This window comes from Leuresthes tenuis, unplaced genomic scaffold (assembly GCF_036924035.1).
Source record: "Leuresthes tenuis unplaced genomic scaffold, fLeuTen1.0.hap1 SCAF_6, whole genome shotgun sequence".
Classification (NCBI taxonomy): Eukaryota; Metazoa; Chordata; class Actinopteri; order Atheriniformes; family Atherinopsidae; genus Leuresthes; species Leuresthes tenuis.
The window spans coordinates 22,678,445-22,804,351 of record NW_027325360.1 but is presented as its reverse complement, the minus strand read 5'-3'; the positions used below and the strand labels follow the sequence as shown (position 1 = coordinate 22,804,351).

General features: G+C 40.9%; 9 protein-coding genes across 14 annotated transcripts; 4 read left to right on the top strand and 5 right to left on the bottom strand.

Moving 5' to 3' along the window:
* The first annotated feature begins 10,596 nt into the window (after positions 1-10,596).
* On the top strand, positions 10,597-16,906 carry adra1aa (adrenoceptor alpha 1Aa). The gene is made up of 2 exons (XM_072387010.1): positions 10,597-11,510; positions 15,892-16,906. The coding sequence occupies exons 1-2, from the start codon at positions 10,613-10,615 to the stop codon at positions 16,431-16,433; spliced, it is 1,440 nt and encodes a 479-aa protein (XP_072243111.1). The 5' UTR covers positions 10,597-10,612; the 3' UTR covers positions 16,434-16,906.
* A 2,942-nt stretch (positions 16,907-19,848) lies between these two features.
* dpysl2a (dihydropyrimidinase like 2a) lies at positions 19,849-27,398 on the bottom strand. Its single transcript, XM_072388263.1, has 14 exons — positions 27,074-27,398; positions 24,858-24,946; positions 24,576-24,760; positions 24,293-24,457; positions 24,014-24,075; positions 23,796-23,876; positions 23,641-23,709; positions 23,388-23,508; positions 23,152-23,308; positions 22,757-22,898; positions 22,455-22,625; positions 22,121-22,300; positions 21,841-22,030; positions 19,849-21,759 (listed from the first exon to the last, which is right to left on the bottom strand). Exons 1-14 carry the CDS (start codon positions 27,113-27,115, stop codon positions 21,668-21,670), a joined length of 1,746 nt encoding a protein of 581 aa, XP_072244364.1. The 5' UTR covers positions 27,116-27,398; the 3' UTR covers positions 19,849-21,667.
* Positions 27,399-27,929: 531 nt separating this feature from the next.
* bnip3la (BCL2 interacting protein 3 like a) lies at positions 27,930-32,128 on the bottom strand. Its single transcript, XM_072388262.1, has 6 exons — positions 32,036-32,128; positions 30,768-31,035; positions 30,600-30,681; positions 30,411-30,517; positions 30,151-30,300; positions 27,930-29,796 (listed from the first exon to the last, which is right to left on the bottom strand). Exons 1-6 carry the CDS (start codon positions 32,112-32,114, stop codon positions 29,748-29,750), a joined length of 735 nt encoding a protein of 244 aa, XP_072244363.1. The 5' UTR covers positions 32,115-32,128; the 3' UTR covers positions 27,930-29,747.
* A 536-nt stretch (positions 32,129-32,664) lies between these two features.
* On the bottom strand, positions 32,665-42,962 carry ppp2r2aa (protein phosphatase 2, regulatory subunit B, alpha a). The gene is made up of 10 exons (XM_072388261.1): positions 42,653-42,962; positions 42,197-42,274; positions 40,920-41,017; positions 40,540-40,705; positions 40,278-40,390; positions 39,711-39,899; positions 38,509-38,662; positions 37,749-37,918; positions 37,563-37,654; positions 32,665-37,216 (listed from the first exon to the last, which is right to left on the bottom strand). The coding sequence occupies exons 1-10, from the start codon at positions 42,657-42,659 to the stop codon at positions 36,937-36,939; spliced, it is 1,347 nt and encodes a 448-aa protein (XP_072244362.1). The 5' UTR covers positions 42,660-42,962; the 3' UTR covers positions 32,665-36,936.
* A 4,150-nt stretch (positions 42,963-47,112) lies between these two features.
* Positions 47,113-53,034, bottom strand: vps33a (VPS33A core subunit of CORVET and HOPS complexes). The gene is made up of 13 exons (XM_072388259.1): positions 52,892-53,034; positions 52,580-52,645; positions 52,286-52,413; positions 51,993-52,179; positions 51,665-51,781; positions 51,378-51,552; positions 50,886-51,079; positions 50,185-50,311; positions 49,773-49,840; positions 49,513-49,650; positions 49,260-49,397; positions 48,989-49,157; positions 47,113-47,769 (listed from the first exon to the last, which is right to left on the bottom strand). The coding sequence occupies exons 1-13, from the start codon at positions 52,991-52,993 to the stop codon at positions 47,576-47,578; spliced, it is 1,803 nt and encodes a 600-aa protein (XP_072244360.1). The 5' UTR covers positions 52,994-53,034; the 3' UTR covers positions 47,113-47,575.
* A 1,277-nt stretch (positions 53,035-54,311) lies between these two features.
* On the top strand, positions 54,312-72,779 carry LOC140310097 (rabphilin-3A-like). 2 transcript variants are annotated; one of them, XM_072388258.1, is made up of 18 exons: positions 54,312-54,623; positions 63,456-63,545; positions 63,654-63,665; positions 63,887-64,012; positions 64,166-64,295; positions 64,412-64,495; positions 64,577-64,745; positions 66,351-66,533; positions 66,645-66,812; positions 68,871-68,950; positions 69,097-69,171; positions 69,420-69,529; positions 69,653-69,779; positions 69,867-69,923; positions 70,036-70,190; positions 70,284-70,365; positions 70,487-70,583; positions 70,680-72,779. In XM_072388258.1, the coding sequence occupies exons 2-18, from the start codon at positions 63,472-63,474 to the stop codon at positions 70,808-70,810; spliced, it is 1,860 nt and encodes a 619-aa protein (XP_072244359.1). In that variant the 5' UTR covers positions 54,312-54,623; positions 63,456-63,471; the 3' UTR covers positions 70,811-72,779. The 2 variants fall into 2 exon arrangements, with proteins under 2 accessions (XP_072244359.1, XP_072244358.1); XM_072388257.1 differs by having other exon boundaries at positions 63,431-63,545.
* Positions 72,780-73,438: 659 nt separating this feature from the next.
* On the top strand, positions 73,439-83,723 carry LOC140309245 (uncharacterized). The gene is made up of 7 exons (XM_072387062.1): positions 73,439-74,022; positions 74,504-74,636; positions 77,225-77,359; positions 78,406-79,361; positions 81,374-81,503; positions 83,261-83,383; positions 83,542-83,723. The coding sequence occupies exons 1-7, from the start codon at positions 73,539-73,541 to the stop codon at positions 83,714-83,716; spliced, it is 2,136 nt and encodes a 711-aa protein (XP_072243163.1). The 5' UTR covers positions 73,439-73,538; the 3' UTR covers positions 83,717-83,723.
* Positions 83,724-85,499: 1,776 nt separating this feature from the next.
* Positions 85,500-121,102, top strand: LOC140310096 (probable E3 ubiquitin-protein ligase HECTD4). Of its 5 annotated transcripts, none has more exons than XM_072388256.1 (76): positions 85,500-86,207; positions 89,011-89,564; positions 90,790-90,879; positions 91,011-91,138; positions 91,737-91,845; positions 93,833-93,971; positions 94,322-94,492; positions 94,603-94,795; positions 94,910-95,071; positions 95,407-95,520; positions 95,607-95,747; positions 95,835-96,070; positions 96,181-96,323; positions 96,456-96,526; positions 96,606-96,711; positions 96,811-96,931; positions 97,040-97,162; positions 97,546-97,670; positions 97,905-98,058; positions 98,170-98,273; positions 98,488-98,686; positions 98,805-98,924; positions 99,012-99,116; positions 99,220-99,383; positions 99,541-99,786; positions 100,574-100,766; positions 101,047-101,151; positions 101,261-101,353; positions 101,431-101,599; positions 101,855-101,990; positions 102,081-102,225; positions 102,339-102,505; positions 102,667-102,813; positions 102,909-103,093; positions 103,771-103,924; positions 104,039-104,319; positions 104,492-104,678; positions 104,778-104,859; positions 104,970-105,172; positions 105,365-105,500; positions 105,659-105,841; positions 105,995-106,159; positions 106,253-106,422; positions 106,571-106,686; positions 106,775-106,878; positions 107,194-107,355; positions 107,446-107,594; positions 107,750-107,829; positions 108,027-108,190; positions 108,293-108,530; positions 108,648-108,784; positions 108,874-109,000; positions 109,419-109,556; positions 109,714-109,850; positions 109,936-110,096; positions 110,180-110,361; positions 110,446-110,651; positions 110,744-110,874; positions 110,969-111,174; positions 111,270-111,449; positions 111,815-113,208; positions 113,307-113,514; positions 113,607-113,830; positions 114,035-114,180; positions 114,287-114,390; positions 114,857-114,980; positions 115,182-115,372; positions 115,905-116,051; positions 116,170-116,289; positions 116,394-116,549; positions 116,655-116,758; positions 117,038-117,259; positions 117,620-117,786; positions 117,932-118,127; positions 118,371-118,593; positions 118,881-121,102. In XM_072388256.1, exons 1-76 carry the CDS (start codon positions 86,061-86,063, stop codon positions 119,015-119,017), a joined length of 13,347 nt encoding a protein of 4,448 aa, XP_072244357.1. In that variant the 5' UTR covers positions 85,500-86,060; the 3' UTR covers positions 119,018-121,102. The 5 variants fall into 5 exon arrangements, with proteins under 5 accessions (XP_072244357.1, XP_072244355.1, XP_072244356.1 ...); XM_072388254.1 differs by having other exon boundaries at positions 97,040-97,168; XM_072388255.1 differs by having other exon boundaries at positions 94,603-94,801; positions 101,261-101,349; positions 101,427-101,599.
* A 1,349-nt stretch (positions 121,103-122,451) lies between these two features.
* Positions 122,452-124,661, bottom strand: LOC140309183 (L-serine dehydratase/L-threonine deaminase-like). The gene is made up of 7 exons (XM_072387008.1): positions 124,509-124,661; positions 124,344-124,383; positions 124,122-124,261; positions 123,805-123,896; positions 123,143-123,370; positions 122,913-123,037; positions 122,452-122,821 (listed from the first exon to the last, which is right to left on the bottom strand). The coding sequence occupies exons 1-7, from the start codon at positions 124,659-124,661 to the stop codon at positions 122,628-122,630; spliced, it is 972 nt and encodes a 323-aa protein (XP_072243109.1). The 3' UTR covers positions 122,452-122,627.
* Positions 124,662-125,907: the final 1,246 nt, after the last annotated feature.

Here is a 125,907-nt window from a genome sequence, read left to right as displayed (position 1 = left end):
GGTCACAACGATATTGGATTTCTATTATAATTTATTTTAAGATAAAGTCATGATTTGTGAGTATTGTAGTCTTTCATCATTAGAAACTGATATATATGTACATATGTATGTATGTGTTTATGATCTCATGTATGCGAGAGGTGGTTTCAATTCTTTGTATGTAGGTACAAAGCCATCTCTGCCAGATATTGTCAGATAATGCAGAGTAATATATGGGTTCTGGGGACAACTGACCATGAAATAGGCAAAACACGTGAAAGTACCAGCTGCAGATAATCACCCTGATATGAATAATTAAAACTGGACAGTTGTATGGACAAATATAGAGTTTCCTTTTGGCTGAATGAGTCACAACTGCTCGTTAGTGCAGTAACTGACCTTGACTACAAGTTGCCTTGTTGTGGTTTCCAGCTTTTGATCACAAAGCGGGTAAAAGCCTTAAAACCATTTATTTGTGTGTCACTATGCTGCTGTTTCACACCACTTGTTTTATCATATTTCACGGTGCTCCTGTTCATCACTGAAGATGTTCACTTTTTTGAGAATATTTACATATATGTCTGAGGTTGGTAGAATTGACTTTTTGTTTTAGGCGACTCTTTGTTTTAGAGGGATTAAGTATATGTATTTACTTTTTTTTAGTGCCATTTATAAACATGTCAGTCTCAAAAACTGCAGTGGACAAACACAAAGTAATTTATGAGCCATATATGCCCACTTAAACAATTGATTGGGTAAGGTTTCCCCTTTGCTTTATTGAAAATGCCATTTTCATGCTCTGTGACTGCATGTAAAGCTTTGTGCTTAATGCCAATCAAATGAATCTTGAATCTTGAATGTTGGCTCTTCTCTGTAGTGCACACCAGTGCTGTGCTAACTGTTACATCTTTCTTTGTGCCCTAAATGTCTCTCCCCTTATCTGTTCTGCCTCCTCACTTGAGTGTTCAATACCTACAATCAAGGTCACTGCATGAGTCGTTTACCTCCACTCAGTCTGAATTTAGAAACATGGCATTTAATTTGTCTGCAAGACTGGATGCATTTGCAATTATTTTGCATTCATAAATTCAGGATGAATGGGCTCTGAATGGGTCCACTGATGGAATAATTTATCTGTAAGCAAAGATGAGCCCTTTTCTGTCTCTTTTCAGACAATTTTTCATTTTTGATTAGACGTCCTGTCTGTCTCTGGCTAATATACACATGGGCTTCACGATTTCAAACAAAGTTTCTTGTAAAAAGCTTAACTATATTGCTGCCCCAGCAATATGTGGAAGTGTGAATAATTAATCAGATGATTGGCACCAGTCAGAGCGGGACAGACTGTGTTGTCATGTTAGATCATTCCTGCCATGATGCCTGCACAGAAAAGCATTAAAGAAGCTGAGCACCCTCAAAGTGAGTGTGCTGTATATCTGTGTTTGTGCATCTGTGTGTTAAGAAGACAGCAGCATTTGCCCCCCTTACAAGCCCTCACTATGACACTAAAGAGTAAAAGTGCAGCATTTAGGCCATAATTAGAGCCCTGTTCATAGTGGAGTTAATTGGGTCTGTCGTCATTACAGCAACTGCAGATAGAACCATGCCCAGAGCCAGATAAAAGCCTCAAGCATTATACCACTTGAACATCATACAGTCTCTCTGTGACTCAGCCTTTCTACTTGTCGAGCCACCAGGTTACGGAAATGATCAAATGTATCATGTGGGTGGAGCACAGGTGCAGCTGAGCAACAAGATTTTCAAAGTTTAAAACAAGCTTGAACAGTCTAATATAATTACCTTATTTGCATGCCAGCTGTGTGTATGTGTGTAGAGATAGGAAATAATTAGGTTGATTTATAGTTTTGCATGTGCTCAAATATTGAACACATTTTGAACAGTAACATGGATGGTTTTACTGTCCTCTGGACAATATCTTCACAAACATTCGATGGGCTTTTATGACGTTCGGTGCACGGCTAATCCCACTATTTTGTGGGACTTTCCATTTCATCCTCTTAACACAATGGCAACAAATTTGGTGCAAAAACTTCGCTTGCTGGGTTGTCCATTTTTCCGTTTCTCCTCAGCGACACCAACGATGTTGATTAACTGCCATATAAGATGTTTCTCATGTTCTCCACAAAATGAAGAATTACAGCTTTTGGGATTCTTTAATTCTTATCATTTTTCCAGTGCTTTTGTTAATGACTGCAAATGTCCTTATTTAAGATAAGCACTGTAAACATTGCACATAAGAGTTGGTCTTTTTTGCCTTGTAGACATTATGTGAGCATATTTTAGCGTGCTGACATTAGCTAAAAACTAAACTTTTGTTGCCATTATGGCTCTGGTCTTCAAGTCTAGTTAATGTTCTATTTTTTCTTATTTAGGATGACTAAAACATTGTATATAGATGCAGCCAACCTTTATCACCTCTTTAATATGTTACATTTACCACTAATATAGTAAAATGACTTTTTAATGTGTCTTTTGCTTCGGTGAACAGAAAGCTGACTGAGACTGCCCACTGTGGATTCAAACCACATCAGATTCCTGCAAATGATCGAGAGCAATTAATTGCAAAAGTGTCTGTGAACTTCGGTTGAATCACAGGGTGCCGTCACTTGGCACAGTTCATAAGGGATTTATGTCAGACAGCAATGATGCGAAGCTCACACCATAATATGTCACCACTACCTGTCATACAGTACGGCTGTTGTACGACACACTGATAAGTCTTGAAATCCAGTCCACCGCCTCTGATGGCTTGCTTTTTAATCCATCTTTCAGGTGTGAGCCTCGAGTTAGTCTAAATGTGGGTGGACAGCTCACTGCTGCATCCTGAGGAGCTTCATCAAGCATGACGAGAGAATCTATCACCTCTCCTCTACAATCTCAACTCGTTTTTTTCATTCAGCTTATAGAAAGAAACTAAAGGGGAAAAATAGAAGATCAGTGGTTTCAAGAATATGGAGGCAACATGACAAAGGGAGTTATTGATTCCATAACGAATTTGCCTGAGAAATGAATGGAAATCACAATGTGAGCTGCAGGGGTAACGTTAGCTGTCTTCACTTACCTGATGTCATGGCTGAAATCTTGTCGCCCTTTTTTTTGTTAAGATTTTGTCAAAATCAGATCTGCCAGAGGAGAAATTTCTTGATAGGCAATTAAGCTAAATGTCACTGTAAATGCCAGCATTAATCTGACTGCTCAGCTCAGGTTTGTTGCCTCTGTGATAGGAAATGCGTATTCCAGTGCAGAGTTATTGATTTCAGTATGTTTCAAACTCAACAGCCTGCCTCATTGCATGGCCAACTCAGACAAGTAATCACTTTTCCAACAGAAAACACAGCAGACACTGACAAGGTCCAATTTGAGAGAAATTAGCATGTACAGGGGAAACGTGAGAATCATTTCATTGCTTCATTATGTCAGTCAATATCTTTTAAGCAAGGGTTTTCAGGGGCTTGTTTTATTGCGTAACATGACTACACAATTATTGATGTCTTAAATAATTATCTGAAAAGTGGCTTGCTTGTTTGTGCTAGTGCCACGCAGTCACAATGATAGACTTAATCTCCTCAAATGCTATGACAATTCAAATCTAAATTGCTGTGAAAATTGTTCGTCAATTTTAAATCAACTCCATCTGTGACATTTGTTTTTAATGACAATCAATTTATTGTGCACACATAAAAGAAATCTCTAATTGTATTACTCCGTGCCTTTTGCTGTGTTTGTACTTTTAGAGAGTTCAGAGGTGTGCTGGAGATTTTGCTTTTGACAAGACTAAGTCGATTTTTTTTTTCCCAGGATATAACAGCGGGTAAAAGGACGGACACTGTAAGATGAAAGTCTTCATCGATTGAGCAAGAAGCTGTTCTCTGTCAGCTGTTTGCTTCACAGATAGGCTTAACATCTTGTGCACTAAGCAGTCTGCATCCCCAGGTAAAATCTCTACATATGCTTTAAAAAAACAATGAACACTCGACCTGACTTAAACTGAGGACTCAACCACATGGGGAAAAGAAGTAGCTTCTTCACAACAAAAAGCTACAGAGTAGGAAGGTGTATGAAGCCTACAGTCAAGAGATGCCTTCAAGAATGTAAGAAAAGAGGATTCATCCAAAAATGAAAACCTGTGGGGACCTCAAGAGCCTTTATATGAAAATCAGCATGTCCAGCCATGCAACAACCTTATTTTGACAGGTGAAACCAGATTAACTTGTTTCCAAATAATGGAAAGACAAAAGTAGGGGAAAAGAAAAGAAGGCTGTATAATTTAAAACATACGATGAAATTTGTTAAAAATGGTGGAGCCAGTGTTATAGGCTTTTATGGCACTCATGGGAACTGCAATTCCCATGAGTGCCATAGAGACCCTGATGATGAGACAGTTGTTGATGTTGTGATAGATTGATTAGAGCAATAATGTCTGCTCTGGTTCAGTGAAATGCTACAACACTGACAGGACTGCACTTGACACTGCAAATGGACAATGACTTAAAGCGTCACATGAAAGCAACCCAAGAGCTTCTTACAGCTAAGAAGTAAAATCTTATTAAAAGGCAGAGTCAGTCCCTTGATATCAGCCCATAAAAGAAAGACCCACAAATATGTAGTAAGTCAAAGCAGTTGCTGTAAAGGAATCTGACAGGAGGAAGCAGTTGGTGAAGTCCACGGGTTCCAGACTTTAACACTGCAAAGGATCTACATCCACTGTTATGACTTATAACCTCATTTTAAAACCCCTGTGGTTGTCCACAGTGGTCAAATATTTATAGACCCTGCGATTCCCACAGCCATAGAATATATTTACATTTGGGTTGATAAAGCTTTGAGGAGCAGTAGAAAAGGAGCTTCTTGCAGCATATGTTGTGTCACATCAGATAAAAAAGAAGTCATGTTGTACTTACATACAAAGGAAAAAACAATAAGAAAGAGAGCAGTTGTTGTCAATGTTATTCTCTCCAAAAAGCCATGAGTATCATAAATATTTCTAGCTATAAAGGCACTACGGAAAATGAAAGTTCCACCAAGGCAAAGCACCTGAAATATGGAAGAAAGCGCCTTTATCATGGTGGAAGGACAAAAATAGAAAAAAGACGATTGATCACCAAGTGTGAGTGGTAAATGTAGAGCTGTCTTCTATTAAAACTATTGGTCTCAGCCAATACAGCCATTGGAGACATTTAGGGTATGAAGTGCTGTCTGGAGCTATAATCACGTTAAAAATCTCTATATTGACATAAATACTAATATCACAAGACAGCATCATTATCTATACTTTTATCGTTGGAGAAAGCACTTCATGAGATCATTCCAGTCACTAAATGAAAACTACAAGAATAAGAAAACAAGATCAAACTGAGCATTTTTCTTCAGAATTGGTTTGGCAAACATTTTCCATTTATCTGTCTCAAAGTTTGGCTGGACTGCAGCGGAGACAATACTGTTAAGGTAAGTGAAGTCATTCAGCTTTTGTCCTTGTTTTCCCTCGCCGTTTGACAGTTGGCAAGATGAGTGACGACTGCTTAAAAAGTCGTGCAGGGTCGACGGTGACTGGCTGTGATGACGCACGGAGAGTGATGCTGAACGGGAGTGTGAGGATGGTTGGTGGGGGGTGGGGGGTAATTCGGTGTGAAAGTAGATCGAGAGAGCAGTGAGTGATTTGGTGCTCATCATCATCATCATCATCTGAAGAGACTCGGAGCACCTGGGGGTGCGCGCGATCAAACCGGCAGATGTGGGTGCCCTCCGAGATGAGCGCACTTGGCTCTCCCGCTCACCGCCTCCCAGCACGACTCTGCTATCATAACCGCGTCTAAATGGGACTCTGCCAAGTCGTGGGGATGTAAGACTCTAGATCAAAGTTAGGTGAGTCCAAGAGGTGTTCATGTCGGGCAGTTCTGTCTAGTGTTTTCTACATGTTGTTGGTTTCCTCTCTTTCTTGATAGTTGTGTGCCGTTGATTGCGTTTTTTTATTTGTGTCCGCGCTTGTATGCAGGATAGATATTCTAGATAAAGACTAATCTAATTGATAACCGAGCGTAAGTTGCTTAAAAATAACTAAACTAAAAAACAAACAAACATTAGTTTAGTTAGAATCAGTTGAAATTTTCATTGAGAATGCCAAAGTTGGTTTAGTCAAACGGATTCCGTGGGAATTCTTGTCAGTTCTTTTTGCCATTTTTTCAGGCATTTTCTTATCTGAAAATGTTGTTCTATTATTAGACTGGTTGCTCATTTTTATTGTTCTGACCTTTTTTAAGTTTCCCATTTATTTAGAGTTCACAGCGTGGACCTTTGGATTTAGACCGATTTGAGTGATGATACTGAAGTTTTCAGTGGGCATTGTGCAGTGCAGGGACAACAAGCTCTGACATTTTGTTAAGGTGGATGTCTATCTGTCAGGTGGAGTCTAACTCAGAGGCCACATATTATTGAGCAAGGATTTACTTCACACACTGGCAAAGAGGAAGAAATTTGAACTGACCCAGAATGGCTGTTTAGCCCTGACCAATTAAAATAGCTGCAGACACGTAGAAGCTCCACGCTGTTCACCGTATCAACACACTGTTGCGTGTCAGCCTGGAAAACAGCCAACACCAAGCTTTTATTTGTCCACTGAGCTGCAGTGCACAAACATGCTTCTAACCAGAAGAATACTCAACAGTTTGAAAAGAAGGTAAATGCAGATGCCCTGGCCTTGAGCAAGGCATGGAATCTCGATCTACTGCGAGCTGCTCACTCCTTTGGGGCCACCTTGCAGCACGCCCGCCCTTTCACTTGGCAGCCCTGACTGACGATGAGTGTTGCTCAGAATAATGAACAGATTAGTGCTGGAAAAGGGAGCAATATGTCAAACTGCAGGACAATCAATCCAAATAAAATCAGATTTTCCTCTGACTCATTTATTTGTTAAGAAACAAAAAGACAATTATTATTGATAATTTCACACTCTAGCCCCTATTTTTATTTCTAAGGGGACTGTCATACTTTGGCATCTTTTTGATGATGCAATGAAAATATACCCTGAAACCCTTTACTAAGACTAAGACTGCATTGACTAAAGTTGTCTCAGACAAAATCCAACAAGCTTGTTTGCTTGACTAAAAGGCTGCAGATTACAAGATCTCCTTGTGCTTAAGTAGAGTATCCTCATTTTTTCCGAAGAGCAAAAAGATGATGCTATATTGAGCTTTGGCATTGCTCATTTTGATACACATATAACTCTCATAATTACCTTATGGGCATTATTACCAGCCTCCTTCCTGTACTTGAGTGGGTGGGAGAAACTCGGTGGTACTGTGTTATGAAGGCTTCTGCCTGCAGACTTTGCTGCACTGTGCCAACACAGGAGCTAACCTGAAACATAAAAGTCAGTCAAACATGCTAAACATCTGAGCGCGCAGAGAAGGGCTCAGGTTTGTGGGGCATGGAGGAAAAGGTCAGGCAGTGGTTAATGGTGTGGTGAGGAGCAGCGCAGAGGAGAGGGGAGGACTGAAAACTTGAGGTGACTACATAATGCCTTTGCTACATTATTGCATTGCATTGTTGTGAAAGCTGAGGCATTTTGTGATAAGAGAACAAGAACAATAGATAGATAGATAGATAGATAGATAGATAGATAGATAGATAGATAGATAGATAGATAGATAGATAGATAGATAGATAGATAGATAGATAGATAGATAGATAGATAGATAGATAGATAGATAGATAGATAGATAGATAGATAGATAGATAGATAGATAGATAGATAGATAGATAGATAGATAGTCAGTCAACTAAGATGAACTTTTAATTTGTCTCCACCAAAGCAGCTTAACAAAATCCAAACTTTCCCAACAGAACCGCTCTACTTTTACTAGTCTCTCTTGTCTAATCTATGTACATTTACTTAATCTGCACAGGCTAGATTAATTTGACATCTGTCAAAGTGAAGGGGTTAGTGTAATGGTGACACATTGTTCTGCCTTCTCAAGATGAAAAAGTCAGGAGGAGCCAGAGTCCGAGCTGTATAAGGATAATTTCATGACAAAGCAAACCGAGCACCTGAATTTTATATTACATCTCTGCAGCTGGAGATCCAGGACTGTACATTTTTTCAGACGAGCGTGAGTTTCAATTTTAAACAGAAACAGCAACTAAAATGTGGGTTATGTTGATACCAAGTGTTATCTATGACAAATGTGAAACGGCATTGATATGATTTGATAGTAAAATGAAAAAAAAAAGGCAAAAAAGATGTCACAACTAATGGTGTAAACTGGAATTATTCTTGTATTTGCTCAAATGTCCTCATTAATGTGCAATTGCACAAAAATTGTTCAAATCTCAATATTAGATGAAAACAAAACAAACAAACATTAATGCATATCTGCATGGTTTTCTTTCCCAGGCCTTTGTAGATCAGCCTAATAACACATTTCATTTAATTAAATTTCTGCTTTGAATCACTTTGAGTGATTAACTGTGAGATCTTATGTTTGTGTACATCTGACATTGCTGTTTCTGTGACAGATGTTGACAGACGCTCTGTTGGATGTCAGAGTAAAAAAAAGAAAAGAAGGGAAAAAGCTGTCTGTTGATCACAGCCTGACTTTTGGCATATTCTGTTGGTGCAATATGAGACGCACACATTTTAATGAATGTTTTAATACACACAGTGGCACAATTTTAGTGGTCAATTGAAAAACACTTTCATTGTTACTGCCATTTGCACACCCTCTAATGGCGACATTTACGTAACACACCCTAAAAGGATCAGAGAGTTGGGTCATATTGCCATCTTCTAAACTGAAACACTCTCAAATTGCAAATTTGAAGATATGCTAAATGATCAAAACTCTGGCTCATAATTTTTTTTTTACAATTTGATATTTTGAAAAATGTGTTGCTTTAGTGATTTTTAAAAATAAAAAGTTGCCAGCCCAAATCCTCACAACACTACGTGCTGTGCCCCACAAAAACTGCATCACGGGGAATTGGCTTTAATGGCAGCACCATTTTTGTTAATTGTAGGAGTTGTTTTGCCCTAATTCCCTCACAAAGAGGCAAAGAGGTAGAGTGGAAAAAAACTACCCAGATATTGTCAAAAGAGTAAAAAAAAACAAGCAAAAAAAAAACTGTTCAATATCTCTGGAACTGAGAGTCGGTAGTTAGCCGAGTTTAGCATAAAGACTGGGTTGGGTTAGCCTCTTCCTGAGCGAGAACCTTATTTGATTCATCAAATTTAAACAAAAACAGCAGTTAAAATCAATGGTTTTCTGATTACACAGGAAGTTGGGCTGAAACTATTTTTAGACCAGTGTCCATAGGGTTATTGATTTTTTTCTCCATTAGCCTGAGCATGCTATGTTTCCTCACTGCAGTCTTTATGCTAAGCTAAGCTAAGCTTGATAATCAGCAGGTTGTGGGACGAATATCCAAATTGTTAATGAACTTATTTTACAAAAATTGCAAACTAATTTGAACAAGCCAAAGTAAATACTTATTGTCATAACACTTGATCATACACAAAGTCAAATTCTAAACTTGTTTGAACGTGTGATATTGATTTATTTAAAGGAGAGATTACGAGCAAAGTCAGGCTTATCTTGGTGTGATATAGATCACTTTAAGATCATATTAGCACCACAAAACAGCCATAAAATACACTGTAAGTCTTGTGGTGGTGACTGTTGCTTTGTTGAAACGCTATTCTGGGGGTAGCTCAAACCTGTCCAAAGATTTTATCGTGTAATATTTACAAACTCCAGTCAGTAAAGTGTGGAAATGGTCAGCCCTGATACAACTTTCTTAATTAATTTACCTCATATTGTGTTCAGTTTATGAAAATTGACAAAGTGTTGTCAAATTGAGCTCACATCAACTGTAGCTCAGGCATCGTTTCTCGCCCACAGTCTCAATAGAGTTAAGCACTGGTGAAATGGAAAAGGAAAAAATAAAGGAAACAAAATAATAGGCGAAGCAAGAAAAGATAAAGGTGTTTTGTTGTTGTTTGTGGTAGCTGTGTCAGTTCTCTCAAAGCACATTTTGTCTGTCTCTCTATTCAAAGGCACTGGATGTTGTCACTTTGTGCTGACGCGCAATATGCCCCAGCCTTCAACAGGAACAGCCTGGATGTTGAGTCCTGCCCAGCTCCCACCCTGTCCACAGGGGTGGGTTCTCATTCCAGCTTTCAATACAACAGACGTGAAGTTTTATTCCAAAGAGAAATTTTAGGTTTGTAGGATTGTTCAAAGTACACCCATCTTTCTTATCTGAAATGTATTTTAAGCTGTGTTTTGTACCAGCTGCATAATATCAGTAGTAACTCTAACATTTTAAAGATGGATTAGTCATTTCAACACAGTAGATTTCATTTGCATATTTTACACTTCTTTCTGTGTTTCTGCAAAGGATCTTGATGCATTGCCAACATAATGGCTCATTTGCTCGAGGCCTCATCATTCAAATTATGTTTTGACAAGACAAAGTTAATGTGATCATTACTCTAATGGCTTTTATGAGAATGCCCTGATGTCCATTTTCTTTTGCAGAGAACTTAACTAGGTGTGTGTTTCAGCCAACCTTTGGACAGAATCGAGTGTCAGTGTTATATTGTCATACTGTCCAGCTGATGGTTTCTGTGCTGGACAATATGACCCCAAGTTCTCTAACACAGAACTGCTCCAACTGCAGCCAGGTGTCAGTCCCAGAGCTCAATGTCGTAAAGGCTGTAGTTTTGGGCTTGATTCTTGGTGTTTTCATCATGTTTGGAGTTGTTGGAAACATCCTGGTAATCCTTTCTGTGGTTTGTCATCGACACCTGAGGACAGTCACGCATTATTTTATAGTTAATCTGGCAGTGGCAGACTTGCTGCTGAGCTCCACCGTACTACCCTTCTCTGCCATTTTTGAGATCCTGGATCGATGGGTGTTTGGACGGATTTTTTGTAATGTTTGGGCAGCTGTGGATGTGCTCTGCTGCACAGCTTCTATTATGAGCCTCTGTGTGATCTCGGTGGACCGCTACATTGGAGTCAGTTACCCTCTGCGTTACCCATCTATAATGACGAAACACAGGGCTCTGTTGGCTGTGATGCTGCTGTGGGTGCTCTCTGTTATTATATCTATCGGACCTTTGTTTGGCTGGAAAGAGCCAGCACCAGAGGACGAGTCCATCTGCAAGATCACAGAGGAACCAGGCTATGCAATCTTCTCAGCTGTGGGCTCCTTCTACCTCCCTCTCGTCATCATACTAGTCATGTACTGTCGGGTTTATGTGGTAGCTCACAGAGAAAGCCGGGGGCTGAGAGAGGGCCACAAAACAGAGAAGTCAGACTCGGAGCAGGTGATTCTCAGGATACATCGTGGTAACACAACTGTATCAGAGGACGACGCCCTTCGCAGCCGCACACATTTTGCGCTGCGACTGCTTAAGTTCTCACGTGAGAAGAAAGCTGCCAAGACACTGGGCATTGTGGTCGGATGCTTTGTGTTGTGCTGGCTGCCCTTTTTCCTTGTGCTCCCTATTGGTGAGTATTCTCATCCTCATCCTGCATGTGATTACTCATTTTGTGAGGCAAATGTTGTCCATTTTCAGATCAGCTTTTGTGTAATTTGTTTACATTTCGAAAAGTTAAAGGGTTGTTTTGACAACTGAGAGGGTAAGGATAATTTTTACCTTCTTTTGAATTAAATGGAAAAACTGTTTCTATTTATTCCTGCATCTCAAACATTATTGTGACAGTTTATCTAAAGAAGCTGAATTTTTTTTTACCCGATAAGAGCTATAGTGTTGCAGACCAGAAGATATTATATATATTAATATTCAATCTGTAACTGACCAGCACGTCCAGCCCAAATTCAGGTAAACAGTCATTGCTGGTTCTTTGTCAGTCCAAATGCAGCTAAATTTACTGATTCTAGGTTCAGGCTTTCCCCAAATCCACACAAAACCTTGCCAGATTAGTCCGTTATCATGAGGCCAGAGCTGGCTCACATGTTGAGCTGTTAGCAGAATAAAGCCAAGTGTGCTGACACTGAAAACAGACAGACAGCTGGCCTGGCTGTCCTCCAAGTTCACAAATTTGTTTTTTTTTTTAAATCCCCTAAACATTAAAAGACAAGTTTTTAGGGGATTGTTTGGTGGACTTGTTCATGACATACTTCTTAGTGTGTTATAGATGTGCTGCATTCAGATTTTGCCACTTATGATAGAAGTGATAAATAATCACATGGCTTTTTTTTTCCAAATCTGCTAAATTAATTTTAACAGCCAGACCCATCTTTAGTGTCACTTTGAATAAGTAGATGTTAGTGATATTTGGGGTACAAAAGAAATGTATTTTCCAAAATGCCACTGCTGTTTGAAAAAAAAACACTTCTTCTATGACTTTCATGTCTCATCTGAAAGGCTTCTTTAGTTCTGATAAAAGATGACCTGGATGACTGATATTCCACACTAAAAAAGTTAATGGGAAACTTTTTCAACGTTTTTACCATTAAGTCTTATATTCTTGATCACCTACATTTACTCGTGAGTCAGACCACTTATAAAGAGCTGTTTGAATAATGCATTCATTCATTATATAGGTCCATTCATTCATTTATCCCGCTGCCAGGTTTCTAAGTGCTTGCAAATTTATTGGTTAGATCATGTTAATTGAATTCCTCCGTTATGGGATCACACTGAGGTTACTAACAGATGAGTTGTGTAGCCACCTGAGCGTCATACAGTAGTAAATGTAAAGATTGGCACCCTAGAAGTAGGCTCTATGTATCTTCCATATCCTCTTTTCCTCCCCATCTGTAAATAAAAACAGAGAACCTCAGACCAAGGTGTCAGGCCATCTTCAGCTCCTGCTTCCTCGCTCCATTGTGTTTGTTGTTCAACTCATCATCTCTGCTTCAGTGACAGATAAACCCATCACACTGGAGTCAGACCTTGGGAGAAATATATGATGTCTCTATCCTAGAGCTCCTAGCCTGACAAACACCAGCTTGAAGGGAATTAATTACATGGCTTGCCAGCCTTGTATAAACTATGCCATGTGTGCTGTTGTCAATAATGTGTAGGGGAAATCTGAACCAAGTAGATAGCGGATATGCCAAAAGCCTCACAAGTCCTGCCTGGTTTTTATTTATTCCAAGGGCTCATGCTTATAAATAGCTAGAACTTTACCTTTTTGGTAAAGTGCTTTCCTGACTGTGAAAGGAAAAAAAGCTTCAGCTTACCAGTGCCCCTGTATTAACTCTGGCATTACTCTTAACATGCCGCGTATGTCTACGGCTGACAGATTTAACAATGACTCACCAACAGTGGTCTGGATTTGACGCGTTGATCTGATGGTGAAGATATTGTTTTATCATTAAACAAATAAAAGTACAGGACTTTGATCATGGCAATAATTGAAAAATGCAAGTTGTTAGGCTTTATGTGTATTTCTTGGTTGTCTTCTCTCCTTGACATTTCAGAAGTTCATCCCGAGGACCATTGGGAAGCATAAAGCTAGCTGTTGCTTCTTATGGCACCTTATGGCATATCATATCAAAGGGCTGATAGACTTTACGTGTAGAAACATACCTCTGTCAAGGTCCTAGGTTTTGGCATTTCCTGCTTTATACTGAAGAGTCACTTGCCTGATATGTTGCTGTACTTCATTCTGTATGATTACTTTCTGATGTGTGTGTAGGCTGTAATTGACAGTGGGTCTATTACTGTGACCTGTGCTTATAAAGAAATAATTTATTATGTTTCTCCAAATGCAAGGAAGGATTCTTTCTTTGCCCAAGAGGGGCACAACTTGGAAGTACCCTTCCAACCAAGAAACAATCCTTGACTTTGAGAAGCAGCTACTGTGCGTCTTTCTTAATTTGTCGTTAGGTCATCTGTGTTTGTACCTCCAGGATGTTTGTCTGCCTCAGTCCTGCATTTGTGCTCCAAATCCATATGAGTTAGGATGTTTAGAATATATATGTGTAATATATTTGAAAGTCATAGTTGTGCTCAATGACCCTGTTGGTTTGTAGTAGAGAGGAGTGGGGTGAGGACATGGCAGCGTGAAGCGATAGATTTGTTTTTATTGCCCACACACATCGTGCTATCAGTGATGTTTACACTGAAGGGGTTACAGCCTAAAGGCATCCAGAACACAGACGACACAGACATTGTCTCCTCAGACAAATACACCGCAACAAGTTTTGTGTTAAGAGATGATTGAGTGGGGCTGTTTAATTATTTTTCAGGAACATACTGTTTAATTAGCTTTTAAGACTAGCATCCTACTGAATGAAAGAAAATCACATTAAACAAGCCCATTCTCAATGCTCTGCACCAATCTCCTAGGCAGCCAGAGGTTGCATAGCTACCACACAACATGAGCTTAGTGCCTTCAAATTCCCCCTGATGGTACTCAATAAGTACAGAATGAGACAAAAAAACATCAAATAATTTCTGTCTGATACATTATCATGGTACAAAGGTGGAAATGAAGGACCAAGGTGATGCCAACTAGATCTATTTCAGTGACACAGCCCTGTGAAGATGTTGCCCAGTGAAGACTGGCCAGAAAAACTACTACATTTGCATAGCACTTTTACACCATGTCTGCAGGTTATGGTGCATATGACTTTAGAAAATCACCATATGTCTGTGTTGCCAGTACCCTGAAGTAGCAATCAAATCATCAGTCAAATAATGCTATTTGTAAAATCACTTTTCACGAGACAAGATTCTCTTTTTATATTTCACATTACAATGATTGCTGTTTCAGTGTGCAACAAATCCCCTCCCCTTGTATTTTGTGTTTTATCTCTCTGAGACAACATATCTTTGTGGTTGCATGATTGAAATCTCAACGGCTATGACAAAAAGCCCTTGTGGCATAACAACCACATGTTATACAACAGTCTCTCTCAGCTAAAACATGTTGCGGTTTGAGTGAAGGTTACAAATAACTGGAGTTGGAAAGCTATGGATGCCTCATTGATTTTTTAACTACAAAAGACATTTATCTAACAGATGCAATACCCTTCTTTTTTTAGTAAAAACAAACAAAAACATATCTGACAGGGGCACTGGCAATAATAGAACTGTGTTTTGTGGTGCAGCTGGGGATAAAGTATATGAGCTGTACAGACAGGCTCAAAATTATTTGCTCTCAAGCTCTGTCCACTTCTTCCATCCATCCATCTCTGTATCGCCATCTCATTTTTCCAAAGCCCATGTTTTACCTTCCACAACAGCTCACCAAATAAAGCATTTCTCCCCTTCTACCTCTAAAAATAGATGGCAGAGTGAAAGATATAGCGCAAGAAGTTAGCCATTAAATTATTTTAATGTTTCACTGGCAGCCTCTAAATACGTGACGAATCACCTACATTTACAGTGACTAACAGGCCTGCATGCAATGTGCCTGTTAAGCCATTACCTTTGCTTCTTCATTAAAGATCCCACTCACATTCATGAGTGCGTCCTCTAATCAAAAGAAGCACAGTTTATGGCTACAATTTTATTCAAACCGCAAGAAGGGAGCAAGTACGAAGCTCAGATTCAGGGGTTACTGGATAAATCATAAATAAAGTGTCATTAGTAGCCACTCTATCAGGAAGCGCAATGATGTGTCTATCTCTATAGTTGCTTCTTCTTATTTCACAGAAATTCATCCTCATCCTGAAGGAGACATGACAAAGAAATAATGAAGAACTGGAGTGCTAAAATTCAATCTAAATGTCTTCAGACAGGCTGACAGCATGTCTCAAGGGACTATTGGTTAAGTTACCACTTCAAATATAGAATCCGACTGATTTTGAGTTTGCACATATTTTTCCTCATTGAACCCCAGCATGTTAGGATCTTTCACTTGTGCAGATTATTGTTCCCTCTGCTGAAATCAGTATCCACTGTCACTACAGGTTCCATTTTCCCTGCATATAGACCTTCAGACACTGTCTTCAAGATCACCTTCTGGCTCGGTTACTTCAACAGTTGCATCAACCCCATCATCTACCCATGCTCCAACCAGGAGTTTAAAAAAGCTTTTCAGAGTTTACTTGGAGTTCACTGTTTGAGAATGACTCCCAGACCACACCACCATCATCTGAGTGTATGTCAAGGTCAAACACAAGGCCACAGCCAGGGCCTCACTCTCAGCCTTGACAGCAGGGGGGCTCCCTGCAGGCTCAGCCCCTCCTCCTCTGTAGTTCTGTCCAGAACTCCTTCCTCCAGGGACAGCAGGGAATGGAAGATCTTTTCTGGAGGCCCCATCAACAACGGACCTGGACCAGCTGAGACAAGCAGAACTAAAGTGGCCCAACTTTGCAATAAAAGCCTCCATCAGACCTGCTGCTGCATCATTAGTGCTGAAAGTCCCTCGTCAGAGCCCCCACCTGTCGGAGACCTTCCAACCATTAAGATCCACCAACTGTCTCTGTCAGAAAAAGGAGAGCCTGTATAACCACTGTAGTCATTCATGCATTAGTTAAGACTTTTCTGAGGTCAAAGATGAGAATATATTTCTTTTTGCTATGATCGAACTACACCTGTTTGAGGTTAAAATTTCTAACATTTCTAACAGTTTCTCAGCTTGAATGTCTTTCCCTTTTTTTGTTTTTCCTTTCTGGATAGAAGATTGTCATACACCTGGCTTCTACTAAAATGGCTTCTTAGCTATTAAACTCTGTACTGCAGAATGCAGCTGTACAAAGGTGAAAATAAGGCAGCCCAACGAGGACCAACTGAGTATAAGATTTCCAAATGTTTACATATTTTATATATTGCAGAAGAGCAGATTAAGTGTGTAAAAGTGTAAATAAGAAATATTTATCTATTGCTCAATCTTACCAATCATTTAGAAAATGCTGCTGCTCCTGGTGTCTCCAAAGTTTGCCTGTTTGCTCCTGTTGTGAAAATTATGTTTGTACATGGTTAAAACCAAGGGACCTTGGGTACTTCTGTGTCACTTACAATAAATTTCCAGAGATATTCCCAAGAAAGGATTACCGAGGATATTTCTGTTGTTGATTTTTTTTCTTTGTTTCCTGTTTTTGGATGGATTTATTAGACAAATTTCCCCCATCAAAACATCTTGTTCATCCACCCACATTCCCACAATTTCATGTACCTCTGAGTAGTGCCAGATGGATGTCTTAATATACTTCTGTGGAATTTTAACTGACCTTGTGGTTGCTGGCCTCAATCCTGACCGACCACAAGCCTCTTAAAAATACACCAGATTTAGAGATGTCAAGATAAGTCTACAGTCTCAGACATTCTTCTCTCAGGCTGCACTCCTCATTTTTAATAACCAACTACATACATTGCGGCAGCCTTCACCAGGCTTTTAGAGTGGGTGCTTTTTAGCAAAGTCCAGAGGTGAGAAACTGAGAGAGTTTAGTGTGAGTTTGAGACTGCAAAGTGTCTCTGTTTACGCAGAAGCATCAAAGGGCAAGAGGACAACTGCTGCCAACTGTATTGATTTATTTTCTCCTGGCTACTTCCTCAGTAGCACCAAGTTGTGCTCCCTTTCTGAGTGTGGGCGGAAAGATATGCATTCGGCATCGTTAAGTCAGCCTCCCCCTCTCCAGGTTAAGTTCAGTCATAGAAGTGGACTCGACAGCTTTCCCCACAGGGAGGGACCTGGAAGAGCAGTGAGAGTGCATGCTAGTGTCCGCATTGTCATTGACTGGCATGTCTGTGAATCTGTAAATCACATCATCTCTGCGCAGATGCCATTAGGAGAGGAGCAACCGGCTCCAGCAATAAATTACAGATGGTAGAGATTACCTAATTCACTCCCTGCCTTTATTATCTCTCTTTATAGAAAGTGGTGTGATTATGAATAAAACCCCAGCTCACAAATACCTGTGTGCAGTGCTTTATAAAGATAAGTAATCTGCTAAATGCAATAGCTGTAATGAATACTATAATTAGATGTGATGCTCCACCACAGTCTGAAGTCGAGGGACTCAAATCTGCACCCTGCCTTTTATCAAGTAACATTTTGTTACATATCTATTTTCCATGTTAGATTAATTAGTGATTCCAAAGGTAGTGTATTTAATGCTTACAGTCTCATAACATGGAACACTGTGTGTCATGATAGATCAACCGTGGGAGTATTCGTGTGTGGTTTCACACAGCAGTTTCTGTGTTTCGCTGGACTGAAGGTATACCAAGTGATGCTGGTGAGTCATGTTTGTGCACTCCCAAGAGGCTTCAGCCTGGTAAAGCCTTATTGATGTTTTTCTTTTCTTTTTTTCTTTCTTTTCTTTTTTTCATGAGCTTTCATCAGTGAGATGAAGAAGATAACATTGTAGGAATCCCATCACTGGCTTAATAAGCGCACTCATGTGTTGTATCTTAATTGGGCAACTGTCAAACAGCCAAGAGGCTTCACTTAAGCTATTCACAGAACTGTGCTGATGTGTATGCTCAGTGCAACATAGTGCATGTCTTGTTCTGTTCACTTCTCTGGCAGCTTCCCCTTGGGTGCAGCAGACAAGAACCTGGAGCTTCTAAATGCTGCTCTCTGTCAGAGATTCATCACAATGACTCTCTGCCTCCACCTTGTGCCATTTCATCTACTATACTCACAGCTAGGATGCAGTCACTTTTCAGTCAGTAACTGATTTTTCTAACTGATTCCTCATGAAACTAAGTGAACATTTTAATCTCAAAATGAAGGAAAGGTGTCACAAATTCAATTTGCTCTGTTTACCATAAAAGTCTCCTATTTGTGACCATGAAAATAGTTTATTTTTCAACTGTTTTTAATATTTGAAGAGAACGTACTCATTATGTGCATCTGTGTGTGAGGTTTTTAAATTGCTCTTATGTGTCGAACGGTGACTGACAAGCATATCATGGGCTCATTTTAAAGGTAAGCAATGAGAAACTGTAAGATGTGTGTGAAAATGAACATTTTATATAGCATTCATTTCACACATAATTCCATAATTTTGTTCAGAAACGCTCAGTCATTCTGCAAATGTAACAATACAGAACAAACCATTCATTTCAGAGGGAATCTTACCTGTGATGTACTGTCAGTAATTAGAAAGATGTCCATCTGCACCTTGCTCACAGTTTATTACTTTAATGATCTGACAAAGTTCATTAGAGTTATAACAAGCTGGTCTGTTAGTGGCTGAGTATTGGATTGTTAATATACAATTATATACTCATAATTTCCTATTTTCATTCAACAACAGTCATGGCCAAACAATGTTTAATGTGTTTTGTCTGTTCATGACAAATTAAATACACTAAAAATACATGTGTGGGGAGGTGGACGGAGAGCTTCTAATCATAACTGACTACTAAAAGCATAGCCTGCTAAAAGAGGAATGAACTGAAACATTATCACTCATGGTATCATCACGTTTATATTTTGACTAAATGTATTTTTTCTTTTAGCATCATGGTTATTGTCAATACCATAGACTGTCTATCAATGTTTATGGCAATCATAAGAGAAAAGTGGGTCATTCATGCCCTGTGATTACAGGGCAAGAACATAATTGAAAATGGGGAAACTAAGCTTCCAATAAGAAACATTTATCAGAGTTTAAATGGACCTCTGCTTTTCAGTCACACACAGTATGTGTTGTGGAAAATCCTTAATGACTCCATTAAATCAATCCAACTTTGGGGTATCAGTGCACTATACCCACAGATAGGTGACAAATTAAAAAGCAACCTATACATGGATATGTTATATATAAGTAAGGTGTTGGGCACATGATGCCAGAACTTTCAAGCTTTCAAATGCTTTAAACATGTGTTTAAATAATTAAACAGTTGATAAATACTTTGGAAAAAAACCCACAAAATTCAGAACAATACATTTCATTTTTATTATTTTAATCCACTGAAGTCAACACAGAAGGTCAAATGCTGACAGGACCAATGATTCCGTTCAAAACTCTGGTATCCTATAAAACATATATGAGCAAGAATATCACGTAAGGTGGAGGAGGGCAAACAACAGTGCTCAACATTACAACTTAATTATAATTTCCAAGAATGTTCCCAAAATGTAAATCACTTCACATTATAGCTTTTGCATACAAAACCAACACTTGACAAGGCAATGAGGAAGAAAGAATCCAGTGTTTTGCTGCATGGCTGCACAGGTCTGCATCACTGACAGCTTGTTGTGTTTTTGGTGAGTACAGCGACTACCTTAAGTGAATCTGGTGTAAATGAGAGTGGGCAAATAGAGGAGTAAGGGAACAATATACAGTATCTGGTACTTCATTCACAACACTAACACCAAGAACAGTGGACACATCATCAGCACACTGTCAGGGTTGTCATACACATACAGAAACTATTTTCATCAGGTCTCAAAAATCATCATTCCACTTCTTCAAAGAGCCTTCATAGATACAGTGTGCTATCAATATCTTACACAACAGGCAGGCAAGTAGTTCAACACATATCCTAAAACATACAGACATATCCAATACAAACAAAAAGTTGCAAGCTCACATACACGTTTACCATTTGGATTGTTACTGGTGCAAAACAATTTCTGTCAAAACTGGGTAAATGGTGACTCTACCCTGGTTGCTATTATTACAAAGCTTACAGTGCGACTGTTTGAATGTGGACATCATCTGCTCATTTACAGCAAAGGTCAGATAGCACCAGGTGCAGAGAGGCTGTCAGCAAACCTCCTATCAAACTTCTTCGTAGTGTCGATCCGTTTCCGGAACAACACACGTCGGTCTGATTATTGGAGGCTTGTTGCCCTGACAACCTTTCGAAACACACAAGGAAAATCACAATGACGAAAGAAGGGAAAAGGGTCATGTTTCTCCAACAAAACGTCACGAGTCAGCCAGTCTCTCCCCGGCAGTTTCAGGGCAAAGTTGAATGACTGGCTTAATGCCAAAATACCCTCTCTTTCCCTTTCAGTGCAGTAAGGGCTTTCACCAAATGACTCCGTGAAAAATAAAAGTTCAAACACAAAGAAAAAAGTGCAATTATAACATGAAAGGAAGACATGGGTGAACTGCTCAGCTTAATACAGTAACAGAGATCAAATACTGCAAACTTCAAATAAAATTCAAAGCTATTGAGAGATTAGAATATTACGCTGTTTAATTTTATTTGAATTTTGTTGCAACTAAATTGCACAAACACGGCTTTGTTACAGTTTACCAGCGATAGATTTACTTTCAGCTAAAGGTGGTAATGTAACACGACCGCCAAAACAGTAAATATCTGACATATTAACAGCACAAGAAAAAAATAAAACTGTAAACAACTGCTGCTGCCAAAATATCACGAGACTGCCTTTTCTTCTGTTCCAGGTTTCTAATCCAAGAGGGACACCTAACAGTTTAAACATGTACAGCAACAGATATAAAAAAATGTAAATGAAATGAGGTCATTAATAATCAAACTGGTTAAAAAATAAATTAATTAATTAAAAAAAAGAGAAAAAGCTTCTTCAATTCACTCGATCTTTCCTCAATACTGGAAAATGGCAGGAAGAATGAAACAACATGGAATAGTGCCTCTTGTTTCTTGCATGAGGTGACATGGTGGTAGTGTGTGAATAGAAATGGACAGAAGGTGCAGGGAGAGTCAGAGGTGATGAGAAATCATGTGATGTGACATTGGTATTTGTGGGCTCTGTTCTCATGCTGCCCCGCACCGCAGCTCGGCTGAGGAAGTAGCTCAGCCAAGGCTGGTGATGTTGGCTTTTCCACCAGGGGGCGCCACTATGCGCTGAGTTGTGCGACGAGGAACATTGTCATCAACTTGGGCGCCTTAGAAAGAAAAAAATGGTTAAAATGGAAATTAGATGAAAGAAACCAGCAGCTGGGAATGACATCGGTGCTGTTACTCACCAGAGAGGCTGAAGCCAGACTGGTGAAGGTTGCGCACAGGCTGGTGGGTTAACTGCTGTTGCTGCTGCTGCTGCTGTTTGGCAGGGGAAGTCTTCACAGAGGAAACTGTGGACATCACCTTAGGAGTCACAGACACTTCGCATACTGGCCCATCATACTGGCCCCTGGGGACCCCTCGTAGCTCTGTGAGCTAAACAGAGAGGTCAACAGATCAAACTACATGAGACCAAAACAATTTGTTCTGTTAAAAGCAGCTCAGCAGCAGGCTATGACAACTCACCACGCTGCGAGCCTTTATCCTCTTGTACACGTGGTCCGGGAAGGGTTTACGACTGATGTAGCGCCCACAGCCCTCTATGGTGTGAAGGCTGCCATCTTCCAACACAATCTTGCCCTGGCTGATCACCACCACAGGACCTCCGTGCACTTCTGTCCCCTCAAAGATGTTATACTCAACAGCCTGGGAGAAGAAAAGGTTTGATCAGCTACTGTTCCTCAGTTAGTAACAGCAGGTTTAGCATGACACGGGTGTACCAAGGCATCCCCAACTCTCTCGAGAACTTGGTCTCAGTATGCACGAGACGTTGTGATGTAAAGGCTAAGGAACTACTGACCAGGTTGTGGCTCTTAGCGGAGATGATCTTAGTCATATCAGGGTCCCACAGCACGAGGTCAGCGTCAGAACCCACAGCGATGCGTCCTTTACGGGGATACAGGTTGAAGATTTTGGCAGCATTTGTGCTGGTCACTGCCACAAACTGGTTTTCATCCATCTTTCCAGTCACCTTTTGGAACAGCACACAAATCCCATGCTAGCAGCTACACGCACACAAAAGGTTTGCAAAGTAGCTTGCTCTAGGGCACAAACGTTTTTGAATATTAGGAATGTGTTAAAAGAGGGTCGTATAAAGCTCACCACACATTTGTCCCAGATCAGGGACATCCTCTCCTCAGTGCCGTTGGTGCCCTCTGGAATCATGGTGAAGTTATCTTTGCCCACTGCACGTTGAGAAGTCTGAAACGTGCAGTGAGCGCTACCAGTCACCTGCAAATCCCCACTAAGGAGGAAAAAAAAAAAAGAAAGCACTACTTTTCGAGAGGAGGGATTTATTTTTTAATAATCCCAGCAATGACAACAGCATCATTTATTTGCCACGTGTAATACCTATGGCTTATGTATGTGCAAAAGGTATTTCATAATGCATGTGGTAACAAAAAGAGATTTAGCTGGGTAAAAATAAAACGCAGCAGGACCACATGTCATGACTCTGTGCTCCAGCTATCTGTAGGTGCTGGCCCCAGAACACCTACCACGACAGGAGAGAGTTGAGATAGTCAGGGGTGGTTGGATCAGGACTGAGCGGTGGAGAAGTGACAAAAGATGCCGCCTTGGCCCAGTTCTTACTCCAGTAATGGGTACCGTCTGTGCCCAAACTGGCAGATATGGGCTCTCCATAAACCACAGCACCTACAGGGTTAGACGGGTGTTAGATGTTAGTGCAAAGACGTGTCCAGAGTTCTGGCAGAGGAAAACTTTCTATTCTTACCCCTTTTCCTAGCAAGGGCAATGACATCAGCGGCGCTCTTGCTCATCACCTTGGTGATGTAGAGGGGACAGTTGGTCTGATTGGCTATAGTGACAGAGCGATTGACTGCCTCAGCCTCTACCTGCAGACAATGACAGACAGGAACACAGCAAAATCAAGCACACACACACAGGCCTGTCCTCTGTAGCACACAATATTCTGGATATAAGGCATTGCCCCTACTTATTGTACAACAGCACAGAATGAGTCTTACCTCCTCTGGACGGCTGAGCACATGGCCTTCAGGGCCAGTGATCCCCAGGTCTAATATACGTCTCTGCTCCTAAATACCCCCACGAGAACATTACATATATATAAGAATATAGAACAGGTGTTGACAGCTGAAACCTGACTCAGTGATTCTATTACCTCTGCGATGATGTCTCCATTCTCAGCGTGCACCTGCGCAATGGCTCCAAGATCTCTGATGACACTGAACACCTCATAGATCTGCAAGAATGTGATACACATCGGTCAGCCTGCGGGGCAGTCATCTGAGCCGACGACATCTAACAGCCCAGAAAGAATATGCTGTGACAGGCGACTAAGCAGAGATCCCACTAATACTGACCACAAGCCAAGCATACCTGAGAGTCAGAAAGTTGGAAAACATCCTTATAAGCCAAAAAGACCAGGAAAGAGTTGACACCTGAAGATAGAAAACTTATGAGAGAAACTGGCCAAAGACGGAATAAAGAGAGCAAAGGAGGAAAGACCAGGAGCGAAGGAGAAAAGTAAAAACAAAAGAATAATAAAAACTGCCAAGCGGAAGCATTCGGTCCCTTTTTTCTTTTAAGTCACTGAAAGAGGGTTTATTCCTGTCTATGTGCACTTACACACATAAAATGACAAGGTTTCCAACATACCATGATCCTTCACGAGTGTCTCCATCTCTTCCTGGGTGCCTCTGTGCCACTCGGTGATGTCCACGTGCAGAGAGTAGTCACAGCAGGACTTGCTATCGGCCCACTCTCTCCACTGTTTGAAAGCAGCAATCAGGCCGACACCAGGCTCGGGCACCACATGGTCGACTAAAGGATTTGGGATTGTATACAGGTAAACTGTTTAATTAAATCATACGCTTGACAGCATGCACACCTGCAACAGTTTGCTGTGTGTTAAACCGGCTCAAAAACAAGGGCTGCGTACCGATCATGGTTGTGCCCCCAGCCAGGGCTGCCCGGGTGCCCTGGTAGAAGTCATCTGCTGCCACCATGCCTCGGTCGGGCATCTGGAATCGGGTGTGCACGTCAATACCTCCCGGCATCACCATTCTTCCATGAGCCTCTATGATCTTTACTCCGCCTGGAACAATGAGGTTGTCTCCTATTTGCCTGTAGGAAAAAAATACATGAAGAAATTAATCGAGGACCAAAAATAATTACTTTTTTTAAAGAAATCGGGCACTGTTTATCTTCAAGTTGAGCCTACTTGATGACTCCATCTTCCATGTAGATATCAGCCAGTAAGGACTGATCATCGTTGACTATCTTTGCTCCTTTGATGAGAAGACGGTCACTCTGAAAGGAGGAGACATGACTTTAAATCACTCGCCGGTTATGACTCTTCTCAAATAAAAAATTTCCTTTCATTGTTAGTACCCAGTAACCAATACAAATTCATCCAATCTAAAAAAAATTTTTTAAAAAAGGCTTGGTTGAAAAGAAAAAAAAATCCTTGGACAACTTCAGACTTTATAGAGCTCTGTGTTTCACCCAGTTTATTCAGAGGCCTCTTCCTTCTACAAAGACGGCCACTGAAACTCTAAAATTACCAATGGTTACGCTATTGTTCAATCCAACCCACCTTATATCCTGTGGAAAATGTGATAAGGATTACTCAGCATGATTTATTATCAAATAACACAAAATTTGAAGGGGGAGTAATCCTTGATCACAACCCTAAAGTAACGGCACAGATTCCTGAGAGGCACAATTAGCTCCACCTGAATGAGATGAAAGGAGAGCGTACCAGGCTGGCCTACTTCTCCTAAAGCCTTTCTGGGGTCCCCGAGGTAAGCAATGAGAGCTAAAGAAGAAAATAAATGGTATACTGCGAGGAAATACTTTTTAATATAATATTCCAGAGTGGGTTGAAATGCATTATGTACACAAGTCACAGCTGTGCTGACATGATGGCACAGGTCACTGCTCGGCCATAAGTGGGTCATATAACCTAAGCCTTTTATGGGACTGAGTGGTAGGCAATGAGTGCACTGTGGCCGCACACCTAAAGCTAAAGTGCAATAAGGACTGAAACAGCCTCACACTTTAAAGGTATGCGGTCAGAATGTAAAGGACAGAGTATGTGGGCCTCCTTCTGCTGTAAAAATGGAGTCCTGTGATTAATCCTGTGCTCTGCAGTCATTAAACTATGCAGATTACTATGAGCTGAATGTACTCAGAAAAGAGCCAACAGTCAAGCAGCATAGCCTTGTACTATAAATGTAAACTGGAACTGTTGCATTCAAAGAATCATGCTTGATTTGATCACATATGCATATCTGAAGTAATACAGTCTAATGCAGCAGTCCTGTAAGAAACCCTCCCTTCATGAAGATTCTAAAGTTGAGGCTGTTCCAAAACAGTGGTTAAGAGAGGATCCCATAAAGACTAGACTTATGTGGAAAATACAGAAATGTTCTTTCATGTAAAAACACAAAAAAGACCGCACAACAGTTGTTCTTGGATGATAAATGACTAAAAAGATGAAAAAAGAAGGACCATCCTGTTTATGAATTTAAAAACATTACATAATTCATGCTTCACTCACACAGAGTCATGCAAGGTTCAAAGCTCTGCAGAATAAAAGTATCTACTTCATTTGGGACAAATAACAGTGTCTGACTGTGTGAGTCTGAAGGCCTGGGGCACTGCTGCAGACTTTCAGTTGTCGGCATGTTGTGTCTGGGATGTCTGTGCTGCACCTTCGCAGCCATGCTTCCTGTGGATGACCTGACAGCCACCGAGACTGCATGTCCAAAACTTAAAGCAGGTGCCATCTATGTGCCTCAGATCTCTGACTCTGATCACAGGGTTTAGGTGGGTGCGCTCTGCTCACCTACTTTATAAAATAGGTTTTGCTTATGTACATATATTCACTGAAAGTTGTGCATGACACACCAACAATGACACTATCAAGTCAACTCAGCACAATTGAACAGGGCTATATCGCATCTGGAAGAAAAAGAAAAGAAAACAACAACACAGATGAGGACCACTGAGGAGGGCATATCCTCTATCAGAGGACAGAAGGTGGAGAATGAAAGATGAGATGATGAAAGTGAAGGAACATGTGTTTAAACCTGTTAAAAAGACCCTGGGCTGATGATGCTGATGAGGAGACTGAGGAGAAGAGATGATTGGGCAGCTTACACGAGCTAATCTTTCAGTGCATTTCAGAGAAACAATATCATAGGTCCAAATGACGACTTGTGAACGAGCTTGGAACAGACCGACTGACTAGTTATCATTGTTCATCTCTGATTATTAATGTGTGGAGCTGAAGCAGAGCTGCGGCTGCTGACAGCGTCAGTGTGGATGAAAGGATACGGCAGCTAAGCGCTAGCTTTCATCTAATCCTGAGGCACGTTCAAAATCACCACGACTGAACAACAGATAACTGCACAATGACAAAATAATACTCACCGTGATTCGTGGGATGTTCTTCTTTCCTTGGTAACCGGACATTTTGAAGCTCCCTCTGACACGGCTGCCCCTGCCTTTTGGCTAAAGCTAGCTAGCTAGACTAGAAAACCTCAGCTGCCAATGAAAGGATGAATGGATGCTCTGCTTGATGGCCAGTCGACGCCCTGCTATAAAACAGTGTCTGAAAATTTCTGACGATAGCTAGTTGAGTTTGCACAGTGCAGCCAAACAAATTGTTTGAAATGAGAGGTTATGTATTTGTCTAACAGTGATATCCTTGGATTTACTGCTGGAGCAGGTCTCTAAAGACCAGACAACCACCAAAAAGGGCCACAAAGAAGTATGGCGCATGCGCACTACCCCGCCCTACTCAACTATAGATCCATTGCTTTTTTGATGTTTCATTTTTCAGTTTGGATTAAATAAATCGAGTACGACTTGACTACCTCATTGTGCCAGGTCAACTCTGGGAGATACCTGAACAGGTCTGCAGGGGATAAAGTTAAATTAAACTAACAACAACAATCCCAACCTCTGTCAGTATTCATTTTATACACATAATTACACACTTACCTACATCATTTCACCAGAGCAATAAACCTTGGTCCTATACTGTCAATCAACCGTACTTTGCGTTGCTTATGAATAAGAAATGTTTGATGGTCAAGAAAATTAATCGATTATCCTGACATGTCTGATGGGACATAGTTAGTGGAATTAAAAGAAATCGAAAATTGTATCATCTTCAGTAAATGTGGCTCCCAAACAATTTCTTGCTCCTCATCTTTCAGGTTGCAGACGCAGCTTAGATGCTCTGAGGGTTTCTTTCACACAAATAAGCAAGCAACAAAAAGACGTCTTTTAACTTTATTTTTTAATGTGTTAACATAGCTGGTTGTCACAGGAGTGTTGTTCCCAAGTGTGATTTATTTTGTATCTGAAAACCTACAGATATACAGCAATCACATTATTTTGTACCTATGTTGTGCTGTTTCTTTGTTAAAACATTAAACAGCCTGTCAGTTATTATATTCATGTCTCAACCTGTGCTTTCAGTAGAATCTGGAGTTCACAAAGCCCACTGCTGCTAGCGATACAGAGGTCCACATGTGCCTCTCAATAGTAATGAATGAAAATGGAGCTCTATTTGATCCTTCTGTATTTATATATAAGCCACTGTATACAGTGCAAACCTTATTCAAATAAAAAAACACTATGTATTGCACACTGATTAATTGTACATAAGCCTGCTAGGACTACATATACAGTTTATGAAACAATATGAATTACATCATGCATTAAATATAAAGCATAAATGAGGGATTTCAAAGCAACACTGCCTGTACTGTACATTATAATTGACGGTTTTTCAAATCTTTATAATGTCATCCATTTACAAACACTTTCAGAGATGTCATGCAAGCAGCATCAATGTACAGAAATGCATGCACTTTCCTCAGGAAATGATCTCTATCCCCATACTGGATGTTCAAGAGACACTGTACATTATTTATTGTAATATATTGTGTCATATTATTGTACAGTGAAGCCTATGTTAAAGTCAGAAAAGACCCTTTAGAGAGACCCCAAACCCTTCTTTTGTGGTGCTGGTTTCCCGTCACTGAAGCTTCAGTAAATGAGCTACAGCAAAGCGCATTACTAACACTGCCACAATGCATCAGATATAATACGCATTATTATCAATCAATGAACAAATCGTACAATGTTGAGAGGTGTCTATTACATGGGGCAGTTCACAGCTTAAATTATTTCTCACATCTATGTTTTTAAGTACCAAAACATATGAGAAAACAAAAACAAAACAAACAGCCTAAGACAAATCACCAATGTGCAGTGGTGAAAGATAAAAAATTGGCACTTTGCTACTGCTGTTACATTATATGTTAAAGAAGATATGTAGGCAAAAACACCATAAAAAAATAAAAATACCATATGGTCCGGTATATTGCCTTCTGCTCTTGGTTGCACTATTGTAACACACTTCCAACAGTCACATAGTGAAAATTCCAGACCTGCATACCAGATTAATGTTTAAGCTTCCCAACCTTCATAAAATTCAAACAAATCTCTTAATAGGAAACCTTTCGCAGTTAGAATTATGCCATATTTATCCAGATAAATGTGTAGAATTTCAAAATTGGGCAGAATCATTCAGCCCTAACCCCATATTCACTGCACCTCAAATGTTAAGCTCAATATGTCGAGGCAATTAAAGTCCCTTCTGTTCCCAGAGCCTATTTAATCAGTTTACACTGCGGATATAGCAAAAACTACTGGGTCACACTTTCTGTCTTTTAAGACAACAGAGGAGAGATGCAGCTTGGGGTAAGGAAAAAAAAAAGGCCAGATGTGTGATACCTTAACAGCAAGACAACAAAAGAAATTTCAACCTGAAGCCAGCTGACATCAACTCGCTGTCGAATATATTTGGGTTGGATTCAAGTGACTGCATGTACAACAATATGGCCCCTGTGTCAAAAGCTTACAGAGTGCAACTACACAATGAGTTTGACTACATCTACAATGTGACACCAGTTAATGTGGATTGAAGGGGAGATGAAGGTTTACGACAGATGCAGAGAGAGAGAGAGCCTGACTACAGGAAGATGGTTGAGAGACTTGGTGAACAGACAGGCACTGCTTATATTTAAAATCAGTAGGAGCTGGTGGAGGCTGTGGCGATTCTCTTCCCAATGTACACCCTGAAACAAAAGGAGAAAGGTAGAAAATGCATGAAAGCTGAGAATTTAGGTGAATACTAAACAGTTTTCGATAAAAAGGAACCTCTGAATCTGATGTTATTTGAACAAACTGTTCCAACTTGCAGGTGACTGTCGCCGCTCTATCAGCTGCTTGCTCCTAAATCCTCAGTACAACGGGGTAGTTTTCTTTAATACCCCAGTCAGAACGAACAAACAAAAAGAGTCTATGGACTGCTTTAAATGCACGTGATGATCAATTTACATAACAAACAAAAAGCAGACAAAAAGCATTGGTGCAACTTGAGAAAGTACGACACGAGGCTATGCAACACAGATGTATAAATTCTTACTTACCCAAGGCCTAGAGCCAGCATGTGTGAAATAAGCAAGGAAGGGATGAAAACTTTGAGGAATTCAGCGGAGAAGATGCCTCCTTTCTTCATGACCCCGCTCTTTCTCATACTCAGTGATACAGAGCGGCGGGGGTGCCTGAAGTGGAACTCCCTGAGTAGAATAGCCACTCAACTGGTTAATGGGAAACTATTTTCAGAGGGTAATTGAGGGCGATCTTGTGATGTGCTCGTGAAAGATTCTGCAGGTGAAGGAGTACTTACTTTGGCGGAATGTTTTCAGGTCTGCTGGACCAGTCAGCAACCCAATCGATGTCTTTGTTCATCAAGATATCATCCTCTCTGTCCTTGTCTGCATAGTCTACCTCTGACTGGAAATATTAACGCAAAAGAAAATTAGATACGGTAAAAAACACATCAGGGTTTGAATTTCAAAGACACGTGCAGCTTTACCTGACTACCTCTTGAGCTGGACATCTCCACATCAAATGTAATTTGTCCCTCATCCTGCTCTGGACTTGGTGGCCTGTGAGGGCTGAGTGGAAATAAAAATAAATTTCTAATTTTAACAGTCAACCTTAGTCTAAGCTTTACAGAACAAACAATAGCCTTCATCCCTACCTATCACAGGTGGAGTTACTTGGGCTGGACTCATGCTGTGCATCCAGAAGAATCCTCTCCATGTCTCCATTATGGATAGAGGAGGATGATGGCACATGCTCTAGTCCCCCAATCAGGGTTTCATCAGTTTCAGCCACTTCCAAGGTCTGGATGGTTTGACTCATACCTGTGTTTGCGTTCATTTGGTCTGCAGAGGGCGATGTCAGCTGATCGGTCTGGCTACCCTGGGCCCCTGTATTCCCATTCAGCTCCAGCTCTACCCAGGAGCCTTGATAAAGATTATGAAAAAAAGAAGAGGGAATTAGCTTGTTGTGTACAAACATAGTAGCTGTTTTAAAACACCCCCGTCTTCTCTCAGATTGAAGCAGCTGACCTACATTGCCTGCACCGCCGACACTTGGATTGAAATTAACTGGCTGTGCAGAGCATCCATTTCTTTGTACCACTGCCCCACAAACAGACTTATGCAATCACCTAAAGCCTGCGGGGCCAGTGCGAGCGAATAATGGAAGCCCCGTGACAGCGTGAGGCGTCCCTTTCTTGATTAGGACAGCTGATAATTAAATACGATCAATGTAGTTTTGTAGCTTGATCGAAAACGCATTTTCCGACATCGCTGCTCGCGTGGGGTCTTGCATAACTGACAATTTGCCCAGACATGTCGCTGTTCCAGCTGTGATGTTGTCAACCTACAAAGCGGGCAACGGCCTGCTTTTCGGTATGACCTCTCGTTCAGTAAACTGCATATTCAGTCAAGTCTTAACATACAATTTGGTGTTTAATTTATGTCTTCTGAGACGTTTGTTAGCAGGGACAGTTATCAACATCCGACCATAGGAATTGAATGTTTAAAAATGGCCTTTAAATCAAGAGACAACTTGTCAACATAGCGAGTTTGAGCGATACATTTCATTATTGCACAATTTGAGCGAAAAACACTACGACCAGACAAAAAATACCAATTTCATTGCCTTTTGTCCCAAACTTGTTTTCATTTTGGATAGAGCCCACCCAACCCAGACGTTTAAGCGCAATTGGTTGCTGAGACGTCAATCAAACATTTGGCACAATACAATTGGCTACATGGTAGATGACGCGAAACAACATCATCCTCCACCCCTCCCAAACCGAGGAAATTCCATCCCAGATGTAACTTTTACACTAAAACCTCCAGTACAACAATATTCTGAGCAATGCAGACATTTATGAAGCACACATAAAGTCTTATTAGTAAGAAGGAGCGTGGACTAGCTTCCGGTCCGACGTACCTTGAAGGCCAGACTCTTCGTTATTGTTTTGAGGAGCTGCGGCGGTAGACATGTTGACTACAGCTCTAACGTTCAACATGACACGCAGACAAACTATGGTGTGCGCATGCGCGTAGTCTAGACTCTAAGATAGACTACTTTTGTCATGGGCATTTTCTTTTAAATAAACTTATTCAAGAGTCGAAATAATTTGTTGCAAAATAAATAAAATAATAAAAATGTGTAATAAAATGCAGGATTTAGCACAATACTCAGTAAATTTATCCAAATGTCTGCACAGTTTAATTACAAATATAAAAAATTATGTTGTCATCATGTTGCTGAGTGACCGAGTACTTGCAGCCTCTTCTGCTGGTGAAGGGCTGGCCCCTGTGACCCATCACTCACTCAGCACAGCTATATGGCTGGACTGGTTATTTGCAGCAAGGCACATCTATTAGCAGTGCTTATTGTAGAGAAGTAGATTTCGAGTCTAAAATAGACATGGTATATAATCTTGAAAGGCTCATTTTAAAGAAAAATAATACAGTTCTTCAAGTGTGTGCTAGCAGCATTTTCTGAAGTGGGTCCTCATGTCAGCAGGGTTAGACGGTAACAAAAATATCATCATAGAGTTAGAACATTCAGCGTTCAGACTTTACATTCTTTATTTCCTTTTATCTAAACTGTACTTTATTCCATTTGACAAACATTGTTGTACAATTAACCATTTGTACCACCCCCCCCATCCAAACAGATCACCAAACCTCTATTCACGTGCCCCTTAAAATAGAAAACACTAAGAATTAATGAAATTCACAAAAGAAAAAGTGCATTTTGGTTTTAACTCCTGTAATACAAATGCTGCTGCAAGTGGAAAAACCTTATAACTCCAATTTAGCTGCATTCCATGAAATTTGGTGATGTGTTCAATATGTCAAGTTCAGTTGACCCAAAGGTTAAGTTGGCAAGCCATTACACAAATCTGGACAGGAAAAAAAAAGGTATTACCTAAAAGTAAATGATACAGGTTTTGTTAGAGCCCTGAAAAGCTTCTTTCTTGAAGGTATAAGGTTTAGATCACAGAGCAGCGTTAAATTCCCCTGAGCTGTCTCTTGTCTGGTGCGTCACAAACTTTAAGAAACATAAGTGATTATCTTATTTCTTCTTAATACTGTTAGAAAGGCAACAGGGTTCTTCTGAGCATCTTTGTGGTTTAAACCATAGCGTAGAACAGCCAGTGTACAAACACAATATGACGGGATAGTGGAAAAAGGTTGTTAGTTGTTTATTCAGTTATTAAACGCATGTCAGTGACCGTTTCTCAGCAATCCCTACAAATATTTTGTAGGGATTGTAAATGCTGATGTACCACTATGATGCATGTATGCTTCTTGATTGGGCGCCAACTGATCAGAGCTTTGACAATTGAAGGGGACAAACAAATACAACGTTCATAAATCAATGACATGAGGCGAATGACATGACTGACTCTCACACAGTTTTGCATTAATTAGAAATTATATATTTTTTCTTTTTTTTTAAAGGCTGCCAAAAACAGTAACATAAAATAAAGACAAAGTTTAGAAAAGTATCTCATCACTTAAAGACATAACCCAAAGCCCTGAGAGACTGACAATTGACAGTAGTTTACCTCCATCAAAATGAGACAGGTGATTGTATTTGGAGTGAAACTTTTTAGACAAATATGATCTAGTGAACCAACCGCGCCCTGATTTAAAGGCTTAAACCTGCAGTTTATGAAGCGGATAAGTGTGCAGTAATCACACCGTTTGCTCTAAAGGAGAACATACTTTCTTCATGGCAAACATCTTGATTTTTCGTAGAAAACATAATTCAGTTCCATCAGGACCTTCAGGATGACATGACACTGAGCCAGAACAGATTATACCTGGAACGAGCATGCATAAATGCAACCGTTCTTTTTGGCACCCTCATCGTTCTTGTACAAAAAAATCCAAACTGTCTGCTCTGAGAAAGTTTTTTTGGTAGAATTTGACTGAAAGCACTGTGTTGCACAGAAACTGATTCTTTTTCCTTACGTTTTTGTCACCCTCAACAGACCTCCGTATACAATCGGCTGCACACCAAATGCTTCAGTATCCTTTTTAAATAAACAAGTGTGTGTAGGAGAGCTGTACAGGTCACAGATACGAGAAAACATTTCATAGTATTAAAAAGAAAAAAAGAAAACAACAAAAAAACCTGCCTCATTAACCAACTTTTTTTTTCAAACAATACAAACTAATGAAAATGTCTTTCCAATGCAGACCCACAAAGGTCCAGCCTTTCACAGCGAGCACAACTGTTCATTAGCAAAACCATAGCCCATAAAACAGGATGTTAAGATCCAAATGAACTCTGAATCTAACCCTGAAGCCATAAAGTTCATTGGTCAAAAAAAAAAAAAAAAAAAAAAAAAAAAAAAAAGAAAAAAAATTCTAGTGCTTTGTAGGAGGTACTGAAAATGTTTCTTTGGACAACCCATGTCAGAAATTACACACTTCCTTCATGCCTACAAAAATCTATACCTGCCAGGATCAACTAAATGCCCCCAAAAACAAAAAGGGATACCCGACTTTCAAATAACCTAAAGATCTAAAGTCAGTCAAAGACAGACAGCTAAAGAAGCTACAGTGATCAGACTGTAATCCTATTGCCTTAATTTATATAAAAATAAATTGGCTATAGCGATTATTATTTATCAGGTACAGTACAAAACATCATATGTATTAAAAAAAAAAAAAAAAGGAAAGTCTACAAACATAAACCTGATCCAGAGTGTAAAAGTAATCAATCTGCAACAACATTACAAGCTTTGTGGGGGAGCTGGGAGCAGCACGCCGTTTCAGTGCTTCAGACCACTGGAGAATAAAATGGGGCCACCTCACATCCCTTTGCCCTTTCACATATATATGCTTTTGTCCTGAGCTTTATACGGTTGTTCACGCAAGTGCAGCGATGACCAGCGGGAGAAGGGGCGTACTGTTTGTAAGACAGCTTTAAAGAACTTCAGCGTGTACAGGACAGGTTACTTTGGCATGATTAGCCACTGAGTAACTCCCAAAACCAGAATACATGACAAACATGTCTGCTGGCCAGTCATCTGCTATATTTAAGGACTGCACTGACATTTCTAATGCTTTTGCCCATTAACAAGAACTTCCATATACATCAAAGCTGACCATTTCCCTCTACATTTGAACACAGTAAGACAAACATCTCGTAGGTATTGACAGTGCTGGAGATAAGGAGTCTAGCTTAGTCAGATTCTGCTGGAACTGATCAAAAACTAATGTTAAATGTTAAAGCTCTGGTGTTACAGATCTGATCTTCAGCGAGTCAAAAGTTTAGCACAAAAAAAAAAAAAAAGAAGCTAATCCAGGAGACAAATGTAGAGAAACATAGATGCTAAAAGAGAAAGGTGAGTTTGTGTATGTATTGCATTAAAAAGGTTGATTCTGATAACTCGCTTTTATTATAAGACGTAAAAAAAAGCTCCACCGCTGACATACAGTACTTTCCACTACTCTGACCGCCACCGAACGTGTCAGCTTCCTGTCTTCAACAGCTTCCTGTGAATTTTCTATGACGGATTGGGATGGTTCTCTTACTAAGCCAGACCTAACCGGATAGGCACATGCTTGCATTCATTCATTTGGCACATTATCAGTTTTTCAGAGGAATCCTAACTTTCCTGCAAACTTGTTTTTCTACCAACATCAGTGTTTTTCCCACAATGCTTGAGCCCAATTAATGGGAAACAACTGCTGAGAGCTGAACCGTATTTCAGGTCGAGAGCTGCAGCTGCTAAGCGTCTGACACGGACCGCAGAGCAGGCAGCAAAGAGGCTGTGGTGGAGACAGAGAACCTGAGTCGAGGGAAAGATAGCTTTTTTTTGTAGAGTTGACAGTTGTAATAGTGCAATAAAAACCTGGCAAGTGAGAGGAGTCTTATGTGAATGTACTGTCCAATTCCTTGATGACAAAATCTGGTTCTTTAACAGGCTAATGAATCCATTCATGTTATATACTCCATGTCTGAAAAGGGCCAGTATGTTTGAAACAGTTTTCTGCAGTGCACCGTTACCCCCAAACAATCACTTTGATATATGCGAATGCAACAAAAATTTCATGTCGATGGAGCACCTGACAACTTCAAGTAAGCCGTCTTTCTTACTGTAGAGAGATGAATGTAAAACAATGGCTGCTATGAAGTCAAAACCTTGATTAATTGATGATATTTGTATCCTGTGGGTGATTATTAGTCGTAATGTCAGTTTTACCATTTCTAGAGATTGACGTGAAACATCATATTAGTCCTTTAGCAGCAATGTTAAATCACACTGTACAGTAGGAAAGACGAGGTGAGAGAACCGAGCAACTTAATAGTTCCTGGGCATGTATGGAGTGTTGACAGCGTGTATTAGCAGTGTTTTTTTAAAAGATCTTGGTGACAGAAATACATAAAACAATAAAAGGAATATCCTACTTAATCTATTAAAACATGGAAGCTACAAATACTTAATCACAGGTAGTCATGACGAATCATGTCACTATGGCACAACAGGATAATGAAAAATATCTTCCCTTTGGTTTGGGATGTAGTGGAGTCGCAAGTGGCAGCTCAGTGATGGAGTGCTCCTAATGAGAAGCCAATGACACAAAATCCCAAAGTCTGGACTCGGAAGTAAAAACCCTGCATGTTTATGTTTGCAATACCTGGCTGGATGTATTGAGTTAATGCCATCGTCTGTTGTTTACATGGCTAGTCTAGTCACATACTCCAAGGACAGATCTTATCAAGATTTATGGATTTAACAAAGAAAAACAAAAACTGAACTTGTATATCAGAGCTATGGGGCTCAAGCAGAAACTGGGATCTGAGTGGTTCAATGAATGCTAGTTCAGCTTATCCTGGAATATGTACAGATTGTTGGTGGTGGCCACAGCAATGATGTTGTCCAGAGGATGCCAGGCAGTGTGGAGGATCTTCTTGTTAAAGTCCAGACTGTCTACACTGATCTCATCCTTTTTGCGCTTCCCACCTGTGCTTATTTTGCGAGGCTTCAGGACTGATCGTGGCTTGCTGTTTTCCCGGGATGCCTCCAGGGTCACGTCCTGCCGGTAGCCTCTGTCAAACATCCTGAAGAAGTTGTTGTAGGAACCAGTCATCACGACACTGGGGAAAAGATATGAGTGAAAGAGGAGCACTTTGAGCTTTCTTCTTAATATTAATCTCAAAGATAATCCTGGGGAATGCACCCTGGGGCATGTGGAGAATAGCCCTCTGACGCCCATATTGCGTGTTCTGCACTGAGCAGATAACCACAGCAGGCGATAAGGCCGCTGTTTTCTGCTGGTTCAGTGGAGGGTCTGACCAAAATATCAGCGCTGTGCATGCATGCATTTTGCATATCAGGGAATGATGAATTTCACTGATCCAATTCAGTTGCTAATACATTTATTATAACTGCACTAACTGGGAAAACCTAAAAAAAAACACAAATAATACAGCAAATGCTCACCTGTCGTTCCCATTCCAACAGCATTCAAACTTGTCGAAGATGCAGTCGTTCTCATAAAGTGAACACAATTTACTCCGGAGATATTCATGCACCTGTTCAAAGACAGCAAACGAGACATAACCAAGATTTTGAGTACGATCATAATCTCGTAAATAAATCCAAGGATGCTTGTTATCACTAACAGACCTGATAGGTCTCCACTGGTCGGCTCTCCATGTTGAGATCCCAAATTTTGACGGACAGGTAGTCACGGGTCATCATATACCGTCCACTGTGGCTGAACTTCACATCGGAGATGGAAGAGATGATTTCAGAAAAGAATGAACGGTTGTTTGGATCTTCTGGCTCCTCAAACACTTCAAAGACAAGAGGAAGCAGCTGTTAGTTTACACCGTTTGAAGCATTCCATTTCAGTCAATTTGCCAAAGATATGTAGCAATTTACAGACCACAGAGAAGGTAAGATTCACGAAAGATTCACAATGCAAGTACTTCAATAAGGAAAAAAAAGTGCATAGGGCACCATCTGGGGCAGACAGTTTATCTTCTTTGATTCTAATTATTTATTCAACAATTAACAGCAAAAACAAAGTAAGAAAGTTGGGGGAAAAGCTAGTAAAGCCAAGCCACAAGTGAGTGTTAATGGCAAAGCACACACTCTTGGATCTGGCAAACCTCGCCCCTCCTTTTCTTTATAAGTATAGTTTACTTTAATGCTGACCATCTTCCCCTCCCATAACAAACACCGTTCAAGAGGTATGACGACTAAGTTAAAGACAGAAGGGCATCGCTACAACGTAATTACTACACAACTTAAAGGACTGACCTCATTAATGCACATGAGCAGTAGACTCTTGAGACCATTTCACTTATTCTGGTTTCACTAATATGACACGTCTCAAAAGTTCAACGGCAGCATACAAATTGCATTGATGAAGTTGAGTTACTTTTAGTGTGCCTGTCGCACAGTGCCGATGCCCTCATGTCGCACAAGCGGATGGTTCCCTTGCTGCTGCTGTAGACAAAAGTGTTGCACTGATTCGGGTGGAACTCTGCGGCTGTGATCACTTCGGTCAACTCCTCCATATTGGCCGGCTTTATGTCTACGATATGTGAAGAACTGTGGTTAAGGCCAAAACAGGTACGATCTTGACTTTAAAAGAAATCCTTCAGAAAAAAGTGGTTACCACTGCAGTTATCATATTGGCTCATTTTGTACCTCCACACACGATGAAAGACAACAAATGACAGCCTCAAAATACATGAGCCCAACGTCCTCAATAAACTTTTTAATACCAACTCTTCTTCTCAATTCTCTGTTTACCAGTCCTCTGCTTCCCTCCTTCCACTTTAGATGTGACTGAAGGAGGCATAAATAAGGTAAGACATCAAAAATTAATCCTTAAAACAAACTTTTAACTGATATCAATCAATATAACTAATAACACCATCTGTATGTTGCTCAGTTACAGCCTAACACTGTATTTCAAGATCTATAAATCGATCATTAACAGTGTTTGACTATGTATTGATTTAATTTTCATTTAATCTAATAAGCAGTCTAATGGGCCACGTCCATTCTACATGTCACCGATAGAAGATAAATCTACAGAGCAACTCTGCATCCTCTTTTATAGCTCCACCAGCAAGGCTATCCTCTCCTCCAAATGCATTTTAGGAATTGAGACATCCTGCAAGATGTCTGCTGAGATCGATTTCCAGGTCGCAGGCAGGAGGGTGGAGGAGGGAGGAGAGGAGGTGAAAATTAGAGACATGAAGAGAGCAACAGGTGTATTCCAGCGGCTGACAGACGAAGTTAAAAGTCCTTTAGTTTGGCGACATCTGGTGGTGGTAAAAAACATGACACTGTGCTTTCAGGCAGAGAGCAGCGCACACCTTTCTTTCTTGTTTCGTCTGCTTTTAAAAACACAAGAGTCAATATTCATCCAAACAAAACCCCGCAATCCTTTATATGCAGTATATAATCAATAGGACGATTATATTCAATGGCCTCATTTGGAACAGAAATGGACATCCGAGCATGTAAAAGAGGGACTGAAAGACACGCAGTCAAACTGATGTGGGATGTGTGGGTTAGAATTCTCATAATGCAACGCATAATGGCAATTATGTGGCATTAAAAACACAGTAAAAGGATATTAAAGCTGCGGTCAGTGATCTCCAGATGCCAGAGGTTAATGCGCAGGTCATCCGCAGACAGATAGGTCTCACAATCACTGTTGACTGAGATGGAGTTGATATGGTAGGTGTGAGCATTTGCAAACACTCGCCTTGGACTGGCTTCCACCATCAAGTCCATGGGCTTCAATACAGGTACCTGAGGAGAGGTGCATGGAAAGTGTCAGGAAAATAGAGTAGACTTTATAGATCCCTTAGGGCTTTCATTTTCAGGACATGGGGTAAAAACGACCCCACATCAGAAAGCAAGCTGGCCTATTTTACAGGGTCCTTTGTGAAAACTGATCAACAAATATAGATCTGTGCTTCCCAAACGAGAAGATGCACCGGAATGGGGATGAGTTGAAGAGAAAACCAAAGCTTTTCTCAGAGCCAACGTTTTGACACGTCAAACAAATAATATATGAAAAGTAACAACCTTAAAAAGGGATTCATTCATTACAGAAGCAGCTGTTCCATTGAAACAAACCCTTTTGACTCTTTGTCAAATGTCCTCGACAAAGCACTTGATGCTCACCCGTAGTGCTGTGACAGTATTGGGATCTCTGTATCGCCCATCTTCTTCCTTCAAATTGTAGCCCTCTGGTCTCTTGTCACGCTCACTAATTTTCCAGAGTTTTATGGTTTTGTCTGAAAGCGAAAGCAGAGCAGAGATCAGTCGTCTTCAAGGACAGCAGAAACTGCACAGATTACATTACACTTCACTGGAGTCTCCACGGGGCAGAAGAAAACATCACAAATCCAGTCCTGCTGCAGTGAAACTGCAGTGGTTTACTAACCATTCGTAGACAAGAGGAACTGTGCGGCATTCTTCTGAGGTAACCATCGTATCTTGTTGATCTTCTCCTCAATCTCAAGACTTTTCAGGTAGTCGAACTCAGGCTCGTGGCTCTGGAAGGTGCTGTAAACATTGTACTCTCCTCGGCACTGTGGCTGATTCTTACTCTGAACAATGACAGACCATAAGTCAGACTTAGATTGAAGTAGATTCATGAGTTATTCCACAAATAAGACAAAAATTATAATAGAGCTGCGTGAGGAGCAATCACAAAAGTTCGTTTGCTTTCAGGGGGCTTCATTTTTCCTCTTTAGAAAATGGTGAACTTATCGGACATGGAAAACATGAGCACACTTAGTCAGATGTGTTACTTCAACAAACCTCTGGCTCCTGCTGAAAGATGACAACACGACCCCCCTTGTCCCCAGTGGCAAGTAGTTCCCCAGAGTGGTTGAATTCGACAGTAGATATGATGTCAGCTGTCAACAAAGTACAAGAATGTTGGGGAAAAGAGAAAATGTATTTTCAACAATGGGTCTTATTTGCGACTTTATCAGGGGTGTTGTGCATGTTTCGGGTTGTGTTCAATAAAAAACTATTTGATTTGAAAATCTTTTCCGGTTGAGCGATTGATTTACTATCAAAGACGCACAAGATTGCAAAGCAGTGCTTCATATACTGTGTTTGCTACCCTTTTTTTCTCCTCTGAGGGGTGAAAACACAACAGAGCAGTGACGTACATGTATATGTACATACATCACAGAGTTCTAGTGCTGTGAAACTAATTGTGTGCCGAGGAGACGATAACTTTCCACTCGGAACCATTCAGCCCCTTTCAAAGACAATCATTCCCAACAAAAAACCTCAGCAATCAATCCCCGTTTGCAGACTGGCACTATTCTGAGCTGGTGCAATCCTTAATGTGGACAATGGGGTTATTCCAATCCTCACACAGTGCACAAAGTGCCTGACACGACCCGACTCCATACAAACTACCGTATGGAACAAAAGGAGGCAGAGTGAGGGACGATGCATGTGCAGGATTCAAACAGAACTACTACTTCAGTGTTGTGTGAAGTCTAAGTAGTACTGCAATGTACTGTCTCAAGGAGAGGCTCTCGTTTAATCTTGCTCTTAGGAAAAGCTTACTATAAACAACTCAAATATAAATGTCTGCTATTTACTGTGTAAACACACTTTAGTGCTCCATGTTTGGTGTCAGCATTAGATATAATGTTTGGAAATGCTGAAACTACCATGTGATGAGATCTTAAAAGATTATATTAGAGCAAAGCAGTACAATTTATCTATTTACTTGTCCTATGAGAAACCGGTCTGAAGTTGAACTCAAGCTGCCACAGCTGCTCAAAGTGAACGAACAGCATGAGAAACTCTCCAATAGATGAAAAGCGATGGTGCCAAATACAGAAAAGTGCAGCCAGTTTGTTAGAGAGCCTATTGGCTAAAAGACAGTAAGTGCAACCCCACCAACCTTTTCACCTCTGTGTAAACAGGTTAATGCTCCAAGAGATTTTTCTAATATGAACACATAAAATAGAAAGTGGAGCAGTTGCACTGAAACGAACCAACGCACAGGCATGCACAGGACGCCAGTTCTAACAACGCAGTCCGACTCAACGACCATCACATCAGCTTACCTTCAGCAACATCATCATCCATCGCTCCTTTGACTTGGGAAAAGCACCACTGCACATCGCTGCTCCCACCACCGGGCCCTGCACAAACACAAGCCCAAGTTTTGACACACCACCATCACAGACAACTTCTCACGCGTTAGCCTGAAGCTAACTTGGCGCAAACCACTTACAATAATACAAGGCCGCACTTGATTTCATACAAACTGCTCCGTGTAACTGGAAGAGAAGGAACTCTCAGGCAAAAAGAGCTGAATCATGTTCCTTTTATGAAATACTCGCTTCTTTTTTTTTAACACTGTCAGGAATAAACACGGACATCTCGTAGTATCCTAGCTTGCTAGCTCGGCTGCTCTGGGTTAACCAGAACAGGAGAAAAGACACCATCTGAACCAAATGGGATAATAACTAAGATTGACTTTGAGACTGCACCTATAATCTGACAGTCTTTAGTCTTACCTGCCATGGTGAGGGACTCAAATGGGGGTCTCTGTAGCGGGCTCAGGCCCCGGACTGGAACAGTGCTGACCCGGATCGGCTACGAGGTTCTGATCGAGGCGCAGAGGAGGAATGGAGCTGGTAGTGCGGGTTAATAACTCTGAAAAGTCCACGACCCAGCTGATCACGGCACCACGGAACTGTTTTAACCAAATAAACAAGCTTGCAACCTTCACTGCTGATTTGCAGACTTTGCACCCTACTTTGAGATTTCCCTCGCTTCAGCCTCTTCCAGCATTACACTTTCAAAATGGCGCAGCGCGGGCGGCGTTCAGGGGGAATCAGAGAGCGGAGACGGTGCTCAATGAAATTCTAACCCCAACCATAAGAGAAGACAACCCTTTAACGGATCGCAGACAACTCGCGGCTACGTGATTTGTTCTGGCTCAATTTTCAGTGAAAAGAAATTAAGACTCTCTTTACAAAATCTAGTAAATGCATAGGCCCCGCCCATGTCTATTGTTACAGTGAAACAAATCAAACAAACCCGCGCATCAGGATGACTGATGATTCTTTACCAATAATTCTTGTTTTCTCTTTAAACATTTCACAGCATTGTAGACTGAATGTAGCATACTTTGTATCTAGTCTAATCAAGTAACCTTTTTTAAAAAAAAACTTACATACGCATACAGCGTATTTATTCTTTAGCTGTTTTTAATAAGGCGTACTCTCCATTTTCTAAGCAAATAAAGAAGAAGAAATGCTTCATTATCCACAATTCATTGTCGAAAAAGTTGGGACAAAATCAACAAAACTGGCAACCTGAATGAATAAGCTTGGATAAGCTTGGTTCATAAGCAAGCTTTTAGCTACATGTCTACTTTATTGTTTCATTTAAGTTTTGGCTGCCATATTTCAAACATTAAAATTGATTAACATATCCTTGACCATATTACTATAATAAGAATATAAGACGGTTTTACGTGAAATCTGAGTTGATTATAGTTACTTATTTTTGTAAGTTGACAATGTAATCACGATTACATGTAATCTGTTTACACCCAACCTTGATTAGAGGCTCTAACCAAAATCGATTGCTGCTTTCTATGCGTTTAATGTATTTATGAGCTGAATAAACAGAACTGGGCAAAAGAGGGATAAATATTCTCCAGGAGAAGGAATGCAGAGCAGGTGGCACCTCCCACTCTCTCTTGCACCTACCAGGCATCAGTTTTTGAAAACGGCTCAATGAAAAGTTCAAGCTTATTGCACAGATGAAAATAGAGACCTAAACAAACTGCAAACCACCAAGTTCAGAGATGATGGGAGATTGACTAATGACCAAAACATTGTAGCAGTTTGATACAGACCTTTTTGACAACATTTCACTTTGTGACAGCCTTTGCACAGCAGACATTCATACTTTGTCGTTGCAGGATAATCGTAGTTTAAACTAATTTGATTAATTATGATTCACCTCCATCAAATACACTGTTAAGTAATGAAAAGTGGGTCCACACTCACACACATTCCATTTAGGCCTTGGAACCAGCTTGCTTACATGGAGCAAAATCCTTTTTTTTTTCTGTTGCAAGTTAAAACTTACAGTTTTTCTGCTATGATGAGTCAAAGTGAAAATTATGTAAACAATTCTGTTTTAGATGTGCTATATCAGAATTTCTGTCATTTAATAGGCAAACCAAAATCCCGTCTCCTGCTTCCTCGTCTTTCCATTATTGTGTAGTATTTACCTTTTAAAGGCTGCACGGTGGTGTGGTGATTAGCACTGGTGCCTCACTTTAAGGTGGTTCCTGTTTGGAATCACAGCTGGGGCCTCTCTGTGTTGAGTCGACATGCAAACGCTTTCTGGTCTTCTTTCCACCATCCAAAAACATACATGTCAAGTTATTTAGTGATCCTAAATTACCTGTAGTAGTGAGTGAGAGTGTGTGTGGTTGTATGCCTCTGTGTTAGCCCTGTGAGGGACTGGCAACCTGTTGAGGATTTACCGTGCCACTGGCTCGATGGCAGCTGGAATAGATCCACTGCTATCCCGTATTAGATAAATATGGAAAATGGATGGATGTGTGTACTCTTTGAATATTTGCTGGTATTATTCGATGAGATATCGCCAGCAAAGTCATCTAACAGAGATTCCAAGACAGATAAAGAACATCGCAGCACTTGGTTGTAACTCTGAAGCCATATTGGCACATGAGCGTTTGGTGATTAAAATCATCACAAATTTGTTTACAAGAGCACTCACTAAGAGGACACTGTAAAGAAGTATTAAATAACGTATTAAAACAATCTTCCGGGACCTCAAAATGAGATAAAAATGGAGGTGTTGCCTGAAGTATGAAATGCTATTGTGTCCTTTGGTGGTGCAGACAGGAGAAACAAATTAAATTTCCACTTTATCAGTTTACCAAAAAAATATTTCCAACCCTGTAACATGTAAATTATCAAAGTAACATTTGATAAACATTTAAAGCTTGTATCTATTAAGAATATAAAGCATGTCATTGTTTGTTACAGAACCACACAAACAAGTTTAATCAGCTTATTTGGGGTCAAGTTGCAATGCACAGATTCTAAATTGCATATGTAATCACAGTCTCAACAAACACAAGATACAAACAGGCTTGTTTTAGAGGAATTCAGCTGAAGAATTCTTCAAAATAACCTCTTTAGAGTAAAAAAAGAAGAAGAAAAGCACACAAAAACTTTGAGCTCTAGTGGGAAATTTATATGATATATATCCTCTTGGTCCTATACTGTTCTTTCATAGGAACTGCATAGACCTTAAATCCCAATATCTGTCTGAACTGGAGCTCTTAAAGTCCAAGAACAGGCTCATTCTCCAGAGGTCATTTTCATTTTACTTTCCCACCATAAAATAAGTGGTCCACCTGGCGAGAAGCAAAGCACCGAACAGCACCGTGTAGCTGAAGAGAACAAATTTGAGGATTTCCTTGAATGTCCGAAGGAAGCGGATGAACAGAGGCTCCACATCCAGATGCTCATGCTGTGTCTTCTGCCTTTGACCAGGCTGAGTCAGGTGTCCCATGTCCTCACTTCGACCCATTTCTAAAAACAAGCACCTGTCGGATTTCATTGCAAGAGGTTAAAAAGCCGTTTTCATGTTCGAGAGACGAGGATGGTCAGGAAGTTCATTACACACGCACTGGACGAAGTAGAATACTCCAAGAAAGCAAATAAAGAACACTATGATCGAGAAGTAAAGATTTCAAATCAGTGGGATAGATATTTCTCTTGGTTCATTTGACATCAAACGTTTATGCAAAACAATTTATCCTTTCCCTCGTAGGGGCTAAGTGAACTGTACTGTCACAAGACTGCTGTTAATAATTTATTTCTAAATGGCGTTAAATGGGTTCTGCATTGATCTGCTTTGTTGTGTACAGTCACAATAATGTTCATCACATTTCACAATGCCTTTCTGCTTTCAGTCATTGTTATTAAAACATGCAAAAGTTGACCGATGTGGAGCTTGCACAAACACCGACAAATATTCATCTACGTCTTATTTGAAGCAAATATTCGTCGCTGCTAAGCTTATGTGAACTGTTTCAAAAATGAAAACAAAGGAGAAAGTGTTCTGTATTCAGTACTCACATAGTCCTGAACTACATGAATAAACAACACTTTCATATTTTTTAAGTAGAACAAAAGAAAATTTGAAAAGAATTCCTACCTTGATGTTGTTGGAGGTGGACAAGAGCTGATTAGAGGGTGGACTTCCGTGCCTCCGGCCGTGAAGTCCAAGTTGGTGTGTGCAGCGTTGGGCGTTTCAAGCTGAGGAGGAGCCAAAAGCAAAAACTGATCACAGGGATCTAAATCTCCTGGGAATGATCTAATGGCAATTTTAAGTCTTTGGCGCACCTGCTCCTCAAAGAAAAAGAAGTGCAAGATTTTTGGGCATTTAGAAAAAACAAACATACATTTTAACCAAAGCAGATTCAAAGATTTCTAGCCAGTCAACATAGAGGAAATTAACACTGACCCTACTAGGATTTACCAAAAATATCTGTCAGCAGGTCTCCCTGCATATACAATGTCAGGCGTGGAGAAAGTATTGACTGATACAGAGATCAAACACTCTCCTGCAGCACAGTTATCCTCTACCGGAACATGGAGCAAATGGCTTCCTAATTAAATCAGTGTCCTGCGCTGTCAAATCACGGGCTGCCGTGGGCTGAGCTCTCCAGACAGCACAGGGCCATTATCGGCTGATCAGGAGGCCTGTTACTGTGCTAATTGCTCCTTCAGAGAGCTTGGCCACTGCTGACATATACACTGCTGTCCCTGACTTTCCAAAAATTAACCACTAAACAACAGGCAGAAAGGCTTATCACGTGACCAAGTAACACAAGACTAATTTTAGTTGATTACCATTTTATTTACCTATTTTTACCCCCAGTAAAGGCCACATATAACAAAAAAAAGGCAACAAAAGCTTTTAAAATGAAAATCAAGGTGCATCTTTTAATCATATCTTGATGCATGAAGTCCTTACAAATATCTTGCAGGTTTTAATAATACATACATATATACAGTATCTCCATTGTAAAGCAGTAACAGGCAAATGACAAACAACAGACTGTAGAATTAATCCAGATTAATATTCTAACCAAAGGTGCCCAGAGGAGATCACTAGTAACACTGTGGATAATGGTATCACAAGTTGAATGCGCATGAAGATCCACAAAATGGGTCCTGGTCAGTAGGCGCTGCCTTTAACACATCTTTGTTGGGGAAGAAGCCACTCCAGACGGCACCCTTTAAAGAGCCTGTTGCTATTTAACCAGCACAGACATCAATAAAACACCTGCAGTACACTGATGTGGACGTAAAAACCGCAGCCGAGGTTCTCTGATGGATGGGTGTTTGATGTTGCCAGCTGCGCATGCAGGTGAATCAGGGTATCTGTGACTCAGGTCTGTCCATGAGGGATTTGATCCAAGTTGTGCCATTGATGAGTTTTGTAGTGGCTATAATGTACTCCATCCCGCTGTCTTCCATTTGAGAGAGGAAACGGAGAGCAGCTATTTCTGCATACGTCACTCCACCGAGGAAGAACACCAGCGTTGTTCGATTTTCCCCCTGTTGGCCTGTAAAACAGTAGCAGCAAACACATTCAAACAATAAAAGTGAGTCATTTTGACATGGTCATTTAAATTTCTGCAGTCAATCGGGAAAAACAAACAAATTAAAAAACAAAACAAACATCTGACTGTTAAAGATTGCCAAGGCACTTTGGGTAAAATATGTGTTTAGCTGCATCCTCCCCCAGGATGAAAGTCCTCTATTATCACCTCTACAAACCAGTGCAAGGCAGACATGTAGCAACAAGTCAACTGTCTAACGCCCAAACTCACAGTTTGAATGAGCTCATTTCAAATGAAGTGTTTAATTAAATCTATTCTTCACAACTGCCAAAATAACCTGACGGTGGAAAACACAGGTTGTCACTCCCAAAACAAGTTCTTATTCAGCCCTCTGAGCAAGAACACGCAGAGAAAACAAACACTGACAGTGGTTCTGTTGCATTGTCAGCTGTCAGCCATCAATCTGCCGTTGTTCAGCATTTGCCTTCACTGCAACAAAGCCCGCGTCTTATCTCCGCAAGGCAGACAGGCGATTGTTTTTCTTCTGCAGAGAGCAGCAGGATAAACAGCAATCTTAGGGCCCACAGTACGAAGCAGGATTACCGTCTCGGAGCGGTAACCTCAGCTTCAACTCTGGGTTTACAGTGGGAAAAAAGGCAGTTTGCTTCTTATCCGATTGGATCGCCACGGTAACTTGTGTCGGACGGCAAACATTCATGTGTAAGCACAGCCTCCAAAGCTAATCAATTCCCATAAAAATTGGGCGAAAAAAAAAAAGTAGATACTGGTGTGTGGACAGCGACGGGCTCCATTTCTACCACCTCTCCAAACATAGAAACCCTTCAGATTACACAGACAAGCATCATCACAGGAGATATCGCAGCAGAGGGAAATACTTACCTAACTGTTTTTGACAGATTACTCCACAGATTGTAAACCTTTTAAGATTAGGAAGAATCCCAAAACTATAATATTTCCTTGTAGTTTTGTCCTGCACCAGCTTCAGATCATCTTTACCAACTTTAAATACCTCAATACATAAATCCACACCTATTCAGACTTGTAAAAGCTTGGTTGACATACAGAGTTGATAACCAGCAGCTTGACGCATTTTATGGGATTAAGACTGTTGTTTTTTTTTTTATTTGTCATTTTTATAAATACTCTGGAATATGCTGAACTCGCTTTTTAGTGCAGGCCCTTAGTTTTCACTGATCCTTACGTTTCTTGTGAAGTCCAGATGGAAGCTGTTGTCTCTCCTCAAAATGTGGGCCTGGAAGCATCTTCAGCACCTCTTCGATGCTACGCCATCCCGGTCTCGCCAACACCTGAGTCAGTCGGATGCTTAGTGGAGCGTAGCCGCTGTACACATAGGAGATGTCATTGGGGTTCTGTGGAAATTAACAGAAAAATACAAATAAAAATACAATAATTCAAGCTCCATGCTGAAAATGTCAACCCTCAAGATTCTTTCTTCCTGTCATATGTCATACCTGCTCATTGGCGTCCTCCATCCACAGTTTAAGGGTTTTTCTAATAGTGGGGTAGTTGTTCCTCGAGCCTGTCTGCAGCTTCAAAAGACCTGCTTTCTCCAGGTTGTTCAGTGTTAGTATGTGTTCATAGCCATAGGTCTTCACAAAGACAAAGAAACAAAAGAAAGAAAAAAACAAGTGAGATTTAATACTTCTTTCAGCACCAGTGAACAATGCTCATAAACTTAACAATCCGCAGCATTGTTCACTCTACCTGGAGTATCTCCCTCTTGTAGTAGTCCAGCACCTTCTGCTTGAGGCCATTGTTGCAGACTGACTGCATACACACCAAACGCAGAATCTTGATCAGTGGATCCTTCTGGGCGATGCAGTCTTCTATGTAAGTGTTCACCTGCGTAGTGAAGTTATTTTGGGATTACGGCGAGCTTTACTCAAATCAAGTGAAACCTACAAGTTTGAGGACAACATTGATGACGGCTAAGGGCTGGAGAAACCATCAGTGATGAAAAATACCTTGTCTGTGTCGACACCCGTCATAAACTCCTGCTCCACTGTCAGGTTGTCAAAGAAGGCCTCAGATGCTGAAACATTAGAGGAGACAATAGATTTTATTACATTTTCACAAAAGAAAGAGGACACATTTAAAGTAAAGTGCTGAGACAGATTCTGCTGCCTTTGAAGGGGGGTGTATTGTATGTAACCCTGTTTTAACAGGTTATAGTTCATCTATTCAACCAGGCACAGAGACATTTTTGTTTTTGGGATGATTTATATTTCAACTACAGACTTCACACTGAGTTAGTGGATGACAACAGTTTTTTTTCCTTTTAAATCAACTTTGTATTGCCACAAAATGTTATGAGAGACATGTAAACAGAGAAACAGTTATTTGGTTTAAGGGAGAATCGGGGAGTTTTCTACATACTTGTTATGTCCTTAATCAGCTCGGCAACAGATGTGTGATTAGCCAGCGAGCTGCGTGCTGCCTGCATGTGAGGCAACTGGGACACAAACTGCTTTATCTCTCCCACCGTTTTAGCATTATGGCGTTCCTGAAAGACAAAACAGGTCAGTTTCATTGCATTTTTTTCTTCTTCTTTTTTTTTTTTTATAGCAACACCATAAAACAAAACTGTAATAAAGGGTCACTTTAAACAGGCAAGAATATGGCAGAGTAACGCCGCACCAAATGACAACTATTTACCACAAATAATTCCATCCTCGATTTGATCAATAACACACAACTCAGAATAAACTGATTAAAATCAAAGTAAATCAGAAAAACTATAAACTTAATAAGTTATGTCTTTCTCTAGCAAAAATGTTTTCTTCAATTATAAGGATTGTCCCTGTTTATTTAATTGCCCTTTATTAAGAATTAATATTTTAAAGAATAAACCTGAGCGCTGATGGGAGAGATATGTTTCATCTTGTTAAGTATTCTGCCTGAACAATTAGCACTTTCTCCTCTTAACCTCATAGATTTCTGTTAAATGCAGTAAAATGTCACAGAGATTACAATCAGATCACATCAGAACCGATCAAACGGAGCTCACTGAAGAAGTACTGGGATTGCATTTTAAAATATTAGTGATCGTAGCTGGCCAGGGTTGAGGCAAGACCGACCTCGAAGGCAGCTGATATGATTTTGGCTTTTTTGCTGAGCGCTGCACCAACAGCGTTGAAATTTTTGTCCCGGATTTCCGCATACAGTTCTTCTGCTGAATTGAGCTGCAACTTCTTGGGCTCCGTGGGTAAGTCTTTACTGGCTTCACCTTGCTTCTTCTGCGCAAACTTCTCAGGAGGTAGCTTGACATATCCTGTAAAGCACAGAAAATAAAAACAGGATTGGGGATTTAACAACATGGACTTAAAACACTAAGGAAAAAAAATAGATGGAAATCAGATGTGTGCGAACAACAGGTCTTCAATTGTTAAATGAAAAACTTCATGGAAAATTCAATCATCATTGTAAGACCACAAATTGATTAATGTTTAAATTACATGTGAAAACAAAAGCATACAGCAAAAGTAATCCTATTCCTGCTTGGAAAAACAGTCACACAAGAGAATATGCTGTTATCAGTGACAGTAATACAGAAAATGGTGTATTCTGACCGTTATTTATCCCATAAACCTCGTCAATGAGGCCCTCGTAGGTGAGCTGTGTGGCCAGGGGGGTGAGTAGGTCAACATTACGGTCCAGGAGGAGAAGAGTATCAAACACCGGCAGAATCTGATTCTGAGTACCAGCAAACTCCCTCTTCATCCGCAACATCATATTGGCAACGTGCTGAGAAGCAGAGAGCAGAGAGAGTCTTTGTCAAAACAAATGATTTACCCGGCTTCTGTCTATGTGCGATCTGCCAAAATACTGGTCTGATGATCAAATAAAAAATACTCACTCGTGCACTGTCTCCTTTCCCATATATTTGCGGGATGGTACCATAAAGTGCCTGTAATGTCATGAGGCCTTTGGCTGTATGGTACAGGCTTGTTTGGTCATTTTCCAGGTAGCACTCCTGAATGATACAAAAATGAGCTAAATTAAGCTCATATGACAAATACAGACTGCATCTATCCATCTGAATATATCTGAAACCTTTCATTCAGAACATATTCCACAGGATACACCCAAAGGCCCAGTGTCCATGGCTCTGACAGTCCAGAACTGTGTTAATGGCACGAAATGGACAGCTAGTGTACTATTTGGGATCTAATGCTTGAACTCACCCTGAAAGCACTATCATACTCCATGGAGAGCAGGTCGCCATCATAAGGAATCAGGTCCAGGATGTACTCATCAATGTTGATGAACGAGCCCAGCACGCCCTGCTCCTTCAGCCGCTGTTCACACAGCATGCTCCGCCGAGGCACAAACAAAATATGGAAGTCCCGCGGGGGATGAACCTTATCTTCGCTGAAAGGTGCACAAACCAGGACACCAATGTTACATACCGTGACCATGTTTGCAATGTGAGAGAAATATTTCTACCACTGCTGACAATGTGGACAGAGATAAACACCTTGACACATTGTCAGCAATGATGTCCATAAGCTCCAGTCTGGGTCGCACGAAGAAGATGATATTTTTGACATCGGCAGGGGGGAGCCTGCCACTCTTGAGGGTAAACATCTTTTCAACTTCATGTTCCTGAAAAAACACATCCAACAGGAGCAGTGAATAGTTACATTCAGTTACATACAGTAGGTTACACTGCACATTATTGTTAGGAGACACCTAATTTGATTTCTAAACTTAGCCTTGTCTGTTGGATTAATAATTGTCTATATGTATATTTGGAATAGAAAGAGCTTACCTTAAGTAAAGAGTACTGAGCTATCAGTCCAAATGGTCCAGTTAGATACTCATCCCAAACTATGGCCTAAAAGGCAACAACACAAAACATTATGTAGCCATTCTTGAAACGTTACTTACTTAAAGTGAGGAACAGTTAAATTAACATGCACTGAGGCCAGTGACTACATTGTTATATTTGTACTGTTTAAATGTTCCGTTTCGTTGAGACTGACATCTTCATGACAACGTTAAAACTGAGGACACTAGATTAGCTATCCCATACAGTATCTTAGCTGCTGCTGTTTCGGCCATTGATATGTTGATTTTCTACCTTGCTTCCTGCACATTTGTCCAAAAACTCTCGAAGCTCTTTCCGTGCCGCTTCTCTCAATATATTTAAATTGACTCTACCGTAAGACAGATGAGCAGCCATTTTTCCTTAATAGCAACACATCAAATCAGGTGATTTGAGCGGAAGTTTCAATCACGTGACCAAAGACACAACCGAAACAAGATAGTTCAGTTCAAACCATAATACAACCGAAATAAAATAAAGACTATATCTAACTACGACCAGCTTGTCCGAGCGTCGTTTCCATATGTCCAGACTGTCTCAGATAGGTCTGAAATCTTGAAAAATAAATTCTAAACTGGGTAAGAGTCACCTTTGGATTTCAAACGTTAACCTGTTAACGCATGCGCAAATTATACGACAAATGCAAATTAATTTTACGACTAAACGTTTTCCACGGGCGTCATTCAAATACAAGTATTGGTAGAGTTTAAGCATATAAGAGTTGACAAACAGCGTAACACATTTTCCTCCCACCCGGGACCTCTTGAGGATACAAACCAGGAAGTACGGAAGATGACTATCTTGCTATCCTTTGAATCTGTATGTGGGTGTGGCCAGAGTGGTCACTAACCGGTGAAAGTATAGACAAAGCCAGTTGTCTGATGTAGTAAAAGGAAGTTATTTAAAAAGGGAATTTGTTTTGAATTTGCAATATCGATTTAAACCAGGATAATATAAATAAAATATATTTATATATAATATATACAATAATATATATTACATAATATATATATATATAAATATATCTAATATATGCTGTATGGAATATATTAATTATATTCTTTATGTAAAAGCGAAGGGGGAAAATTCCCCACCTTTTTTTGTGCAATGACTAGTTTATCCTATAGATGGCGCAATCTCTCCGCAGTAATAATAAATCAACTGTACAAATACACTGCGCGCTCATATCACCGAGACCCTCAAATTAGAATTTCAGTGGTTATTTCTTCATTTTTTTTTCTTTCACCAGCATTATAGCAAAAGAAAAACCCACGTGACAGCAAGGCGTAAAGTTTCATTGAAGATTATCAACACGGGTAGAAAACGAAGACATTTTGTAATATATGTTGGTTGAAAAAACCTAGGATAAATCTGCACCCTCCATTGACATGAGGGATGAAATTTTGCTCAAATAAAAAGAAAGCGATTCAAAAGGTAAAACAGAAAAGTAATCAAATCCAAGCAAAGTCTTAAAAAGTCAAATACCAATTAAACTTTGAAGACAAATGTGGTATATCATTGTATATGGGAAAAAAAGGCATAAAGCCTCGTTATACATAACAGTAAGAAATGACCCTACGTCATCATGTAAAAATGACAGTGATTTCTCAATTGGGCTCCCTGAATGGTGGGACAAATTTTGACTGATAGAGAAGACTGGATCAGATGATGACTGCCCACTTGAGCATCAGTGCTATCACTTCAGATCCAGGGGTTTCCTTCCCACGGTACCAAGGGCTATCCATCCTTCACGCAGGATAGAGGACCATTTCCCACGCATCGTGGTGAATCCGCTGTTCCTCTAGCAACAGACAACTCCTTCAGGCAAAAAAAAAAAAAAAAAGACAAGCACGGGTTTTGGTGACAGGCACCATGCGCAATGACTAACTCTGTGGTCGGACCAAAGCGCTGCACAGAAATCTAGTCCGCATCATTCCCTGAGAGCATCCTGAGAGAGAGGCGAGAGAGAAGCGGGCTGGATTCTCAGGTAGGATATACTCTCTCTTTCGAAGGTTTAGTAAACATTGAATCTCAGCCCTAAAATTGCTTTGAGGTGAGTACGTTTGGCTGGTGACTCAGTGCATTATGATTGTCTCATATCCAAGTTGAATGAATGCAGCACTTCATTCAGAAGAGAGAGTCACTGTGAATCATCTATTTGGAGGGAACATATTTATAGCTTGTATTAATTTGATTGAACACATTTCATTGTCTTTATAAGCCAGTTACTGATTCATCTGAGAGAAAAAGGAAAATTGGCGAAAGTGTACTATGCACTCAGTATGCATGAAGCTGCTGCTGATAAAACTCAAGTACGAATAATGTTAATTAGTATTTGATTGATTCTCTTGTTTTAAGGAAAGCATGTCTCTGAAAGATTATCAATCATACAGAGGTGGGGATAGATATTGCCAATTTGGAATTGTTGCATTGATTTATTACAGTATGCTGTGTTGTTATAATTGTAGAGTAAGTTTAATCATAGGTCTCTGGTGATTAAAACTCCCTGTGCAGTTGGTTATGTCTTATCCCCCTTTGAGATGTTTAAAACATGACCAGAGGCTGGCTGCACTCCTGCGGTAGCAGAGTTTCGTCGTTTCTCATCTGATATCAGAAAGCAGACCTGGTCAGTTATTTGGGAGATTGTGTTGTTGCAGTCCCTGGGCGTTGCTGCAGGATTTTTTTGAAGCGCATGCTGAGGCTTGATGTGCCTGCAGAACAGGAGGAAAAAAACATCAGCCATGCCCCCAAATGCTGATGTGGGCAGAGCAGCTCTTAACTCCAGCTGTGTCACTGGACAGGTGATTCACCTGCCTGCTTCAGATGTTATCAAGAGCCCTGCACTTACAAGGTTACAACACTTGGAGAGTCAGAGTGGACCAAATCAGTTCACTGTCTCTGATTTTTTTCTTTTTAAAAGAAGGAACAGGGGGAAAAAAAAGGTGGGAATCTGCCTCCCAGTTTCCCCAGCTCCAACTCCTCCTACAGACCTGAAGCATGGGGATTAAATGGGGGAGGGGAGAAAAGACTGAATGAACATTCTGAGAGATATCTGCAGCTGCCTCCTCTCACATGAGCAACCACACTATAGTGATTGGACGACCCCCTTATGCTGCTACTCCTCTCTCTCTGTATTTCTTTGTGTCTTAGCGAGCCTGTCGTTGTTTCCTGTGTGGAGAAAGAAAGAGAAAATGAGGCAGACAGGTTTATCAGCTCTGGTCACATAAAACAAGTGAAAATGAGTGATGGAGAGCACTAGGAAGCATGGATGTGCTGGGAAAATGTGAAAAATGATGGAGGAATCAAGTAAGTGCTTTGCACACTAACTGCATTATTTAATGCTGGAGGATGCTAGGCGACTCTTCCCATAAGCCCATGTCTTCAGCATTTCTCCCTCTCTCACCATACAGTCTTTTCAACTATGTCAGCTGCAACAATAACCTGCTCTGCATGAGATTTGAAATTCGGTACAGGTACTACAAACATGTGAACGGAAGACACATATGCTGGAACACATACATACACACAAAGCATTTAATCACTCCGATTCTCATCTTCTGGTTTTGCTGTTACCATGGCCACAGTTGGTGAAGGTGCATGACTCTATGTTCTTTGGTGCTATCCACCACCCATGAATGGATTGTTTAGCTAAATCATAGGTTATGCTCTAAATACCTGCAGGTTTTTTATTTATAGATTTGTTACGGCAGATGCGCTGTTCTGTCGTTCATGTGCAAGCCTCAGAAGGGAGTGGCTTCGTCTTCGAATTCTCATCAGATTGGTGGATGAAAATCGATTCACTAGCCTCTCTATAACTGGTGATTAGATCGGCCAAAGCAGTGTGGCATATTGGAAAAGACAGAAGTAATTAATGTGGCCTTAAAAGAAAGCCTCCCCAGGAGAGTAAAGAGTTAAATATCCAAAACAGAACTGGGATGAATCTATAAACATCAACTAATCTCGGAGCAACATTTTCCACCTTTGCACTTTACTGTTATGTTTAGCTGATTATCACCTCTATGCATATTGTTTAATTGCAGTAAGGCTGAGAGTGATAGTTAAACAAACACACTTTCCATTTCAAGTTATGTTGCTGAGCTTCCACACAGGGCTGTTTATCTCAAAAGTTGCACCAAAGCACTGTTTCTGGACCAGAGCAGTTTGCCAACGGAGATGTGTTAAAAACACCCAAGAGCACTGTACCTGCCTGTTTATGGGTGGGACAAGAAGGTTATCCCGCTGCTGAAATGTGCCAACAGAGCAACAAAAAGACAGAATCATTGCCATCAAACTGCAAGATTTATATTTAACTTGTTTCTTTATAGGTTATAAACAATGTAGTGTCACTGCAGACCACCAGCTCCAGGTTACTTAAAGTTAGGAAGGAACAGATGCTGAGACTCTTTACAACCAACCTTTACTGCACTGATTTATTGTCTCTGTCTGGTGGTACTTGTTTCCCCAAGTTAAGATGGGGAGGAATTGAAGGAGCACGACTGACCAATGCATTAGCATCCAGTTCCCTGAGGTCCCTCCTTTTACCTCTGGGGCAAATAGGGATGAATCACCATCAGCAAAGCAAATATGAAGCTTTCTGCAGGCTTTTACTGGAGGGGAGCTGATTGAGTGCTTCATCTGCCGTAGCGTTCCCATATTGCTGTTCTAAAAGAAGACTTGAACAAAAAATGTTTCATGAAAATGTCAGAGAAAATGTGAACCGGGGGACATTTTTTCAGCTAAATTCAAAGCTGATGACAGGGATTGAAGCCAGTTTGATGAGGATTATATTTCCATGTGCACACAGTTGATTTAAGAATGAAAAACACAACATCCACCCTAAATAGGTCTGCTGAACAGTGCCAACATTTATGGCAGGGTAACAGCACGAAAGCTTGTTGGTCACTGGATGGTCTTTCCTGTTTGTTCTCCAGCGAGGCGGGACCTGGAGCCGTGCCTGCCGAGAGGATGTAGTTGTGTGTATTCAAACCATTACAACACTCTTCACATTTAAGAGGTGAAGCGTCCTCACAGATGGTTTCACAGATGGTCCCCGTCGTTGCCATTGTCTGCAAGAAAACATTGATCATTTGTCAGTGCCACAGACCAAAAAGTCCAACATCAATACTGTTTCTTGAAAAAGAGTTTCTCCATCTGTCTGACCTTCTGTGCCTTCCCCTCACCTCCTTCTATCCACTGATCTGTGCATAAGGCGTGCACAAATGCCTTAAAGAGAGAACTTATACAGAGTGAAAGCCAATGTGGCTGAGAGTTTTAAATAATTCAGAAATGCTGAGTGATGTATTCTTCCTGCAGCAGAGGATTTCATGTGGTGCAGCGCTTGACACTATAGCTCAGGTCCAAGCTTCAGTGTGTTGCCATGTTGGCATCACAACAATCTTTGAGGGTGGATGGAGTTGTGCCATGCCACTGAGAGTGGGAGGCTTCCTCATGTTTTCTTGGTGCTTCCTACCTCGTGTACTTACTAACGCAGAGTGACTAAAGTGTAAGCATTAGGCATCAGAAGCTGAATCTGTGAAATCACTCGAACAGTCCAAAACGGTACAAGATTTGAGATCAGAGAGTAGATCCCTTGAATAAATGAATATCTAAAAAAAGTGTTCTAATCTACTGATTAGATGTTGAGAGATTATACTGGATAAGTGAAAAACTTTGATTCTGTTGAGATTGTCACTGGATTCGATGGCCATCCATCTAGTATTTGTTGAGACACTTTAGTCTGGATCCAAGTGTCGGACCACCTCTCTTGCAGAGAACTGCTGCCACTATGTTCTGTAAGATTGACTTGAATTTAACACCCGGGCTCCCAAACCCCAATCTGCAGCTCTATAATGCCATAATGGGAGATATTTAAATTCATAAGCACTCCTTCTTTACTTGGAACTGTAAGTCTTTATGCACAAATCTGTTTTCTTGTAAGTGATTCATCATGGCTAAAGATGGAAACTTGATTACCACTCCTAACCGCCTCAGCGAGGCATACTCCACTCATCCAGTATATTACTTGTTTATAGTCTTGTCTGGTGTGAGGATACCACTAAGATTTCAGGACTGTCTATAAATAATGTGTGAGCAGGCCTTGAAAGTCCTCTAAGAAGCAGTGCGCAGCAGGTGACTAGTAACAGGTTTTGCTCTGACAATCGTCATTTTTAAGAACTTGATGTTGGGTTTTTAAATTTTTGATAATGTATGTAATACTGCCACAGGTGTGCTGTACAGGCAACAAACCACAGGGACATGAGGTACCACGGAAACTTAGTGGTAATTTCCAGTAAAAAGAAAAATAATTCAAGAAGATTTGAGTGTGGCCCTGTAGACGTTTTCTAAATGACTTTCTGCCATCATCATTTTCCAATAATGAAAAGTATTTTTTTCTGTTTGTGGCCAATATAGCAGTACATTCTGTTCCGTATTATCTGAACCCTGTGCTTATATTCATCAATAAGATCTCGATTACTAAGTTCCGACTGCAGCATGATTCATAATGATCTCAGCGACTAATGCTGTATATTAGGAACAAACTGCTGTAATGACAGCGCCTTCCCTTAGTCCAAAACTTTTATTATTTTGGTAGAGTTAATCTCCGGAACGGCTCTCAAACAAGACTTTATTTATAGATGTGAGTAAAGAAAAAACAAGCTGAGTGAGAGCCAAAATATACCTTCTTAAATTCTGTTTTATCATTACGACTGCAGTTTAACATTCAAGTAAAAAATACAGGCTGTTTTTTATGGCTTTTACCAGCATCAGTAAGTGGTTTGCAAGAAAGCAGACGTGAGCCTGCTGGGACTCTGTGTTGGCCAGTTGTTGGGCTTTTGGTGAATGGTTGAGTTTTGGCTACAGCGGTGCATTCAAGGAACTTCCAATATGTGTCAAGATACCGACAGAAGCCTGATGAGAGATGAATTTAAGTGAAACTAATTGTTGGGCTTTTCATCGATCTCCAATTCTCATTAACCTATTTTAGAAATGTCCCTCTTAGGGGATAACAAGGGAATTGTTGCCCTGGAATTCAGCGTCATTATGTTCAATACAGTTCCAAGTAGGACATGTAGCCCTGTGTTAAAAATTATAAGACAAATGACACAGTTGCCTGTTCTTTATTTATAGACATGGTCAACAAAGTCACCATCTTTTATCATTTGTGGTTTGTCTGTAAAGAACGGGTATGGCTCAGGTGGTAGAGCAGGTTGTCTATTTATTACAAGCTTGCCAGGTTGAGGCTGTAGCTCCTCCCTATGTCTGCACATCCTTGGACAAGACGCTCAACCCCAGGATGCTATCAGTGGCAGGGAAGCAGCCTGCATGGCACTATGTAATGCACTTAGCTAACATTCAAAGGTGGTTTGTAAGTGCAGAACAGTTTTCCTGTGAGCACTGTCCTTTTTCAGGGAGACAACAGAAATTTTGAACTTTAAAGCTACAAAATAGGACATTGGTCTTGGTGGAATAAGTGCTCTCAGTGTGCCCTTCCAGCTTTTAATTATTGATCTACCTGTCTACCTTTTTAGGATGAAGATGAAAATGTCTGTAGTTTAGTATTTTTCTCCAAATGTCAATTGAGTAATTGACCATCTTTTAAAGCACAAAATGTTTGATAAAAGACACTGGAGTAAAATCTTGCTTTTGTTTTTGGCAGATGCAAATGAAATTACTTTTCTCCATCCCCATCCCCCTTTAAACTCATTGCGCTCTATCCATAATGATCCATGTCGTAGAGCTCCATCAGTGCCCCCTGCCTTGTTGTCACTCTGCCTGCTTTCCTTAGTTCTCACTTCCACAAGCAAATACCTAAATCTTGAAAAAAATGAGTTGCCACAATAACAAGGGGATTTTTGTTCTGGTCCATATATTCCTGTTATATACTCTACAGTAATGAGTCATATACATGCTACTGAAAGTCATTTAAGATAATTAATCTGTGCAAATGCCTGGTAAGACTTGATGATTACACATGCTGTGAGTTCACATCATGTATCCAAGGAGATAGGATACCAGTGTTTCTAAAAATTGATGGAAAATTTTTAGTGTGTTCTCTGTGCCTGCATACACACCTAAGGATGTACAGATGCAAAATCGTATTGACTATTCCTTAGTGAGTTCTCTCCACCCCCGTATGACATTCTGTACAGAGATCCTGCTGCGTGGATGACTTACAGTGATCAGGGAGAAGACTGTCTTCACTCGATGTTCTCCCTCTGGTCTTTCCTGTTGTCATCTTAACAACTCTCCTCTCGGGTGTGGACTGCTTGTGCAGCTGCCGGGTGGCACTTTCCAGCCCGTTATGTCTGAAAGCGCCATCACAGAGGCTTTGTGACATTTTAAAAAAAAGAAAAAGAAAGAAAACACAGGAGAATATCAGTTGCTCCCCAGAGTAGAATCCACCAACTGACTGAGTCATCTTTTACTGGAAGAAAACACGGACAAGATGACTGTTACATTAAATCAGAGTCACAGATGACGCAGATTTGTTGTATTTATAAGATCAATAGAACTGTCTGATGGTCACAGTCTGAGGCTCAGCAGAAGAACAAGGCCCAGTATGGCACGATGAGCAAGACAGTTCATTATAATTGGGCTTTTCAACTAATGTAGTTGAACCCAAGCAGTACATTCCAAAGTCTGAAGCACTGACAGCTCTTTATAAAATAAGTGTGTATGAGCCTGCAGACTATCAGTCTTAAGACTTCCCCCTAAATGCTAACTGGCCTGTCTCCTAAATAAAATGTCGACTTTAATGCAGAAACATCTTTCCTCACTGGAGCACTCGGGCCAGTCCCTGCCCGACTCTGCATGCCGCCTCCCATCTGTCTTTCTTCATCATATTCACCAGGACAATAACATTAGACAAAAGTGGGATAATTCATTTTGGCAAGTAAAGGAGGGCCACGCTTCAGAGGCTCAGTGCAGTACTGTACAATCAGAGTAATGTGTGATCTGTCCAATCGCTGCTGAAAAAGTGGGAAAAAAAACTGCTCCCTGGTGACTGTGTAGCTGCTGATGGCTTTATGCAGCAGCAGCGGAGGAAGCCCCCCCCCAACCCGGTGTTTATTGATAGCACACCAAATTTATTGCTTATCAATATATGCCATAGCCAGACAGAGAAAAGATTAGAATAAAAGGTGCGTCTCTTGGCATTACGCAGCATGATATAGAGAGCTTAAGAAAGGAGACGGTGGTGCAACCCCTCCTTTTTGCTCCGTCTTTCACTTTCTGAGGTTTGATAGTGCAGGATTTTACTGCTGTGAAAAGCTGAAGACAAGTAAAACATATTGATTTTTTTCTTTCCTCATTATCGTTAGATGTAACTTTGTTTTTGCGCTCATATCTTTGCTGATGTAGTGTGAGCACTCTCGTCATCCTGTGCCATCACAATTCCTGATATTTGAGGCTCAAGAGAGGCTTTTAGTGCATCATGTCACTCCTCTTTTGGAGTCTGCTGGTCTTCTTTGAATACCAGTACCTCCCTTCAGGGCACATGGTGGCTGCAGCATCCCTCCTCTTGGAGTCTGGCAGAGACTTGAAACAGCCTGATGTTAGTTGCTCAGGGGAACACACACACACACACACACACACACACACACACACACACACACACACACACACAGACAAACAGGAGGCTTGCCATTCAGTGGTTTCTGTTGACGTCTTCGTATCATCCTTACTGCATCACTCTGAGATTGAATTACATTGTTGGTTATCAAATGCACAAAGCACTCACTGTATCTCACTGTTATCGTTAGCACCCCGCTCATCCCGTTCTCGCACTATAAACTCAACCGATTGCAGCATCTTATCTTCTATTGTTTCGTTTAAATACTGTTATGACTTCTTTGACTTGTCCTCAGCAATGCTCCTGTCCAATGCTGATTTGCCCACATGGAGCAACAATAACTTTCCAGTCGACCATGTTAATCTCCACCTCCTCCACCACCAAAACCCACTTCCAGCTCCGTCAACCTCAGAAATGCTGGAGACACACCATAAAGCCATAGTCTCTGTATCATAGCATAACTGAGCCACTCCTGCTGTATCTGTCTCACAGCTGCTCAGTTAAATGACCATGCCACCCCAATTTGCTCAACCTTATCTTCACGACGCTTACTGAAGGCACATATAAATTCATATGACATAGACCACCCACTTCAGCATCATTCCTCTCTGGGTACTAATGCACAGGGAAGCTTTCTATGTCAAAAGCATTGTTTCATTTGCTACAGGCACATTATATAAGATTGCCCCTGTTATTAGAGCAGCTATCTGTAGGCATATTTTGGGCTTGTAATTTAAAGATCATGTTTTAGTATTTGCAATTTTTTTCTGTGCCAATTTATGGCTCAAATATGTCTGTAGAAGGAATTTGTTCAAACAGGCTTGGCAAGATTGGAAGGTACTGATTTTGGCACCCGGAATTGTGCTTATGCTCCTACCAAAAGCTGTGATATCTTTATGGATCGGTATGCAAATTCGCAGACAACAGATGAACAGGGGAAAAGTTGTAGTTCTTTTTCTGGAAATGACACTTGATTTTTTTGTCGATTTCTAGAAATTGTCAGGTTATAGATGGTCATCGTTAGCTGTCGTTTGGTTGAACCCATTGCTGTGATATCTTGAGCTGAATTATGGCACTGAAGGGAAAAAAAGATTATTCGAAGATTGCTCAAAGTGTTGAAGAGCATGCTGGTCTAAATACAGAAAAACTCTTTTTAAATGATACCAGTTAAAGTTTGCTCAATTACCTTTAATGAATGTAGCTCTCCCATCTGTCTCTTACAGTATCTTTCTGTCCGTCCACCTGCAGGCTGCAATTGTGCAGCATGACTGACACAGTAATGAGCGCTGGCTCGGGTCGCTGGGTGTCCAACGACAGGCAGAGGACCACTCACTCCGGGTAAGTGTAACAGTTTTTGTCTTGGTAGAGCTTTCCAATGGCAACATCAACACTTAACCATGTCATCTTTTTTCCACCTGCGTCTCTGGCATGCGATCTGTGACACAGAGATAAAGAGCAGTAAGTAGATAAACTCCACTCTGATCTGCATTGTGTGTTCCTGTGGTGGGAGTGTTCTGAAAGCAGCATAATGGGCTGATGGAGTAAATGCATGTTCAGTAATTCATTGTCTTTGCTCTGTTTGTTCAAATACTGAGTGTCAGCTTTGAGTGCGTGAAAATATGTGGTTAGAGTAGTGAAATTATAGAGTGGATCTCAACTGGAGACTGTTTGGCTGACAGGGGCAGCTGGACCTTACAGTCGGGCCCTGGTCCTGGTCCAGACCTGACAGATGAAGAGAAAGAGATTATAAACAATGTAATAGCCCGTGCTGAGAAAATGGAGGCCATGGAACAGGAGAGAATTGGGTGAGAGTCGATCAAATATGCATGCAGATGTTTCTGTGACTGCTGTAAATGAAAACTAAAGTCAAAAGTCAAGGGGGGTGACATATGCACACTTTGGATCTGGGATAATTAACAATGACATTTTAAGTAAAATTTCAATCCATGCTGCTGCAGGCGCCTGATAAACAAACTGGACGACATTAAGAAGACTGTGTGTGGGGATGGAGTGTCCCGCTGTTTGCTGTGTGGGGAGCAGTTTGGCTCACCTGGGGTCAGCTCAGTGGTGTGCGAGGACTGCAAAAAGGTAGCCAATTACAACACAAGCACAAACAACCCACTCCTCTGCTGCAGTTAACGCTTAAGTTGAGAAAACAGGATTGGTAATTGTCAATGAACTCTGTATTTGTATTTGTTGTGCAGAGCATGTGTACTAAGTGTGGTACACAGTGCGGCAGCCGGCCACGTGCTGTGTGGCTGTGCAAGATTTGCAGAGAACAGCGAGAGGTGAGCGCTTAACACCAAAGGAAAAATTAAAAAAGAAACAGACTTTTGGAAAGCCTGTAACACAGATTATTTCCTTCTCAGGTCTGGAAGAGGTCTGGTGCCTGGTTCTTTAAAGGTTTTCCTAAACATTTCCTGCCATCACCAATGCCATTATCTAAACCAACGGGGGCAGGTGCCCAAGAGTCAGTGCAGCCTCCAAGGCCAGCAGCCTCTCAGCCCCGGGAGGCAGTAACCCAACCACAACAACCAGGTAGAAACAGTCGAGCATTGCTTCAGCTTCAGTCTCCTCTGTCGCTCATTACTCATTTTTCCATTAGACCTACTGTTTTTTTGACCGAAGTCAGTTTAGGTCGAAGTCAGAGTCAGGCTAATGCGTCTGAGCAGCAAGTTTTAGGCAAGTTTTCAATATCAGACATCTTTAAAAGTTGATCTACTTATCTACTCGAGCTTCTTCTGAGGTTTCCATTTCTCAGCAGCATTGCTTCTTACCATGCCATGCTCATTTACAAGTGCAGAATTGAATTCTCTATGCCTCCTGGAGGAGCATTAAAAAAAAAAAGAAGAAAAACAGATTGTACTTCTCATACTCTAGATTGTTGTCATCATCTGTTTGAAATATTCTACTTAAGCTTTTGCCTCTCTAAGGTCCAGTTTGCCCAAGGCAGTTACGCTTACTCTGTGAGAGGTGTGGCAAATTAGCCGCTCGACAGACATAGTGCAAAGGTAGCACAGGACAGATGAGTAACAGAAGAAAAGCCTTCAGGTAGTTCAGGGACAGCATCATCTTTGCCAGAGAGACAGCAACTTTAAGAATAGTAACTTCCCTTACCTTTTATATTCTAAAACATGTAACTCACAAAAGGGAAGGGAAAAAACAACAAAGTGCAACTGAAATTTAAAATTTCTGCTCACTTTTTGTTTGAGGTAAGAAACTATCTAGGGACCACATTTTCCACTGAGGGCCTTTTTCTGCAGGCCTGTGTAAGAAACACGAGGTGCTATTGGCTGAAAGCCACAATAGTCGCACTGCTTGTCACTGCTGTTTCAGTGTGTGCTGACTCACTGTAAGCTGCTATAAATTACGATGTGGTGACAAAATATTATGCTGATTAAATTCGGCAGTTATAACTGACAGAGAGTAATGCATGGGAACATCAAGATGCTGCACTACCATTTTCCATATATCAAGATAAAACAATCTAATTACCAATACCAGCATTGTCAGTAGATACATTAAGACCCAGAAGTCCAAGAAGAGCTTATTCTTACCACTTTACTATCTATGTAGTATTATCTTTGTTTTATTTAATTTTTTATAACTTTTTTTCTCGTGTCTACATCAGTTTTTTCATCACGCAACCCCACCTTCCATTCCTCTGTTCCGAACCGTCAAACCTTTTATGTGCTTCTTTCTGCTTCCCCAAATTTGGCAGTGCCGCCCACTGTTGCCCTGGAGGGGGACGCGGTCCTCAATTGAATAGTTGAAAGATGCATGCTGTGACATGGAATGAGCCTCCAGGTGGTGCTGGCATGATGGGTCGCATAGCTTAAATTCACACTTTCAGGGTGATTACCTGTGCAGTGTGATTTCCCTATAAAAGAGGGGGGCTGCTCTGGCATGCAAACTACATGCTGCTGAACGTACAGGCGCCGGCTGCCAAGGCTTGTTGTAGTGTATGTAGGTCAATGCCTTTGCAATGGAATAGCTGCAACATCAAAAATACCCAGAGAAACTCGGCGGTATTATAGATTCTACCGCAGTGAAGGCCTAAAGTGTGTGTGGGGGGGGGGTATGCATCTTTCCAGTTCACATTATGGGAGTCTCTGTGTTTAACTTATTGATGCTGTATTTTAGGGGCGGAGCAACAGGGCCGTGGTGCTTACCCACCTGTTGCCCCTAAGCCGGTTATTCGAATGGCTGCGGGCGGTGCTGGCCCTGAAGAGGCGGGACAGGGCAGTCCAGTGGTGATGAAGAAGATGGTGCCCGTCCAGAGCTCCAGACCACAGCCTGCTGCTTCCACAGCCATGGCCCAGCATGGTGAGAAACTGCTGGGACACATTTCTTTTGGAAGGTCCCAGTCATTAACCAAATATTGCGTTAACAGTGGTGTCATTTTGTACACTCTTAAATGACTGAATGTGTTTGCAGGAGATGGAGCTTACTCTTCTGGTGCAGCTCCTCCAGAGCAGAAAGCACCTCCTGCAGTAAGAGAGGAAAGGAGGCAGCCTGTTGCCTATAATACCCCTCCCCCCCGCCAGCAACCTCCCCCAGCTGAAGAGGAAGAAGAGGCCAATGACTATGACTCTGATGAAGCAAGTGAGTACACCATCTGCTCCCACTTTTCATTGAGAAATATGTTTGGTTTAATTTCTTCCTGTGTGCAGTTTCTTTCCACTCATTACAGGTAAATAGCAAATTGCAGTTTTTATAAAAACATCTTTCCTTGCAGCATGAAATTCTGGTGCCCGTAATCTAGCTGGTGTCCATAATCTAGCATCATCTTTTTTCCCCTCAAGGATTGTGAGTCATATCGTTTTCATGCTTAATTTTTTGCATTTAAATATGCTTGTAATAATTCATCTGCAATGCATCCATAAATTACCCAGCAGCCCTTCTTAGAGGCAAATGAGGAATGCTAAGCACCATAGCAAAACATGAAAATCCACATCGTAGAACCTAAAGATGAGGAGAATACGAAGAACTAATTCACTTATGACACACACACAACTTTTTTTCCCCATTAATCCCAATTTAATGGTGACGATAGTACCATGCCATCCGTGTTTTTAGCCTCCAGCGCCAAACGGACTTCATTCTTTCACAGGGGAATTGGGTTTAATTTATTTTTATTGAGGTCGGGGTCTTTGGAGCAGTGCAAATAATTTGAAATTTAACAGGGCTGACGAGTTATAGATTCTCCTTGTGTTGGATCCAATCCCTAGAGTAAAGTGGGAAAATGACAAAAATAGAAATAGTTTTATGTGCCAATGCTCTGTGGGGATGTGATGTGTGAGAAAAGTTAGGTCCTGGGGAGCTGGTTTGTTTCAATAGCCCTCTTAATTACTGATCGTTTAAATGTCTTGGTTATTAAAACTTAATAACAGCCACATACATTATATTCAAGTAGCAACTGCTTGACTTAATTTATGCTCATGTTAATTTGAAGTCTAATTAAGTGTACTTTCATGTCACGCGATATGCTAGAAATGAAATATATACTGCATAGCTATTAACTGAGCTCATGGTGCTTGTTTTTGTCTATGGTTACATAGCAGTGTTTGTGACTTGGTCAGTCTGTTGATGCCAGTTTGTCCTTCAAAACTACATATACATAGATGGTCTTCACGTTTCCTTTCCAAAAGAAATCATCAATTGATTAGTATTTTTTTATCGAATACTTTGGTTTATGATTAAATATATGCAATAGAAGGTCTTTTATGTTATTTTTTCATACAAATGAAATGAATTCAGTAGGGATTCATGATCATATCAGAAGGCCATCTGTATCAGACAACAAGACATCTGAAAAATTCTAAAGTTATTCAAGCCTGGTTTACATTTTATCGGAAGTATTTTCATGTAATGTTTTGACAGTTTTCATATTTGGACCAGTGAAATAATTGAAAAATTTAAAAGTATTGTAGTTTACATCCTTCTTCTCTTAGTGGGCCATGATGACAAGAGTAGGCCTACTATGTAAAATCCTTTGCAGAAACTTGATGGTGTCTGTCTTTAAGTGGGAAATATATGTGCTTATATTATTATTGTCACCTGCAATAAGCAAAACTACAATATTGTGTATTTTGTAGATATTTTGCTCTCACACTCAACAATAGACTGCATGTTAAAACTGTAAAGATGATGCTGATATTTAGCTCAACACGCTGCTACTGTGCCTACAGACTTTATTTCTTTATATGGGGAACATTGAGTCTTTGGAATCACTGTTAATTGCCATATCAGAAAAATTAACACATGAAATTTGATTATTCTGTCCCCAAGCAGCTAGCTATACTTGGCAATATAGCTCCTCTGAAGAAAATCTGTGTGGGCAGGATCTTAATCTTTATTTTTCTCTGCTCTGAATGTCCTCCTTAGTGACTCGAGTGTTTATTGAATTATTTTATATTATGTGCTCCTGCTTTGTAATAAGATTCCCCTACAGTTTACTCAAGGTAAACAGAAGCTGTGAGTGTTTCAAGAGTGGAGGTTACGATTATCTGTCCATCCTGGTCTTATTCACATTTTAATTCACAATATTAGACTTGTTCAGCTACAAAAGAATCATACCCTCCATTTGATCTTTAATTACTGGACATCAGACTCGCTGTCTCCCAGTAATCTAATCTAGTGACTGTTCTGGGTTTCTTTCAGCCACACTGGGCTCTCTTGAGTTCAGTCTTCTCTTTGAGCAGGAAAGCAACAGCCTCCACTGTAGCATCCTCAAAGCAAAGGTATCACTGTTGCCCTCATTCTCTCACACAAAGGGAACAATTTCAATCAAGTGGTTTATGTGAAAAAGCTCTTGAATGGCACTTTAGCTTAATTGCTCTCTGCTGTTTGTGATCTAATGATCATTATGCTTTTTTTTTCTCCTTAGGGACTGAAGCCAATGGATTCAAATGGACTGGCAGATCCTTATGTGAAGCTGCATCTGCTGCCAGGGGCTAGTAAGGTAAAAGTTACACCTGTCTTACATTACATTAAGTTTTTATCTCTTTTAAAAGATTCATTACCTTCATGTCCTGCTCTGCAAAAAAGGGTGGGTGATTTCAGACCCCTCTGGTGCAATGACAAACCCCTCTGCAAGCTCAAGCCTGACATCTTGTGGTGGTTTGAATTGACAAATTATGAACTTGGCATTTTGGATGATGACATCTAGAGAGTGAATTTCCTTGTTCTCATCTACCTGGCATCCAACAGTCTAACAAGTTGCGCACAAAGACCCTAAGAAACACCCGCAACCCTGTGTGGAATGAGACGCTCACCTACCATGGCCTGACAGATGAGGACATGCAGCGCAAGACCCTCAGGTGGATAATTTGTCTCATACTGTCACACTTAGCAGGAACAACCCTGTTTTCATGTGTCAAACTTCTACTGCTCTACGTTGACTCGTTAAAAGATATATTTGCACTTTTGTTTGATTTACACAGACTCTCTGTCTGTGATGAAGACAAGTTTGGGCATAATGAATTTATCGGGGAAACCCGAGTGGCACTGAAGAAGCTGAAGATGAATCAGAAAAAAAACTTCAACATCTGTCTAGAGAGGGTCATCCCTGTGAGTAAACCTATTAAAAGCAAAACAACGCTCTGTTCTGCTTGACTTAGTCTTATTGACCTGCTGTAATCTTGTACTTCCTCACAGACAAAGAGAACCGCAGCGGCTGGATCAGCCAGAGGAATTGCACTCTACGAGGATGAGGCAATGCTTTTATTTCCAAGCATGTCTCAACGAGACAGATTCCTCCAAAAGTTCAGGCAACTGTTATCATCAATCATGCTCAAATATTTCTTCCCCCTCTGCTCTGTTTCAGCCAGGGAAAGATGGCACAGAGGTAGAGGAGCGTGGTCGCATTTTGATGTCCCTCATGTACAGCACCCAGCTGAATCGTCTCATTGTGGGTGTCGTGCGCTGTGTTCACTTGGCCGCTATGGATGCCAATGGCTACTCTGACCCATATGTCAAAATGTAGGTGGAGCAGATTACAAAGTACATAGTAGATTTTAACTGGATGACTCCAGAGATTGTATAAATTACAGTGTGTACATGTTGAATTTTCAGATGTCTGAAACCTGATATGGGGAAGAAGGGAAAGTGCAAAACACAAATAAAGAAGAGGACTTTAAACCCTGAGTTTAATGAGGTTTGCACAAAGTTGATGATGATGAAAATGGATATATTACAGATAAGCTGTTAATGATCAAATCACAAAATCTTTGGAAGTGTTTCATTGAAACTCATTGAATTTCTGGATCAAATTTCAGGAATTCAGCTATGACATTAAACACAGTGAACTGGCCAAGAAGACCTTAGATATCTCTGTGTGGGATTATGATATTGGGAAGTCTAATGATTACATCGGTAAATATTAGATCAACACCCTCGCTTTCATGCACTGACAATGAATTCATCACATGTTTACCACCTGCCTCTCACGTCTCCCTTCCTCCATAACAGGTGGGTGTCAGCTGGGTATCACCGCCAAAGGGGAGAGGCTGAAGCACTGGTACGAGTGTTTGAAGAACAAGGACAAGAAGATTGAGCGTTGGCACACCTTGGTGAACGAGAATCACGTCGCTAGTGATTAACCACAAAGCATGGGCTTAAACGCATCCACCCTGATCAGTTTGCATTGATATCTTGATGCACTTTTCATTTTGATTTATTATTCCTGACCATCACACAGGCATTGCTCATGTTTGTCCCTTCCCCTGATTCAGCATATCTTCTCCCCTCTTTTTCATTCAAGTGATTTCTTCGCCTGTGCTGACAATGAATTAGCCTCTGACACATATACAGTACAAATGAATTTGAAATTTCATTAAAGTAACCAAGACATCTGTCATTGGACAGCTGCACCACGGCTCTTATGCCTGCCAGTGATGTTATGAAGTGCGCTGAACTTGACACACTCTTCGCTAAAGAAAATTAAGTTTGGATTGCACTGGCACAGAAGAAGACAAGCAATATGTTACGGAGTCTAAAATCAGATCCATCATACAAGCTCACAAAAGACTTGATCGAGCCCATTTCTGAAATTCACTAGACTGTTAGGTAATTATTTGGACTTTCTCATTTTACATCATGCTTTATGTAACATGTAGAACTGTATAAGCATGCCAGGTCACACACATAAAAAAAATGCAGCTGCACCTTAGAATAATTCAGCTGTATGAACATGTTGTATATTTCCATGAAGAAATGTTTACAAACTTATATACATTGCTCAGGTTAGGATAAACATCTTATATAGCAGATTATTCATAAGTGAGTGGACCATGAGCTAGCAAAATCTTTAATCAGCTGCTGTTAATTTGGGATTTGAAAATATTATAGCACAGCTATATGGTTTAACAAGAGTTTTTATGTATTGTTCTTAAAACTGTGAGTTTTAATTTAGTGAGAAGTACAAAGTATGCATTTAGAGAAACTGAAAAGTAAACCGTAATGTTAATTTTTAATTTCATTTATTTGCTGTGTTGCCACCTGGCAGGAAAAAAAAAGAATCCCCTCCTGCTACTTCAGCTCTGTCGAAGCTCGCGGTTCACTCTCACACCTCAGATGTTTTCTACTGCAGTGTTTACAATGAATGCATGCGGTCAGGTTTCTTACAGGTATCCCCAACAAATCTGGCTGCTCTGTTCAAAAGAAGGTGGAGAAGATTATGTAAAAGTATGTGCAGCTTTACCTGCATGCACTGTGCTTGTGACTCTCATGTGCCTGGGGCAATCATGGCCCGCTTTTACCCCACATACTCTTTGCACAAAGCAGGGCCTTTTCCCCTCTGCCACGTCCTAATCATCCAGTGCTCCAGTGTGAGTTTGTTCACTAATCACAGCAAACCAAGGAAAGCACACCATACACAGTGGAATGACCTCAATTTAGACAGCTGTCTGCAAGTTAATCCAATGTCAAAACAAAGATGAAAACAAAAAAAATCCTATGCATGAAATGTTTTGTGGTTCAAGATATATATACTTTACAAGAAATCAATGCTATTGTAATTTGATTAATGTTTACTCTTCTTCCCCATAACATTCCTATTGATATTTTATACACTGTACAAGAGGCCATACTCTGCATGACTATGATAACTGTGGTGTAATCTGAATAAACTGGTTTCTGAGCATCCACAGGGTTTACAAATAATCAACTGAGCACATCAACATTAAGAGCTTGTCCAACTCTATCGGTAGCAGACCAAGATTAAGAGGTCCTGTACATGCACATTGAAATCTTTCCCATGTCTTGTTTTCTCTGTAATGCCACTATGCCTCTGAGTGGCTGTTATTCAGACACCCACATGTCCTATGCTGTGCTACATCAGCTACTGTGATCATCACAAGATGATCATCAATTGTTGTATAAAAAAAGCCTTCTCTGAGCTAAACTCAAAGCTGTCTTCTACTTGATTCTGCCAGTTCAGTGGAATGTTCCTTAAGCTATGTATTTGTACATAGATAGTGCATGCAGTTGAACTATGTGTGTTTGCAAATAACTTTGCATGTAAAGATTTTTGCAGAGTTTACACAGACCAATAAAATCTAATGAAAAGTGTCATGCCTCTTGTGTGTATTTCTTGATATCCAACTAATATCAAGGATAATTCCCACAGAAGAAGAAATCACAGGAAAGAGGCAGAAAACCCTGGACTTAATGATTAGGAAGTGAGATAAAGCTGAGTAAGAAGTAAAGGTAGGAAATGATGGAGGTTAGAGTACATTCACATAAATACTATACAATATAATCAATTTAAAAAAAAAAGCCACTGTAAAAAGTAGAAATCCAAATGCAATGATTTGGTATGTGAGATTTGAAAATCATTGAATTCTGGGTTTTTCTACCCACCAACTAAGCAAAGGATCTGAAAAATTAAGTGTTTTGACACAACATAGCGTCTTTCTCAAATAATATATATAGCAACCATTGTGTTTTAATCCCCCAAACCGCCACAAGTCAAAACATCAAATTCTGATTTTACAAGCATTTTGGTCTCAATAAAACTGTTAGACCTAACAACTATAGCGTTCCCAGTTATAGGGCCCCATGCCTTATGTAGAGACTAAGTCACACACATACAGCCACAGAAACGTATGAAAAATTGAGTGTCAAATTTCTCCATGCCGGTAGACCAATAAGATGACATTTCAAGCTCAAGTTTTCCTCAAAGGCAGTGACTAAGTCAGAGACGGGCGCATTTAAGCCGGCCGCTGCAGAAATACACAAATATCCCAATTAATGTGGAATCATTTTCCCACGCAGACATTCATTTAACTCTTCAACTGGTCCTTAACCGATTGGCTACAGCTATACATTATGATGGAAAGCGGATGGCAACTTCAAGCAGCTTTCGTCTTATGGACGCTCAGTTTATCAAAAGCACAAGATGTGGTCGGACCAGGTCTCACCTGCCTCAGATCTACTTCTGCCGACGGTCAGACGCGCGTCACGTTTCTGCTGGAAGACCCGGCCGGTGCGCTCTCCCTGTTCCTCACCGTGTGGTCCGAAGATATGCGACTGGTAACGTGCCAAATATACACCAATTCACGAATTACGGAAGTATATCGCGCGCACTGCGACACAACAAAAAGCCAGCATCGAGAAATGATTCAGAAGTTTGATATCAGTATGGTGATGGCTCCGGATGTCCCATGCGTACTTGTTTCTTCTTGGACGCCAGAGTTTACTAACCGGACAAGAGGAGATGGAGCAGAGCGGAAAGCCCGAAGGAAACGCTGGGTTTTTCCAGGCACCTTGTGGTGCGGCAGTGGAAGCAAAGCCGTCGGATACGAACAGTTAGGTGAGGGTGTTAAATTCAGTTTTTTTTTTCTTTACTGTGGTATTTTTGGGGTAGGAGTTCAATCGTGTCACACGAGGAGCCTAAAGCTATAGGAGAGCTGAAAGCAGTGAAAGATATCTCACGAGCTTTTATAGGCTATTACTACTGCTTATAGTGCTCAAGTGAAAATGTTTCACATTCACTATACAGTGACTATGAAGTTAGAGTGATATGGATAACATGTCTGATGGGTATTGCTATCCAACCAAACAAAATGAGAACCACTGAAGTTGATATCACATCTTTAGAAAGCTATAATCACAATGTTCTCATTATGTTTTTACTAGTTACATCAACACGATATGCCACAGTACTATACCTCTCTTACTTATCTTCGAACCAAGCATGCTTTATTTAAAATCAGGTGTTCTTACCTTAAAGAGAATTTCATGTGAATGGCATTTGGTTTGTAAACACGTCTAAATTTTACTCATGTGGACAGGTATGTTTGAGGGTGCAGACAGATGCTGCCGTGAGCACGACCACTGCCCGCACATCATCCCAGCTTTCACTGTGAATTACGGAGTCTTCAACCCAAACTTCTTCACCGTCTCACACTGTGAGTGTGACCAAAGGTGAGTCTCAGAATACACCCACTGGGCATCCAATGCAGAGTGAGAATTCCAAGTATTCATCGCCTCCAGGGAAACTTCAGAAAGCAGTAATTCACATCCTCCAATACTACTCTGTCTATCTATGGGCAGTCAAGTGAAAACAGATTTACTCTTATACGTTATATCATTTTAGTGAGGCAAGGCATTATTTTAGAATCCAGCTTTTGACTAACAAGAAGCCAGTGTAGTGACTTTAGAACTGGAGTAAAATGATCCACCTTTCTGGGCTTAGTGAGGACTTGAGCAGTAGAGACTTGAGTCAGCTACAGCAGACTGTGTTTTGGGCAGGCCAGTAAATACACTGTTACAGTAATCAAGTCTTTCAAAAAATAAACACATGGACCCGCTTTTCTAAACCACTTTTACATAGTAGCCCTTTACACCTGTCAATATTCTTCAGGGGTTAGTATGAAATGAGTGAAATTGCAAAATGTCAGTGATACAACATCTCAGCAGAAAGCAGCCAGTCTGCACGTCCAGTTCACAAAGCTGTGCCACTGTGTGGAGGGGGATTTCTTCTCGTTCAGGCAACCTCACCAAGCCACTCCCTGTGTATTTGTCAGCAACAAGGTGAGATAAACTTGCTCACAAGTTCTCCTTACCGACAATTATTTTTTTGAAAGAAATAAAAAGAATGATAGTGAATTGGGGACTGGCGACCTGTCCAGGGTGTACCCCGCCTTTCGCCCGATGACTGCTGGGATAGGCTCCAGCCACCCGCTACCCGACCGACGGATTGACGGTATAGAAAATGGATGGATGGATGGATGGATAGTGAATTGGACAAACTGTGGCTAAATTCCATTGAAGTGTTGTTGAACTGCTCGACTGAACGTAAGCACTCTGTTTTCTGTCCATAGGAGCAGCTTCAGACTGTAAACTTTGCCTGTGAACTATAATTCTCTGAATTATTTCATACAGACGTGCAAAACACAACTTTGTTAAAGGTGATTTTATCAGACAAACTAACATTTGTTAAATAAGTGGTTAAGATGTAGCCTCAAGTGATGTTATTTTAGTTGCTATTTCTGACTCATAGATGTGTAACAGAAAAAATGTAAATAATAGGTCTTATTAAGAATGAAATTATATTAAAAGACATTAAATGAGAATAGAGGTAAGAGAGAAGCCAACAGCTGTTAACTGTTGACACTGCTTGATATTAAGTAGAACACAAATACTTTTATGTTTTATAGTTTTATTATCAGTATTAAAAGAGTAGATAACAGAAATCACTGTTATATATAGCGTATCCCATTTCTTCTGAAAACACAGAGGTTTTGATTAGTACTTAAATGTACTAAAGGGTTTAGTTTTTTTGACAGATGTATAGTTTAACAATTACATTTGTTGCTTCTTTCTGAAAATTGAAATAATTAGTGGTGCATTTTGATATCTTTTTTCTCTTTTGAATAGTTATCACTCATTAATAAAACAAAAAAATATTTCTTATCCATTTGAAAAAGTTGGCAAAGTCCCAACTTGTTCAGACAAGTTCCATCTGCTTTGAGAATGTGTCTGTGGTCCACGAAAAAGGTGAACTTCTTTTCCCATCTGTCGAAGTATTTAATATTATCTGGGTCCCATTGAAACATGTATTTAACATGCCTACTTGAATCCCTGTTTGTGTTAAAACAAGTTTTCCCCATTTCCTGTCCCTTCAGTAGTCGACCAGTTTCAGCTCCGACCCTAGTCGGTGGAAAGGATGTTGAGATCCGGCTCGAAGGAACAAGTTGTTAAGAAAATTCTCCCCATGTGGCTCAGAGTCGCTGGAGTCAGTTAACAAAAAGGGATAATTTTGCAGCAAGGAGACAAGTCTGCGCAACATGTCACAAAGCTCACACAGGGATGTCTGAGTTCTAAAATGATTCTGCTATTTATGCTTTCTACTACAAAAACATTAGCCAGACATGGTTATGAGACATTCCTGCGGTTCTCTCCTGTCACTACCTTTGTTAGATGAGTTCAGTGTAGTTAAGATCATAACGTCATATGAGACTTCTTTGTTCAGTAAATGAAAGTTCATACAGAAAATAGAACTCGCATAGATAGAAGGCCTTCTTCACAATCCAAGGTTAAATTAACAAGATAGGAGGAGACCTCCCCCAGCAGACAGTGCCCCTTAATCTTCCAACACCTGAATATTGACGAATAATTCTTTGCTGCAATGAGTAACAAGCCCTGCAAAAACCTTTGCTGTTCAGTGAACTCCCTGCTATTTTTTGTTTTTGCTGTGTACTTCACGTCTCCCACACAATCCATTATTAACACCAACTGAGGTCTATGTTTTACTTTGACTTTGCATCAGATGCTGGCAGGTGCATGTGTGCTACATTTGCCCTTGAATTTTTGATGTTCATCCACAAGTAACATTCAGTGACACACATCTGAGCTCACCTAGCAGCTCACAGATTATACATGGCTGTAAAATTCTGGGAATTAAAAGTAGTTGTTAACAAAACAAAGCAGGATTCAAGAACATTTTCTCAGTGTTTGTGTGATAGGTTTGTTCCTTAACCTTTGCTTGCTCTCACTTTACCTCTCACCAGGTTTCGACAGTGCCTTCTGGGCACGAATGACAGCATTTCTCATATGGTCGGCTACAGTTTCTTCAACCTCCTGCAGGTTTCTTGCTTTGAGCTCAAACAGCTGAAGCGCTGCACAGAGATGTACTGGTTTGGAATGTAAGTGACAGAAACACACTGACATTGTTGCTTGAAGTGTTGATTGGATATTGTTAGACACACCGTTTGCTGTAAGCTATAAAATATATAAAAGATACAAAAGGTATCTTTCCCCTGAAAAGTGCAGATATGGTTACAGTGGAATCTAGTAGCACATGTGACACGAGAAACATAACACAATCAGGAAGACCACATCTGTGCTATTCCAATACAAATTAACAGTCAGGTTATGAACAAATGATTTGTACAAACAAAAAAATGGTTATTCACTTATCTGGTATTACTGGGTTCATGCTGGCAAATTGCTCTAAAATTACTACAACTTAAATTTTGTGTTCAAGTGAGTGATTCTTAAATCTCCATAATGTTACTGTAATTGCCTTGCTAAGAGAACAATTACAAAAATCTAAAATCCATCTTGAAAAAATATGAAAATTGATTAAACTTTTAAAAAAATCCAGTGATCCATTTACATCAAGTAAGGTGACATAAAATGCATCAGGGGTTATTGGAGTTTCTTAACCTCTGTTGATCAAATGCCACAATATATTTGGGCTTCTGCAAAAATGAGGGCCTGTGTCCAAAATGTCCAACCCTTTTGTATAGGAAATAGGAGAAATATGTTTTTTATAAAGAGTTTTACTCACTGTTTGTCCCAAAGAAATGTTTAATTATTTTATGGTTCCAAACGTATGTGCATACATGCCTAAACATGCTCAATGCAAAAACAAGAAAACTACTGAGAGACTTACCCTAGTCAGTGTGTCAGATTTCTAAACTTTTTATTAGCCTGTGCAAGGAGTTTGCTGTTGACTCCAAAGCAGCAGAAGAAGAGAATTTGAAACAAAAAGCAGGAACATTAGGACAACCAGACAGCTGTTCTGCTTTACTCTCAATCACAACAGCTTGAAATTACTGATCTTATCCTAACTGGAAATATAAAGCACACCTCTCACTAGTCGAGTAAATATATAATGAGAGTTGTCTGTATGTGATCTGGTTTTGTATTCTATGGCGTGGTTTTAATGCATGTTTACTCTCTATAGGTGCAAAGTAGCCAAAGAGGCCCCATATGCTGTTTTCCAAAGCCCCCTCCCTTACAACAATTCTGATGGCATTAGTAAATATGCAGATATTGACAGCAACAATTTAAGTCGAGAAAAGCAGAATTTAACCAAAAGTGCCATGGCCAGCCCTCAGAGGAAGTTATCCAACCCTGAAAGTAGATGCCTCAAAGACCCACCAAGAGGAGACACTTTCCACCGCAAAAGGACAAAAGGGAGAGGATGTAAAAAGCACCAGAAACTATCTGGAGCAGCAACCACACAAGTGCCCAATTTATTAAGGGGCCATGCCACAACTCTGCCCATGAAAATGGGTTACTCTAAAAGTAGAATACTGATGTCAAATAAAAAAACTGCTGGGAAAAGAAAGAGTATCGGAAAGGGCTTGTCAGGCCTTGAACAGAGTGGCCACGTCCCTATAAGTGTACCCACAAACTCTGACTTACAATCGACGTCTACAACACCTTCAAGTATCCCACCTTTAACACTAGGGTTAAAACTTCAGCCAGACCCAACAACAGCATTCAGAAGAGGGACTAAAACCTCCAAAAGAAACAAAAAAGTCCCAAAGCAAAGTCACTGCTGTGGATCCAGCATGCTTTTAAGAGGTGACACTTATTGTAAACACTGTCAGAAACCAGAAGCAGCTTCTTACACAACTGTTACACCAGCAAAAACAGCAACAAGTGGATTATCAACAAAACAGAGAAGACAGCACCCCAAAAAGACAACAGAAAGACCCAACCAGGACACTCAAGCAACTCCAGTTACCTTTTCAGCACCCGTCATAACAAAACTAAGGACAACAACCGCTCTTCCTGAAGATGGCAAGCCACAGTGGAACAATACAAGCCAAGGGCACTTCGGTCCTACCATAGCCCAATGCATACATGCAGAGAAAAGCCTAAAACAAAACAGGGCACTGCAAAATATTACAGGTGAGTAAATGTACTTGCTAGCTCCAGTCTTTAATCTGAGGTCTTTGGCAGAAAAAGAAGCTCACAGTTCACAACACTGTGATATCAAGGATCACTAGGAGTTTAATAACAATAAATGCACCAAGAAGATTGACTTTGCAAAGGCTGCTACTATCCAAAACTGATTGTAACTGGTGGGATAAGTACTTTTTCCCGAGACATGTTGTAACAACTGCTATTGAAATCCTAATTTCATGCAGAATATTCAAATTAAGGAGGGAGGATTACACAAAACGTAAGCTACATTCTTTAAACTAACCACAGGTCAAAGAATCTTCTAAACTGGGCTCAGGTGTGTTATCCATTGAACCATAAGACCTACACAGACAGTTTTCGGGTTGTTGTTGCAGCACCAGCAGTCAGGTAATTGGTAAACACTAGTTGAGAAGGTGATGAAATGAGATATTTTAAATTAAGCTGAAAGCAGCATTTTAGCAGTAGCACATGCTGAAAGATTTCCAACCGCTGGGATAGGCTCCAGCCCCCCCGCGACCCGACCGACGGATTAAGCGGGTATAGAAAATGAAAATACACGGTAAGAAAAAATGGAAAGAATAACACATAAGTTAAGTTAAGTTAAGTGTTTTGAAGGCACTAGATCAGCTATGGTTGTAATTGGTAAACAGTGTTGAGAAACTCATCAGCTGACTTCAACTGATCGGAGCCAGTCAGTTGAGACTGTATTCCTCTTTGTGGCTGTCTTTGTATCCACTTGAATCCACATCACTGTGTCCACTTGAATCCACATCACTGTGTCCACTTGAATCCACATCACTGTATCCACAAAAAAAAAATAGTCATGTATTTATAACCTTTATTTATCCACAAAGAGTTTAATTGAGATCAAAGATCTAATTTGCAAGACAGCAGCAACTACACAGTTACAGCACATATACAGACATTTAACAAAAGCATGAAAGTCATACAAATATTATATAAAAAAGTGAAAAGAGAATGCTTTAATGGTTCATAAAACAAGATAAAAAACAGAATGAAAATAAGATCATTTCCTTGCAGCTAACACCTAAAACTTTCATATTGTTTAGGGGATATTGTATTAAAAATTAAACTAACCCACAACATACTTTTTTCCTCAGACACTTTGAAATTTACTAAATGACCTAACTCGACTGTCTCAGGGTACGTTGAGGCAAGTCAAACAAAATCCATCCACTCATTTGCACAATTTTTTCCTTCGAGTTTGTGAAGTGATTTATTGGCTTCCTGGAATCCGAACATGTTTTCTGCCTTATAGCGTCTAGCTCACTGAAGGAATAACTGCTTGGTGTTATGTTGTTCAAGTGAAAACAGTACAGACTGGTCAGTAGGTCCAGGTAGGCGATGCAGGGCGCGTGGATAGCGATTTGGATAAGAACATTTGCACCATGTGGATTCAGTAACATTATTCTGCAACGTTATTGATAGAAAGTAGACGTACTTCACGATATTCTCCCTTCTTGCCATATTGGAGCTTTATGTCCATTTAGAACTAACTAAGAAATTACTTTTTTAATCCATCAACATACTTTTTTTTTTATTTGAATTTTGCAGTTATTATAAAAAGCAAATTTATAAAGATTAATTCCTTGCATTTTTTTAGCTTATTTGAAAGTTTTTTAAGTTGAGCGGCAATAAATTTTAACGACTCATTGGTTACATTCATGAGTGTAAGAATGAAGGGAAAGCTTGGTTGCAGCCTGTAAATGCAACAAAAATTCCACAGAATATTAAAAACATAGCCCTAGGCATTTTTCCATTATGGAGATTTTAAAGAGAGTTATTTATCTGTGGTCCATGCAGGTGGGAGTGGTAGGCAACTTTCACAAGTGATGCTTTCTAAATCCTGGTTGAAGTAAAAAGGAGTGTTACGCTTTTCTAGGATGCTACCAGAAAATAAATAATTACTCACTCATCTAAAGAAGAGTACATTGAGATCATTGTGAGATTACTAATGTTTATTTTTGTTCCTACAGATAATCAGCTCCAGTGTCGCAGTCTCAAACATCTGGACGACTGTGAATTCCAAATTCCTCCACTGGGGAAGAAATATAATCTACAAAACATGGAGTCCAAGACTGTCTACCACTGTGACTGCACTAGCCGGTAACATTACAGCACTTATAAGATTTGTCAGCTTTTCTTCATATTGTACAATCACATGTGCAACCATGCAAAGACATTGTTGATGACAAATGATGAAACAAAGAGAAAACAGTTTAGAATCATTCAGATGTCTCAAAGGAAGAGGGTATTTGTATTTTATAAGCCTGTAAAATGTACTTTTTGATGGTTCAAGTTTAAGATTTGGGATAGATATAAATATAAGTAATGAAGATTAAGCCTTTTTACAGTGATAGATTCTAAGAGAATATCTTAACTTCACAGCTCAGGACTTTTTTTGTTTCTTTCTTATGTCTCTTAATAACCATAGAGCCAAGAACCAAGTAGTTGGTAGCATTAATCCCACCCCAGGAAAAAACTTTACAATATACTTGAAAAAACTTTACAATATACTTTATTGGGGCTGAGGAACTCTTGCACAGATTTTTAACTTTTTCAGATTACAAACAATCACACAATTAACGCCATATGACAGTTTGTATTCCTGAGTTTGAGCTACTTCTAGGTTCCACCTGCAGATTACATCGAGATGAAGTAACCAGAATAACTGTTGCATTGAGCAAAACATTTTTGGGGATTTGTGATGCTTTGCAACACACAGATGATAGATCTTAATAGGAAAAGTCATGCAGGTGCTGCTTATAATGTATATGCCTTTATTTAATTTAGATATGCCAGTTCAAAGTTTTAGATTTACTCCTTCCTTGTGGTTAGCATATGTGTAACTATGAATATTAACATCTGAGTGTTCCACTAAAACAGCTATCTGGAATCCAGATATCAGTAATTGTATGGCAGGTGTAGTGTAACATATTATCTGCGACGTTCCTGTCAGAAACGGTCAAAATTTCCTGCTTGAAAAAAGCATACCGTGTACCCTGAGTCAATGAGCACATTTGCGTATAAACAAATGATTGTGTCAGCCAGACCAAAACTGGACTGTAGAAATGCATGTTTGTCCAACCAGAATTGAAGCTCTCAAAACTAGACTAATACACCCCTATAATGTGGTTGTGATTTGAATTAATCCTGCATGCATACTGTCCTACAGTACACAGAGGAAGAAGAGGCTGGTAACAACAAAGAATAACCACAAAATATAGCATCTACCTTTATTATAAAAACAATAAAGGAAGTATTCATAAAGTAAGTGAATGAATTTCCCAATGTCTGACTGCTGAAGGTGTCAGATATTATGGAACCTTACTGTTGAGTAGCAGAAGTAATGGAAGACCCTTATTCTTCATTCCCATTTCAGGTGTTTATAGAAAAGAAGAGGACTCACCATAGAAGCAGCATTCTTCTTCATTGTATATATATCTCTCTGGTCACACAGAGATATATATATATATATATACCTGTTGTTAAAATCCTGAGGCTTTTCCCCAGATGGAATGTCATTTAGACAATATTTCATTAAAAATGGGACAGTTGACAATATAAACATACCTATGAAAGGAATAAATAAGTCCTTAAATGAATTAATGAATTGAATATTAATTATATGTTATACAAACAATGTAGTAACAAAAATGTATTCTTTTATTAAGGAAAAAAAATCAGTCCCTTGATAAAAAAACTATTTAGAAATAAAAACATTTACATTTAAGTATCTCTAATTAATGTTTATCAAAGTGTTTTTCCACATTCTTGTCTAATCTCTCTCTCTTTTGATGCTCATGAAGTTCTAATCTCTTATAAATTGATGATTTTGTCACGTCTTTTTGTCAATTTTACAGCTTGGCTATTCAGATTGAAAGCTTCCGACAACTTCCGAGTATTTCCCGCTCACTCTTGGTTGAGTTCGTCTCTCAGCAGTGCTTTACTCTGCCAAAGAAGAAAAAATGCCACCACAAAAAGAGGTGTTCAGCTCTGCTATGATCATTCATTCTAATGCTCAAACACTTTTTGGTGGCCGAACAGCCAGTCACTTGTCAAATGGGTTTACACAGCTTACCTATTCAACATATTATAAGGTTGGGTGATCTTATTGATTTATTTCCATGTCCCTCTTTTTTAGATGTTCTACAGGCTTCACTAAAGCCTTTGACCTACATCGAGCACTTAAGAAGATAGGAGAGAAAGGCACTGCTGACATGAGAATTTCAGCCATTGACAGAAAACGACGGATTCCTGCTAGCCTTTATAAGAGATGCCTGAAGCTCGAGAGGGGAGCTGATACACACCTCAAATGACGGAAGACTGAGCTGCTATGTGCAGCAGCAATGGATTTTCCATTTAACAGGGAAAATTATGATATCTGCAAATATTTAAACCCTTACATTATTATTCATGTGTAAGTATGCCCGCATACATGTTTAATCAAGAAAATGAAGTTATTAAGACTTGTACTACAAAGCTGCAAATATAAGTTTCCTGAAAATAAATGTATTTAAATAATTTCTTTTTTTAAATGTATGTCTGAATTTAGCAATTTAAATCAAATGTGATTTTTTTTTTAAATTATGAGAAAAAGTTATTGTCACAAATTAACACAGCAGTCTAATGTACACAGCTTCCCAAACAACCTACGGTCGAGAAGTAAATGTAACCATGAATAGAAGAAATTAAGCAAAACCTTTTCGAAGAATGTCTTTAACTTACAGAAACCAGAAGGTTTTTTAATCTGTCTAAACACAAATCAGCTCATAACACGCAAGTGGATTGTTTACCCCCCACCCACGCAAAATATATTCATTCTATGTAATACTATGTTTTTTACCAGTCACTATAACAATAGCCCATTGAACGAGCTTCCATATGTCTTTCTATTCATTCAATTGTTCACATTCTATACATACATGAGATGCATTTCATCTGCCAGGTGAGAGGTGGGGTGCATCAATTACAGATCACCTGTCCATCACATGGCCAACACAGAGACAAAAAAGACAACCACACACACTCACACATCTGCGGTCAATTTAGAATAACTAAATAACCTAACATGGATGTTTTTGTACTATGAGGAAGCCAGAGTGCCATATTTATTTATTTTTTTTAAAACCACGAAGGGACAATGCAGAACATGCAGACTCCAGACACTTTTTACTGTGAGGAAACCACACCGCCGCTGGCTACAACATAAGCCTATGCTTGATTGTCCCGACACCATGCTTGATAATTGAAGAGGGACTCATCTCATGATATTGAGTAAACACTTTTTAATTTATTTTTTGTAATATTTGTAAGTATCATTCCACAGGATTTTTTCTGGAGTGCACAGATTTGTTTAGATGTTAAGTTGCATAGCTCAGTCAAAGAATTTTGTTATTAGGAAAAGGGCATTTTCTTTCCTTTTCTTTGGGTGATTGCATAATTAAATCTTCCTGAAGGGGTTTCGTTTGTCAAGACACAGTTTTGATTTTTCTTACTAACAAATTAAAATGACAAATTATCTTGTGACCTATGATAAACTCTCACTGAAACTTGTCTTCCACCATTTCTTTTATTATTTATTTCTTTGGGTACAGATAAAACTGCTTCCAGGACAAAACAGAAATGAGATACTTGACAAGCTTGAATTATTGTAAGCAGTGTTTTCATCTACCATCTATTCTTTCTGGAGATCAGTTATTTTATTAATGATTAAAAATAAAATTTTGACAGGAGATGCTCTAACTTCTGAAGGTCATCAGAGGCCATGTAATTTGCCACATAAAGAGTGTTTTCCTCTTCAGAAATATTCTATTTTACTAACATAGTTGTTTACTTTAAAAGCAATAAAATGCCAGATCACATCATGTCTGACATAACGTTGAAGAAGATTTTTTATGATGTAAAGTTAAGGTAGCTTCGATACAGGTGACTGCAACGCTAAAACTAAGCTTATCTCTGGATTAATAAAAATTCTAAAATATAGAATCTTAATTACATGCTAACTGTGACGTTGTCTTATAATTACAAAAATAAGTTGTTGTGTTAGATACCAAAATAAACTCATGAATTTTTGACAGCTTCTCTGGTGGCGCGCGGTGCATGCTGGGAACAGCTAGTTGGCCTTGGAAACATGGCGTCGCACTGATAGCCTGGTGACTCCCGTTATCTTTTCCAGGCACTGACACAGCGGCTGGGACGCTATCGGAGCTATCTTCATTTAAATTTCCACCGTGAAGTGGGATCTCTAGAGATGCAGTCTTCGTCCTAAGAGCACTGTCTTTTAAACGGTGCGACGTAATAACGGGTTTAGTACCGCTGTCACGCCCACTCTGCTCGGTAACGTTAAAACGATACCGTACGGTAAGTTAGCTCCGCTTCAGCTAACCAAGCCAGTCAGCTAGCAGCCGCTGATAGCATGACAGTAATGTATTATGAGGAGGACCTGCCCCAACTGCTCGTTTACTGCCTGGCTGTCGTCTGTTAGCTTGCAAACTAGCACTACAGTCTGCTCAGTCAGACCCCATCGTGAGATACTACCGCGACACTAACAGCAGTTATGTTATTGTAGATCGCTATCTAGTTGACTAGGGCGTTTCTGTCATTCTGTCTCTGAATTTTTAATGTTCGACCCTTTTGGCATCACTGTTGGAGGAGAGAGCGATGGGCTCCGGGGCTGTGGATTCGTCCCAGTGGCTTTCAGTAAAGGAGGAGACTATATTTCTCCACGACGGACTCATTCGGGTCACAGACTTGGCCGAGCTGCCCAGTGAAATTGGAGTGTCAGAACAGGGGGACACCGAGCAAGAGGTGGGTGAAAGCCATCTCTCACACACGCAAAGAGTTCTATACAGAACACAATCAGGGCATGGTTTGATTTATTTGTTGTGTAAAGAAATGTTTTCACTGTACCCTGCAAATTAAAAAAAAAAAAAAAAATCTCAATGATAACAGCAGCTCAAACGTTTGCAAGTTTCCAGGTTTGCCTGTTATTTACTCACCATCAAGTAGCCCACTGTTAGCAACCTTGTTCCTGTTGCGTTCTTCAAAATAAAGGCGTCATAAATCAACAGATTTAAACGTAACCACTGATGTTACATTGTCCAACGTCAGTAAGATTATATATTTACGAGCACGTTGTTTCTGCTAGTGGCACGTTTAAGTGAAGTCGGAGTTTGTTTTGCTGTTAATATTATTTTCAAGTTGGTTTTATGATTGGAGCATTGAGCACCAAGTTACACAGCTGTATATCAAGTGGAATCACAAGGAGATCACTTATTTTGTGTAGTAAATATGTTTTTTGAACAACAACAAAAAAGTGTGACCACAATTTATTCCTACAAAATGTATTTTTTTCAGTTAACAAAAATGTTCATGTTACACAGTTCTTATTGTATTTTAGTATCTTGTTTAATTTACTTTACCATGTACTGTACTTAATCAGAAAAAAGATAAATGGTTGTCATACCTTCAATTTCTTTTCCCCTTAAACATCTACAAACACTTTTATTTCTGGCTGTGAATGCTGGGTGTATGATTTGCATACATTGCATAACTTCAGAGTCGACTTAGTACCGATTTTGCGGATATGAGATACCCTATGAACTAAAGTCGTTTTAACATAATTTGGTTGAACTGTTCATGTTTGGGATTTCGGAGTGCTTTTTCAAATCGTTGGGGAAAATGTGTTATCCACAAACCGACTTTTATTTTGAATGCATGGAGATGAAACCGGAAGTGTCCTTTATTTTCGATTAGTTTCATTTTACAATATGCTGAAAGAAACTTCGAGCTAACAATGTACATTTACAACCTCGATATTTCGGTACACTGCCTTGTTTAGGAGCTACTGCCAGTGGCATCTATCACTTTGTAGAGAACATAATCCTGTCACATGTTCATGAGCTAATGCAGGGCCTATGTATGCATCCTATGTTTTGAACGAGCTCAATCTTACGTGTGGATGTGGTGAACATAAAGCCTTTTGAAACAAACTAGAGGTCCAGTTTACAATCCTTAATACCCAATCAATTAGGTACTCATTTAACTAGATATGAACTTGATCTTATGATAAAAGTTGGCAATAAATTGTTGCTGAAACTTCAAATGACTAGTTTGTCACACGTCTCCCATGATTTCAACTTATTACTTTGTTCACATTTAGTGCTAATAGTAGTATGAGAACTACTAACGTACTTGCGTTAAATAGTAATAGCTTAAGAATTCTGTTTAGCTGTTCAGCCATCAGCTTTCCAACTGGGAAAACACACAAGCTGCTCTGCTAATTTGCTAAGCAGCATGCATGAATTGACTGTTTAGTGCTTTTATGGTCTGATCATTGCCAGCAGTATTTCTTTACAGATAATGTTACTATGCCAATCACAGTGGTCTACAACAAGGTGCACAGGCTTCCATGATGCTGAAAATACGGAGATATTATTGCATTCAGTTATTCAGCATTTATACAGCATACGTTACATGAATTTGAGGCACAGTACTGCATGCAGAGGATGACTGCGTGAGAGCTGGACTAGTTTATTGTTAAAATGAATGGTAAGAGCATGTTTTGGGGTGAAATTCATTTGGCAGATGCATAATTTCAAGCCTTTTGGAAACGTTAAAGCTGATCACATACGAAACAGAAATAGCATTTAATCTTTTTGTAAGAAAACTAGGACATTCTCTATTTCTTTTTTAAGGGAAAGCTTAGCTAGAGTAAACATTTTATATGGTTTGGAAATCTATTGAATGCAACGTGGCTCTTATCTTACTCCTCCTCCAAACCAAAAAAAACCTTTACTCTTAGTCATTCTTCACATTTCTGGATATCCTTGTCCAGGTTTAAGACTGACTGGGTCAGTTAGTGCTGTTTTCGTAGGTGTCGTGATGCTGACTATTTTTGTCCGCTGGCAGCAATCTTTTTCAGAGCAAGGTGGAGAAAGCCCAGCATACAGTTAAGGGGTGTTACTGTAACATAAGTAGCATTTATGAAGTTGAATCAATATAAATTGTGCCTACTAAATGGTATAATGTTTTTTTTCTCTCTGGTCCATGATCTGTGGGCAGCAGAGTGTAATCAATATCTGAAATGCTGCCTAAGTGCACACGAGGCACATTGTTTCACTTGTGATATGCTATGCCTAATGTGCATTGCTTTCTCTGACCATTAGTCCTAAGACATGTAAGAATGAGTTTATTCTGTTAGGATACCTCATAGCCTCTCCTATTTCTGTAAGATATATTGAGGAGTAAGTGGGCATATTAGTAAGTAAAAGAGTTGGCATATTACAAAAAATTGCCTTCATATAAAATAGCCAAATTTTTATGAAATTGTAGTCAACAAAAGTAGAACAGGGATGCATTTTAAGACTCAAAATTGAAAGAATATCAAAAGGTGAAAGTCTCCTCCTTTCTGCTTCTCCCGTATGTTTGACCTAATTTTCTGTGATTAAATCCTATGTCAGATTTGGAAGATTAAACTGTAATTAACGAAATAATGCAAGGAAAATAAGTTGTCAATCTGGTCTGTTTTTCTGAAAATGGCTGACAACTGTTAATGTAAACTTTTCTCTTCTTTCTTGTCTTCATCACACTTTCTGTCTGTGTCCTTCAGATTCTTACATTTGAGACAAAGAACCACATAGAGCTTGCTGAGCGTCTGCGTGCTGTCTGTGGGAATCAGAGCAATGCGTACGCTCGTCTGCTGGAGTACCGCCTCAATGCTCTGCGTGGCCTGTGGGGGGCGCAACGGCAGCTGGCCTTGGAGGAGCAGCAGGACAGAGAAGGGACCGGAGGGGCTGATGAGGAAACCTTGGCCTTGCTCAAAAGACAGGGTCTGCTCCAGCAACCCGAGCAGGCACCCTTCACTTCCCGGGTCGGTCTGCTGCTGGTCTTTCCCCTTTTGCAGTCCCAAACTCGCAGTGACCCAGCTCTCTGTGGTGTGACCGCAGAGGTGCTGCTCGCCTGCCTCCGGGACTGCCAGCCGCTCAGCCTCAGCAAAGAGCCTGCCGACTGCCTCAATGGCTTGGAGGGGCTGTTGTGCTCCTGGTTGGAAGATGGTGCCCAGGAGTCAGGCCCGCCTCAGGGGCAGTCTCGGTCACAGATTCTACACACTCAGAGACAGAGGGAAAATGCTGCCGCTGCACTTGTGGCGCTAGCATGTGCCAGGTGAGGCCATGCCTTCTGTCCTGCGGGGACATTTTTACATTTCTTAGGATATTTCTGGTCGCTCTTGTAGATGATGTGTTAAACTAATATTATTTAAACTAATTATAATAGCACTTTCTTGAAGGCCTGTTGTTATTAAGTAACTAACAAGAATGAATTGAGGTGTAAAAGCAGTAAAAATGATGTGATTGAAAAAGTCTGAAGTAAAAATACTTCTAAATCTTGGCAGCTTTACTTGGTAGCTTTAGACAACCCTCTAAAGTTCTGCTGCGGTGTATTCTTATTTTATTTGATCTTTTCATACAGAAGAGCAGAAGGTACTTGATTATTTTCATATTTGTGCCTGAACACTGGCCTCTGTAGGTAACAGCTGATCTTGCTTTGTCAGAACCAGAACTCTCCATTCTTTGTTTAGCCTCAGTTGAGGCTGAGAGCTCTTTTGTTATGGGGAACCATCCAGCTGTGGTGCCTTTGCCCCACAGTGGGAGGTAATCAAAGGGCTATCAGCTTTACTCCCACAGACCTCTGACAGCACTGGTTAGTAAGTCAATGTGTAAGATGATTAAGTAACCAAATGGACTGCTTTGCCATGTGCTTCTATATCAGCTGTCGATAAGCTTTCTTACATGGCAAGGCATAAAGAAGGTCACATGCTTGAGGCTGACACATTTATCCGTTTGTTTGTGGAGCTTCAAAACACTGAAACAGTCCATTCTAGTCCATTATATGACAGGATCTTTGTAGAGTGTGCCAGTAGCACCGTCAAAGTACTCACAAGTCAAAATTCTGTTGCTACACATTTGATATGATGAGCTGGAACAATATGTCACCACGTGGTAGCCATTCTTACCATGCTTTTATCAATCCTTGCTTTTGGTGTTTAAAGCTGCTGTGTCACACCTCAGCTGCCTGTGCAGTAGATGATGCTAGAATAAGAATATCTCTTGTGGAATACAGAACTACAAGAAGGTATTCAACCAGTTAAGTTCTGTGACTGATCTGTATTTTAGATTCAGAGAGTCATGGGGCAACGCAATATCTGCATTCTAATGAAAAAGATTCTTGTATTTGGGGTTAAAAACATTTTAATTTGCGTTAAAAGTCTAATCAATAGACATTTGATCGCTCCCATTATTCAAGCAGAGTTATCCTTCCTCTTGCAGCTCCACAAGTATTCAACAATCACTTCTCATACGTCCTGATTAATCTCCCAAACTGTTTTTAGGGGTTCCCTGAAGACCCTGATCCACACAGTCCACCTGTTACAGAAACAAACCGACCTGGGCCAGCTCCCTGTGTCAGATGTCCTTTACAGGTGAGGAAAGCGCTTTGGTTCATCTGATAGAAAATCATTTCTCACTATATCAACTATATCTGTAGCTCTTTAACAAGACAGTGTACTATGTTACATCAGCATGAAAACACTTTGTGTCTCTCCTGTGGAAGACTCTTGCTCCTCGAAGGAGGCCCTGGCTCCCCTTCCTGCCTCTTGGGGGGCAAACACAGTGTGTCCTGGGGTTTTGAGGACATGCTGCCCACACCTGATAATTCTGCTGGAGGAGCAGAGAGTAAAGGTAAAAAAAACATTAAAATCAATTTGTATGATTTTCTTTAAAAAAACAAACAAACTAATCAACAACAATAAAAGTTAGACGGCAGGTTAGAGAGAGTATTACCATGCTTGTCATCATAATGCTTCCCTCCTTCCTAGTTCATTAATTAGCCTCTGGTTTGTTTATAATTCCATTCGTTTAGAGTGCATCTGGTGTCTCAGCCATGATGAAGGGTGTTGAGGACATTGTCACATTTTCGAGTAATCTGACTGTATTGACCCAGAAATAAGCAGACATTTTGTGAAGCTGTCCATGTTGGGTAAAACTAAAGAAAGGAGTTGTGACTGTGATTGGCTTAGGAGGAAAAAAGCAGAAGAGGCTACTGTGATGTCTCAGTCTCCAGCAATCGATCAGCTGACCTTGTAGAATGGTGGAAGCTATACAGGGCATACATCCAGGCGTAGTTACATTTTAAGCTCGCCTTCATCTATCCTCGGTGCTTTTGATCAGATTTCTAAATTTGAAGAAGTGGACATAGGATAGGAGGTGCAACATCTTTTAGCACCCTGGTTTCTCTTCACTAGGTTTTTAATGTGTTATTTTTGTGTTTGTCTTGCAGACACTGACCTAGGGCGCTGTCTAGCTACAGATGGGCTTTATCTATATACCACAAATTCCTCTGGGAGAGGGCTCAGCAAGCTTGGCTCTGGTTTACATGGGACACTGAGGTAATGTGACACTCAGTTTAACGGGCCTGTCTTCATTCGCAGCATTCAGTGAAAAGCAAGAGAAAAAAACAAAAGGAGCATTGAAACACTAAAAATATCTCTTCTTCAGTTATCCATTTAAAGGCAGTAGTGGGGTCACGTACTTTCCTGGACCTTTTGCAGTACACAGTTGCATCCTCTACTGTCTTGACTGACTTCAAAAGGACAAAAATACAGTGTGTGCCCTGCATTTTAAATCCATGCTATGGTATCAAATTACTCGGACTGCAAACAAAAAGCAGCTTTCTTCCCCAAGGTGTTTTTCGAACTCTGAAGGCCCAAAGTTCTTGTTAGTTTTCCTATCACTTCAATAAAAACTTGCAGATGCAGATTGACAGACTTAATTGTATGCTGTCAGTATCCTTGTTTTGTTGATTCAGTACCTCTGAAAAGTAACAATCTGTGGAGAATTAGATTCATACAGTATAAGGATGAAGCCTTGCTTTTCCTCTGCGGCCTTACAGCCGTGAATAACTGCAGCAAGCTGTACTGCTGTGGTCCGATAGCATGGCTGACCATTACCAACCCATGCTGATCACTTCCCTTGTGTTCTACTGATTGTGAGTGTTGACAGTATGACTCGGCATGACAAGTAGCTTGCTGACGCTTCTATTTGAGGACATACTGTCAGTAGTTTGTCATAGTCTGCTCTCATTTAGTTGAATGCTGTGGTTACATCTGTGGATTTGATCCTACAGTCACCACAGAAAGAAAAGTATTTAATACCATGACAAGTAAATTTACAATGAGAGGAGATAGAAGGACTTAAATAGAGGAGCTATGATAAGAATTCCCTTCATTTTAAAAGGTGTAGTGAACGGACAGCTGAAAGGGCAGAGACAGCCACCCTGTGTATGTGAGGCAGGAGAAAGCCATATATAACTTTATTTCTGCAAGGCAGAATATTTCCAAATTATTGTTTACCAGATCACTATTCTCTGCTTTTGAAAGTGAAAGCCGTCAAAGAGCAATTTGGACCCGGTTTCCACGGAAAAGAAAACATTGGGAGCCGCAAATACTTTTTGACATCTAAAATGAAGAGATTGTTTTTTTACCTTTGCGCTTTGTATAAACAACTATATTGTGTTGCTTACGAAATCCAGAAAGTGCTACAGAGAAAATGAAATTTTATTAATGTAATGAACACATTTTGAACATTTTGGACTCGTAAAATAATAATAATAATAATAATAATAAAAAAAAACACGCCGAGTTGAAGGTCTCGTTCTCACAACAAATTAGGCATACTGGTAAGCCACTCCCATCAGAGGTAAATGCAAATGAATCTGCCCAGGCATCATTAAATGTTCTATTTTCTTCAGATATTTTTCTTTTTTTACATTTCTCCATACTGAAAGTCTCAATAAATGCACAGCGTTTTGATGGCCATATACCGGCTTTCGGCGAGTGTGACGCATATTTTGAGCAACTAAAAATAATAAAAATAATAAAATATTTTATTTTAATATTTCAAGATCACAAAAATCTTCCAATTTAGAAATACAATAAAAAAAAAAACTAACACAAATGAAATACACTTCAACTGGAGACTTTTTCATTTATTTTCCTAAGCCTCGCGGTGCCACAGCATAAGAATGAAAGAGCCGCAGGTTGCCGACACTTTGCTCGAGACGTTGCCTTGCAACACAAAAACATGGACTTTTAAATTTTTTATTTTTTATTCATCTGGCAGACGCTTTTATCCAAAGCGACTTACAGGTAGGCAGATAGGGTAAGGGGGTCTTGCCTAAGGAGCCCTACTGGAGGTCGTACCTTTCATGCAGGGGATTTGAACCAAGGTCTCCCACACAAAAGATGGAAATCCTACCACTACACTACCCCAAGCTCAGTAACTCAGGAATAATGCTGGTTCATTGCTGCATTTCCACTTAATCAAGTCAGATAATTCTGATGGGAGCAGTAAAATGAATGTTCTGTGTCTGTGTAGGGGTTTTGTGTATTGTCGAAATGAAGAGTTGGAGCCTGGTTGGGTGGTGTTCAGCAGCGGCCGCCTCCTCCACCGTCCCTCCTCTTTTGATGCCAAGCCTCATCAACTGTGCCAGGTCGTTGACCCCTTCACCCTCCAGGTACTGTCTACTTTCAGTCGTTTATTATAAACTGGTTCTGGCATTATTCTCAAAATCCTACAAAGTGACTCCCACAGAATATTTAAAAGCTAGTCATTTGAATGTTTTATTATGTTTTAATGCAACATTGAAATGATAGGGAATTTATCATGTAATATGAATTAATGTTTTATAAAAACAGCATGCAGCATGAAGGATAGTAATTAACAGAGTATATGTTTGTGTCCGTTGTAAAGTGTGTCTTATGTTCAGTTTAAGGGGTACTTTCTTTCAATCCATTTAGCTTGAAAGTTGTATGAAATACCAAGTTTACTTAAAGCCAACTATAATGTTCACCTTTATATGTTCAGGTGTGCCAGATTGTGCCCATGCCAGCCCACCACTTCCCTGTGGGCAGCAGCATGACCACGCTGCACCTCTGCTCAGATGGAACCTACCTGTACTGGGTCTGGTCCCCAGCAAGTCTCAACGAGAAGACACAGAAGGGACACTCTGTCTTCATGGATGTCTTTCACCTGTCGGTGAGTACTACGTATCCCCCAGTATGATCTCAACTGTACAGTTTTTCTGCATCGCTGCTTAATCGTAGCTTTGTGTTTTCTCTCTCTCTCTCTCTTCCCCAATGGCGCAGAGACAGACAGGGTTGTGTGTTGCAGACGTCTTGCAAGAAAGGGTTATCCTTACTCGCAAAGAGGGCGAGTCTTCCAAATGCTTGAATGAACTTCTCTTGAGTCGAATGTCACGCTTTCGAGCCTCCCATTCTGCCACATTGGCTGCTCTCACAGGCTCTGCCATCACCAACACTGTCAAAGAGGAACAGTCTGGTAATGGTAGAAAACTTTAGATAGAATGTGCACGTTTGTAATGTGCTCTAAGTTTTGATGGCATGGCTTTAATCATATTTCCTTGCGACACTTTGGTGTTTAATTCTTTCATAGCTGTCAACACTAGCTGTGGACTGCCTCTGAAGACGCTGAGAAAGACCCCGATGTATGTGTGTGGAACCTACCTTGTAATGCTGGTTTCACCTCCCGGCGTCTCTGGGAGCTCTGCCACACGCTCCTTATTTGGAGGCACCAGCAGCCTATCCTCACTTAAAAGTAGGTGCACATAAACCGCTTAATCTTCAGCTTTGTTGTCACGCTATGATCTTTTCTTTTTTCTATTTAAGGTTAGAAAAATGAAAAAGGTTAACCGAGCACTTTGCTTATTTTGTAGCTGCTTGTACATGTTCTGTAGAAAGAAAGTGTCATTGAAACACGATGTCTTCAGTAAAGGTTAAGGATTGTCACAGCTATGTTGAATTGTGTAAAAAGAAAGAAAGAAAGACAATTAAAATGCAAAGTTTTGTAATTTGATAGTTAAATGCTCGTATAAAGTGGGAGAATCCCCACTGCTTTGTACTATAATGTCAGCTTGCTGTTTTTTTGTTCAGTTTTAGCCTCCAGCTTGGTCTTTAACCTGGCTGATGGTCAGTTCAGCAGCCGCGCAGACCTCATTGATGCTCCTGGCAGTTCTCTTGGCAGAGGAGCCCAGGTGGCAGGGCTAGGTGAGCTGAATTGTATTCACAGACAGTCATCTCAAGCGGATAGTCCACTTTACTCACATACATCTGTGTAATCTTTGACTTCAAAGGGGCATGTTATGATGCACTGAACAACTTGATCTGGACCTGCTCCAGTGATTACATAGATCAGTGGTGCAATCCGGGGAACCAAGCCTTTCATCATGTGTGCCATAGGCTGGGTGTTAGCCATGTCATCAAAGAACCCAAAGGTAGGCGCAAACAGCACTGACACCACAAGTTGCTCTTTATTTGGTGAATTCAGATGTTTTACCTTCCGCAAAACTTGTCATTCGCAGAGGAAACGGTGGCCACTGGTGAGGTGATCAACCAGGTACTTCATCATGTAGGTGCTATGTGTATCCACCAGCTCAACCTGTTGGCAGCCAGCAGTAACAGCTTGCCCCTGGGAGCCCTGCTGGGTAAACAACATCCCATTGAAGCCCGCCTCCTAAGTAGCATCTGTGATATTATGGAGAAGGCCATGGTGAATGGAGACACTTGCATCATCCGCTGCATTTTGGTGGTGTTCCAGGTCAGTTTCAGACGAAGCTGGGTTGATTTGTGCAAAACTGACTCATTATTTCGATTCATTTTTCAATTTATTAATTTGATCATTTATTTTTTTTTGTCTTTGTTAACCAGGTGGTGTTTAGGTTTTTCAATCCTCAGTTGGAGCAGAATAGGGAGAGCGTGCGTCGCTCAGGTCTACTCCTGTGGCAGTTACTCATGGCTCCGGTAGATCAGATAGGGACAGAGATTCAGAGGGAGGTGTGCCTGGCCATCAGGTATGTCAGGAATTGAAAATAAGCACAGTACACTACTTGTATAGAAAACTAGTTACGATAAAATGTTTCTATCTGTAATAAATTATCCTAGTTATGTTTGCATGGATCTCAACCTGTTCTCTGTCTCTGTAGCTCAGGCCTGAATACTTTGTATCAGGGGGAGACTGAACTCAACAAACTGCTAAAACTGGTTCTAACTGAAGGTGAGGCTAAAAGGCTGAAACAAACTTCCCTTGTTCGGTAACTGTTCTTTTCATGGTATGTTTTGTGTGGAATACTTAGGAGAGAGAAACAGCGGCTTGTCTCAGCTTCGGGACGTCATCCTTACCAACTTTGCAGACCACCTGCAGAAGAATAGATTTGGGAGTGAAGAAGATGACCACTACATGTAAGTGACTGCCCCGTCCCAACAATATCACCTCTTAGTTTAAAAAACGTTTTGCTTCTTTTAGATATGCACTTGTTAAAAAATATCACTCTTTTACAGATTAAATGATGAGCTACTGCGCTATGTCCTTAAGACTGTTGTTCGGGAATCATGCCTCCTCATCACCAAATGTCAGACTGTTGCCAGAGATGACTTCCAGAAGCTGCTCTCCACTGTGCCAGTACGAATATCACCTCAGCAGCACCTAAATGTCATATATGGTGACCAAGATCACATGCTTCGATAGATTTCACTCTTACCAACTTTTAATGGTTTCCCCTCTCTTAAGGTGGTCTCACCTAGTCTGCGCTACCTCATGGCTGTTCAAAATCACCTCCTCAGTAACACCATTCTTATCCGTCCAGATGATAATGATGACAGTGACAGCTCCCTACAAGGGGAAACATTGAAGGTACAGGTAAACACCCCCTTTAACTACCCCTACCTTTTTGTGCACGTGCAGTCTGTGTGTCTGTTTCTGACCAGCTGACTCATCAAACAAATCAAGGGGTTGTAAAAGTTCTACAAGGGTACTACTTACCTTTTATGACATATCACAGATTTAAAGTTACCAGTTAGCTCTGCTGTGTCTAATTAAGCGTTCATTAATGGTGCTCATCAGGGTTCCTGGATGAAAACAGAGCATCCATTGTGTTAAACAACAGCTACAACTTCTAATCTATTGACGTAACAAATAAAATTATGTTCCTACACTTTCCGCGTTGCATGATTGTAATACTTGGAAAATAATGGAGGCAGTGTTACGTAAGTGTGAGCCTGTTCTCTTGTCTTCAGGAACTGCAGAGCAGCATCCTGTCCCTAGCAACGAAAATACTGGTGGGATGTGATGAAGTACTGGAGACCCTGCAACAGGTCACCACAGCGCTGATTAACAGTGACATACTTGACAGAGAGACCAGGTGAACTTTTCATTTATTACTTAGTTTACAGTGTTAGATGAGCAGAGCCAATCTTCTGTGTCAACCTTACCTGAAAACTTTTATTCAGCTTCAAACAGCTAACACTGGCTTTTTAAAACAGAGTAAGAGGAGCAAGAGAAATGATGTGTGGAGGGTTTTTAAAATCACTTTGGCAGATTCCTTATGACACATTATGTTAACGGCTTACTTTTTCCTTATACTACTCTCCTTTAGGTTAAAGGGTTTGGAACAGATCACTAAGGCTACTATGCTTGGGCACCTGCTGCCTGTGTTGCTCACCTCTCTGATGCACCCCAACCTGCAGACACTAACCCTCGCTGATGCCCTCATGCCTCAGTTGGTACAGCTGGTGCTCTATACAAGCCAGGTCTGATATATGTATTTATATTTATTATCGAAAAGACGGTTTTTGCAATAAATCATCCTAATAAGGGGAAAAGCTGTTTTTAAATATTGATTTCTACTCTTTGTTTTCCAGACTGCCCTTTTACTAAAGACTCAGTCTCCGCTTTTCACTGAAGAGCCTCCAGCTGGGAGTGGCTCTCAAGGGCAAGGAGCGAAGTTGTGTGCTGCTGATGACAAGTGAGTTTTCCAAAGACTATCACTGGAATGTTACAAATAGATTCGCAAATTTTCACAATCTTTTTCTATCTTTTTACTGTGTAGTTTACCAATTTGATGAGGCAGTTCTTATTTTTACGTGACTCTGGAACATCATATGGCAGCTTCATTGGAAGGGTCTGTCACAAGCTCACTTTTTTAAATCTAGTCATTCATTTGTATCATTTGAAATAAGAATCCTCGATGAACGTGAAGAGCCAGGTTTCCTGACTGGACTTAAGATTCCTGCTCCGTGGGCTGCTGGGAAAACGGTAGAGACGGTGCATCCTGTGAGGGATAACTACAAATTCAAGGAGACGGTACACATCCCAGGAGCCCGCTGCTTATACCTGCGCTTTGATTCTCGCTGTTCCTCACAGTATGACTATGACAAGGTAACCACAGGGACCCTTTTTTGTGTTTCTTCTACAATATTTGTGCTATTTCCCAAGCATAGCTACTTCTTGTTTGGTTTATGTTTTTTTTTGCTAAGCATATTGTGTGTTATTTTAGTTGGTTATCTATGCTGGCCCCAACACCAACAGTCGTAAAGTAGCAGAGTATGGAGGCAACACACTGGGGTATGGCAGTCGCAGTGTGCTGGGGACAGGATGGCCCAAAGATCTTGTTAAGGTAATGGGAAATGTTTGGCAAAAGTGTACATTTCCTCGCTTAAAGTCCCGTAAGTAAATTTTTTTGTCTTTTATTTCTTTTTTCCAGGTTGAAGGGGACACTGTTACTTTTTCTTTTGAGATGCGAAGTGGACGTGAGCACAACACTCCTGATAAAGCCATGTGGGGGTTCTCCTGCACTGTCAGAGCTCAGGTAAAAAGTGGATGCACCAGCACGTCGCTAACATCTGCTTCCACAATTCACTTACTGGCAGTATGAATGCTAATTTTGAAAACGCGTCTGTTTTTGTTGTCAGGAGTCCTCTGAGGATGTCTCTGGAGGCCTCCCCTTTCTTGCAGATCTCGCTCTGGGTCTGTCAGTGCTGGCTTGCTCAATGCTCCGCATCCTGTACAACGGGCCAGAGGTGACTAGAGAGGAGGACGCGTGCCACGATTTGCTCTGCTCTAAGCTGCTGCAAAGGTGATGCAGCTAAATGGAAATGCCATAAATGTCCCCCAGTCATATGAACAATTCTGTAAAAATGTCATATTCTTTTAATGGTGTGTAGTTGAGCTCAGCAAAGCTGCTGGCTACTAAGATGACCAGCTGGTGACAGGTTTTCCTTCTTCTTCTCTAGGTGTCAGTGGCAGGTGGAAGCAAATGGTGCCATATCTCCTGCTCTCACTCCAAGCCCTTCACCCCTTCCACTCACAATAGAAGAGGATCGGGAGTTCACCTACCCTGCTGATGTGCTCATTCCCCCTCCTGGCCTTATGCCTGGGACCTACTTTGACTTGCCTCGTATCCGTCTTCCACCAGGGATCATGAGTAGGCTGAGAGAGGTGTCTGGAAGAGCTCGACCACAGTTTCGTCCCAGTATCAAGTAAGAGATTAATTCTGAGAGGATGCATATATCATATCCGTTTTATACATGAACATGGTTGTTTACCCTGGGGAGAGAGATTCATGTGATTTCTAACATTCTGATTTTTACAGACTGCTTAAGGAGCTAAAAGCACACTAAAGCAATACTCTCTAAGAGGAAATATAACTTTAAATTACACTTCAAGTCCTAATGATTTTTACAAGGCGGACATTGTGTGCTTTCAATCTAGTACTAGATTAGTAAGCTTTTCTATACCTTGGGATTTTGTTTATATTATATATTTTCAGTTCTTGTGCTGTTTTAGCACCTTGTTAGGCTTGTATTGGTGCTTTGTCTCAAAGGGAAACGTCAGACTCAAATCAAATTAATGGATTTTTGCTCAGGCCTGAAGGGACATGTATCTATCTAGATGGTTTTGGTATGAGCTGCAGAGTTTTTGAGATATTGGTAGTAAAGTATTTAAGGACAGTGACGTCTCTGATTCCATTTCACAGTTGAGTTTTTCATCTGTGTAGTCTTGTGCATGTGACTTTGCTCAGAGCCTGACATTTCCATCTTGTTGGGACTAGTTTATAGCTAATGTTACAACTCAACCAAAGAGGACAACATTATCGTTTACATCTTGCCATGCTGTCACAAGCAAAAGTCTTTCCTCTGCACAAATATTGATTTTGGGGTGAACTTTCCCAATGATACTATCCATAACTGGTTGTTGCTATTGAAATTAAAACTTTCCATTTAAAACAATTCTGTAACCTTTATACTCCACCTTTTTCTATGTAAGGGAGGTGATCCGGCCAGATGTCATGGAAGAGGTTATAGTGTCCTGTGTCATAAAACATCTGAGTCTGGTGGATTCCCTTCAGTCTCTTGTCAACTACCAGTACCGTGAAGATCACACAGAGGAGTACGATCTGGTCTGTAAGATCATGGCTGAGACATTCAAGAAGATCAATGCAATGGAGCGTCAGCTGCAAGTAAGTTTTAAAAAGCAGTATGCTATCAATTGGAATGGCTTCCCACCAACTGCAGAAACAAAATGCATCTTGGACTCTTTCAGTTTTTAATTATGTAATGTAATGTTATTACATTACATTAAGGTTATGATTGACCAGATAGCCATTTTATATTAATCTATTAGTTAATGAAGTTTTTATCGTCTTTTTGCCAGGGAAAAAAAGGAAATGAGGCTGCCAACATGAACATAGCCAGTAGAAGAATAACTCTGTGTCTAATTATCTCCCCTGTTGCTTTCAGAGTGTGGCAGAATTGGAGCAGAAGTGGCAGAATGAGGTAGAGGAGGCCCAGCAAGGAAAACTGGAGAACAACACTCCCTTCTTTCACGATTACCACTTCTTTGAGGTACACTGCCCCATATTCACTATTTACATCTTTACTTATGAGATTAGATCATTTGTAATATAATTTGTTTATTTATATTTCTTATAAGTACTTTCCTCTTTTGTACCAGAACAAACTGAAGGAGCTGGAGTTACTCTGCTCCCTGAAGGAGGTCCCGTTTGATTTTAGTGACTTGGAAAATGTTGTCCTTGCACTGAGGCAAGTCATTTAAGATCGTCTCGTTAAAATGATCTCGGGTTAGTCTGTGCTCTAATGTAATGTATCTGCACTATCAGGGAGAAGTTCTTTCATGAGGTGAACACCTCCCACACTAGAAGCAGCATCCCACTTGCCAAAACAAAAACACTGGTGAAAAGTCTGATGAACCGCTCTGAGCTGCTTCTCCATGTTACCATCGCTCCACATTGCAGAAGCCTAGCAGACACACCTGCTGGAACATCAGGTCCAGGTACACATACATCTTTTTTTTATTTGGAAAACTTGCTGGTCAGCATGGCAGGAGTAACAGACTTCTACCTTCAGACATTCGGGAGTGTTTTGTCAGACCTTTACAACACTTTGAACGACTGTCCTCGTTAAACCTATACAGTTATTCTAATCCACTCTTTCTGAAGTATGTTCTGTAACAAATTTTCATTTGCCAGTTATTGATTCCTGAATGATCAGGTGAAAGTTACCCCACTGTCCTAATTTTTTGTGTCAGCCTCTAAGTCCGTGTCAGATGCCAAGACAGTGATGCCCATGGTCAAGCAGCCCGTCTTCTTACGCAGCATGTCTGCACCTTCTGATTTGGAGATGATTGCTAACCAGGACTTGGAGTTTACACATGCTCCACAGAGGTATTTATTTCTGTTTGATAGATTGAATTTTGATTTAGAATTTTTCACAGGAATGACTGGAGATTTATTTGCTTCCTTGTTTAACTCTAGAAGGCGGCAGCACCCAACCAGTCACCGTAGCAGTTCATTTACCCTGCTGCAGTCTCTGGCCATAGAGGACACCCGAGACAAGCCAACATACAGCGTGCTGCTGGGACAACTCTTCGCCTTTATTGGAACTACACCTGATCAGGCTGTTAGTAATCTACAGTTCACATAACTCACTGGCTCTTTTTATAGAATTATTTGTTGTCACAGCTGCATGAGAATGAGCTGATACTGAGATATGATAACCTGTTATGACTGTAGGTGTCGAGCAGCAGTTTCTTGTCGGCTGCACAGACACGTTGGAGACGAGGCAGCACGCGGAAGCAGGCACTTGTTCACATGAGGGAGTTGCTCACTGCTGCTGTTAGAGTGGGTGGGGTCACACATCTAGTTGGGCCTGTCACTATGGTGCTGCAAGGTGGTCCAAGGTAAGAGAAGAGGATCAACCCTAATAGATAGCCCAAACTATGAATGTGTAGGTTTTAATTACTCATGAACTTTTTGGATTGTAGTCATCATATTTAAGCCTGGCAAACATTACATAAAGTGGGCCCAGTACAGACCTGTACTTTGTATGCTATCTGTGCAGGATTGAGGAGCTAACCTGTGGTGGAATGGTAGAACAAGTGCAGGAGGCCTTTGGAGAGACCATGACGTCTGTAGTGTCACTATGTGCTCGCTACCCCATTGCCTGCGCCAACAGTATTGGCTTGCTTTGCACAATCCCCTACACCAGGCAAGTGAATCCATCTTGAGTTATCTATTCTGTGATGTTCCTGTAGTATTAGAACCCTGGTTGCTTATCCTCATTTGTTACCTGTGTTATCATAGGAGTGAGGAGCAGTGCCTTGTTCGGAGTGGTCTCGTTCAGCTTTTGGATAGCTTGTGTAGTTTAAGTGGCCAAAGAGAATGCAGCTCTAATGAGAAGCAGACCAAGAAGCAGAGGGTAGCCACCATGGCTTGGGCGGCCTTTCAGGTGCTGGCCAACCGGTGCATTGAGTGGGAGAAGGTGGAAGGTATGAAAAATCTGTAGCTCCTCACTCTGAATATGTGTGAATTTTTCCAGTTTTATTTAAATAATCCCAAATCACAACAAATGCCATCTCAAGGCACTTCAAATATACAGCCCAATTCAAGTCAATTCATCATAAAAATTAAAATCCAAGTTAGTCCAATTCATACAATGCCTATTCAAAAGAAAAAAGCTGTCTTACTAAAGAAGCCAACAGATTACATTAAAACTTCTCTTTGATTCAATTCTCTGTCCTGAGTTAGAACGTAGTGATGGTGGAAAGAAAAAACTCCCTTTTCACAGCAAGAAATCTCCAGCAGAATCAGACTCAGGGTTGAAAGTTGAGATCTAATATTCAGCAAACCAGTTATTTCTTCAGTTAGATTTTTGTCTTAATTCTTATTAGATTGTCTTGATTTGCTCCTCTTGTGTTTATTGGTGTATTACATTTGGGTGGTCTGGGAAAAAAATGTGGCTATATTTTTAGATATACGAGCTGCCCCATCCAAAGTTGGATAGATGCCATCTCTCCTAATCTGACCAGGTTTTCCCCAGAAATGTTGCCATTGATCTATGTAGCCCACATTGTTTGCTGGACACCACCAAGTAGGAATGCATTGGTGTTGAAAATGTTCATGTTGTAATGATAAGCAAGCATTCACTGATATTTGCCTTTTTAAGGTGGCTCTACAGATGCAGTTCATTCTGGTCTGGCAAGACAGGTGTCCAGTCTGCTGACCAATCACCTGGCCAGAGCAACAGAGTGCTGCGGGAATCAGGCAGCTGGCAATGATGCTTTACAGGATGTGCTCAGTCTGCTAAATGATCTTTCCAGGTAAAGTTTGTATTCATTTATATGTTCAAGTCATGTTTGTATTCTTGCCAAGTCTGTGTACATACATGTTTCTTTTTGCTATATATTTATGTGTCCCTTTGTTCTGCATCCCAGGAGCCACATAGGCAAAGCTATCCTGAGCCAGCCTGCCTGTGTTTCTAAGCTCTTGTCTCTGCTGCTTGACCAAAGGCCATCTCCAAAGCTAGTACTTATCATTCTGCAACTATGCCGAGCTGCGCTGCCTCTCATGAGTGTGGAGGACTGTGGTAATGTGGCTTTGCCCTCATGGAGCTACTCTATAAACACCCTTGATGCCGAGCAACAGGATGCCAGTGACCCAGCCTCACGAATTGCTGCTTTGCTGTTAGCAAAGCTAGCAGACTATGTTGTACCAGGTTTGTCTTTCCTTCCAAGGAATAAAATATAAATATATCTATATGTGTAGGCTTGTTTATTAAAAGTGTAAATGCAAAAAAAAAACATGCTAAGCTGGATAGTCATAAGGTTAAGTTCTCTTATTGAGTTTTTTTTATGTTAATAAGATTTCTTCTGGCTGTCTGGCTTCAGGCTGTCAGACCCTTCTCTCCCCCAGCGCCTCTGAGCCAGACACAAGTCTGTCTCATGCCAGTTCCAAAGGAGCTCTCAAGTCTGATGATGTTGGGGAGGAAGCAGAGGCAGTTGATGGCAAGCTGTCAATTTTTATCCACAAGAGAGAGGATCAGTCATCTCATGAAGTCCTGCAACCACTTCTGAGGTACAGTTTCCCCAAATATTTTAGTTTTGATTTTGTTTTTGCAAGATTAATTTTCTATTTCACTGACTTGCGTGTTCTTCCATTCTCTGCACAATGTAGCAGCTCTGAGGGACGTCCATTTCGACTTGGAACAGGAGCAAATATGGAAAAGGTGGTAAAGATGGACCGGGACATGACAAAAGTAAGAGTTTTAATATGAATGAAGAAAAACTCTGCAGTGTATATTCTCAGTATGAAAAGTATTGTTCATGCAGCTGCCATTCACTCTGTTCTATTTTAAACCTTCCCCAGAATGGAAACTGTGAGGTGATCACAGAAGAGGCATCTGCTGCCCTGAGGAAGGCCAATAAATGGGCCCAGTCTGGTCTGATAGTGAGTGTTGGTCCACCTGTGGAGATTTTGGCCCAAGAGACTGCAGGTGGCATTACCACTGGTGATAAGAAGAAAACTGCTCAGACGGCTGCTTGCAGGGACAGGAATGCTGAGTTGGCCAGGTGCTGCTTGTTTGATTTTAGTGATTTGATGTACGGATTAACATTTCAGTATTTAAAGTACTCCTCTCTCAGTCCCCATTTATGCAGCAAAAAGAAAATACCATATTTGGTAAATGTATATGATAGGCAGCCATCTTGACTGTGGTTCTAACATTCTAACTCTAACTCTATTTTTAAATCTGCCTTGGATAGGTCAGACCCTGTCCGGCCATTTATCAGTGGGCACGTTGCCAACAGTATGGCTGCTGAGGTTATTGCCTTGCTGCATAGTCTGCTCACTGCTCCAGAGTCCAACACTGCACAGATCTGGACGAGCACTGTGGAAAAAGTAAAGTATTAACATGGTCCTATGTTCATAGCAGTTATCTTCCTTTGTGTTAGTGGCTGACACAGTAACTTTCTGCAGATTTTTCTAAAATCAGGCATCTGTGTGACCATTTATGACCTTTGCCATTGGCCTAATGCTTTCTCTCCCCTTTGTGTTAGGTGCTCTCCCATGCATTGATGTTTATCCCTCAGCTTGGGAAGTATGCTGAGAGCATCTTAGAGAATGGGAGCAGCAGTGGCAGAAAACTGGCTAAACTGCAGGCTATTGGCAGACAGGCTGTTGCTGCATTATGTGCACTTGGGGGCTTCAAAGAAACTATTAAGATTGGTTCTGAAGTTCAGGTTAGTGAAATTAGACAAAAAAAACATCCCCTGCTTGTATATTAACATGTGCTGTGCTACAGCCCTACATCCTTGATAGAATACTTCATTGTGGTGTAATGTTTTCCATCAATAGCAGACTGGCTTATTTACTGTGATACATCTGCTTTACAGGTAATAGGTAGAGGAGTGCTGGGGAGTGTCGGCATAGTTATGTCCATAAATGAACAGGAGGGCATTGCTACTGTCAAGTTTCCTTCCTGTGAGTACAGGAGAACTTGCAAAGCCTCAGACATCCTCGCAGTACCAATATCACGCCTCTGCACTCCAAGATCTGAGGCAAGAATTTCAGTTACAGTACATTCCTTATTTTTTGGGAAAATGGAAACCTGATGCTCACTCCGGTCCACTCTTGCCTCCCATCCCTAACAGGCCCTACCTCTGTATAAGCTCTCTATCACAGAGAAGGTGGTACAAGCAGTGCAGTCTATGCTCCTGCCACAGGAGGGCAGTCTCTCTATTCACACTTCTCTACCAGCTACTGGAGACGGCTCCAGCCCGGTCATGGCTGCGGTGCGGTTGCTAGCGGAAATCAGAACTAGGTTGGTAAACCCCACTGTGGAAAACCTTTCTGGGGAATTGCTTTTAAAGTTGTATAATATGTGCAGTTGATCCATCTGTGGAAACTCTGATTATGTGATTTAAGTCCACAAGTTTTTAATGGCGATTCTTTTCTTCATTTTTTTTCAGGGCTTGCCTGGTGATGGCACAGCTATTGGAGGATAGCTCGTTTTGTGAAGAGTTCATTCAGCAGTGTCCAGCTGCCGTTGAGGTTCTCAACCTGGTTGCCCAGGAGTGCAGCCCTGGTGAGCATGTCAGATCATATCAGCAACCAAAACTTCTCTGCACTATACCATGTGTGTCTAACAATTCTTTTTTTTTAATCTTCTGCAGGAGAGCGTCTCAGCATGGTTGAGGCTCAATGTGAAAGGGTAAGGATGTTGTACCGGGATTGTGCTCGGCCACCACCTCCACCACTGCAAACAGACAGGCGGCAGGTGGGAGTTTACTTTCTTACTTTGTGATTCAGTTTTGGTTTCATCGCTTACATTTTTGCATGGTAGGAAAACAATTAGCCAGTTTGATTGCAGAGCCTGAAAAGTGTTAATTAACCTTAACCATTATCAAAACAAGACCTAACTTAATTCTCACAAAAGGAGAGAGATCAGTAGTAAAAGTCTTTTGATTGACTAATGCCTAAAGACATTTACGTTGTACTCTATTTCTGCAAGCCGTAGTTCATAATGCATTCTGCAATCACATTTGTTGGTTCTGTTAGTTTTCTTATTCTCTCGATGCGTTTGTCATCCCAGCCCAAAGAAATCACCTGGTGTCCATCTAGAGTATTCCCTCCTGTCCGTGCCTGCATGTTCTCATCCCGTCTCACCTCTGTCACCTTCCTGGCTGATCCAAGTGCTGGAGGAGGGCTTCCCCGAGGAACTTTCATTTATGCCACCTCTCCTGTACCAGTTCAGGTGGGCATGCTAAAGTGGAATCAACCTCTGCATTTATGCTAGCCATCTCAATTTATTGAGCAAGTATTTAGCTCTTCTTTGACCCCGCAGGCACCATCCTTTTACTGGGAGATAGAAATTGTCTCCTATGGAGACTCTGAGGAGGACAGTGGCCCAATTGTGTCCTTTGGTTTTGCAACAGAGGCAGAGAAGAGAGATGGGGCGTGGACCAACCCTGTTGGCACATGTTTGTTCCATAAGTATGTACCCCTATATATTGAATATGAGAAACTCCAAGGTGCTCCTATGCTTGATCTCTGACTTTATTGCTGACTGCCATTATTTTTCTGTCTGTCATTCTTTCTGTGTGTCTGTCTCTTCTCCGTGTGTGTGTGTGTGTGTGTGTGTGTGTCAGTAATGGTAGAGCGGTGCATTATAATGGTTCCAGTTTACTGCAGTGGAAGAGTGTCAGGCTGGATGTGGCTTTGCTACCTGGTAAGATGCAGATTCCAAATACAGTCTGATATGTTTATTGTTAATTTTAGTCATCATAGAGATTATATAGACATGCGTGTTATGGATCTGAAAACAGTTGTGTCATCTGGCTTCAAGCATATCCTACTTCCAAGCTGTATTCTGTGTGATTTACATCTAGTCATTATTTATACATGATTACCTTCATTTTGCTGCAGGCGATGTGGCTGGAATTGGCTGGGAGCGTTCTGAGGGTACTCCTCCACCTCCCGGTCAGGCCCCTAAAGGCAGGGTCTACTTTACCTACTGTGGCCAGCGGCTCAGCCCTGTTCTGGATGATGTATCCGGTGGAATGTGGCCCCTGGTACACATTCAAAAGAAGGTGGGTTTCTGCTCAACAAAATGACATTAGATTATGTTTGAACAAAGTCTGTTATTCGTAGTATGTGTCATATCTCTTTTGTTTTCCCCCATTTCTTTGTAGAATTCAAAGATCCGTGCTAACTTTGGAAGCCGGCCTTTTGCATACGCAGAAGGCCAAGCACACAGGAATGCAGCTGACCTGTGTGTAGACCTTGCAGAGGAAATAAGTGCAAATTTTGAAGCACTTCCCTTTGCAATGGCTTCAGACAGCGATAATGATGCAGGTGCAAGTGTTACTTCAGACTCTGGCTCCCATGGACCGCCTTGTCGGATTGCTGCTGTTGCAGTTGCTCAGCAACGTAAATTTTTCATGTTCATCTCAATTTTAATCTAAATTCTGCAAGCTTTTGCTTATTTGCAAGTAGGTAACCTTTGTTTATTCCAACATTTCTCTTTGACCTTTGTGGTTGGCACAGAGTACAACAGTGACCTGTCATGCTACTACAAGGTGGAACTTAGTTACGAGAACCTTGTCACTTCTGGGCCTGACCCACATCCCCCACCAATCGCAGATGATGAGAGCGACGATGAGGACGATGAGGATGTCCCGAGGGTTAGTGAAATCTCTGTTGCTCCAAGCCGAGTATAAAAATGGTTTTAATGTGTATTTCATAATTAACCTTGATTTGGGTTTGACATTAGGAGGATCACTATGCTCTTCTGGTGAAGGCCTGGGAGACAAAAGTGTTCCCTACAATTCGTAGGCGGTTCCGTAATGAGGCAGAGAGGAAATCTGGCCTGGACCAAATCAAGGGAGCTCTGCAGCTGGGTAAAGAATGAAAATGTATAATTGTAACATAATTAGAAGGTGTAGCATAACAGCAAATTACAATAACAAAACATTTAGTCTACAATGTCAATCTCATTCGATTGAACTAAGAATAAACAATTTCACAAGGTTTAATGTTACTGGCACCCCCATTGTGACATTACTTAGTAATAATTAGTGATAATGTTTTTTTTTTATGAAAAACAGAACTGAATAGATATGGAGAATATAAGATTGTATGGCTTAAATGTCTGTCTTTCAACAAATCAGACAATAACCAAAAAATAAGAGCTGGGGTCAAGTATTCAGTTAAGTAGAAACCTTTTTGAGATAAACTTGTCGATGTCCATTCCAAGGCTTGTTTGTTCGTGTTTCTCTTCTCATCTGTGACACTCTGGTGGGTTTTCCCTGAAAACAGGCATGGTTGACATTGCAAGACAAACAGTGGAGTTCCTGTATGAAGAGAATGGTGGCATTCCTCGTGATCTCTACCTCCCTACTATTGAGGACATCAAGGATGAGGCCAACAAGTTCACTATTGACAAAGTTCGCAAAGGTAAGGTTCAAACTGGATGAACTGCTGTGAACAGATAACACTGAGCATACGTCTTTCTAAAAGGATTGAGTGCTTTTAATGTAAGTCAAATCTGCTAAATGACTGTAGTTTGATGGAATTCTGCTGACCTTGATGGTAACACACTTTTTAAACGCAGGGTTGACTGTGGTCATCCGCTGCCCTGACAGCAACAATACCAGCAGCACTACAGGGGGAACAGCACTGCCCAAATTTGCCATCCGTGGCATGTTAAAAACTTTTGGTTTGCATGGTGTGGTGCTGGATGTCGACTCTGTAAGTACAATCATTTGTAGTTCTGTGTTTTATTACCATCACGGTATATTTATTTTTAACTTGTTTGTGTGTATGTTTTTTTAAGGCGAATGAACTGGTGCAGGTGGAGACATACCTGCGCAGTGAGGGTGTGCTGGTGAGATACTGGTACCCTATTGAGATGCTTGAACGCCCACCTGCTGGATCTCGACGCACTGCGGCCAATGGCTTAGTCTCATTGGACAGTAGCAACATTCAGATTCATAGGTAGCATGGATTCAGTGTGTATTAGTGTGTTAGATCTGAAGCCTTCACCTGAACTCAGAATATGCTTTACTGCTTTGCTTTAGGGAACTTCTTCGCTGTGAGAGCGCACTGGCCCGATTGTACTGCCGTATGGCCTTGCTGAACATCTTTGCCCCCAAAAATCCCCACACGTTCACTCGTCTCTTCCACATACCTGCTATCCGTGACATCACTTTGGAACACCTGCAGCTTCTGTCGAATCAGTTGCTGGCTCCACCCTTACCTGGTGAGTGCAAATAAATCTGTGCATCTCTCATTATCATACAAATTTTCTCCTATGCTAAATATACCATTTTTGTTCTTCCTGCAGATGGCACCATTAGTTCTAGTTCTATTCTGTTGGCCCAGTCAGTGCTTCACAACCTTGAGGGCCAAAGCTGCTCTCCCACAGACCTGTTTTATCAGGGCAATGCTCAACCCATCCGGGAATGGTTGACAGTGGCTATCACCCGTGCCTTGCATCAAGGAGAGGAAAGTTTACTGGAGCTCACAAAGCAGATCTGCTGCTTCCTACAGGTCAGCTCTGCCAGCCAGTGCATGATGCAATACAGTCTGCCTACATACCCACCAGCTGATAAACCATTCTTGTAATTTGGTAACTTTTACAGAATGCACCTGAACAGTTTACATCTGAGGAGTTCCCTGTGACAGAGTCAAAGGTTAGCATGGACGTCAGTTTTCCAGGTGCCGCATTTGTGATCGTGTCTTGCAAAGAAAGTCAGCTTGGCTGCCGGAAGGAGTGAGTTACATTTGATAAATAAGATCAGGAATTATCAATTCATTTGTGTTCTTTTTTTCTATTTTCTTTTAATTTTGATGTTCTACTCCATTAGCTCAAGCCTGTACAAGGCCCCCTGGGCTCGAGTCATGGTCTATGGTCTGGGTCACAAAGTGCGTAGAAATGGTCAGCTAAATCTGATGGAGGCTGTGTGTTATCCTCTGGATGCCTCTCCTACCAACACAGGCCTTACTCCCCCTCCCACCACCAACCAGTACCCCTCTGTTATCATCCCCACTGATAAAGTGCACATCAAACTGGGTGAGTATTTTGGTCTTCAAAGAAAATTCATAGCAGCAATGTCAGATTTTCTTTCTTAAAAAAAAAAGTAACTTGAACCCTTGTCTTGATTGTAGGAGTGTCGCCCCCCCCTGGTGCTGTAGTGGTGCTACACTCCTTGCCACTAGAGTTTCCTCTGGCCATGGCATTTGCTGAACAACTGTTGACATGGAAGCTGGGGGAGAGCAGTGATCGATCGGAGGATGAGCTGGACACTGTGCCCTCATCAGTGCTGCTGCAGGTGGTAGAGCTGCTAGGTAGGATGCACACCTTTTATTCATAAAATGTGTATATAAATACGCTTTATGTTTATTTAACCACAGGAAAATATTACACAATGATCTAACAAGCGGTTTGAATATTACCTATTATTATTTGTATTATTATTATTAGAGTTTAGAATTAAAAATAAATAAATAAATGTTTTTTTTATGTAATCTTTGTATGTGAAAAAGTTTTTTTTCTTAGATTAAAAAAATAACAGATTGTGAGCCAATTAACCTCACTTATAAATGATTCTTAACCACTAGATCTGCCAAATATTGAATTTAGCATACATGAAGAGAACTTTCCCAAGATTCTAAATTTTCTGCAATTTTCTTATTTTTGCTTATGTTCTCAGGCGGTTTGCTTTGGACCACCGATCTGGCTCCCTCCATCAAAGAACTCGTCTTTCATTTGTTAGCTGAACTTTTACGGAAGATCCACCACTTGGAGCAGCGTAAGAGCCCTGCGGGTCTTTCCAGCTCCATTGCTCTTCTACTTAACCCCTGCCTCGCAGTGCTCATGGCTCTGCAGACAGAACTCCGCAAATTATATGACCGAGAAACTCAGGGATGGACTGCTGGAGGGGCTGGAGCAGGGGGATCTTCATCTGGAGGTGTTGCATTGGCACTGGGGGCGGAGCAGAGCCGGTTCTCCACCTACTTCCACGCCCTAATGGAGGTGTGTCTGGCTGTGGCAGAGGTCACGCTTCCCCTCAATGTTGGCAGCTCGTCAGTGGGAGCTCTGTCCTCAACCAGTGCCCCTAACCTTAGTGACTCTTCTTCATCCTCTTCATCATCCCCAGGCCAGACACCACAGAGCCCCAGTCTGTTATCTAAACGTAAGAAAGTGAAGATGAAGCGTGAGAGAGCTGCAGCTGCAGTAGCAGCCGTAGTCTCTGGGAAACGGGGGAGTGGAGGTGCAAGGCTGTCAGAGAGTGACAGTGCTCTGCTGAACATGGCAGGAAGTAAACCTGAGGACATGCTGTGGTTCCACCGCTGTCTCACTCTCCTCATGATTTTGAGACATCTCGCCAACAAGGACCCGCAGGGCTTAAGTGTAACCAGCGATGCAGTGACAGATGCCTGCCAAGCGCTGGTGGGTCCCACTGCCCATAGTCGCCTCCTGGTGCTCTCAGGTATCCCCACACACCTGGAGGAGGCTGTGGTTCGAAATGCTATCCGCAGGGCCTGCAATGCACATGGAGGGCTCTTCAAAGATGAAGTCTTCATCCCTCTGCAGGAGGAAGACCCCAAGAAGAAAACAGGAGCTGGGGTGTCGAGCCCCCAGGATGGCAAAGTGGGTCCAGAACCTGAACGAACCTTCCCCAACAATGGAGGTCCGGAGAGTCCTGACAGCTCCAGCAGTGTCACTCCAGCTATGAGTGTGAGCGCCTCAGCTTCTACCAGCCAGACCTCCATTTGCAGCTCATCTCAAGGGGTCTCCCGCACTGCCAGTGAACTTTCTGTTGATCAGGAGCTTTTAGCTGTTCCCCCTCTCACCCCTGCCGCTGCTTCTGCTGTCACATACCCTCAACAGGGCCCCCAAGACCCTCAGACAGTTTCTAGTCAGGACAGTCTAGATACTTCTCTGTGTAGCACAGGAAGCCTAGGCAGTTTAGGCAGCTTTGGAGAGCCTCTCGATAGTGCAGAAACACCATCTGTGTCGGAAGGGGGCTCAATGCACACAGTCACTTCCTTGGAGAGCAATGCAGTCGAGGCCAGGCCCATCAAAGGCTATGCTGTCATTGAGGTAGGTTGATTTGGAGAGTTGTTAAGATTCAGTCTGTTTTATTTTGTTTTTTTGGAGTTTAATCAATAGACATTACATTTATTTTTTGGGAAAAATAGGTTCGCTCTCGGGCGAAGGTGGAAAAGATTCGTGCTAGTCTTTTCAACAGCAGTGACCTGATTGGCTTGTCCAGTCTGGAAGGTGAGGAGGAGCTCATGGAGCTGACCAATGAGGAGATCCTCACTGCTTCTAGTGTCAACCAAAGCCTATTTGACACACAGGGAAGCTCTGCACTTGAAGACTACTTCCTGGACAAGTCAATCAAAGGTTCATTTTGAACTCAGATACTTATAGCTTTTACTCAGTGCCATTATTTCTGCTAAACTAAAATCTAAAATGATGTATCTCTGTCCATCAAGGTGACAAGCTTGTGCCTGGAGCGCGAGATGTCCTCACAGATATTTTTAAGAGCTGTGTGCACTCGGAGCAGATGCTCAGCCTCACGCCAGCCAAGCCCGTTAAAGTGTCTGACATTTACCTCAGCAAAGAGCAGATAAACTCTCAGACACCAGGCAACCTGCTCCATACTTTCTTCACCAATGTTCGTGCTCCAAAGAAAGTGCTGGAAGACCAACTTACTCAGGTTTGTAACAAGTGGTGAACAGTAAGGCCCAGCTTTCTTCCCTTCACTTTGATCCCCTGCCCTCTACTCCATTCATTTGCCTCTACTCATGAAATTGCTTTATACTCATCAGTGGTGATATTGAAATTCGAACACTAACTAATGTCAGCCCTTAAATCTGTTCTTGCTTCACATACCCATAACAAAGAATCTGTTTCCACTCAGATTCTTCGGAAGTATGGAACTCCCAAGTCAAACAAGAACAAGTACAGCAAGGCAGGAAAAGAACAGCATCAAGCCAAGGTAGTGAGTACAAAGAGACCCATTACCAAGCCTCCCACCAAGGAAAAGTCTGTGCTCAACAGTGTCAGGTGAGTCATTTCCCACACGTTACTTAAGAAGTAGGCATGTTTGTTGGGACGTAAACACACAGACACGATAAGTGAATTTATTTTGCTTGTCTCTTCTGTCCACCAGAACTGCACTGAGTGAGAAGAAGACAGTCTTGAAGCCAAAATCCCCAGAGAAATCTAGACCTGATGAGAAAGATGTCGAAAAATCTCCTGCTAAAAAAACTGAAGGTTGTCAAAAAAGAAATCACACACACTTTGGCACGTATCATTCAATACATATGTTGTTAGAATGTTTTCAAAATGTCACCAATAAAGGTTAAAAGTGCCGAGGAGTTATACCAGTAGTAAAGTGTCGGATATTTGTGTTGCATTTTAAATGAAACCATGTGAAACATTGAGAGGTGAAGCTAAACTAACTGTTAACGCCTTATTCACAATTCCCTTTACAGTTTATCTATAACTTTTGTCCTATAGTGGAGACAATCACTTTTAAAAGATATTTCTATACTTTTAAGAGCTTTAACGTCTATCCTGACCTTGAATAAGGATGAAGTGGAAGTGAATGCCCTCAAAATAAAGCTGCGAGGTTGCACTTCCATATTCACACATATACTGCGAAAACTTGAATGTGTTTTGGTAAACAGTTAGAATTGTCTAAATGTCACAGTTTTGCTGTGATACTGTCTTTCCTTAGTCCCAGAGGAGAAGTACCTCACGCTGGAAGGCTTTCATAAATTTGCTGTTGACCGTGCGAAGCAGGACGTCCGCAGCCTCTGGAGGGCCATTTTGGCTTGTGGTTATGACCTTCACTTTGAAAGGTGAGACTTTGAGAGTCATGCCCTAAAGATGAGTACCTGTAAAGAATGTGCTTTGACCCTCAAAAAGTAAAAATCAATTAAAAACATAGGTTTGATGAGTTAATGGTATTACCTGCAAGACAGCACTCTTATAGTGACTGTAAAAACTAATGTGTAAAAGTTAGAGCCCTTTATCTAACAGCACCTGTGTCTTCTTACTAGGTGCACCTGTATAGACACTCGTCACGCCCAAAAGGCCAGTAGAAAGTGGAGCTTGGAAATGGATGTGGCATTGGTGCAGTATATCAACAGGCTGTGTCGTCACCTGGCTATCACACCTGCAAGACTCCACCCCCATGAAGTGTATCTGGACCCCAGTGATGCTGCTGATCCTCGTGTGGCCTCTCTGCTCAGTAAGTGCACTGATTGCAGTCCCATGAAGAATGCATTTACCTTGACTGATTCAAGAGATGCAAATTATTAAAGAAGACCCTTCCCCCTTCTGCAGTGGATGGTAAATGGACTTGTACTTGTATAGTCTAACTGACCACTCAAAGCACTTCACTACATGCCGCATTCACCCCACTCACACACACTCATACAGCACGTCTTAAGATACTTAACTACGTGCTTTCTAATAATTTCTAATCATTCATACACATTCATACCCCCAATGATACACTGGGGGGGCAACGTGGGGTTCAGTGTCTTGCCCAAGGACGCTTCGACATGTATCCTGGGGAAGCCAGAGTCAAACCACCGACCTTCCGATTGGTGGGCGACTGCTCTTCCTTCAGACAATCTCATCACTGTGGGCGGCTGTAGCCCACAGTGATGAGATTGTCTGTAAATTGATTCTACACTGTCATCTGCAATGTGCTGCGTATTTTCTCCCTTGATTTATTAGTCTACTATAACTTTTTATGTATTAACGGATTCTTTCAGATGTACCTGTGGAGAGTTTGCGTTTGCGCTTTGCTTTGCTGCAGTCCCTCAACAACACTCTGGAGAGTTTCTTCCTTCCACTGGTGGAGCTGAGACAGACATTCACGTATCAGAACAGTATTGCTGCGCTGTTGTCTGAGGCTAAAGGTAAGCAGGACCTCAGCACATGCAAAGTTGTGACAAAGCCACCTGTGCACATTAGAACTGTATAACTATGTAATTGTATTGTATTATTTTAGAATCTTGTTGTCTTCTCTGGTATTAGGTCTGATCTTCTACGACACAAAGGTCACCATAATGAACAGAGTGCTGAATGCCACGGTGCAGCGAACAGCTGACCATGCTGCTCCAGAGATTACACTGGACCCTCTGGAAATTGTCGGAGGTAGGCTTTCTTGTCACCTGTCCACCCCCCAACCCCCCCACCCCATTTTTCGCTCCTTCTCACATTGCAGCTTTCTTTTTGTGCATCTGGCATTTGTCCCTCAGGTGAGATCAGATCATCAGAGAACACATATTTCTGCCAGGCAGCACGCCAGCTATCTTGTGTGCCGTCATCCCAACTCTGTGTGAAACTCGCCAGTGGAGGAGACCCAACCTATGCCTTCAACATCCGCTTCACTGGAGAGGAAGTTCATGGCACAAGTTAGAATTTCTTGCTGTTTTTTTGCTTAACTTCAAGGTAGTCAATTATTTATCAATTTATTTCCAAGCCTAACTGTACCTGCTATGAATACGTTGTCATTTCAGGTGGCTCGTTTAGACACTTCCTGTGGCAGGTGTGTAAGGAGTTACAGAGCTCTGCGCTCTCCTTGTTGCTCCCCTGTCCCAGTGCGGCAGCCAATCGTAACAAGGTAACATTTTCACCGTGATCTGTTTTTGCTGTGTTTGTTCTTCTCAACAAGGCATACTGTGCATGAAATCAAGTTTCGACCAGCCTGTTACTGCACGAGATGTCAGTGTTCTCTACCGGGTTTTAAAATCCAACGTGCGTCATTTTTTAATTAGAAAAGTCACATTTCGCTGGCAGGAAATATTTCAAATTGTGCCGTCTTATCGCAGTACAGTCTCTAAAATCATCCTATGTTCATATTTCTGTTTTCTTTTCCTTTGTTTTTCGTTGCTGTTCTTAGGGGAAGTACATCCTGACTCCCTGCCCTATCAGCTATGCAGAAGAACAGCTGTTGCACTTCTTTGGTCAGCTACTTGGCATAGCCATTCGTGCAGATGTGCCACTTCCTTTGGACTTGTTAGGCTCCTTTTGGAAGGGCCTGGTGGGCGAACCTCTTGACCCAGAGCAGGACTTGCAGGAAGCTGACATGCTCACTTACAACTATGTCAAGAAATTTGAAAATGTAAGGGACTATCCCTGTGTTTCAATTCAGTTGTTTACTGTGCTAACTTGTTTTTGTTGAAGTAGTGTTGTTTCAAATGTAATACTTCTACACAGGTAATACCACAGTGATGTTGGCAATTAAGTGTAAACCTCATACAGGCTGAAACAACATCAGCACTTTACAGAAAAGTCTGGTTTTAGCTATCTTTCATTAGATCTGAGGTCACCACCCAGGTACTTGCAGCACACTGCATGTGTACTTGCACACAGTGTGAATGCACTCAAAATGACAAGTGTGAGTGTGTGATTTCAGGCAAAGCCTCTGTCCTTCCCTTTTATTATTTTTATTGATCTAGTGACATGTTCTCCAACTCTGCAGGTGACTGATGAGAGTGAGCTTGAGGCCCTGTGTGCCGAAATCTCCTCCCAGCACCATTCAGGTGAAAGCCCAGACTCCCCAAGCCGGCCCTGCTGCACTTTCACGTACGTCACGATGACTGGTGAAGAGGTGGAGCTTTGTCAGGGAGGGCACAGCCTCACTGTCAGGTACACTCCAGCTCAGCTGATTAGTACCATTTATGTTCTTGTTGCTGCTATCTTTATGCAGTGGACATTACCTGAAAGCCACAGCACATTACAGTGTGTTTTCATTGTGTACACTTCCCGTGTGTGTGTGTGTGTGTGTGTTAAGCTGGGAGAACAAGGATGTGTATGCACGGGCAGTGCGGAGCCTTCGTCTGAGAGAGCTACAGAATGTGGAGTGTATGACAGCCGTGCGTGCAGGGCTCAGTTCCATCATTCCTCTGCAGCTGCTCACCATGCTCAGCCCTCTAGAGATCGAGCTGCGCACCTGTGGTTTGCCTTACATCAACCTGGAGTTCCTCAAGGTGAAGATTATATTTGTGTAAAAGTGTGTCTTCAAATCTTCTTACTGCATTACAAATCATATATAAACATCTCTTATCCCCTCAAATGAACCTGCTTTAGGTGAGTAAAATGATGATGGTGAGCTATGCCAGCAGACGTTGTGCATGTAGTAAACATAGTTTTACTATTTAATGCTGTCACCTGATATTATTAGATGTTAGACATTCCTAATTCCTAATTGCAGCCACTCTCTCCCTGTGTAGGCTCACACAATGTATCAAGTTGGTCTGATGGAGACAGACCAGCACATCGAGTTCTTTTGGACCGCCTTGGAGATGTTCACTCAGGAAGAGCTCTGCAAGTTCATCAAGTTTGCGTGCAACCAGGAGCGCATCCCGTTCACTTGCCCCTGCAAGGACGGGGGACCAGACACCGCCCACGTTCCCCCGTACCCCATGAAGATCGCCCCTCCTGACGGAGCTGCAGGTAAAGGCTCTCAACAGGGCTCTGATTGTGCTTGAGGACAGCTATCTATGTGTGACACTCGTATCAGTGCTGTTGGTGCAGAAACTACTGTTAGCGATTACAGAACAACTCGTCTTGCATTCTAACTTGAGACAGACTCGAGTTGATAGATGTACCACGGATAAGATTGCTCAACACCCGTCGTTACACAGAAATTAATTGGCTTTCTGCAGTTCCATGGGCATTTCCTGTGCTATTTTGTGGTATTTTCCTGTGAATTTGGTTAAATGTTTCTGTTTCCTCTCCAGGTCAGCCAGACTCACGCTACATTCGAGTGGAGACTTGTATGTTCATGGTGAAACTGCCCCAGTACACTTCTTTGGATGTGATGCTGGAGAAACTACGCTACGCCATCCACTACCGCGAAGACCCTCTGAGCGGCTAAGAAGACTTGACAACCCAACATTCCCAAGCATATGTACCTAACATGTCACCCTTACTTTTAACCTCCTCCAACCATTGTCCCCACTCTCCTGAACCTTCCTCTTAGACAGGCCACCACATGCTGTTCTGTAACAACAAGCCAGAAAGTAAATGAAATAGCATTTTTTTTATCCGGCAGCATTTAATGTTTTGGTCATCCCTGCATTTTTGTTGCAGTTTACACAATCTTGCATTTCATGCTTATGCTTGACAGATATTCTTTTAGGGAATTCAGGGACGACGAGCTGAATCAGGACAGACGTTGCTAATAAGTCTGATCCAGTTGCACTGAGTTTGAGAATGGCATTTAAGTGATACAACTGTGAGACTTTTTTGTTAACCTTTTCTTTCCCCTTCCTAACCCTTTTAAACAGAGGGTTTCGGTATGTGAATAAAACAACATAATGGGATAACTTCAGATCAGCACTTTGCAGTTGCATGTTCAATTGCTTAATGTTTGGCACTTTAGGAGTGGTTTCTGCAAATCTAGCTCTCTCTGAGTTGCTGGAGTTGGCATTGCCATAAAGGTAACAATCAAACCTTTCCACTCCTAATGCTTAACCCAGCTGCCTCCCTCTGTTCCCTCTTTATGGGGGTCGATGGTCTGAACCATGCCTTTGCTGTAGGGGCTCCCTATTGAGAGGATTTTGCTGGTTGTCTGAGATAGGAAAACCCAAATGATTTTCAAAGAATAATCTTACCTTTGAGACAAAGGTACGATTACTCAAACGGGAAAGGAAATGTGTGGTAATGCCTGCTTTTGATCGCATTCGCTAGAAGCAGGCAGACGATGTGAACAAGTGCTGTACACGATCTTATGTAGTTTTACTGCCTGTTTGAAAAAAAGAAAAAACAATGACCTAATGGACAGACTAACTTATGCCTATGTAATCTGAGTACATTTTATTAAAGTCTCCGAAGAGAGAATATTTAAGTAATGTAAAAATTCATATTAATCTGTCAGTTTATGAAGTTTCTCTTCATTCTTTTGATATCTGAGAAGCAGTGGCAGCATAAAAGGTGAGTGGACTGAATGATAACTGAGGCCTCCTGGTTCAGATATTACTTGCATTTCAGATCTGTGAAACCTGTGTGGCTTTCTAAAAATGGGATGGGGATCTCATGAGCTGCTCTCCCACATTGTTTGTGTGCTACTGAATGTGCATCAAGCCCCCCCCCCCCCCCCTCTGCTCCCCATTACATACAATCTACACACATACACTGGGGGAGTGGTGGTGGACTATCTTGAGTTCTGCCTTTTCATAGTTTACCTGAACAAAGATGAACAGAAGTCTGCTGTTTTTTTTTTTTTAGGTTTTTTTTTAATTTTACCCATAACCAAATGTTTAGCTGTGTAAAAATGAACTAGAAAAAATGTAAATAGACTGAAGTTATGTTTGATGGCAGTTTTTAAACTTGCTTCTCACTTCACCTTATGGTTTTGTTTTTGGTTTGCACTACTCTTCCAAGAAAAGATTCTAAAATGAGCAAACTAGGTGATGTCTGTTGGATATCCAGTTTGTTGTGGTGTTATTTTTTATGAATTTTGGAAAATACCAATAATCTTATCACCTTTGTCTCGTTCTCAGATGGATTCAATTTCTTCTACTCATGGTGAAACATGTTTTCTTGTGTGGGTAAAATTGCCATTTTTCTTGGATAGAACTGATAAAACTCGACAGAATTTACATTTCTTGAATTGGATTGTTGAATTGCTTGCAAGTTTTGGTTTTGATTCAGTTCTTTTGAAGGGTGATATACCGCTGCTAATGGGGATGCTCTATCTTTGACTTCCTCCTCCTCAAGGGGGGTACATAAGGTTATAAAAAGGACATATCCATAAAAAGAGGCGTTGCGATAAAATGTGTGCTGTACATTTACTTGATATTTATTACAATTATTTATGGTTGCATTAACTTAACTTTTACTGTCTTACCTCTGCACATCAGAAACGTAACATATCTAAAATGGATTATACAGATGTAAAGAATCAAATGGCATTTAAGATTTCTGTGTCATAATAAAGAAATGTCTTCATGTACAATTTCTTTGTTTGTTCATTTTATCTTTTTTACTTTGACCAAGGCATTATGTTTCTGTGGTCCTATTTTTAGTCGGATTGCTCAGATGAGTTTGTGAGAAAAACAAACTTTTATTGGATGTCTTTGACACAAATGGGGAGGTTGCATGTTTGACCACAGTTGACTTAAATAGAAGACATGTCTGTCACATGCTTGCATAGACAATGAATGTTCACCATGATGAATGATCACTGTGAAGCATGTTTTGTCTCCTATAGAACATGCTTTTCACGTAAGGCCTGTGAGCGTGTGGTTACATCACTGACTGTAAACCAGACACCTTCAGGGAACAGCAGGTGCCTGGCCAGGCCAGTTCTAACTGGATCTGTAGTCATGCTCCTCACAGACGTCACTTGTCTTCCTCTGAGCCTTTATATGCTACATTCAAAGGAAACCATCAACAAGCTGTGAGGAGTGTTGATGTTTTCTGCATCGCTCTTACCTTTGAGATAAACCACGATGAGGTGGCTGTGCTGTGAAGAATGTAGCTAATGCTCAGGAAAAAAGACTTTTATAAGTAGTATGTCAATTTTTAATTCAATTTCCAAAGTGTTATTTAGGAGGATCTCCAGGAATGTCTCCAGCAGTTTGACTTGTTGGCTCCAAAACAACCAGTTGAGTAACCTGCGAACACGGGTGTCCCCTCCAATTCTGGCACAACCCCCCCCCTTTTTCCAATGACCCTGAGTCCAATGAGCTGCTACGAAAAAGACCCAGCCCTAGCCACCCTGTCAACACACTTTCCAAATATTACATAATTCAAAAGTGTGGAGAGCTCTACTGTACCACTCCCTTAGGCAAAAGGAATGCTATTAGAAATTTAATTAGAGATGCAGGCTATTAATTGCACAAATGTATGAACAGACAGGCAATACAGGGGAGGTTAGAACAAAGCTGGCGTTCAAATAATGACTGAACATTTTCTGTCTAGTTAGTGGGTGATAAGTGCTTTACATAACAGATTTAATGCATATTGTATGCGCACATAGAGTACTTTTCTATTTTGCCATTTAAGCATTTGTTGACGATACACATACAAAAAAAATTGTGTCCAATTTGAATGAGTCAATGGATGCATGGTGCGAGAAAGTGGTTTTAGCTGAGGAATAACAAGGCATAGAGATGATTAGAAGGCAGAGGAATATAATTTATTAGATGGTCAAGACATTCAAGTACAAAAGCAGTACAATACAGAAGCATTTTACAAAGCAAACACATCAAGTACAATTGGGAAGCAAACTCAGTGTGACAATGTTATTGTAACTTATTCACAATACTTCTTTAAATTAAGATTTGTATAGACAAACTACCCTAACCTTCTGTTTTGTTTTTTAAAAGACAATCCCCTCATTACCACACGTACCCTTACGCTTGTCTGTCTCAGTGTTCACAAGAGTTTTAGTCTGGAATGATTTGGAGCATGTGAACAAAAAGGTTTAGGGACTGAGGCCTGGTAACGGAGAAAAAGGTCAGGAGGGCCCTAGGTAGACCCTAGATAATGCCAAGCTGTTTCTTTAGCCTCTTCAGCTCCTCCATGCTGATATTGTTGCCACCGCACACCACAACCACCACTGGGCCCATGTGCTGTGCCAGCTTGCCATTGTCCTGCAGCCTTTTGATGATGTCGCTGTACACAGCTGCCAGGGCAGCGCCACAGGCAGGCTCCACCAGGATCTTCTCATCATCTGCAGAAAGATGAAATACCGTGAGAGATCAGATTCATGCCCGACTGTCGTCACCTCAAGTCTGTGGCTCAGCTGCTCAGGCGATACTCACCTACAAAGCGCTCGACAGCTTTTACAGCCTCCTGGTCTGTGACAACTTCTGAGAAAACAGCATGCTCGTTCACTAGTTTCATAGTCTGTGCAGAGACCCTCGTCAGACCCAGTGTAGTTGCAACACTGCAGAACCAAACATGAGAGCAATTTTAAATCAAGAACAGCAAAAGAGGCAGAAAAGCCAGACATCGCTTGAAAGCATTTTTAAATGGCGCTCATGTGTACTACCTAGTAATTGCAGGTAAAGTGACAAGCTGTCCAGCCTTCATGGCTGCATTGAGGCTGTGTGCACCAATGGTTTCCATGGCTACAATAGGCACGTCATCCCAGCCAGCCCGGCGTAGTCCCTCCACCACTCCATTCAGCAAGCCTCCGCCTCCCACTGACAGCACTATCGCCCCAGGCTTTTCCCTTAAGTCATGCTCTAACTCCTTCACCAGAGACGTGTGGCCTTCCCTTTGCACACAAACACAATTAGTTCCTTCAGATGCAACGCTGGAATTCACAGTAATGCAGGTAATCTGTGCATGCTGTGGCCGGATTCATCTTTCCCTTTTAAAGTGGCGTTTTTCCTAAAATTCAAGTGCGTTACTGCTTGTACATTAAGCAGCCTATGATTTTACCAGTTTATGGCAGCATTTGACACTAACCTTTATGCCTAAAAAAAGGTAGTAAATTATCTGAAAACCCCTCAAAGTAAGCTCTGATAACATACCTCCTGACATCGCACATCATTCATCCACAGCAACTTTTCCATGTTTGGATGACAGTGCATGACAAGATAAATGTTAGTATCAGTCATACACACGCCTCATCTCTTGATGGCACCATTTCCTCTGCATTGAACTGTGCACAGTAATGTCAGTCATGCAAAGCCGACTGAGACTCACCATATGAGGGGGTCATCAAAGGGGGATATGAATATCCAGCCCGGGTTGTTCGCCACAAGCTGCTGTCCATATTCAATGCTTTCATTCAGAGCCTTAAAAAAAAATATATACATATAATTTGCAGTTCCGCATTACTTTGGTGGGACAAATCAAAAACACTTTACACTGTTATACTCTGTTATTCTTATACATTCAGTTATCCTAAATGTAATCAATGGATGAAGAGGAAACACAAGACAGAAGCTGCATAACTTTGAACAACCACTTACTGATATAGATTTTTTTTAAAGAATAGATAAATAAATTGGACTTCTAACCTTGCCATGAATGACAACAGTGGCGCCCTCATCCTTCAGCCTCTCCACTGTTGGGTTTGGTGTGACATTTGGAACCACTATGGTTGCAGGTACACCAAGCTGGCGTGCAGAATAAGCAGCTGCCATACCAGCATTTCCTCCTGTTGAGACCCAAATCGTCAAAACAATACATTTGGAAACATGGTCAAACAAAGATTGAAGATATTTTGCTCTCATGTTCACCTGAACAGCAGACAAATCGTTCACATCCTCGCTCTGCCCACTAAAGGAAACAAGAAACATCTCAGTCAACACAAGTTGACAAAAAGCCAGTGTCCAGACTGGAGAATCTTTTCGTCAGTGACACCCCCCTTTTAAAAACAGGACAGGTCACATTAGATTACTCACAGTTTTACAGAGATGACCGATGCCCCTGATCTTAAAGGATCCTGTTGGCTGAGAGGAATCCAGCTTGAGATAAACAGAGGTCCCAGCCACCTTGGTCAATGCGAGGCTCTGCCTCACTGGAGTGGCCACATGAAGAGGTTGCTGGGTCTTCATCTTACTGCTTAACAGAAAATCACAGGAATTTTTGAGGAGATGTGTGCTACACAGAAACTATTTAGAAGCAATACATCAAACTGGTACAAGAGAGACTTGAAAATGTGAATGCAAAGCCACCATGGCAGTTATTGAAATGTCAGCTGGCTCTTCTTGATGCTTGTCCCAACACAGGCTGCCTAATTGTGATTACCATGAGCATATTTCAATTTACCAGACTCGGGTTGAAGATGAGGAAACAAGCTGGGCTGGATTATCAGTGATCCCCAATGATGTTATTTCTGACAGTCTTGCAAGTTAAATTAATATATACTTGCTTTGGTGTGGGCTTGTCAAAGGAGGGACACCTCTGGACCAATCAGCTTTAGGCACTCTGACATCAGACCCCTCCCAGGATGGGACAGACCGAGCATTAATGTAATTATCCGATGAATTTCACCTGAGTTTTCTCTGTTTTCAGGGACGTGACAGGAGTTGATGTAAACTTGCATTGTCAGTCTGTACTGACCTTGTGTACAGTGGCCGCAAAGGCCAGTTAACAAAATGATACAACCCAGATAAAAGCACATTTTTAAATCGCTCTCTAAGGAAGAAAGTATTCAATACTTGCTCATACACCATAATAACTTCGTTTCACTCTCTTGTGGCGTTGTTTAAAACAATCCATGACATTTTTTTTTACTCACAGTCGTTTGCATGTTCTCTCCCCTCTAAAGGAGCTGTGCTCACAGCTGCATTACCAAAAGAGTCGCGACTATTTTAGCACCGATCCTCAGCTACCAAAAGCGGGCTCCAGGCAGCCTCAGAGCAGACGGTTCAAACCTGAATAATCCGGTGTTCAGGATGAGCAGGACTCAGGGCAGTAAAACGTCGAGCTGGCGGGTTTTAAATATCTGTCTGAGTTGAAAGCAAAAATTACCTTAAAATATAACGCAGGCATTAGTGGAATTTGATCTCAAGGCAGCCTTTTGCATCATCCTGTAGTTCTTCATTTTCAGATAGAGGTTCAGTGTAACTGCCCGGGTTCACATACACTTCACAGCGCCAGACTTAATTAAACCCATATTTTTACATAAAAATCATTATCATAGTTGGATATAATCGACTGATGCATTCAACCACCAGTTGTATGTTATCATAACATGTCAAGATGTTTTTTTTCTTTCTTTCAAAATGGGTAACTTAGTTTTGCTTTTAAAACTAACAAAGCTGTTCTTTTGGGTGGGGAGAGAACTAAAACTGAAAA

What these genes read in the sequence shown, in the direction of transcription:
- LOC140309183 (XM_072387008.1), bottom strand. Translation starts at nt 124,661, where the DNA reads ATGAAGACCCAGCAACCTCTTCATGTGGCCACTCCAGTGAGGCAGAGC. An exon ending in ACGATTTGTCTGCTGTTCAG is followed by an intron (nt 124,262 to 124,343) that starts GTGAACATGAGA and finishes GGGTCTCAACAG; the next exon opens with GAGGAAATGCTGGTATGGCA. An exon ending in AGCTGTCGAGCGCTTTGTAG is followed by an intron (nt 122,822 to 122,912) that starts GTGAGTATCGCC and finishes ATCTTTCTGCAG; the next exon opens with ATGATGAGAAGATCCTGGTG.
- vps33a (XM_072388259.1), bottom strand. Translation starts at nt 52,993, where the DNA reads ATGGCTGCTCATCTGTCTTACGGTAGAGTCAATTTAAATATATTGAGA. An exon ending in CTCAGTACTCTTTACTTAAG is followed by an intron (nt 52,414 to 52,579) that starts GTAAGCTCTTTC and finishes GTGTTTTTTCAG; the next exon opens with GAACATGAAGTTGAAAAGAT. An exon ending in TCATATCAGCTGCCTTCGAG is followed by an intron (nt 50,312 to 50,885) that starts GTCGGTCTTGCC and finishes TTTGTCTTTCAG; the next exon opens with GAACGCCATAATGCTAAAAC.
- ppp2r2aa (XM_072388261.1), bottom strand. An exon ending in TCTTTCAGCAGGAGCCAGAG is followed by an intron (nt 40,706 to 40,919) that starts GTTTGTTGAAGT and finishes GTCATTGTTCAG; the next exon opens with AGTAAGAATCAGCCACAGTG. An exon ending in TGTTGGAATGGGAACGACAG is followed by an intron (nt 37,217 to 37,562) that starts GTGAGCATTTGC and finishes TCTTTTCCCCAG; the next exon opens with TGTCGTGATGACTGGTTCCT.
- adra1aa (XM_072387010.1), top strand. Translation starts at nt 10,613, where the DNA reads ATGGTTTCTGTGCTGGACAATATGACCCCAAGTTCTCTAACACAGAAC. An exon ending in TTTCCTTGTGCTCCCTATTG is followed by an intron (nt 11,511 to 15,891) that starts GTGAGTATTCTC and finishes CTGTCACTACAG; the next exon opens with GTTCCATTTTCCCTGCATAT.
- LOC140310096 (XM_072388252.1), top strand. Translation starts at nt 86,061, where the DNA reads ATGGGCTCCGGGGCTGTGGATTCGTCCCAGTGGCTTTCAGTAAAGGAG. An exon ending in ACGATTACCACTTCTTTGAG is followed by an intron (nt 101,152 to 101,260) that starts GTACACTGCCCC and finishes CTTTTGTACCAG; the next exon opens with AACAAACTGAAGGAGCTGGA. An exon ending in TGGTACACATTCAAAAGAAG is followed by an intron (nt 108,191 to 108,292) that starts GTGGGTTTCTGC and finishes ATTTCTTTGTAG; the next exon opens with AATTCAAAGATCCGTGCTAA.
- dpysl2a (XM_072388263.1), bottom strand. Translation starts at nt 27,115, where the DNA reads ATGTCCGGTTACCAAGGAAAGAAGAACATCCCACGAATCACG. An exon ending in GACACTCGTGAAGGATCATG is followed by an intron (nt 24,076 to 24,292) that starts GTATGTTGGAAA and finishes TTCTATCTTCAG; the next exon opens with GTGTCAACTCTTTCCTGGTC. An exon ending in CCGCTAAGAGCCACAACCTG is followed by an intron (nt 22,301 to 22,454) that starts GTCAGTAGTTCC and finishes TTCTTCTCCCAG; the next exon opens with GCTGTTGAGTATAACATCTT.
- LOC140309245 (XM_072387062.1), top strand. Translation starts at nt 73,539, where the DNA reads ATGATGGAAAGCGGATGGCAACTTCAAGCAGCTTTCGTCTTATGGACG. An exon ending in CACTGTGAGTGTGACCAAAG is followed by an intron (nt 74,637 to 77,224) that starts GTGAGTCTCAGA and finishes ACCTCTCACCAG; the next exon opens with GTTTCGACAGTGCCTTCTGG. An exon ending in GGCACTGCAAAATATTACAG is followed by an intron (nt 79,362 to 81,373) that starts GTGAGTAAATGT and finishes TTGTTCCTACAG; the next exon opens with ATAATCAGCTCCAGTGTCGC.
- bnip3la (XM_072388262.1), bottom strand. Translation starts at nt 32,114, where the DNA reads ATGTTGAACGTTAGAGCTGTAGTCAACATGTCTACCGCCGCAGCTCCT. An exon ending in CGAAGAGTCTGGCCTTCAAG is followed by an intron (nt 31,036 to 32,035) that starts GTACGTCGGACC and finishes ATCTTTATCAAG; the next exon opens with GCTCCTGGGTAGAGCTGGAG. An exon ending in CCTGAAAACATTCCGCCAAA is followed by an intron (nt 30,301 to 30,410) that starts GTAAGTACTCCT and finishes TATTCTACTCAG; the next exon opens with GGAGTTCCACTTCAGGCACC.
- LOC140310097 (XM_072388258.1), top strand. Translation starts at nt 63,472, where the DNA reads ATGACTGACACAGTAATGAGCGCTGGCTCGGGTCGCTGGGTGTCCAAC. An exon ending in ATGGAACAGGAGAGAATTGG is followed by an intron (nt 64,013 to 64,165) that starts GTGAGAGTCGAT and finishes ATGCTGCTGCAG; the next exon opens with GCGCCTGATAAACAAACTGG. An exon ending in AACCCAACCACAACAACCAG is followed by an intron (nt 64,746 to 66,350) that starts GTAGAAACAGTC and finishes GCTGTATTTTAG; the next exon opens with GGGCGGAGCAACAGGGCCGT.